The following is a 123932-nucleotide window of genomic DNA, read 5'->3' on the forward strand; positions in this document are numbered from 1 at the left end:
AGCTTTTGCTCCCCCGTCCCAACATGTAAAATATTTATTACATTCAGGGACATTGTGCTCATTTCACAAAGTTGTGGGTTTGGCCAAGTGTGTTACATCTGTGATTGGTATTGTATGGGGCGCTGTAAAGTTCTGCACACTGAAATAACCACATTGCCTCACATTTAGCTCCCAGACTTAGTGTGAATTTTTAAAAGTCACTTTTTTATCACATTAAGAGCAATATTTGTGATCTTTAGTAGTATGAATTTGCATATTAGCTAAATATTTAGGATCGCAGAGCAAAATTTAACATTTAGATTTAAAGGTGACGTATCACGCTTTTTTCATCAATATATATTGGTCTAAGAGGTCCCCAAAACATGTCTTTAAAGTTTATGCTCAAAAAAACACTTTGAAATCAGATTTTGGTCTGCCTGAAAAACCCTCTTCTTCAGTCCTCCTCAGAACAGTCTGTTTTCCCTCTGACCACGCCCCCTCAGGAAGTGGATGTGCCTCGGCTGTCCAGCACGTTGATCTAATGTTTACATGTTGGCTGAATATACACGGCTGCTCAGAGATCACGTTACTTCAACCCTCTGAATCTGATCCAGAATCTGATCCTGGCGGAGAGGTGCCTGTAGCAGGACCTTTCTGAACCATTGGTCACAGATTTAGTGTTTCTTGTCGTTTTATTTATCAGTATGTCGACGTGTGTCTTGGTACACAGCTACAGCTACAGCTATGAACATGTAGCTATGTGGCTATGCTAATTAGCGTTAGCACTTATCCATGACAAATAAAAATCATCCACTAGATCTTCAGATCTGCAGACGTGGGGAGTAAAACCGACGTCTGCCAGAAAGGCAGCGGGACCTTTCTGAAGGATTGGTCACAGATTTAGTGTTTCTTGTTTTATTTGTCAGTATGTCGACGTGTGTCTTGGTACACAGCTTCAGCTACAGCTACGACATGTAGCTATGCTAACTAGCGCTAGCACTTTTCCATGAAAACTAAAAATCATCCACTAGATCTTCAAATCTGCAGACGTGGGGAGTAAAACCAACCTTTGTGTTTATTAAGACAGCCTACAACTAGCATGCCTCCCTCCTAAGCTCCTTGTTAGCACACATGTGTGCAGGTAATGAAAAACAGAGGAGGGGTTGAGTTGTATTTTATACAGTCTATGGGCTGAACAAGCTCCGAGCTCTGACTCCGTGACAGACCGGATATTGTTGTGACGTAACAAAAACACTGAAGTCTGAAACGGCTCGTTTCACACACATTTACAGAAAGGTGGAGAAATCAGAACAGGGGCAGAATGGATTTTTTTCATTTTCGGGGGGTTTGTAGACAGGGACACATATTTCAGGTAAAGAACCATTAAAAAGTCCATTTTGCATGATATGTCACCTTTAACATCTAACATTCAGATTTAACATCAACATTTAGATTCAACATTTAACATTTCGATTTACATTTATCATTTAGATTTAATAGTGATTTTAACTGAAATATATTTGTCACGACAAACAAAGTGTAAAAAGATCGAACACAAAGCTCTAAATGTTATAAAAGTGATTTTTTACACATTACGTTTTTATGATGTTTTGGAGCTAAGGTGGGAAAATGTTTCTGTTATTTCAGTGTGCACAACTTTACAAACAGCGCCCCATAGTATTGGAAAGGTAAAAAGAAGAGCTGAGTATTTTTAACTACTTTGTCTCAACCTAAAACCGGCCTCTCCAATACAGTGGCGGCTCTGGGGAGGGGCCAACAGGGGCCAATGCCACTGTAAAACTGAACCTGGACCCCCCTGTGACCCCCTTCCACACCAAACAAATATTCTACAGTAAAAAAAGCTTAGAGCGCTGAGGGACTCATGTTGAGTGTAAACAGCCAAACAGCTGCTGTCAGTCTGCATGTTGATCTAGTACACAGTAGTATATATGTCTAGTATAAAGGGATGCACTGATGTTTTGCCAGTTTGTTCTCAGCCGGTCCTCACTCTTCTCAGTCTCTTTTGTCAGGGTTGCATGTGTCCCTCTGACAACACCCTTGGCCCCAGCCTGGCCCCCCCAGTAAAATTGGTCTAGAACCGCCACTGCTCCAATACCCACATACAATATCTGTACAATAGTGATTTGGGCAAACCATTATGTATGAATAGGTCTTGTTATCAATAAAAAAAATGTTATCGCCCTTACAATCATTTTGCCGACACTATATCACTGTATTAACTTAAAAGTGAAACACTGCACTACTGTTGAGTCCTTGTGAAGCCTCTATGGCAGATGGAGAGAATAGCAGAAGGGGTACAGCATAGGAGCTGACAAGCATACACACTGTGATGTAGTGAAAGCTGATATTCCTCTTAGTGTGTAGTCCCCAGGGCAAGAGTGCACACAGGCCTGATAATTGAAAGAGTCATACATGCGTTGCTCTGTGAAATCTATGACTCCTTTGTTTTGCATGAAATGTAAGAAGATTAAAGAAACATGCAGGTATTGTAAATTGAGGCATGGATTGACATAGCCTGACATCATCATGTAACAAGAAGAAGGAACAAAGATTAATCAGACCAATAAATAATATCTGTGTCTTTGGGATGTAACTTGTCACTGCTTGCTTAGTGAAAGTCTGGCAAGTGGGGCTTTTCTCTAGTGCTCTTTTTAATCCAAACATACTGAGTCTATCAGTGCCAATCTTGGACATCCAACCCATCGGCTATCATCTGACGACAGTGTAGTCTCTGGGAGTGCCATGAAGGACTTCCAGCCAAGACCTCTTTTTGGTACAGTATCACCAGAGATTTGAGAAGTGAAGATTTGTTCTTGGTTGAAAGACAACATCTGACAGTGGATTGTTAGCTGCATTTAAATGCAGGTATCTGTTTAACCAAAGCAAAAGGTGAAATTATCTTTAAGTAATGGGATCCAGGCTTGACTCACAGCCAAGGTTGTTGCCTCTTTGGCTCAATACATTGACTGTTTTCTAGCATTAAGCCTATACCTGCTCTGACTCTAGTGGTCAATACTATTTGGATAACAAACAAAAAACATGCTTCAATTTCCAAAACTCATGCCACATGCCAACAGATTCTGCAATAATGCATAATTTGCTAATCAAAAAAGTATAAAGTCATTGGGCATTCACTAATGATCCAGTTCTTTTTAATGACTCATCATCTGTCCAAATGAATCCAACAGACTTTTATTTGAGAGCAGTTCTTGTTTTATTTATGTTCTAAGTTCACTGTCTGCTCTCAGTCCACTTGCCATGTTCTGCTCAAGGCCAGCTGGTGGCAGCAATTTACCCCTAAGGTGGGCTGCAATCAGCCAGGAAACCAAAAAGAAACCTACTCATGCCATTTGGTTTTACAGTTGGCCTCATCCCATGCTCTGTACTCACAACAGACTCTGAGGCAAATTCTTACTAAGTGTTTGAAGGTTTAGTGATGTGCTCCATTCCGCCTTTTTATACCATTTGGAGCCCTCATGGCCTCATGCACTGCACACTTTATGTCCGGCTTTAGAGGAGAGACTAGGGCAGCCAGAATTATAGCCAGACACTAAATACAGCCATAGCCAAAGCCAAACTCAGTATTACCTGATGCAGCCTATTGTTTAACTTACACAATGTCAGCAATCTAGCCTGATGTTTAAAGGTGACATATCACGCTTTTTTCATCAATATATATTGGTCTAAGAGGTCCCCAAAACATGTCTTTAAAGTTTATGCTCAAAAAAACACTTTGAAATCAGATTTTGGTCTGCCTGAAAAACCCTCTACTTCAGTCCTCCTCAGAACACTCTGTTTTCTCTCTGACCACGCCCCCTCAGGAAGTGGATGTGCCTCGGCTGTCCAGCACGTTGGTCTAATGTTTACATGTTGGCTGAATATACACAGCCTCTCTGAATCTGATCCAGAATTTGATCCTGATGGAGAGGCGCCTGCAGCAGGACCTTTCTGAAGGATTGGTCACAGATTTAGTGTTTCTTGTTGTTTTATTTGTCAGTATGTCGACGTGTGTCTTGGTACACAGCTACAGCTACAGCTACGAACATGTAGCTATGTGGCTATGCTAATTAGCGCTAGCATTTATCCATGACAAATAAAAATCATCCACTAGATCTTCAAATCTGCAGACGTGGGGAGTAAAACCGACCTCTACCAGAAAGGCAGCGGGACCTTTTCTGAAGGATTGGTCACAGATTTAGTGTTTCTTGTTGTTTTATTTGTCAGTATGTAGACGTGTGTCTTGGTCCACAGCTTCAGCTACGACATGTAGCTATGCTAACTAGCGCTAGCACTTGTCCATGATAAATAAAAATCATCCACTAGATTTTCAAATCTGCAGACGTGGGGAGTAAAACCGACCTTTGTGTTTATTAAGACAGCCTACAACTAGCATGCCTCCCTCCTAAGCGCCTTGTTAGCACACATGTGTGCAGGTAATGAAAAACAGAGGAGGGGTTGAGTTGTATTTTATACAGTCTATGGGCTGAACAAGCTCTGAGCTCTGACTCCGTGACAGACCGGATATTGTTGTTACGTAACAAAAACACTGAAGTCTGAAACGGCTGGTTTCACACACATTTACAGAAAGGTGGAGAAATCAGAACAGGGGCAGAATGGATTTTTTTCATTCTCGGGGGGTTTGTAGACATGCCAGGGAAACATATTTCAGGTAAAGAACCATTAAAAAGTCAATTTTGCATGATATGTCACCTTTAAGGAACAGAGCCTTACAGAAGATATATTTCCCATCATACTCATGACTCCACTGTGTGTTTCAATGACTCTTATCTGACCTCTCTCATGTAAACAAGCCTTCTTTAACCCCCACAAGAATGCAGCTGCGCATATGCCCCTTTCCTTTAAGGTCAAGGCAGAGGCACTGTGGAAAAGGACAATCTGCTATTTCTGAGCTGCTGGAACCTGTGCAAGTAAATGTTACAAAAATATCCTAAAACACATTTTTGAAAGTTAGTATGATCTGAACCCTTTGACCCTATTTTTATAAGCTTCAAACCTGCAGCCATGGTTGCCACTGGCTTTGACTTACATTTTAAGTATCTTAGCAATGAAAATATAAATGGTTGATGATAACTTATATTACCCCAGTCAAATTGAATCGTTGGTCACCCAACATCCCAGATACCCGTAGTAAATGTTTAGAGTGTTTAGGACTGTCCAAAACTGCAGAATTACTGGAAGTCAGTTGTACAAACTTTATCTAAGATCACTGGAATGAGTGTGTTTTTTCAAGCAAAGATGTGTGTGTGTTGGGTTTACACCCAGAGAACTTTACTTTTACCTCAAGACAACTAAAACTCATGGACTTTGGACTCCTGCAGGCCAGGAGATTGATACCTTTATACTGGAGGAAAGTGGACGTGCCCTCAATGCATATGTGGGTGAAGGAGATGACATCATGCATTGTATTGGAACGACTTACTTATATTGTCAGGGGAAAGGGGGGAGATTTTCAAGAAATTTGGTCACCTTTAATTGATTTACTATTATCATTTTTTGCCTTTTTTTATTATTCATTTATTATTCTATTGTATTTTACTCGTTTTCATTTATTCATTTGGAGGGATTATGTTGTTGGTATAATGCATATTTTATGTCAGTTATACCATTAGTATTTGTCTTGTCACATAAAACACAATAAATATATTGTTGAAAAAAAAAAAAAGTATCTTAGCATTGTCTGTCAATTTAGAAAATCACTAACATGTCAGCACAGTACCTTTATTCCACTGAATCTAAGAAACCAACTGTGAGTCAAGAATGAGCACACTGTATATCACCATGAAGGCACAGCTATTTCAGTAAGCAAACAGGGCGCTCCAAGCGTTTGTAAACAAAAACAATTTAGGTTCCTGTCCCACAGAACGCATTCCAGTGGCAGAACCATGGGAGCCTGAAGAATTCAAAGATGTTTTGGCCCAGACTGGTGGGATTGAGATATTTAAGGAGCCTGTTGCACCAAAAACATTTCACTAAATCAGAATAATAAAAAAGTTATACTGGAGAGGCACTTGATATTATTGAGAAGTTATCAGATCTATAGCATTATGAGTTATTAGAAATAAAACAAACACAATAATAAGAATCATATGTTGAAACATCATTAACCAAACTTGCTGCTATCAAAAAAAAATGCATGAATAGTATGGTAGGAAAATGGTAAATGGATTGTACATGTATGATGCTTTGTTTTGCTCTGACCAATAAAAGTGCCTTTTGCACTACAGTCTGTGAAAAGACAACATAGCACTTACTTGGGCTGTATTCTACATACTGGAAACTGGTATTTGGTGCATTTGTCTGTTGATACTTTGATTACTTTGGTAAAACAACATTGCAAATGTACTTGTGCTACAGTGGTTCTGTTTAGTTGTAATTATATTTTTACTTCAGCTGAAGGTTATTTAGTCCAAGTATCCTCAGGTCACAGGTCTATCCTGACCAGATCCAGAAGTCCACTGTCAGTCCTTTTCATAGACTAAAATAATGGACATGGTATCCGTGACGTCACCCATCTGATTCTGAAGCGCGGTGGGAGCCATATTGGAAGTGGTGAACTCAACCTAACTGCTGTCAATCTACAGTCATGGCCAAAAGTTTTGAGAATGACACAAATATTACATTTTCACAAAGTCTGCTGCTTCAGAGTTTTTAGGTGTTTTTGTCAGATTTTTCTATGGTATAATGAAATACAGTTAGAAGCATTTCATAAGTATCAAAAGCTTTTATTGAGAATTACACAGAATTCATGCAATAAGTCAACATTTGCAGTGTTGACCCTTCTTTTTCAAGACCTCTGCAATTCTCCCCGGCATGCTGTCAATCAACTTCTGGACCAAATCCTGACTGATGGCAGTCCATTCTTGCATAATCAATGCTTGGAGTTTGTCAGAATTTGTGGGTTTTTGATTGTCCACCCGCCTCTTGAGGATTGACCACAAGTTCTCAATGGGATTAAGATCTGGGGAGTTTCCTGGCCAAGGGCCCAAAATCTTAATGTTTTGTTCCCCGAGCCATTTTGTTATGACTTTTGCTTTATGGCAAGGTGCTCCATCATGCTGGAAAAGGCATTCTTCATCACCAAACTGCCCTTGGATGGTTGGGAGAAGTTGCTCTCGGAGGACGTTCTGGTACCATTCTTTATTCATGGCTGTGTTTTTAGGCAAGATTGTGAGAGAGCCCACTCCCTTGACCGAAAAGCAACCCCACACATGAATGGTCTCAAGATGCTTCACTGTTGGCAAGAGACAGGACTGATGGTAGCGCTCACCTCGTCTTCTCCGAACAAGCCTTCCTCCAGATGCCCCAAACAATGGGAAAGGGGATTCATCAGAGAAAATGACTTTACCCCAGTCCTCAGCAGTCCAGTCCCTGTACCTTCTGCAGAATATCAGTCTGTCCCTGATGTTTTTACTGGAGAGAAGTGGCTTCTTTGCTGCCCTCCTTGACACCAGGCCTTCCTCCAAAAGTCTTCGCCTCACTGTGCGTGCAGATGCACTCACACCTGCCTGCTGCCATTCCTGAGCAAGCTCTGCACTGGTGGTGGCCCGATCCCGCAGCTGTAACACCTTCAGGAGACGGTCCTGGCGCTTGCTGGACTTTCTTGGGCGCCCTGGAGCCTGTTTGGCAACAATTGAACCTCTCTCCTTGAAGTTCTTGATAATTGGATAGACGGTTGACTGAGGTGCAATCTTACTCGCTGCTATAAACTTCCCTGTTAGGCCCTTTTTGTGCAATGCAATGATGGCTGCACGTGTTTCCTTGCAGGTAACCATGGCTAACAGATGAGGAACAATGGTGTCATGCACCATCTTCCTTTTAAAGTGTCCAGTCACTCAATCATGACAGATTGATCGCCAGCCTTGTCCTCATCAACACCCACACCTGTGTTAATGTGTGTGACACCTGTGTGTCATTGAAATGGTGTTAGCTGGTCCTTTTGTGGCAGGGCTGAAATGCAGTGGAAATGTGTTTTTGGTGATAAAGTTCATTTTCAAGGTAAAGAGGGACTTTGCAATTAATTGCAGTTGAGCTGATCACTCCTCATAACATTCTGGAGTATATGCAAATTGCCATTATAAAAACTGAAACAGCAGACTTTGTGAAAATTAATAGTTTTGTCATTCTCAAAACTTTTGGCCATGACTCTAGTGTGAGGTAAAGAGGCGGGCTTTGAGCATCCTCACCAACAGCTACAGTTTTCCCGCCTGTCAATCAAGTCAGCTGTGTCCTCAGAATAGTAAAGTGGTAATCTTAATGTATTCAAAACAGCCGAGTTATGAAACAATTCACCCCCCGTACAGTGTGTGCTGATTAAAAAATGCGCTATTAAGACTACAATAATTTTTTTTACCAGGCTGTAAACATGTTTATTTCTGCTTTAAAGATCTGCTTTTCTGAATTGGTGTGTGTGTGATTTCCGGTACTTCCGGAGCCAGCCTCAAGCAGATCCTCGAGAAACTGCAGTTTTTAACACTTCTGCATTGGCCTCAATTCTCCCGGCCAGAGGTTACCATTTGGTCCTCACTAATCTGTGCTGGACAGACTTCAATTTCTACCTGAAATTTGTCTGAAGTCATTGTTCTCTCTTGTCTGACACCATTCACCCATATTTCCGACACACAACACAGAAGCGGCTTCTACATCAACTGTCCTCAGCCTTCAGAATATGGTTTTCATAAGCAAGGTAAGCGCTCAAATACCTTGCTCATGACTTCCCTGCCAGTTGAAGATGTATTTGCTACTTCTTCTTATCTCTTGTTCTGCTTCCCTGTCTAAAATCTATGATTTTTTATCCCTCAGCAGCTCTCTGGTCGCTAGCCTGGTATTCCTCAAGGCGACTACTGCCCCCTTTAAGATCCAGCCCTACACTAAATTTTTTTCCAGAATTACCCATCCCATCTTACATCCAAATCAGTGCTAATGTTAATAATAGCTTGTGCTGACTTAACATGTCTTGATTTTACAGTATTTTCAAATTTTCTGCACAGTTTGGTTAATGTGACTGAAGGCCACAGATGAGAGATGAGGGTAGGAGATAGGGAACTGTGTTGAAACAGCAGAGGACTGGAAGAGGGGGAGCCAGAGCACAGAGTTTAATGTAGCGTGCGCCCTGAATCTAGATCACTGAACACACCAGTGTTTCTTCAGTAAATTCTTGTTGCAGAGATGAGCACCCGGGTTTCATTTTATGTCTGTCCCAGTTTTGGCAGCAGTGCACTTACAGTGCTTATGCTACAACTAGCCAGGTCACAGAGGTGAGACTGAAGATTAAGACCTTCCTTTGAGATCAGAAATATTATGCAACAAGGTAGAGCAACAGCTTGATGAGGAGAAGGGGGAATTAAGGCACTTTGCTAGTTTTGCAGGGAATGGGCCTTGAATTATGGTGCAACGCCAGAGACTGCAATAGAAGAAAAATTGGTATTATTTTTTTTATTTAGAAAAGTAATAATATTAATTGGTTTACAGTTAAACAAATCAACTGTTATTTGTAGTGTGGAATAAAAGTGTACTATATGCTATCTATCTCTATTTACGTCATAATAAGTGTTAATTAATTTGATGGTTTTCATTTGACCTGCTTGAGAAATTATGATTTCTTGCAAAATAATGAAACCTGCCTATTAGGAAGTGAGATTCAAGTCAGAATTCTGAGAAAAAAAGTCAGAATTCAGACTTTAATGTCAGAAATCTGATATAATGATAAAAAAAATAAAAAATAAGGTGCATTGATTTTTATTATTCTGAGATTAAAGTCAGGATTCTGAGAATAAAAATAAATATTTAAAAAATGAAGGTGTAATGTTTATTTTTTTAATCATTCTGAGATTAAAGTCAGAATTCTAAGAATAAAAATAAATATTAAAAAAATGAAGGTGTAATGTTTATTTTTTTAATCATTCTGAGAATAAAGTCAGAATTCTGAGAATAAAAATAAATATTTAAAAAATGAAGGTGTAATTTATATTTTTTTAATTATTCTGAGACTACAGTCAGAATTCTGAGAATACAAATAAATATTTAAAAATTAAGGTGTAATGTATATTGTTTAAATTATTCTGAGATTAAAGTCAGAACTCTGAATGCTGAATTTAATCTCTTTATTTTCCTTTTTTTTCAGTGACCCCCTACCCAAAACATTTTTTGGCAAAAAATAAAAAATCTAAATTTAAATTTAAAACTAAATTATTTCCTTCTTATAAATGTCCCCTGCATAATAAAATGGTACCAGCCTCAACCACAGCAGTCACAACTGAACACACCTTAGCAATAAAAAACATGGGTAGTTCCATAGACACAAAGCAGAGGAAAAGGTTGAAAGGAAGGATTCCTCCTATAGGACCTGGGGGTCTCCAGGGCATGAAGCCTGGGAATATGCGGGCTGGATAGCTGCCTTGCTTGTAACACAAGGTCCCTACACAGAATTAAGTACGCTCCAGCGGACCTCAGAACGCGTCTTGGCCCCGCCCCCCGACAAGGCACAGCATCCATCCTCATGCGCTCACACGCTGCGTGATCCTCATCACAAACCGAGCTGTGCTGAGCCGATGGAGTAGTAGTACGAGTAGTAGTGGGAGTGCTCACGGGTTCCTTTCGCCCTTTTCTCCTCGTTTCTTTAATGGATTCGCCTTTTCTCTGGAATATTGCTTCATCCCATCGCGGTAAGTGTGTGTGTGATGCCTGCAGAGGCTGAATGTGGGGGGAGAAGTAAGAGGGAACGGGACTGTGCAGCTATTGTCTGTTGCTGAGGCAAGTTCGGACCTCGATCAAGTCCCAACGCGGGAGCCCGATTAGATAAAGGGAGTATTGTGGACAGTTTTGTAAATGGAACAGATTGCAGGTGGATTCTGGATGATATTTTTGGGGAATCTACTGAAATGATTAAAAACAATCGATATCGGTATTTAGATAGACACCTGTCTCTACCAGCAACAGTGACCGCCCTCCAGCGCGTATTCCAGATTGTATTGATCTGAATTCAACATATATTATGTTTTATTATTGAACATGCGTAAAGGACAGTCAATTAAAATCTACAAAATGTGTGTCCTCCGTTGCCGAGCAAAATGTGTCTCCAGTCCAGCAGGAAAATTTTGGCCCATCTCCCCGCCCCCCAACATCATAGGGTGGATATTCCTCCTCAACCAGCCCCCCTAGACGCGCACGGCGCAGTTGATACGTTTCACATCACTGAAAGACTGAAATCTCAAGCTTATTAAGGTGCCTTGATGAGTAGTAGTGCAACCTTGACATTGATTCGTTGCAGCATGTGCTATCATCTTCTTCTGATTACCTCTTCTTTTCATCCTGAAGCCTACAGGATTGTGAATGAGCGGCGGTGGCCTCAGCCAGCCAGGAGAACTAGAGACAGGAATAGCAGTAGAACACAGTAAACCCACCTTCTGTGTTGGCAAAAAAAATGTCCATACATTTAGCATAAAATTATGTGAGGGCTTCTTTTTTCTTAAACCTGTTTTGTGTCTTTAGAGGCTCAACATCTTGTATCACAATACGTCCAAATGCATTGAAAGATGTAGCCTTAACACAATTAAAAAACTTACATTTTAGTGTGTTGCTCTTGCTGCTTTTAATTCCTGCACATCTTTGTGTTCCTTGTCTATTTTACTGCAAATAAGATAGTATCAGCCACCTAGGGAGGGACATTCTCAACAGCTATATGTGTATCTTAAACCTGTGAGTTTATGCTGTGTGTGTGTGTTTTATATCTGACAGAGGTATTCATACTGGTCCCTGTAGTGTATGGCAAACATGGTATTATTCAGCAGACAGATGGCAGGTGGCTGGGCATCAGGTGAGCCTTTCCTTGGCTGTCAACAAAGCCTGCTGAATGCAAGATTTCTCCTGGCAGACACCCACCATACATAATAGCACAAGTCTGCATTAATGCTGTGTGTGTGTGTTTGTGTGTGTGTGTGTGTGTGTGTGTGTGTGTGTGTGTGTGTGTGTGTGTGTGTGTGTGTGTGTGTGAAATCTAAGGTGCAAATGAAGCTGCCCCACAGTGTTTCTCATGCTCAAATACATGCAGGAGCATAAAAGGTCCCATTCTCTACTTTTCCAACTGAAGGCCGTTTTGTTGTACGGTGCTTGTGTGTTTGTCATTTCTTAAAAGATTAAGTCACTTTTGACCAATCAGATGACAAAACAGGCTGAGGTCACAATGACATCAGTATACCCAGAAATGACATACTGGACTGACTTCATCAGCTGCATCCGCACTTACTTAACAAACTGCTATTGTTATTGTTGCTATAGTATTCGTTTTCCCTCTGATTCATCCTGACTGGCATCATTGTGGTACCATATTGATGCTGGATCTCAATTTGTTATTTTTATTTTGTATAATTAGATTTTCTTTTTGCTCAACAATGACTGAATTAATGCTAACAACATAGTAAATAGTGAATGTTATGCTGGTATAAATTCAGATCTCAGGATTGATACTGTTAAACCTCCCTTGGGATGTCAACATTGTTACTTTACTTTTCTAATTTTTGCTTACAAAATGTACTTTTTGAAATTCTCTGTCTTTAATTAGGGATGGGACATGATTTTCAAATGCTTGAATACTCGTTTACTGATTCAAAATCGAAGAGTTAATGCGCTATCTCATTTTGAAAGTACTATTTTCATCGTTTTCACCAGCGGCTGGTTGTAATACAGTGTTCCCGTCAGGCGGTGGCTATAGAGCATCTTAAAGCTGTTTGCTAACTGCATTAAATAACCAGAGAAGAAGAATGCCAACTGCATTGAAAAGCGAAGGAAGTCTAAAACAATTGCGAATCGCTGGAAATACATGTGTATTGTTGTGAGTTTCAGAAACGAAGAACATTGTAAAATTGTAAAATGTTAAAATTCATGCCACGCTGCTGCGTCACAGAAAAACAAACGTGAAGGTCGAGACAGACGCTGCCAGTGCACGCTTCTAGCAGCGAGAAATGAGATTTCATGGCATAACTTTGTTTGTTTTATCACCCTACTTTTCAAAGCGAGGACTACATGAGTGTTGCTTGAAGCATAGTAGGGCATCCCATCAATCAATCAATCAATCAATCAATCAATCAATCAATCAAGCTTTATTTATATAGCACCTTTCATACAAATAAAATGCAACCCAAAGTGCTTTACAGCGATTGAAAACAAGAAAGAAGCAGAAATGAAACAATGCTAAGACATTTTAGTGGAAGATAATAATAATGATAATAATAAAACTAATAAAAATACAAATTAAAAATAAGAACAACATAAAAATAAAATAAAATAGAGACCAATCCACACCAAAATAAAATATGTGTAATTAAAATAAGTTAAAGCATCAAAATTAAGAAATAAAAATAGTTAAAATAAATAGATTTAAAAGGTAAGGATAAGAGTTGAAAAATGAAACTAAGGCTGAAAAATATCGATAAAACTGAGTAGATAAATAAAATAAAATAAATGAATGAATAAATACATAAAAATAGAATAAGATAACAGTTAAAATTACTAAAATAATGAGATTTGTCAGGAAATTCAGTTGTAGTATATGATTACCCTGTCACACTGAGAGTGAAAAATCAAAACATACAAGTGATGTGTAACAGGCCCTCTTTCAGGGAAAATGGAATGAGAATACATGTCATTCTGTTAAAGATAAAATGTTAAAGTTAAATGTATTCCCCTAAAGACACACAATACTGCTATGGTGTAGTTAACACATCACAGCAATACTATTAGTGACAAGCTACTGTTCTGTGTGTGGGATAAATTGCAATAATTACAAGGATACACCAGCAAGGGCATCATGTTGTTAAAACCCCCCCCCCAAAAAAACCCAGACAGATTTGGAGTGATCCTGCAGAAAGGACTGACCTCTGAACCCTTCCCTGATATCTAACTCTCCCCTGCTCACCCTGCAGACTGGTTATTGATTATGCACACACACACACACACACACACACACACACACACACACACACACACATAAACCCTTTCTATGGTCCAGTGTTAGCAGGTATTTGATTACAACTAGATGTGGGGGTGGTGTTATTGGATCAGTGGGGGTGTCCTGATTGGGCAATAGATCTGTCACTATGATGTCCCTTGGGGAATGATTACCCCTAAGGTGAGATAGTGCCTGCCTCTGGAGATTGAATGGCGGCGGACACTTACAAGTGATAGTATGACAGTAAGATCCAGAAAGAAGAATTAGAACTGGCTGCTTTCCAGTAATACGACAGAAGCCAGTTGCTTTTAATGTGTCTAAACATCTATGTTTACAAGGAGTTTTGATTAATATGAAGTACAAGTGATGGGTTGTTGGCTGAGATGCACAAAACCATCGAGTATTCGTTGCATGCCAGAATGCAACGGAGGTATATAGCTCAGACGCGAGTATATAATTAGCCTGAATGCTTGCTAAGTGAGCACCACTTCAAAAAATACACACAAGTATCCAAGCAGGCGGAGAACCCCAGTTTTTTTTCATTCTGTTTTCCATGGTAACTGACCACAGGAAGATGGGATTTTAGTTTTAATTAAGATACAGCATATGGGTACATGCACACTGAAAACAGATCAGGAACTTAATTTAAAAACTCAGCAGAATTTAAGACTCAGCAGAATTGTGTGGATTTCGTGCACAGTGCTGGTTCTTATAAAAAGGTATCAGAACACACAGCAGAGCAATTTCCTGTGTATGGGGCTGTATGGCCACAGAACTACACAATATTTAGAAGATGGTAATAATGTTATGGCTGACTGGTGTGTAGTGTTTTAGCTGCCCCCTTAAAGCCTACAACATGAATCATCTTTTGAGAAGACCCAGAGTTGTTTTTAGTCGGATGAATCCCTCCATTTTCGTTTTTCAGCTGCATTATTGCACACAATGCATTCAGGAGCAATAACATTGTGGGCTCTAACATTTACACACTGAACAATAAAATCACCTTTCATTGTTCATAACCCACAAGGTTTGGTTTGGTTTTGAGGCTTTGAGTGAGGTTGCGGCTCACCAAGACTAGCTCTGCTCTTGTATAATATCATATGCGAGAGAGAGAGAGAGAGAGAGAGAGAGAGAGAGAGAGAGAGAGATAGAGAGAGAGAGAGAGAGAATGCTGTTATCAGCATTGCTTTGATTCTATCATGGGCCATGCGTATGCCCAACCATTTTGGCAGACCAGCTGCTTTGTGTTATGTAAATGTACCTCTTGGCTCCCACTTTTCATAGAAGCAGTTAAATAAGAGTCTGTTGACAGTATGAAGTACCAGCTTCTTTAATCTAGAACAAGACATTTTGTTCAAATGTTAAGTAGTGTCTATTAGAACACCTGAAGCAGAGTAATACACAAATACATCACCTAGTACTGTCAATCCCTATATCATCATTCCTTGATTGGCTGTTGTCATTTATTATTGAAACAATTAATCCAGCTCCTAGACTTGGGAAGTTTTAGGATGCAATATCAGTATTTGCCATTTTCCTGTTGCTATTTTGCATATGAAACTCTCAGCAGACAAAATAAGGATGCAAGATGGCTCACCCTCAGCAACTCAGCTCTGGAAAACAATGTCATGTCGTGTCTGCTTACATCACAAAAAACATGGGTAATGATGTAACTTACTAATTATAAACAATTACATTTTTTTGGCAACTTATTTTGTCATCAATGCTGTTGACAGTGTCAGCTAATCATCGCATCCCTAGAGCTAACTGTTGTATAACATCAACATAGAGCAAGACCTCTGATGACTAACATCTGTCATCTGGTAAAAGATATAGTTAAGAATAGCACTGATGCAGAGTTCAAATCTCATTTTTCAAAAAGGTGGGGAACTCTTCCCCCGAAATTCCTCACATAGGGGGGATTTTTAAAATGTTTTTTGAGGGGGGACAAAAATGTATGCTAATGTGTCCATTTGTTCTACATAAGCAAACCAGACCACCAGGAAATGTACTTTTTCTGTTTAGTTATTCTACAGTCACCAGGACCACCGGGTTGGTGTTTGACAAAGGGTTTAACAGCACAGACTCTTTTTTACAATTCAATGTTAGAAAATGCTTGAAAATTAGCTTGTATATGCTAAAACAACTACTCAGTTACAGCGTATGTTGGTTTATGCTACCACAAGTGTATGCTACCGTTAGCTCACACCATCGCTGGCTCTGTAGCATGAGTACATTAGCTTAAGCTTGTGTGAGCATCTGCTGAATACGCTCATTGAGCAGCTATTGACAGTTAGCAGCATGCTATCAAACTCGGATTCAGAAACAACATGTCAACAAAGGCCACACACACACACACACACACACACACACACACACACACACACACACACACACACACACACAAAGACACACTTGAATTGATCAGGCATTACAAGTTGTCTTTCTGTTGTTTTGATCGAACATAACCAACGTTACACAATGTTTGCTAAGTAAAGATGGTTGTATGTCAGCTGAAGTTGTGTACAATGGTCTATTGAGAGAGAGAGAGACGGCTGAAGCATTGATCAAGACTGGTGTGGCGTTTGCAGTCGGTCTGTTCTGTGCACAACATTCCCTGAGTGTCATAAAGGGTCATTGTAAAAAATATATATTTTAGATTTGTTCTGGATTTTCCCACATTATAAATGCCAGATTTGAAGGCATTTAATAGTTTATGCAGGATAACCGCAATGCTGCACCGAAATTCAGGCCATGTGATGTAGCTTCAAACACTTCAAAATATGTAATGCCCCACATTGATCATTTCTTAAATATGCTGGATGTATTTGCAACTTACTGCTACAACAGGAGGATCGTGTTGGCCAATATAGAGATTGGTGTTGTTTGGCACATTGTAAGCCATCTACCTGATATTACACACTAAACAAAGGTTAAAAAAAAAAGAGTATAACTACAGATATGATGGTGAATTATAGGGCACCGAGGGAAATAAGTGCCTGGCAAGTTCTGCAGCCAGACAGAATCAAATAAACATATGCAGTTGTATGATGGAGTATTAGAGCCACCTTATAGAAAAAAAAAGAGATTTCAAGATTGATTTATGAGAATATAGCCATGAATTTATAAGAAAATTGTGCTAATTTCAGGCTATGTTAACACTATGTTATTATGAAGAGGCCGATTGGAAGATCAGCCTGTAGCATGAGGAACATGAAGCATCTTGTGAAGTTATTCTTTTAGATATATTCATACAACTGATCTTTTCTAATATTCAGGATCTGCCAATACCGAGTACCAATCTGATGCTTGTATTCACCTGGATAATAAAGAGCTGCACACCATTTTTTTTTACTCCAAAAATGGATTAAACATAATGACTTGAAGATGTATTCAGCTTATTCCATTTAATTTAGTCCAGCTACCATTGTTGTAAAACTCACGTTATCTGTCTTACTCTGCTGTAGAAGAACTTCAACTTGAGGCAATGTGAGATTCAATGGTTCACTGTAAAAAAGGATTTTTGTGAGTAGTAAGTTAAACCCACTCAAATTGTTTAAACTATACGATGGTATATTGGTTTAATGAATATAATATACCTACATTACTCATTTTCTAAAATTAATAATAAAAAAAACCCCAAAATATGATTAGTTCTAGAGCTGGGCGATAATTCGATAACGATAATTATCGGGATATAATTTTTCTCGATATAAATATGAAACATTTTCAATAAAAAATTCGATATAAATAAACATGTAATTAAACCCCCCCGGCCACTTAAAATTGAGGGGGGCGCTAATGAGCCTTAAACGCTAGTTGCCCAACATTAGACAGAATAAGAAGATGGCATTGAACAGCCAATCATGTTGCAGGGTGAGAGAGAGCAGGGCTTAAAGACGTTCAGAGCAGAATGTAAATACAACTGAAACGAGGGACAGTGACTCTGAAGAAAACTCAAAACCTAGCAGCTCAAAGCAGAGTCATTAGTCTGACACTGAGTCGACTCTGTGTTAACTATTAACTTCATACACTTCATTATATATACTTTCAGGATGTGGGTAAAGAAAGAGCACAGAGACAACTTCTGCAGTGAACACGTTTAATATCCACCATGACCATAGGACAACTGAACACTGAATAACCTTGATGCATTCACTGCACTGTGGGAAACAACATCACTCTGCCTGTAACCCTTAGTAATCTAAAAGGAGACTCAAAACAATAATCTTTAAACTGATACAGTACACAATTGTATATATTTGTTGTAAATTTAAATCAAATTATGGAAATAACCTCAATCTGAGAAAAATAAGAATCTACAAACTAAAATCTCACCATAGAATAAAGACCTGCTTCCTGTTAGCACCGTCAGAAATGATGGATTCAAGAGGTTCATCAGAAACTAAATCCAGTTACAAACTTACAAACTGTCTTCAACTTTCACTCAGGAGCAAAAATTTGACTTTAAATATAAATGAAATAATGATCTGATATTTATCATGATAATTATCGATATCGACTGACATGAAATATTTTATCGTGATAACATCATTTTCAATATTGGCCATCCCTAATAAGTTCTACTGAAAATCATTTGGTCTGCACTAGGGGGTTTTATTTACATTCTTTGCTGTGGGCCAGTGTTGTTTTTTAGAGGGACTCTGGAGTGTGGTGTGCCATCTGGGTTGAAGATAAGAATCATATATTGCTGTGTAGCATGTTATGAATGATAATTTAAACATATAATACTTATATGATGGAAGATTTGTTGCTGAGCCTCAGCCCAAGGCAATTCAATAATTCGTAATAAATATCCAACCAATCATAAATGAAACACTGAGTCAGGTGCACACATGTTCAACCAAACTACTCTGCCCCTGCTCAGACCGTCTCCTGACGTCTCAGCCAGCTCCCCTCAGTGTTACCTTAGCTGTTAGCTTGTTTGCTAATCATGTACTGCCTGTTATCTGACTGTGGCTCAGAGGGTAGAGTCTGTCGTTTATCAATCAGAAGGTTGGCAGTTCGATCCCTACTCCAGCAGTCACATGCTCAAGTGTCTTTGAGCAAGACACTGAACCCCAAATTGCCCCCTCTGTTGTCAGAGGTGTGTGACTGTAAATGAATGAGATTAATACTAATACTGATGGTCCCTCACAACATAGCTGCCTCTACCATCAGTGAGTGAATATGGGTGAATGCTTGAGTTGTTATTACTTATTTTAATGAGTTTTGAAATGTATTTAAAAAATATGAGTATCTTTTACCTAAATCATTTTAATATTTAATCATAGTAAAATATAGGTAGACTTCACTTTAAACATTTGATAAAATGTACATTATTAAATAGAGTGCAAATTGTTACCTCAGTTGTATTGAGTAGAATCTATAGGTTGTTTTTTATAGTGTTGCTCCTGGCTCCTAGATCAAGAACATAAATATTTGATTTGATTTGATGTCTTTGTTTCGATCATGTAAAAGTAAAATAGAAAAAAGACATACAAGTAAAAAAAAAGAAATAGTCATACAAAAGAAAAAAAATCAATCAGTTCCATTAGCAAGCACTGAAACATTTTACTTTACATGTGCGAAAAGGAGTAGAAGTTAAAACTGATCTAATCCTACCCCTTCATTCACTATTTTCTGGCATTATACTACTCCCACAAGTCAAATCTTCATAATTACACTGACAATCAAAAGCAAACCCCCACGTGGTTCAATCAACACTTGTCTTCCTCCTTGTACCTCATGAAAATCATCATATTGTACATTTACTCAGCTTTCTTACATTGTTTTTTCCTCTATCATTACTATTTCACAAACCGGATTACATTATTGACTGACCTGTATCACCTAGAAGTTAAAAGTGGAGGAATTAGGGATGTACATTTTAAGTATTTTCCGTGATCGATTTTTGGAAATGTTAACGATGAATTATCGATTAATTGATAAAAAAAAAACATTATTATTCTTACGTCAAAAGCAATGCTAAATACGTTATTTTCCCCCTAAATTTTATTTTCTTTTTTTTTTTTTTCAGACTTTATTTATTTGTTTTTCTCATATTCTTATTCACATATACTCAATTGAATGATCATGGAATAATTGGACACCCCCCCCCTCTCTCCCTCCCCCTCCCCCTCCCTAGTCTCCCCCCCCCCCATCAGGATGTAAAGTCAGGGTTCAAAATATATCACTGAAATCAAAAACAACAGTACCAACCTGTCACAACCATTGAAAAGAAAAAAGAAAAGACTGCCTAGTTGACCAAAACCTCATCTAGAGGCAGGTACCCCCTTATCCGTGTCAACATATATCTGCCTGCACAGACATGCACAGGCACAGGCACGTCCACACAAGTGCGCACATATACATGCCCGCAGAAACACACAAGCATACATATATATACATCTACACGGGCGCACACATTGACCCACATGTCAAAATACACACCAACAATACAAAATTGACCAAACACAATTGGAGGGGAGGCCGCTATACACAAACTTCTGTCGAGTCAACACAGCGTCATGAAAAGGTGAGCAAAATGTTACAGCACGCAGTCTCTTACTGTTACTGATGCAATACACAGCTACATAAGAACAAAAATAGCCACACCCCTTATGGTAGCACTAAGCTTTGGACATGTGAAAGAAATAGTGACCAAGTTTTGTTGTATTTCTCAACTGACCCTCGTAGGGAGTGCCTCATTTTTTCTAGTTTTAGGAACATAATCAGGTCATGAATCCACCGAGATAAGCCCGGGGAGGTCTTACTCTTCCAATTGAGCAGAATGAGACGGCGGGCTATCAGAGATGCAAAAGCAATTGCATCTCTGTAAGGCTGAAAGATCTTTATACCTCCTTCCACCACACCAAAAATCGCAGTTAGAAAGTTGGGGTGAATAGCTTCTCCACCAATTGCTGAGAGTGAACTGAAGACTAAATTATATTTTCTACAGCAACAAAATGCAAATAACTGACAGGATTGAATACGGGTACATGTTTGACACGCAGAATATCAACGATCAGGCTCATTAAAATATTCTACGCGGACATAATCTTATAAAGTGAAGGCCCATAATACTAACAGAAAATTATTTTAGACTCACAGTGTCCAGTTTTCTGTCTACTCGTTCTTATTGAGAAAAATAATCATGTGTATTCAGTCAGGTGTCAGCCAGGAGCGCAACCGGGTCATAATCAGTCCCGCTGCAGAAAAGCTTGGACGGCTCTGATGTTGCTCTGCAAACATAGCGTACCTGAATTTCCCACCTGTCTGTTGCCTTCATATCCAAAGGGCAGGGAAATGTCCTGTTTAAAGTTCTCAACCTTCATGTTGTTGTTGGCAGCAGTTTTGTATTGATCCTCTTTAAAAAAGCGCACGTGGAGACCTGACGCAAAGTGCAGCCCCCAGCTGAGCGTCTCCGCTGTGCGCAACACCTTTAACAGCTGATTCACATCCAAACATGCTTTAAACTTAAAACACCTCCCTGATAGCTGAGTGTAATATGAGACCACATGATGTTTGTTCCACGTGATGGAAAATTGATAACAAAAATGTGTGTTTCGAGTAATTTCTTAACAATCAATTAACCGATAATCGATTAATTGTGGTCATCCCTAGGAGGAATCAATCCATTGTGCAGCGAGACTCAGACGTGACTTGGGACAATTGTCAGATCTTCAAATGTCTGTTGTAAAACAAACAGCGGCCACATCATGTTTTAAATAACTTTATATGTTGGCAAAAACTTGCTCTACAGCTCCAGTATTCTATATTGTCGCGCATTCAGTAACAGACTGTCCTGGGTTTAGTATATGTTTTATTTATGTATCCACCTTTTTGGACCATGTGTCCCTGGAGAGTTACCATAGATTGCTGCTGCTATCAGAGAATGCCCAGATTGGCTGCAATTGAATAGTTTAAGATAAGGATCAGGACACCCTCAATAAAAACTGATTAATCTTTTAGCACATCAACATCACATTGGGATAAGTATCAGGATTCTGAATTGATAGTGCAAGAAACTGAGACTATTATAAGGAAGGGCAGGCTGAAAGGCAGCCTGTGTACGCTTCTGTAACAGCTGTGTGTCCTCAGCTGTTGAGCATAACTTTACAAGATGATCCATGGTCCTCATTGTAGTGCAGGCAGCTGGCTGCTCTTCTGATAACCCCCTTTCTTATCAGGCTTTCTTAGTAATCAGCTGGCTGTGTGAAATACTTCATTCTGATGGTCCAAACCTCTTGATGGCATGTGTTGGACAACACGAAGGATAGTTCTTATATTACTCTCAATTTTTTTGGAGAGAACAAAGCTTTTGATTTGGGGTATAATTTACAGTGGATGTTAATGTTTTGACTTTACGTGCGTGAATGAAAATGTTAAGTTTAATGTGATTCATAGCAGTAAAGCAGGATGATATTGAAGATGACATATCATGCTAAATTGACTTTTTAATGGTTCTTTACCTGAAATATGTTTCCCTGGCATGTCTACAAACCCCCCGAAAATGAAAAAAATCCATTCTGCCCCTGTTCTGATTTCTAAACCTTTCTGTAAATGTGTGTGAAACCAGCCGTTTCAGTTTTCAGTGTTTTTCATACGTCACAACGACATCCGGTCTGTCACGGAGTCAGAGCTCGGAGCTTGTTCAGCCCATAGACTGTATAAAATAATACTGAATCCCTCCTCCGTTTTTCATTCCCTGCACACATGTGTGCTAACAAGGAGCTTAGGAGGGAGGCATGCTAGTTGTAGGCTGTCTTAATAAACACAAAGGTCGGTTTTACTCCCCACGTCTGCAGATTTGAAGATCTAGTGGATGATTTTTATTTATCATGGATAAGTGCTAGCGCTAGTTAGCATAGCCACATAGCTACATGTTCGTAGCTGTGTACCAAGACACACGTCGACATACTGACAAATAAAACAACAAGAAACACTAAATCTGTGACCAATCCTTCAGAAAGGTCCTGCTACAGGCGCCTCTCCATCAGGATCAGATTCTGGATCAGATTCAGAGGGTTGAAGTAACACGGGTCTCTGAGCAGCCGTGTATATGCAGCCAACATGTAAACATTAGATCAACATGCTGCACATCCACTGTCTGAGGGGGCGTGGTCAGAGAGAAAACAGACTGTTCTGAGGAGGGCTGAAGAAGAGGGTTTTACAGGCAGACCAAAATCTGATTTCAAAGTGGTTTTTTGAGCATAAACTTTAAAGACATGTTTTGGGGACCTCTTAGACCAATATATATTGATGAAAAAAGCGTGATATGTCCCCTTTAAGACCTATTTGTGAATAACAAAGTGAAGTTTAATGTTAATTTGTAAGTTGGCTGATAAAAGTACCATTGCCATAGAAGTGCCACCAACTGTTGAAACCTGACTAGTATATATGTCAACTTGTTTGTACATTTAGTTGGAAGCCAGGTAGCTGAGCTCTAGTCTCACACTGTTGGGATTCTATTTGGCATAACCTCGGCTTACTATACATTATCCCTTACAGATGTTACTTGAGGCTGGTGATACAGATTTACCATTAAAATTAAAACTATATTATTGTAAATTTGTGACCTTTTTCTCTTAACATTTTTTCTCATAAAACTATGACTTTATTCTTGTACTGTTAGGACTTTATTCTCTTAAATCTATGACTTACTTCTCAAATTTTCAACGTATTTTGATCAATGATGTGGCTCTAATCCTCTCTCATATCATTGGCATTCTGTAAGCTATTTAGCTAAACAAGTAATATTTTCTAAGTGAAGTTTTGGCTCTAAGCAACACAAACACATATTATATTTCTTTCCATCTTTTCAGTTTTAACACTGTCGGCCAAGTTTTTGACCAAAGCAGCATTGAACATATAGAACTTATCAACTTAATTGTTGCAGTATAAGTAATACGATCTGTCTTTCCTAATGTGTTTGTGTCACAGAACAAACCTCAAAACAGCTCTCAATGAAATGCTGAATCTACTTTTAAGCTAACGGGTGCAAGGATGAGGGAAGGCAGCACTAGCATGATACTGCAGGAATGTTGAAAAAAATCTCATAAGAGAGCAACTTCTATCTCTCCAGCTGCATCAAGAGGATGGCTTTGTGATGGGTCTGATGGCTGAAAAAAAGCTGAACACTGAGAGATCAAGGGCTCGTTTGATCTTAATATAGACTGAAATCTGGAGATGTTACAAGGCGGCATGGGAAAAACTTGCATAGCATCATTGAGAATTCAACACACAGTGAACATGCACACACACACACACACACACACACACACTGACGCACACATTCAGAAGCCTCGGAGCACTTGTGTAAACCCATTTTCCCAACTTAAAAAATCTACATTCATACATATGCAAATATACCTGAAGCACTTGCAGTTATTTTCTATTGGCAGTTGTTGGGTAGCAAAGCAACGCCCAACACTCCTGCTGGATAAATTCACTAAACTTAACCTGAACTGTTGTTTTAATGATGTATGTAAAGAATAGAATTTAGAAGATATTAGGAAATCTAATTCAGCCTTAAGCACCTCTTTGAACAATAAATATTGTAGGTTTAAATAGGTTGATTGCATTGTAAAGTTGATGCAAACCCTTGGATCTCAATCAATCAATCAATCAATCAATCAATCAATCAATCAATCAATCAATCAATCAATCAACCAACCAATCAATCAATCAATCAATATTTATTTGTGTAGCGCCAAATCACAACAAACGTTGTCACTCTTTTACAAACAGAGCAGGTCTAGACCAAGCGTGCCGGATACGGCCCTGGTGGGGAGGCTTTCAGCAGTGTGTCTGCCCCCTGGTGGCTGGCTGCAGTATAGGTCAAAAAATCCGTCTCCCCCATTCATTTGAATGGGGGAGCAGTCAAACTTTAAAAAATAAATACACGTGGTACGAATGTTTCTCACATCCGTATGCTGTGGTGATATGTAGTTAGTATTTGACTGTTTTGTGTTCAAGGCCTCTTTTTTCTGAAAAGCTTCTTTTTCGTTAGTTATTAGAGTTTAAAAAACGGGGTTTTACTTCCTGGTTTCCTTTGACTCACAGCCGCTGTAGAACGAAACTTCAAAGGACACACAGCGTCTTGTGACGTCACGCTGTAGGGCGGAGCTTATTACAAAGGCTTCACAGGCTCTGGCTGCACAATGGCTGCGCCCAGGAGAGGGATTTTTTGGCTTCAGAACTGTACAACGGGAAGAGGCGGAGCAACGCTGTCCATTTTTATTTACAGTCTATGGTCTAGACCACTCTATGTTAAATTATTAACAAAGACCCAACACCAAGACAGGATAAGATCCAGTACCCTCTTAAAACAGGACTCAATCTTGTCTCATCTTTATGCACCATGAGCATTGCACCTCATAGTATTTAGCTACTTACAGTGGTAAGGAAAAACTTCCTTTAATAGGCAGAAACCTCGAGCAGAACCAGACTCATAAGTTAGGGTTGGTAAGAGGGATAAAGGAGAATAAGAGAGAGAGTGTGATGATAGTGATGAGACGGATAGTTGTAGTGGAAATAGTAGTAGTAATAGTAGTAGCAGTAGCTGTTGCCGTTGGAGTCTGGAACGTCAGCAGCAGGCCGTCTAGGGCAGTGACTCAGAGGAACCTAAGTGACAAGGGAGCTCAGGGACTCCAGAGAGGTCTATGGTTAGTAACTAATGGGACAAGGAGAGTTAGTTTTTAATCCATAACAGGATTATTAGTGATAAAAAAAAGTAGGTGATAATGTAGTTTGTTTCTTTTTTGGTTGAGAAATTAGCATGAAGATATGACATTAGCGCAAAAATAATCTAAGCTGGGGGGGACAACCCTAATTAGCTTTAGATGAACTACTTTGTTATTTGAAAAGGATACATGTGGAGGTGAAAATAGCTTAGTCAAATGCTTCATATGTAGAATACAGTAATCTATCTTTGAAAACTTCTTGACACTATACCTGTGAGTGTGCTGGTGGTAAAGCATCTGAAGGAGAAAACTTTAATATATCATTTCCCCATCTCTTCTCTGCTGCTTCTCTGCTTCTCTGGTTCCCCTTTCCCACACACCCAAGATCTTTCTCCTGAGAACGTTTTTTTTTTGTCTAAGTTTGAGAAGGTATGATTCTTTTAAAAGGTTGTTCCTGATCTTCGTATTCCATCAACTTTGTTCTGTTTGCTGTCTCTCATCTTACATCTTCTGTTTAACATATAAATGTCCTCCATTGTTATCATTGCCAGGCGCTGATTTTCAACCTTAGCTTTGACTCAATGTTATCCCACACCATCCTCACATGTTCCTGCACGTTCACAAGTGATTGTACGGTTTATCAGAGCTGCCACTTGAATACTTGACCCTGAATTAGATTCAAGTAGTTATTGTGGTTAGCAGTGTTGTCACAGTATCAGACAAAACAACTGATTTGCATGTTCCAAAAGACACACTCAGTTTGTATTACTTGTATTTTCAAAACAAAGGGTCTGGATAGAGAGCTTTTTTTCCCCCACTGCTAGACTGATAATGACCTGGTTGTGCTCCCGGCTGACCTCTGACCACGTTTAAATGCTTATTTTTCTCAATAAGAACCAGTAGACAGAAAACTAGACACTGTGAGTCTGAACTCTGATTCTATTCAGTTGTCTTGTTTCAGTAAATCCACATGTTGTAGTCTGAGTCTTCACTCTATGACCATGCATCCACTGAGATTATGAGCCTGCTCCACATGTTGATATTCAGAGTGTTTAACATTTTGAACTCCTCAACATGATCTGTAGCTGTTTAATATTGTCAGTTATATACACTATAAATTTGATTTAGGTGGAAAAACGCATTTGTCATTATTTTTGACATGGAAAACATTCACATTTTTTAATGATTAAATGATAATTGATCGTTAACATTTCCAAAGATCGATCATGGAAAATACTTGAAATTTACATCCCTAATTTAAAGAGATTGACCTTATTTGTTTTAATATTTAATACTTTCATTTGGGAATCGTTCACTTTCCATTTCTCTATAATTGTTCTGAAATTTTCCAACAAGGTATTTTTGTATAGTGATTTTAGTGCAGTGGTTTAATTTGAGTTACAACACACCTTAAAAATGTAAAAGGATGACTTTGTTTACAAAGAAATATAAGAGAACAAATATATATTGCAACTGTCCATATCTGAGAATTGAAATAAAATAATAGTTATTTAAATTTTGAGTTCAGTCCAGTTTTCTTGAAAATTGTTAGAGAATCGTGAGTGAATCGTATTGTGAACCAAAAATTGGGATTTGGACTGAATTGAATCGTGGGGTTGAGTGTATCCTTACATCCCTATACATCTGATTAGGCACTTATAATACTGCTTGACTTCTAAGCTACTACTACTATCTGTTTCATCACTATCATCGCTCTTTCTCTCTCTTATTCTCCTCTATCCCTCTTTCCAACCTTAACTCGGTCGAGGCAGATGTCTGTCTAACATGAGTCTGGTTCTGCTCGAGGTTTCTGCCTGTTAAAGGAAGTTTGTCCTCTCCGCTGTAACTAGCTAAATACTGTGAGGTGCAATGATCATGGTGGATTAAGATGAGATAAGATCAAGTCCTGTTAGTCAGAGGGGAGTGCAGGTTATCCTGCCTTGATTAATAATTTAAAGTAGAGAGTGGTCTAGACCTGCTCTGTTTGTAAAACAGGCGCTATACAAATAAAGATTGATTGATAGATAGATTGATAAATGACAATTTAAGAAAAATAGATCCAGCAGTCTTTTTGTTTTACACATTCCTCATACTTGTCTTTACTTGGTGACATTACCCACAGTACATCTGAGCCAAATGCAGTTTATTCAGGAGTACATGTTAAAAGACAGATGACAGATCTGCTTCTGCTGCATCCATTTTTATACTTGTTAAATCTTTTTATGTTGGGTTTAGTAATGTAAGGAAATTGATCGGTGCAGCTAGGGCTGGGTGATGATTCGATAACGATAATTATCGTGATGTAATTTTTCTCAGTATAAATGTAAGAAATGCTCGATAAAAATCAGATAAATCTTAACCTGTAATTACGACCCCCGAACACTGGAAAGGGAGAGGTGCTAGTTACCACCCAACATTAGACAGAAGAAGAAGATGGCATTAAATAGCCAATCATGTCCCAGGGTAAGAGGAGGGTAAGAGGGAGGTGCATTGAAAGACGTTTGGAATGGAATGTAAACACAGATGAAATGAGCAATAGCCACACTGAAGAATATACAAAACCTACTAGCTCAAAGCAGAGTCGTTAGTCTGACACTGTGTCGACTCTGCGTTAACTATTAACTTAATACAATTCATTAAATATACTTACAGGATGTGGGTAAAGGAAGAGTACAGAGACAACCTCTGCAGAGCATCTCGAATGCTTTTAATGTCCACCACGACCGTAGTACAACTGAACACTGAATAACCGTGATGCATTCACTGCACTGTTGGAATCAATCACTCCGTTGTAACCCCTAGTAACTTTATAGGCAAGGCAAAGCAAGGCAAGGCAGCTTTATTTGTATAGCACATTTCATACACGAGGGCAACTCAATGTGCTTTACATTAAAACATTAAAAGCATTGGAAACGTTCAGACAGGCATAAAAGAACATAATTAAAATGACAAATATGATAAAACAGAAAAGAAAAGGAAAATTAGAAATATATTAAAAATGACATTAAAATTTTAATTTAAAGTGAGTTAAAATAATCTAAGATAGGAAGGCAGAGGCAAATAAAAAGGTCTTAGTCTTTGATTTAAAAGAGGTGAGAGTTGGAGCAGACCTACAGCTTTCAGGGAGTGTGTTCCAGATATGTGGTGCATACTGACTAAACACTGCTTCACCATGTTTCACTCTGACTCTAGGGCAGTGGTGTCCAAACTTTTTCCAAAGAGGGCCACATTTGATGTTGTCAGAATACTTCAGGGCCAGTGGCTCCTTCTGAGACTTAGGTGACTTAGGAATCATAAAAGTTATATATGAAATCTCTATTTAATAACAATTATTTTACATTTTTTCTCAAATCAGTAACTAGGAAGTCCTCAGTTCTCCACAAGCCACTTAAACATTAGCAAACTTTATCTTCTTTTGTAGAATGTTTTTCATTCGGGTCGGTCAATGTGGGGAAAAATATTGTCTCGTTATTTTTCTATTACAGGATCACGATGTGGATTTCATCACACTTCTTCGTCATGTTGTTTTTAAGACTTTTCTGACCAGCAGACAACAATTTAAGAACTAAATAATTCTTGTCCTACATTCTGAACAATTTTTTTTGCACCAAATTTTGCCTTTTCTGCACAATTTCATAATTTTGATCTTGTCTTGTGTCTACTGAACCTTTATTGTTCATCAAGAACATTTTCACATCATGATAAAAACATTAATTTGAAAAAACCTGTCAACTTTAAGAGTTCTTGTGTTTCCTCCTAATTATATTCCTGCAGAATATCCAGAGCTTTGGTTTTAGACAGGTAGTCCATATGAAGCTTTTTGAGACGTTTCTGGATTGACTTTAGTTTTGTTTGTGCGTTTTAAAGAAACTGCAAATGTACAGATGATTCAGAATGTGATTAATTTCTTTGCTATAATAACAAATATTAAGATGGAAGCTTGGGGCCATAATTAAATGGACCTTGGGCCGCAATTGGCCCCCGGGCCGTACTTTGGACACCCCTGCTCTAGGGACTGAAAGCAGACCAGTACCTGATGACCTCAGAGGTCGAGGTGGTTCATAAAGTAGTAGCAGGTCAGCAATGTATTTTGGGCCTAAACCATTCAGTGCTTTATAAACCATAAGCAGGATTTTAAAGTCTATTCTCTGACAGACAGGAAGCCAGTGTAGAGATCTAAGAACTGGAGTGATGTGGTCTACTTTCTTGGTCCTTGTTAGGACTCGAGCAGCAGCATTCTGTATGAGCTGCAGCCGTCTGATGGACTTTTTAGGGAGTCCTGTAAAGACCCCGTTACAGTAGTCTAGTCTGCTAAAGATAAATGCATGGACGAGTTTTTCTGCATCCTGCTGAGACATGAGTCCTTTAATCCTTGATATAATCTGAAGGTGATAGTAGACTGACTTTGTAATTGTCTTAATGTGGCTGCTGAAATTAAGGTCTGAGTCTATGACTACACCAAGGTTTCTGGCTTGGTTTGAACATTTCATCTGTGCAGATTGGAGCTGAGCAGTAACCTTTAACCTCTCTTCCTTGGCTCCAAAAACAATCATTTCAGTTTTTTCTTTGTTTAACTGAAGAAAATTCTGGCTCGTCCAGTCATTGATTTGTTCAATGCATTTACTCAGTGTTTGTATGGGACTATAATCCCCTGGTGATATGGTGATATAAATGTGTGTGTCATCTGCATAGCTATGGTATTTTATTTTGTTGTTTCTTATTATCTGACCTAAGGGGAGCATGTAGATGTTGAATAGCAGAGGCCCCAGAATGGATCCCTGAGGTACTCCACATACGATTTTCATCCGCTCAGATGTGTATTTACCTATAGACACAAAATAGTCCCGGTCATTTAAATAGGACTTAAGCCAATTTAGTACTGCACCAGAGAGTCCCACCCAGTTTTCAAGTCTTATAGAGGAGTGCACTACTCAAAACAATACTCTATAAACTGATACACAGTACACAATTTGATATACCTCTGTTGTAGATATAAACACACCTAGGAAAATTACCTCAACCTGAGAAAAATAATAATCTACAAACTAAAACTTAACAAAAATAAATCTCATCTTACATTAAAGACCTGTTCCACAAAATAGCCTTGTTTATAGAGCTTTAACTATGCCTGTAGCACTGTCAGAAATGAGGGATTCAAGAAGCTTATCAGAGAACTAAATCCAGATACAATATAATAAAACATCTGATTTCTTCAGCTTTCACTCAGGGGCAAAATCTGCCTTTAAATTTAAATGAAATAATGATTTGATATTTATCATGATAATTATCAATATCGACTGACATGAGAAATGTTATTGTAATAACATCTTTACAATATGGCCCAGCTCTAGGTGCAGCACACCTTTAGGAGATTGCAACAATGTTTTCTTACTCACTGCAAAGACACTGGCCTGAGGGAGCTTTTTGCATTAGACAAGAGCAACTTTTTTTCACCAGCCTTTCTGTGGGAATGAATGATTGCTTTGCCTCTGCATCATTCTCATAAAAATACAATTAGTCAGATTTGAGTTTTTTTGAATTATAACATTAAATGTCTCCACCAAATGTACAGCATAGGCATCTTCTGTTTGAAAGTGGAAGAAGAATCAAAGGTCTTCAAAATCAATATACTGTAAAACTAAAAACGTAGCGCAACATTTCATAAGTGCAAATGGTGGGTGTGACGGGAGAAGGAACCAAGATCTGATGCTGCCAGGAGGAGAAATCGTTTAGGAATACTTTGCTTATAACTCCTCTTAAAAATGACAGCAGCATGTCCCAGGAGGGGTGGAAATAGTTCCTCTCCCCCAAATGAACCATCTTCTAAAAAAACTATGTATCATTTTACCTTCCTCCTCCTCCCTTGCTTCTCTTTTTCAAATCATGTCTTTCTCTGTTTCTCACTGTTCCATTCGTTCTGCTCTTTTCACAGTGAGTCACTGTTCCGTCTGTTGTTTAGCTCTGAGGGAAGCAACGAGAGGAGAGATGACACTTCTGTTTATTTCTAAGTTGTAATCGTGTATGTATGGAACCGCATGATAGAGGAAGCTCCATCACAGCCGGACAAATTATGACCCTTCTATTCATTTGTGATCTTAAGATGCCTTAACAATACAGAAGAAAGTTAAGTGCAAATAAACTTAATGCATATTAATGAACAAAAGAAGAAACTTTGTCAACAAAATCCTTTTATTTTTGTCTACAGAAATAATAGATTGATTTCCCATGAATAAGTGCAAGAAAGCCTCAGGGGAAGCATGAAAACGGACTATTTATAGCACTAAAGATGCTCGCTTGGCAAGATTGGTAGCCATGGGAGAGCTCTTTGTTTGTGAGAGAGAGAATGCATGTGCTTTCCTCTGTGCAGCCAGCAGATAAGGACATTGAATGAGATGCATATGTACCTTGTTGGCAGTGAACTTTTTCCTCCTTTATGATTTCAAGAGCAAGTCTCATGGATAAAAGAATGTAAGGTCTTTAAGGGTTGTATAACAATATGTGAAAAGTTATCATTTGGTGACAGCAGGCGCGTTTTCAGCAAAGAAGCACTCTGATGATTCTCTATGAAGTCAAATAAAAAGGCACAAACACAGCGTAGGCAACGTTTGGATCCAGACTAAAATGCTGACATGGCATGTTTCCCAGCAAAATATGTTGTTTTGTTTTGTGCATGGGAACAAAAGAAGCTTAAAATAGCCTTGTTTATAGAGCTCTAACTATGCCTGGGAAATGTTAAAACTCAAAATACTGATGGTCAAAGCAGAGTTGTTTATACATGCTATGGAAGCACATTTAAACAGGTTTGTAAGGCCCAGCCAAAATGAGCCATATGAAAAAAGACATTTTATTTCACAGCATGTAAAAAAGGACTAGTTATAAGACATGAAAGTTATTTGATTAATAAGGTACACATCACTGTCATGTCTTCAGGTTGAGTGTCAGGTAAAGCATAGAGACTGAAAAAAGAGGCAACAGTGATAAACTAGCCGATGAAAAATACTTTATTCAGTTTATGAAAAGATGATATTTTGTAAAATGTAGAAACTGTAATTATTCAAGTTAACACAACCCTCTGATATTGAGTTATTAAACTTCGACAAACTTGTGTTCCTTCTTGTCCAAAACATAAGCATATGTATTTGTTATACGCAGTAATATGTGCCATTAGTGACAGCTGTTCTAGAATGGCAAAGAAAGTCTACTGCCAATGAAGATAACAAGTCAAAGCCAGGGAAATGTCAGTCATTGATTTCTTATAAATAATTGAACACATTTTTAAAGCTGTACTTTTTTCTTCTTTATTTAAACGCTTGTTTAAACACTAAATAAAGTACTTTTATGTTTTCTCTGTTGTTCTTTAGCAGACAGGAAATCAAGAGGGGCCTTGAGCAGAGCTGCTAGTTCGTGCTCAGCTGAGTTCAAGGTGCTCAGCTTCTGTTTAGGGATGGGCATTACAAGCCAAAACACTGTTTGATAGTCACTGGCACCTATTCAGTGATTAATCATTGTCAAGCCCCCCTTGTAGTGGGCACTGGCAGCGTTGGTCTCAACCTTTATGCCTGTGTTTCTGTGACGCAGCAGCGTTGCATTTATGTCTACATTTTACAGCCATGCTCGGTCTCTGAATATTTTTCTATTGCTGAATCTCACACCACTACACATGTATTCCCAGCGGCAGTCACTACTTGTTTCTTCTTTTTTTGTGTCCAATGCAGCTAACATTCTTCTTCTTCTGTTACTTAATGTGGTTAGCAAACAGCTTTAAGTAGCTCTTTAACCACAGTATGGGGGGAATAACATATTACATCCAGGGACTGCTGTCTATGGTAAAAACATTGAAAAACTGTCCATTTACAGGATATAATATATATATATATATATATATCAAAGAGTTAATGCAAATATTATGTATATATATATAATATTCACATTAACTCTTTGATTGTTAATAATTGAACGAATAATCAAGCATTTAAAAATCATGACCCATCCCTACTTCTTTTTAGGTTGGGATTCTTTCAGCGTACTGAGCCAGGCAAACAATGAAAACATTCAAATCTTTACTACCCAGCTTTCTCACTAATCATCCAGCTGTGTTAAGTACTTTTATGGACAAGCTGTCGTCTCTGATGAACATTTCTTTTCTATATGTATTCTGGTTGAAATTCTTGTACTGTACACCTTTTTTTTTTTTTGCTGCTGTAACTCCATGAATTTCCCCGTTGTGGGACGAATAAAGGAGTATCTTATCTTATCTTATCTTAAATAGAACCCTGACAGGGTGGGTAAAGACACCATTGCTATGCAGAGGTTGGTCTTGTCCAGCCTGAAGGCTGCTAGTTTTCCCAGCTGTAGTTGTGTTTGTTATTGCACTTGTACAAGAGGGACTACTTGCTTTTGACCAAACTTTTAAAAGTTTGTATCAGAAATGTCAAATCACTACTTTTAAAATAGGATTCCTCTCATGTACAGCGATTTTAGCCATGAAGGGGTTGTTTCGAAGATCAGATCTTGACCCATATATTTTTTGTGTTTGAATCTTTCAGTTAGTGAAGTAGCAAGTGCAACTTTAGAGTCCACCACTTTTGACAGTTGGATAACCAGTGCTTCTCCTCTCAAGGAGCAGAAAAGGGCACAAGGCTTCATCATCAAAATGCAGTGAAAGTAGAAAAGAGCATTTTGTTTTTCCATGCCCTGGCTTTGACTGTTATCTCTGTTACTGACTCCTAGGCTCTGATATACTGACATTCTACTGTGGGATGTTTGTGCCCCTGTAGCACCTTGTCCATGATGTAACCAACAGAGGTGAAATGGACGGGTGAAGTTGTTCCGCCTCTGATCTTTCCTCTGGGGTTGTAACAGAGGTGTAACGGGTTGAAGACAGGATGTATAGCGTCAAAGCCGGAAGGGCAGAACAACACTGTGTATGTGCATGTCTTGCAGTGTGTATGAGGCTTCTATCATTGTGAAAGTTTAGACCCATTCAGACAGTCAAATCCTCAGCTGAAGTCTAAAGAGATGGCCATCCATCCATCCATTATCTTGACCGCTTATCCCGTAAGGGGTCACGGGGGGCTGGAGCCTATCCCAGCTGGCTTCGGGCGGAAGGCAGGGTACACCCTGGACAGGTCGCCAACCTATCACAGGGCTAACACAGAGAGACAGACAACCATTCACACACACACTCACACCTATGGGCAATTTAGAGTGATCAATCAACCTGGTGAGCATGTTTTTGGATTGTGGGAGGAAGCCGGAGAACCCGGAGAGAACCCACGCATGCACGGGGAGAACATGCAAACTCCACACAGAAAGGCACCTGCCCAGCTGGGGATTTAAACCAGGAATCTTCTAGCTGTGAGGCAACAGCGCTACCCACTGCACCACCGTGCGAGATGGCCAATCAGATGATATTCCTGCTCTAAATATTTTATAGTTCCCTCTTTCTGTGGATAAAGAGGAGAGAAGTGGTTCTGGACAAAGCCATCACAGGCCGGCTGAGTGGACAGGGGATACTGATGAATCCTGACAGGGCTTGTTGGCTGCTCGCTTGATGAGCCCGCCTTAAGAAAGATGACCTGATCACCTTTTATCAAACTGTAATTAACTGCCTCTTGAAATTGGTTAAAAAAGCTCCTCTGATATGATTCTGAAAAATCTTTTGAACTTTAAAATCCCAAGGCTAGATAAAAAGAGAAATAATGTTATTAAGACTTGACTGTGACTAGGGCCAATTGTTCAGCGCTGTGACTCCTCCCAGCTGTGAGGCTGTGCTAGAGAGGGAGAAATAAATGAATGTAGTGTAAACTATTTGACATTTGAGTGTTGCCCTCATGAATATTGTGATTCGAGTCATCTGTCACAGAGCCCCCAGTCAAATCATCAAGCTCACAGTCCAACTGTCAAATTGCCAGTTTTCTTTTTTTTCCTCATACTCCCTGGGTACCATTGCCCATGAAATAGGACAAAATAAAAGCTTAGCCTGCAAAGTCTCTCTTAAAAATAGATACATGTACTCAAACAATTTAAGGGTCTGCTTGAGTGTCAAAAGATAACATTTATCTCTCATTCTAGGCAAAGCAAAAATCATCTTAGTCTCTCCCTTTTGGTAAAACAAAATAAACTTCAACTGGAAATTACCCGGCTTTCTTACTGATCTTTCAATTGTGTAAGATGCTTGATTCTGACTGGTCAAAACCCCTTGACAACTGTTATTAACTTTCACTAATATGAGCAACACCAGAGACAAACTGGTCACACATCATGTCAAGTCAATCAGCAGAAAAGAGTTCAGACACATTTTGCTTCTGCATGTTGACACCAAGTTACCAATCGCTACAAAGAAAGTTAAATCATGAGCGGTGGTGATGATAGCAGCAGGGTTCAAAGTTGTGACATTAGTTTATTTTTAAAGGTGTGTGAACCACAGAGCTCAGAGAAAGAGAGCTTAATGAGGACAGTTTAATGTTCAATCCACCGCAACAGGCAGAGAAGAATTAACCACATGGAACGTTAAACACTGTGAAATCACTGGGACTATTTTTAAAAACTGTAAACATAAGTCATTTTTAATCAATAAAATTATCTTTTAATGAATGATTTTTTAAACGTGTTTGTATTCTAAGTTAGTAACAAGGTAATAAGCAGGATGATGTACTGCATCTCAACCTGTCAGGATTCTATTTCCCATAACTACCTGCTAACCATACATTATCCCTTACATGAAGAACCCCTTTGTTAGGCCCTTCTAGTTCATCTTCAATAATTATGTCATCAGTTTAAGAAACAAAAAAAGGAAAAAATACACACACCTCCTTACAGTTCTGTTTACAGAATCAGAATCAGAAATACTTTATTTACCCCAGGGGGAAAATTCAGACTTTAAAGTTGCTCCTATACACAATAATTAAGAACACCAAATGATATTAATATAAGAAAGTAATTAATAAGATATAAATACAATACAATGAAAATAATGATAATATAATTATGTACAGAAGACAGAATAAGCTATGTAGAAAATACATGGTTGAAGTCCCCAGAGATCAGGAAGAGGGCACTCTGGTGGTCTGTCTGGAGATCAGGAAAAGGGCACTCTGGTGGTCCGTCTGGAGATCAGGAAGAGGGCACTCTGGTGGTCTGTCTGGAGATCAGGAAGAGGGCACTCTGGTGGTCTGTCTGGAGATCAGGAAGAGGGCACTCTGGTGGTCTGTCTGGAGATCAGGAAGAGGGCACTCTGGTGGTCTGTCTGGAGATCAGGAAGAGGGCACTCTGGTGGTCTGGCTGGAGATCAGGAAGAGGGCACTCTGGTGGTCTGTCTGGAGATCAGGAAGAGGGCACTCTGGTGGTCTGTCTGGAGATCAGGAAGAAGGCACTCTGGTGGTCTGGCTGGAGATCAGGAAGATGGTACTCTGGTGGTCCGTCTGGAGATCAGGAAGAGAGCACTCTGGTGGTCTGTCTGGAGATCAGGAAGAGGGCACTCTGGTGGTCTGTCTGGAGATCAGGTAGAGGGCACTCTGGTGGTCTGTGTGGAGATCAGGAAGAGGGCACTCTGGTGGTCTGTCTGGAGATCAGGAAAAGGGCACTCTGGTGGTCTGTCTGGAGATCAGGAAGAGGGCACTCTGGTGGTCTGTCTGGAGATCAGGAAGAGGGCACTCTGGTGATCTGTCTGGAGATCAGGAAGAGGGCACTCTGGTGGTCTGTCTGGAGATCAGGAAGAGGGCACTCTGGTGGTCTGTCTGGAGATCAGGAAGAGGGCACTCTGGTGATCTGTCTGGAGATCAGGAAGACGGCACTCTGGTGGTCTGTCTGGAGATCAGGTAGAGGGCACTCTGGTGGTCTGTCTGGAGATCAGTAAGAGGGCACTCTGGTGGTCTGTCTGGAGATCAGGAAGAGAGCACTCTGGTGGTCTGTCTGGAGATCAGGAAGAGGGTACTCTGGTGGTCTGTCTGGAGATCAGGAAGAGGGCACTCTGGTGGTCCGTCTGGAGATCTGGAAGAGAGCACTCTGGTGGTCTGTCTGGAGATCAGGAAGAGGGCACTTTGGTGGTCTGTCTGGAGATCAGGAAGAGGGCACTCTGGTGGTCTGTCTGGAGATCAGGAAGAGGGCACTCTGGTGGTCCGTCTGGAGATCAGGAAGACGGCACTCTGGTGGTCTGGCTGGAGATCAGGAAGAGGGCACTCTGGTGGTCTGTCTGGAGATCAGGAAGAGGGCACTCTGGTGGTCCGTCTGGAGATCAGGAAGAGGGCACTCTGGTGGTCCATCTGGAGATCAGGAAGAGGGCACTCTGGTGATCTGTCTGGAGATCAGGAAGAGGGCACTCTGGTGATCTGGGGGGATGTAAACCAGCGTTACCAGCACTCTCAGTGTTATCCTGGTCTGCCGGGACAGTCTGGAAGCCGTCAGTGGAGACGTTGTGGTCTGGAATATCCTGATGCAGCCACGTTTCAGTGAAGCACACCATGCTACATTCCTGAAACTCTGTCTTACGCCTAGTCCTGTTAGCTCGTCCATCTTACTATCCAGAGATCTCATGTTGCCCATGATGAGAGAGGAGAGACACGGCTTCAGTCTCCTCCATAAACCTCCGTCTTCTTATACCAGCTCTCCTCCTCGTAGCTCTATGCCTCCTCTGCCTCCATGTGTCCTAAATCTCCAGAGCTCTGCAGGAACATCCAGCGGCCCGAGCTGACGAGCCGGCCGGCTTCAGCTCAACCAGCTGAGCATAAGTAAAAACAAACAAAGCGGGGTGCAGGACAACAGTAATGAGAGTAAATTTTAAAGTTGGTGATTTCATTGTGAAAAACAGTCCACAGCTCTCACCAACGGAAGGTCAAAAGAGGTCACAACTTCACCAAACTGCCAGAGAAAAATCAGACAGAGTTTGATGAAGAAAGAAAAGAAAAATCAGAAAGAATGAACGAAGGAGTGATTCTAACAGGCTGCATGCACGGTTGGTGCATGTGCACAGTAATCTACACTACTGTAGTTTCCTCTGTTGGTCTTCATTGACACATCATCTTCATTGGTGTCTCTCTTGTCCTGTGTGTTTGATGTTATTGATCTAAAAAGATGTGTTGACATGATGTTACACTACATTGACTTGAGGTGCTTTATTCAGTGGACAGTTTGGTGAATCATGTTGTGCAACATGGATCAGCATAATCAAACTGACGTGCCTGACCACAAATCATGCAAAATTGTTTTTTTTTCTCTGGAGGGCTTTACATTTTATTCTATTTCATAACCTAAAATTATTTTTTTAAGATATGATTGTCATATGCACCAATTAAATCTTGATCAAATCTGCAGTTTTAATCTGTTTCTTTTACCACTGCATGTATAAAGAACAATGTTTTATAATCCATATTAATTTGTTTTCCACAGAGATAAAAATCAGTCAAACTCTTTCTGTTTGACTGGTTTGATAAAATCATGGCTCAGAGGTGCGAGCTGCAGAAATGATGAATAATTTAATTCTGTTGGTGGTTGAAGAGAATATTTTTAAAAGTGGAGCATATCTTGAAATATCAGCAGTGTTGCTGTGTAAATGTGATTAGTGTGGTCATTTAATTTTGGGGGCTTTTATCACATTACAAGCATGACTGCTCAATTTCCTCTCTGTGGTTGATGTTTCCCCACCTAACCGCTGTAATCTGAAAAGTCATTGAGTCACTGGAGGCAGATTACACTGTTAATGTGCACTGAGAAGGATGGTGTGGATGTGTAGCAGTGGAAGTTTATTCATATGGTGTTATGGTCCCTGAGGTACAAGGAGAAGGAAAAGAACAATTAAAGAAAAACGGAATGATGAGGGAGAACAGAAACATCCCACAATTAAATTTCCATGCAGTGGAAGACATTTCAGGTGGTTGACTGCACTTCCTTTTTAATGGAGTGGGAGAACATCCATCTACTGGAAAACCTTAGTTTAACTTTAACTGACAGCTATCTGTGTCTCTGAAGAATACTTTCACAGTGGAGTCCCTACCAGCTCTGTAGTGGACACTGATTTCACTTTGGCACTGTTCTGTCTATTAAATGAGGTACAGATAAATTCTAACATTTTCAGAGCAATATAATTAAAGGCTTTTCTGCAGCTCTTGAACTAGAGATGTGCACATTTAGTAGACTACATGACCAACGTCATCACCATTGCTAGTTGACTCCAGAACTACTAGTTGGTTAAACAAGTATTAATATTTTATTGTTGTAGGCCTGAAAGGCTAGAAAGCCCTTTATTGCCATTGTACCAGTACAATGAAATTGCAAAAGCTACGAGTGTACAAGTGCAAATGCTTTTGCCATCCGCCACTAGCTAGTAGGACTGTCAACGAATATTCTAAATTCGAATATATATTCAAATATTAAAAAAAAACGGAGATTCGATTGTGAAAATTAATATTAGATTGTGGAAAAAAACACATCAGCGGCTGCTTTGAGAGTGGGCGCACTGCATGACAGGTCAGGGACAGGTCACAGGAGTCACACATGCACAGCGTGAAGCAGACTGCAGAGTGAAATCCTTCCGTCCCCGGATCCTCAGTGCGCTCTGAACGCGTCTTTTCCTCCGCTGGGAACATAGTGAATAAAAAGAGATCGGGCCTCTACACATGTGGACTGTCTTCTTCACATGTGGACTGTCTTGTGTTTTTGGCAAATAACCTGTCCGGCCTAAGACCCTGCATTGACAGTGGACTAAAAGAGCCAGACAGTCAGTGACACTGGGATAAAATGCAGTTTTTCCTCTCTTTTTTTATACAAGCACCAAGAATGTAAGTAGACTACTTTTTTGTTTTTAACTTTAACTTCAATTAATGTTAATAATATTTGCTTCAATCACTGAATGAAGCCTGCCTATATTAGGGACAAGAGTCGGGACCTTTAATTGCTCGCACAAGTCTTGTTCAGCACTCACTCAGCGCACTGCGCACAGAGAGGGGAGGGGGGCGAGCGAGAGGTCTCTGGTCTTAAAAGTGTTACAGTATAGACCATTAGGTTATTTACTTGTTTTGTAATGTGTATGTTTTAGCCATGTTAAATCTGAACTATAAATACATATACAAGTAGTTCTCCTTGTATTAGTTTGTCCACCTGTTATTGACATAATGCACAAATATAGATATTCGAATGATTCGAGCCTATGGGATTTTTTTAGAGTGAATATTCGAACGTCATTTTGGAGCAATTTTGACAGCCCTACTAGCTAGAGCTGTAGCGGATGGCAGGTGGCTAGTTGTCGATGATGACTACTATCCGGTTGTATAAAGGCACACATGGCATCTTACAGCGTGCACCGTTTGGTGAATTTTATTCTAGAAAATGGAGATCATGTAACGGATGTGTGGGTGAACCCAAAAGCAGCACACTGGAGCCCGGAGGAAACAGCAGGTAACAGTCTTTACTAACCAGGTCACACAATGTCTGTTGAGATGCTGGTTTCACTGTGTGGAGGATCAGGCTGGAAACAGACGAGGAGCAGGCAAATCTCTTGGTCGGGGACAGAAGGCTGAGGTAGTTACCAGGGCAGAAACGGGGAAGGAAGGTCGGGGACAGGCAGGGTCGAAACCGGGAGATCAGTCCGAGGAAAAGTGCTGGAGAGTCTTGCATTTGCAGAGAGAATAATCTGGCACTGAGTGAGCTGAAACCGGGACTTAAATACTGGCAGCAGGTAATGAGAAACAGGTGATTTGTGTTGGCTTAATGAGGAGAGTGTGGTTCAGGTAAACGAAGGGGAGTGGAAATGTACTGGGCTGAGAGGCTGAGCAGGTGTGGCAGGTGATAACTGTGACAGATCAAGTTGCATGAAAGCTGTGTCAAGTAAACTCAAACAGAGCGATGTGTAAATAGTAGGGCTGGGTATCACCAGGTCCCTCGCGATACAATACTATCATGATACAGCGATTCTGTGATAATCAATATAGTGCAAGAAATATCATTCAGGATACATCATGATATCTGTGTCACTGAAGAAATTCAGAATGTATTGACTGCACTGAATCCATTTCAGAGGAATTACAAAACATTCTCAATCAATTTCACATGAAGGACAGTAAAACAAAGTATCTACTGCACATATGGTCTAAGAAAGAGGCCCTCAATAGGCGCCGCCGGCCGCCTATTTGTGGCCCCTGAACTGTTATTCCTTCACTATATGTTTTGGTTGGGTCAGCATGTGTACACAGCGACTTGTCTCCATGCCAACGATACGTAGACAGCATGTTACTGGGTCACTTAGAGTTCACTGCTGCTAGTGCAATTTTTAACTTTCACATTCATTTTTGGAGCAGTTTTCAAATTGGCCCTTTGCCAGCTGTAGGACCCTAGAATGCACGAAAACAGTGTGTTTAAGTTCGCTGCTGAAAGGATTCGACGGTGCATCTTTCATATGTTTTTCTCTGCTGTTTGCTAATCCTCCACCTTGCACCATTTTCTTTTTCTTCTTCTTTTTATTTCCTTTCAAAGAGTACTCTACCGCAGCACCCACTCTTATTCACACTAAGCGCCATCATGTGGAGGCTTGAAGTAGTGACTCTGTAAATCAAATTGTAGCAGGCTTTTGTGAGAGAATCTGTTTAGAACAGCTGTATGTTTATTGTTTAAATATCGATATTTGGCGCCAGTGTATCGATATCGTATGGCAAGACGAAATCTTGCAATATATCATAGTATCGATATTTGACACACCCCTAGTAACTAGGGCTGGGCGACAATTCAATAACTTTAATTATCATGGTATCATTTTTCTCAATATAAATTTAACAAATGTTCAATACAAAATTGATATATTTTAATCTGTAATTACGACCCCCAACCACTGGAAAGGGAGGGGGCGCTAATGTGCCTTAAACACTAGTTGCCACCCAACATTAGACAGAAGAAAAACACAGCATTGAACAGCCAGTCATCTTGCAGGGTAAAAAGTAGGCAGGCTGAAAGAAGTTTGGAACAGAATGTAAACACAGCTGAAATGAGGGAAGAAACTCAAAAGCTAGCAACTCAAAGCAGAGTTGTTAGTCTAACACTGTGCTGACTCTACGTATCTATTAACTTAATACACTTCATCATATGCTTTGAGGATGTGGCTAAAGGAAGAGATAGGAGACAACTTTAGCTGAGCATCTCAAACACACTTCTGTCTTTTAATTAGTGGTGCAACGGATCATCGTTGATCCGTGATCCGTACGGATGCCTCTCCACGGTTCGGCACGGACGCGGTCCGCGGATCGGTTGATGAAAAAAGTTGCGCGTGTTCACGTGATGACCGCATGTTCAATCCACTCTCACTCGTCAAGCACAGCGGTGGTCATGGCAAGTGAAGGAGCAGAGGGACTTGAAAAACCTCCTGCATCTCTTAAGTCACATGTATGGGAGCATTTTGGGTTTCCCTGTGAAATACAGTGAATCCTGAATGTGCTTGAGCCACGTTATGAAATTCCGTCGCGCACCCACTAGACCAGAGGCCGTCAATACGCGGCCAGCGGGCTGCATCCGATCGCCTATTTATGGCTCCCTGAACTGTTATCCTTCACTCTGTGTTTTGGTGGGGTCACCGTGTGTTTACCAGGACTTGTCTCCATGTCAACGATACGCAGACAGGCTGTTACTGGGTCTCTTAGAGTCCACTGCTGCGAGTGAAATTCTTAACTTTCACTTTGGTTTATGGATCAGTTCACATATTGGCACTTTGCCAGCTGTAGGACCCTAGAATAATACGGTGTGTTCCAAGTTGGCAGCTCAAAGAAAAGTGGACGGTGAAAATCAGCGATTGACAGAATAGAGTGAAATTATTGAAGTTCCTCTGCTCCTTCACTTGCCATGCGATGAAATGCAGTGAATGAGGCAGGACTGGGCCCACAGATAGGGTGCTTTTCACATGCAGTACATTTTGAGTTGAATGTTGTTTTTATTTAATGGGCAAAGTGTTTTAAAAAATAAATGGAGGGACAAAGTTATATTTGTCTTGTCTTCTTTTTTTATTTGCTGATCTGAAAAATTATCTGATCCGTGACTCAAAACCATGATCCGATCCGAACCGTGAGTTTTTTGATCCGTTGCACCCCTACTTTTAATTATAATGAAATAATGCTTTAATATTTATCAGGATAATTATCGATATCGACTGGTTTGAAAAATGTTATTGCGATAACATCTTTTTCAATATCGCCCAGCTCTATATGTAACAAACAAAGTCTTGTGGACATTAACCTGCAGGTTCAGAACCTGAATGCTGATGCTGCTAGCTCAGCTAATTAGGCCACACTGTGTTAACCAGTTGACACCGTTTACCCTCTGTGATCATGTATTTAGTTATGTTGCATAAATCATGCAAGTCACACATGCATGCATGTTTTAAGTAGCACATGGACAGAGGTTATGGTTCTTGTTTGTCTTTGATGTGCAGACAGCCTGCAGACTCTTTTGGTCGAAGCTTTTATCTCACCAAGTAAATAGCGGGAAGACTGATGGTCAGATTGTTTTCATCTGATGTCGGGTTGATAAGCCTGACATGAGTGTTAAATGAGATGGGACAGGCACGTAGGGATTGATTAGACCTGCCTGCATCACTGTCTGATTGCATCACTGTTTGCCTGTGTCCAGTGACTCAGTTAAATTGAAGTGTTTGGTCAGTAAACGAGTTTTGGGTGTTGGGTTCTGTCAGATGAACTTCATTAAGAAGCAGAGGGGACATTGCAGTTTGTTTTTATGACAGCTATTACAAGTGACTGTGATGATGGTGTTGCTGCTGTCACTGAAAACCAAAGCACTGCATATCAATAATCAAGGGGGAAGAGTACTAATAATAATGAGGGAGCACACACAGGAAGTGTGAAGAAAAAAAACAAACATTATCTTCATTTGTAAAAGAACATCTTGACATGGTTCAGTCATGTTTAAATGGGAATTTTTCAGTCAAAAGATGGTGAACTCCATCAAATAAGAGACTTTGAATAAAAACAGAACAGAAGAAAATGTTGCAAAAGCATGTTTTAGGACTCTGTTGCATACTGTTCTGTCCTTGTCCATGTTTTCCACCTTGCAGTAATGCCATTCTGAAATGTGTTAACAATTTAAAAATGAAAGGAAAATGAAATATACACCTTTCATTCATTGTCTCTCTGCTGACAGGGTTTCTGTTGTACTGTCTAATTATTTACTCATTTTGTTACACTTGATGCTCTAAGCTAAGCTAACTAGCTGCTAGCTATCACAGGCTGTTATGTAAAGGAGTGGTAACACTTTCATTTAACCGTTACTAGTTTGTGAATACCATAGTGTATCGTTTAACCAATCTCAGAACCCATCAGCCAGTATTGCTTATCATTCTCTGACTATGTCTGGCTTGTCTTTGTAATATATACCTCTGTGAACTGATGCCAACTTTTTTGTAATTCTGGTGTAGCCGCCGGTTAGCGTTCAGTGACTTCTTTTTATGTGCAGCGTCAGAAACATAAATGCCATCATTTGAGGACCATTACATTTCCCAGAGTATAGCGCCTGTTCATCTGTTTTAAGTGGGTCTCAGTTCAATAGAAGACAGAATTATTACACAGAGACTTCACCCTGGCTTGCCTCTGCAGTATGAACCTGTAAAAGAAATCTATTCTCTTGGGATTTATTTACAATTTACAGGTCTGGAGTTCGCCGACATAACAACATCATGATAAAGATTTGTAATGGTTAAAAATGCAAACTTTGTCAGGTCTGGGTTACATGTGGAAAGTGAGGATTATCTTCTTGCCCAAGCAACAACAGCAGCGTGTCGTCATTTGGGATCCATAATTTATTTTTCATATTCATACTGCTTTGGCCTGTGAACTGCTATTTATTACCATGCAGTGTAGTAAAGAAAATATAAGAAACATGGCAACATTGATCAAAAAATATGGGATATGAAATCCAGGTGCTATCCATGCCCTTGTTCACAGTGTAATCTTACAAATAAAATAAGAAAAAGAAAGAAAATTGAACATCAAATGTATTTTAAATGTCGAATTTTGAACACTCAGCCGCTACTTTTCTCTCTAACTTGGCTTGACCACAAACCTCCTCCCCTCCACACTCTAACTCTTTTCATTATTCAGAACTACACTGTAGGAAGAGAGAGAGAGAGAGAGAGGTCTTGAGTTTGCCGACATAACAACATCATGATAAAGATTTGTAATGGTAAAAATGCAAACTTTGTCAGGTCTGGGCTTCATGTGGAAAGTGTGGATTATCTTCTGGCCCAAGCAACAACAGCAGCGTGTCGTCATTTGGGATCCATACCCTGTTAGAAAGCACAGCAGCTGATCATTTACAAGTCCTTTGGCATCGCTGCCTACAGCAATACCGTATCCCAGGCTGCAGTGAATCGAAGGACTGTTGACAAATTAGTAACTAAGACACTGCCACTTCATGTTGCGGAGTCCAACAGGTTTCAGAGGCTAATTGAGATGCCAAACCCCAGCAATATCATGTCTTCCTGCTTTTAGGCTTGGATCGTTGACTGTAGAGGACTTCAAAAACTTGAGAAAGGAGCCAAAACTGGATTCACACTGGCTTTTTGGTCACTAAAAATCCAACTCTAAAATGTGCCTTCCTTATTTCTTTACAAGTTTAGATATATACAAATCAATCAGCCTTTCAAGGACTTCAACATTTTAAAATGTGCCTGAAGTTATCACATCTCTGACACATCTGTCAGCCTTGCCAGCCTTGGAGAGTTGGAGGAGTTGGTGCAACAATACCATGGCACTGGGTTAAGGGTGCATTCCATTTACCTTGGAAGTTGGATGTCCAAGCTAGGACCGCCGTCATGGGATGTTGACGTGTTACAGTTACGAGTTGAAAACAAAGTCTGAAATTGTTAAGACAGTAACTTATGTTATTGTTAGCATTGTAAGCTAATACCAGGTGATGACAACACACGTGATGGTTAGGGTGCAAAAAGCAGCATAACAACATTTCAATCAGGAGAGACACAATTTGAATATTAAGGTTATTTATTACAACTGAATGAATGATGGAACTTGACAGAAATCTTTGGTGTAAGGACTCTATGGGGATCATGTTAAGAGCGTAGGATGTGTGAATTTGGCAGCAGAAGAAATCCCCCTAGAGTCCAGACACTGGTGGTGGTGGTTGACGACCAAAGGAAATGAAGACTTGCAGAGACCAGGTGGAGACGGGGAGATGGAGGGGTGCGCACCATCAATGCAAGAAGGAACTAGCAGGAGAGAGAGACACATTTAAAAAGACAACAGAGAGTTGTTGGCTGATGATGAGGGCGTGCCATTGAGCTATTGGATGACGCCGCTGCTGATTAGCCAATGACAGCTCCGGAGCGTGCAGCTGGAAGCGGGTGAGCTATTGAATGAGGGAGAGAGAGTTAAACTGCTGTGATTGCTTGATAGTCTTCCTGTCTGAACTTTCGCTAGAGCTACATTTCTCCAGAACTTGCACAATACTGTCCATATGATTGATTTATTAACAGAAAATGACATACAGAGCATACAGCTGTTGTAGATTTGAAGTGATCTGTGGATCTTAATAGATATAAAGTGTTGTGGATTAAATCTTTTACTGGACTTAGATTGTTGATTGATTGCCACCGACAGGAGTTGGGATGTCATCGCAAGGGTGGGGCAAGGAAAAACGTCCTTTGAACAGGCAGAAACCAGACTCATGTTAGACAGCCATTTACTTCCACCAAGTTGTCCATAACACTTCCCATGCAGGAACACCAGACCCCCCAGACCCAGCAGTGTGTAAATGTATATGAATGAGATTAGTTAATACTAGGGTTGCAAAATTCCAGGAATTTTCAAAGTTGGAAACTTTCCATGGGAATTAACAGGAATTAACGGGAATAAACAGGAATTTATGGGAATAAACAGGAATAAACCAGGAATTTACCAAATTGAAGGTTGGCTCTTAATAGGGAACTTAAATATAGTTGGGGAAAATATATTTTAGCATAATCCTGACTAAAACAACCAGATTTCATCAAGTACAGTTGAATATCTCTGCTATTCCTCAATCACATGCACATAGCACACTGCTTACTGCAGGTCTATTGAGACCACGCCCCCTACATGCACTTTTTATTTAACATTTTGAATCGGACTTTTATGGAGGGAGACGGGCTCTTTTAATTTAACATTTTGAATGGTACTTTTTTGGAGGGAGAGGGGCTCTTTTAATTTAACATTTTGAATGGGACTTTGTTGGAGGGAGACGGGCACTTTTAATTTAACATTTTGAATGGGACTTTGTTGGAGGGAGACGGGCACTTTTAATTTAACATTTTGAATGGTACTTGTTTGGAAGGAGAGGGACTCTTTTAATTTAACCTTTTGAATGGGACTTTGTTGGAGGGAGAGGGGCTCTTTTCATTTAACATTTTGAATGGTACTTGTTTGGAGGGAGAGCGGCTTTTTTAATTTAACATTTTGAATTGGACTTTGTTGGAGGGAGAGGGGCTCTTTTAATTTAACATTTTGAATGGGACTTTGTTGGAGGGAGAGTGGCTCTTTTAATTTAACATTTTGAATGGTACTTGTTTGGAGGGAGAGCGGCTCTTTTAATTTAACATTTTGAATGGGACTTTTTTGGGATTGCATTTTTGTTAATTTTTGAATGGGTTGAGTCTGGGGGATGAGTAATATTTAACTCAACATTGATGTTTTTGTTCTTCAATGAAATAATTGATTGTTCAATAAAATATTTAACACTTGAAGTTCTACTTACAAATAAATCTGTTTAAATTGTATTATTTTGGATGGATGTCTGCTTAGAACAAAACAAATATTTATGCGTGGATATGATACTTTTCCATTAAATTCCCATAAATTCCCATAATTTCCAATTTGGAATATTTCCAAAATTCCCCAGCTTAACTTCCCATGGAAATTTACCCGAAACTTTCTGGAAATTTACCGGAAATTTTCCACCCCTTTGCAACCCTAGTTAATACTGATTAGTATTCTGTGCCAACAGTGTATGAATGCGATGTCATGTAGTATAAAATTGTTTTGAGCAGTAATATTTACAATTTACCATTCCATATAGTAATATTGTTTAACAAAAAGAAGGATGAGAGCAGTGACTGACATTGTTCAGATTTGTCATCTGTTCTGTTCCTTTCACGTCAGGCTGTTGGATTGATTGTTGTCTTTTGATGCCGTTTAAATTTTCTTGTGACTTTCTCAGATGTATCAGAAAATGATATACATACCAGAGAAAATGTAACTACATCAATATTTTATATAATAGTTCTTAGAGATACTTATGCAATGAAAGCAAAACACTGATAGACACATGTGTCCTTATGGGAAAGTGTGATAATATATTTTTCATATTCATACTGCTTTGGCCTGTGAACTGCTATTTATTACCATGCAGTGAAGTAAAGAAAATATAACAAACATGGCAACATTGATCAAAAAATATGGGATATGAAATCCAGGTGCTATCCATGCCCTTGTTCACAGTGTAATGTTACTTAATAAAATAAGAAAAATATAGAAAATTGAACATCAAATGTATTTTAAATGTGGAATTTTAAACACTCAGCCGCTACTTTTCTCTCTAACTTGGCTTGACCACAAACCTCCTCCCCTCCACACCCTAACTCTTTTCATTATTCAGAACTACACAGTAGGAAGAGAGAGAGAGAGAGAGAGAGAGAGAGAGAGAGAGAGAGAGAGAGAGAGAGAGAGAGAGCTCTTATCAGACACAACATTAATATTTAATGGAGATTAAAGCATGGTTGCAGCCCCATAGCACATTCATAATCACTGAATATCAGCAGGGGGTCATAGGTTTGCTAAGTTATACCAATAAACCAGAAACTCTTGAGTAGATACTGGATGTCAGGATTTCCAGAACCACTTAAAAGCACACCAAATGTTCACGCACTGAAAATACAAAATGCATTCCCCTCGCACTGTCAATTCACGAATCTTGTAAACAATTTTACAAGCAAGTGACAAACTATTTCTGGATCATACAGAGCCAAAATAACAAATATCAGTGTTGTTTTGTCAGTTCTCACCTCTTCATTTCACATTTCTCTATTATCCAAGCTTTCCTAATGAACTGACTCGTCTAAGGGGAAAATGCATGTCATCTTGACGATTAGACGCCAAGATGAAATGCAGTGAAACCGGATGACTGAAGTACTGTAGAATGAAGCAGAGTTACATAGTGTGTATGTGTGAGGGATATAAAGCTCCATTAGTACTATTTGCTTCCAGCCTGAGAGACTGTGTGCCAGTTTCCAGTCTGTGATGTTTTATTCTTAATAGAGTTGCGTTCTCATTAGAGCTGGGGGATATTGAAAAAAGATTTTATCACAATAAAAATGTTCATATCAGTTGATATCGAGCATTATCATGATAAATATAAATTCATTATTTAATTTCAATTTAAAGGTCGATTTCTGGTCCTGAGTGAAAGTTGAAGAAACCAGAACATTTGTTAGCTTGTATCTGGATTTACTTCTCTGACCTGCTTGAATCCATCATTTCTGACAGTGCTAACTGAAACAGATCTTTTGTGTAAAATGATATTTTTGTGAAGTTTCAGTGTGTACATTGTTATTTTTCTCAGGTTGAGTTAATTTGCATAACTTGCTTTAAAGTTACAACAAAGATATATCAAACCGATACTGTGTATCAGTTTATAGAGTATTGTTTTGAGTAGTGTACTCCCCTTTAAGGTTACTAAGGGTTACAGGCAGAGTGATATTGTGTGATACAGGTCAGTGAATGCATCACAGTTATTCAGTGTTCAGTTGTACTACGGCCGCGATGGACATTTAACATGTTTGCACAGCAGAAGTTGTCTCTGTGCTCTTCCTTTACCCACATCCTGAGAACATATTTAATGAATGAAGGAATTAAGTTAATAGTTAACGCAGAGTCGACTCAGTGTTAGACTAACGACTCTGCTTTGAGCTGCTAGGTTTTGAGCTTTCTTCAGTGTTGCTGTCGCTCATTTCAGCTGTGTTAACATTCCGCTGCAAACGTCTTTAAAGCCTCAACTCTGAAAAAACTCTGTTCAAAAACATCTTCTTTTACAGGTCAGAGCATTTCTCAGGACTGTGTGGGCGTGGCCTAACTCTTTGATTGACAGGTCAAGAGAGAGTTCACAGCCTGCATGTTTGAGCCGTCTGACTCTGAATCTAAAGACATCAAAACTCCAGAATAATCTGTAAATTATTAATTTCCAATGTTCTCTGAGTGCTGAGTCACAAAATCCTTCAGAATCAGGACTTCTATCATTTATTAGTTTTATCACTCCGTAGTCTCCGGGGGAACAGGACCATGGGACGCCCGGAGCAGAGGAGGCTGAAGTGTAGTATGTGAACGCAGAGGAGCTCGGCTCCGGGTGTCAGACGGAGCTGTGTGTCTAAACTCTGAGCTGTTTGGGGAAAGTTAGAGAACTGGTCCTGAGGAAAGTTAGTGGACCGGTCCTGGGGATAGTTAGTGGACCGGTCCTGAGGAAAGTTAGTGGACCAGTCCTGGGGATAGTTAGTGGACCGGTCCTGAGGAAGGTTAGTGGACCGGACCTGGGGATAGTTAGTGGACCGGTCCTGAGGAAAGTTAGTGGACCGGTCCTGGGGAAAGTTAGTGGACCGGTCCTGAGGAAAGTTAGTGGACCGGTCCTGTGGAAAGTTAGTGAAGCGGTCCAGGGGAAAGTTAGAGAACCGGTCCTGGGGGAAGTTAGTGAACCGGTCCTGTGGAAAGTTAGTGAACCGGTCCTGGGGAAAGTTAGTGAACTGGTCCTGTGGAAAGTTAGTGGACTGGTCCTGAGGAAAGTTAGTGAACCGGTCCTGGGGAAAGTTAGTGGACTGGTCCTGAGGAAAGTTAGTGGACCAGTTCTGGGGAAAGTTAGTGAACCGGTCCTGGGGAAAGTTAGTGAACCGGTCCTGGGGGAAGTTAGTGAACCGGTCCTGAGGAAGGTGAGTGGACTGGTTCTGGGGAAAGTTAGTGAACCGGTCCTGTGGAAAGTTAGTGCACCGGTCCTGGGGAAAGTTAGTGAACCGGTCCTGGGGAAAGTTAGTGAACTGGTCCTGTGGAAAGTTAGTGGACTGGTCCTGAGGAAAGTTAGTGAACCGGTCCTGGGGAAAGTTAGTGGACTGGTCCTGAGGAAAGTTAGTGAACCGGTCCTGGGGAAAGTTAGTGAACTGGTCCTGGGGGAAGTTAGTGAACCGGTCCTGGGGGAAGTTAGTGAACCGGTCCTGGGGGAAGTTAGTGAACCGGTCCTGGGGAAAGTTAGTGAACTGGTCCTGTTGGAAGTTAGTGAACCGGTCCTGGGGAAAGTTAGTGAACCGGTCCTGAGGAAGGTGAGTGGACCAGTCCAGCGGAACTAAACCGAGCATATCCAGGACTGCTTTAGCCACTCGGCTGCGGCTCAACTAAACCGCGTCCCAGAGTTTCACCAAATCTACCGCAGTTAGGGAAAGAGAAGAATGACAACAAGCTGTCATCTTCAGCGGTGGATGTGCAGACGGGGACACACGAGAACAGCATTGCAGAGAGCAGAGAGACAGCAACACAGACAGAATTCAGGCAGTACGGGATTAGCAAATAAGCTAACAGCTAACACTGAGGGAGCTGGCTCAGATGTCAGGAGACAGTCTTAGCAGGAGCGGAGTAGTTCTGTTAAACATGTGTGCACGTGACTCAGTGTTTCATTTCTGATTGGTTAGATATTTATTTCTTCATAAATATCCAAGTTAACCCCGCCTTCTTTATCCTAGCGTTAGAACGGTATCAAAAATGTAACCAATAATACTTCAAAAATTGAATAAAGTTCAGTTCCAATATTTTAGATATATAACAGCATGTAAATGTGACTATAAATATCATAGGTAGAACATTTTTTCTTGATGTGGGTTACCAGAGGCTTTTAAGTCTGCTTTCCTCTCACCCTGCAACATGATTGGCTGTTCTTCTTCTTCTGTTTAATGTTAGGTGGTAACTAGCTTTCCAGTGGTTGGGGGTTGTAGTTACAGGTTAAAAATATCAAATTTGTATCGAACATTTGTTATTTTTATATTGAGAAAAATTATATCACATTATTCATTGTTATCAACTTATCACCCAGCCCTAATTCTCGTGCTAATGAATTAGACACTTGAACCTACAGTAATGTACAGTATGTTACAACATGAAAGATGAGGCTCAGAGCTGCTATAGCAACCTAATCACTTACCCTCTTGATCAGTCAACTTTTCAAATTACTTATAAAACAAAATATCAACATTTTCTGGTTATAGCTGAAATAAGCACACTGGTCTCAGAGAGCTTCTGATGGGCAATTATAACATTACTCTGATATATTGAAGACAAAATAATTACAACTAAATAAATCAATGGATGAAATTGAGTGGTAGTTAGTCCTAACATGAACAGGATGAAGCTGAGCTGTTACTGCTACTGAGGAAGCCTTCAGACCCCACAGTTTGGAGGATTGTGGGCACTGGAAGGAGACCCAAGGTTAGACCCGGGACACAACAGAGGGATTAAATCTTCTGGCTGCTCTGAGAGTTCTTGTGATCCCCAGAGAGAATTTGCAAAGGAAAAAAGGTCAACTGAGCTTTTCTTCTTGTCCTTCTATGCTAATGGGACCAAGGATAAACAGCTTAAGTGTGAATGGATGGATGGATGGATGGATGGATGGCCGGGGTAGAGATGTTTTTCAGTCTTTTTCCCAAATGTGGTGATTTGATTTTTAATATTATCCCTTGCACTGTATTTGTTTGCAGGAAAAATTACAACTGCTTTTAGTATGGAGCTCAGCAAATGATACCAGAATGTTAACCTTCAGTAACACACTAAACATGGCACAAAAAGAAGCTGTAGAAGTTCATAACAAGGATATGACAATCATCTGTGTGGCCCTGGATGTATGTGAAACTTTAGGTGCATGACTTTTTTGACTGAGTGTGGTGCTGAGCTACGCATGGCTGGGTGGGTGAAGATTGGAATTTTAAACAAACTCTGTCACCTTCCAGCGTTGCTGTGAGGAAGTGTGGGTGTTCGGTTCACAATAATTCCACCCCTTTCTTTTTTCACTTCATAGCCCCTGGAGAATGCTGTTGTTGCTTACACACTTTGCATCTTAGAGTTAAGATTTGATTGGTTGCACTTTTGACTATGTTAAAAGGAAAATTAAGAGATGGAAATTTACTTTTAAATCTTGCGCTATTCCCGTCCTTTGTCATGGCACATGAGATGACAAACTTTTCAATGAGGTACATGTCATGACGGTTCAAAAAGTATCATGATGATACAACTTTCACTATCTTAAAGGCCCTGTGAGGAGTTTTGAAATGGCTGAGAAACAGACTGAAAATTATACTGATGCCTCTTTATGACCTTCAATAGCAAACAAGTCCATCAGCAGCAACACTGGCACCTTCTCTGTTGTAATTTTTAATGCCTGAAACCACCCTGGGGGGGTAGGTGTCAGACCAGATGATGGACATCTTGCTTCAGGAACAGCTTTTATTTGACTGTTGTCATGGAAACTAATCACATTGCCTGATAAAGTTGACTGTTGAACACAACAGGATGAGGCTTTAGTTGAAAACACAACTTTTGCATGTATAGGACAAGAGATAAGAGGTATCACTTTGTCCACAAGGGGGGCGCCAGAATCGATACAAAACAAAAGTTCCTCACAGCACCTTTAATGAATTGTGAATATGAACTTTACCTTACTGTTAAAGTACCCATGCCTCCCTGCTGCTCGGCATGTTCAGTCATATCAGTCAAAATAACAAATACAGGACATGCTAGCAAAAATATCTATGTATACAGTAAATGTATACGGGGCGGCTGTGGCTCAGTGGTTAGAGTCGGTCGTCTATCAATCGGAAGGTTGGCGGTTCGATCCCAGCTCCGGCAGTCACATGCCGAAGTGTCCTTGAGCAAGACACTGAACCCCAAATTGCTCCCTCTGTTGTTCAGAGGTGTGTGAATGTGTACGAATAAGATTAGCTAATACTAATGGTCCCTTACATTAGCAGCCTCTACCATCAGTGAGTGAATGGGTATGAATGGGTGAATGCGACGAGTAGTGTGTAAAAGCGCTTTGAGTAGTCAGACAGACTAGAAAAGCGCTATATAAGTACAAGTCCATTTACCATATATTGTATATATATATACTGTATATTCATTGTATATATAGATATATTTGTTACAAAGACCTTGTTTTAAAAAAAGGCCAGCATGTATATATATCATAGACTGTATAAAAAGTGGACGTAGTATCCTTGACGTCACCTGTCTGTTCCTGAATTTTGAAGCCAATCGTCAGACCTAAACTGTTTTTTGAACCAGGCTGTAAACATGTTTATTATTGCTGCAAATATCGTCTTTTTTGAAGGGGTGTGTATGTGGTTTCCTGTGTTTCTGCATATATATTTATGAATTATCTCTTCTCTTTCCTCAGTATTGTGCTTGCTAATGTCACTGTCACCCCAAATGTACAGCAATTACTCTTGGTTTCAATACATCTGATTGGCTGAATGGTGTGGTGTATATATCTTCACTTATTTTATGATTCAGTGTATTTCTGCCAGGCTTTTGTGATGTGCTTATGGCACATGATCATATCCTACTGATAATTGAACAATTGATTTCATTATATGATGTAATGTATGCGTTATAATTCAAATATTGGTTCTTGATGTACAGTCATGGCCAAAAGTTTTGAGAATGACACTATTACTATTAACTATTAATTTTCACAAAGTCTGCTGTTTCAGTTTTTATAATGGTAATTTGCATATACTCCAGAATGTTATGAGGAGTGATCAGCTCAACTGCAATTAATTGCAAAATCCCTCCTTGCCTTGAAAATGAACTTTATCACCAAAAACACATTTCCACTGCATTTCAGCCCTGCCACAAAAGGACCAGCTAACATCATTTCAATGACACACAGGTGTCACACACATTAACACAGGTGTGGGTGTTGATGAGGACAAGGCTGGCGATCAATCTCTCATGATTGAGTGACTGGACACTTTAAAAGGAAGATGGTGCATGACACCATTGTTCCTCATCTGTTAGCCATGGTTACCTGCAAGGAAACACGTGCAGCCATCATTGCATTGCACAAAAAGGGCCTAACAGGGAAGTTTATAGCAGCGAGTAAGATTGCACCTCAGTCAACCGTCTATCGAATTATCAAGAACTTCAAGGACAGAGGTTCAATTGTTGCCAAACAGGCTCCAGGGCGCCCAAGAAAGTCCAGCAAGCGCCAGGACCGTCTCCTGAAGGTGTTACAGCTGCGGGATCGGGCCACCACCAGTGCAGAGCTTGCTCAGGAATGGCAGCAGGCAGGTGTGAGTGCATCTGCACGCATAGTGAGGGGAAGACTTTTGGAGGAAGACCTGGTGTCAAGGAGGGCAGCAAAGAAGCCACTTCTCTCCAGTAAAAACATCAGGGACAGACTGATATTCTGCAGAAGGTACAGGGACTGGACTGCTGAGGACTGGGGTAAAGTCATTTTCTCTGATGAATCCCCTTTCCGATTTTTTGGGGCATCTGGAGGAAGGCTTGTTCAGAGAAGACGAGGTGAGCGCTACCATCAGTCCTGTCTCTTGCCAACAGTGAAGCATCCTGAGACCATTCATGTGTGGGGTTGCTTTTCGGTGAAGGGAGTGGGCTCTCTCACAATCTTGCCTAAAAACACAGCCATGAATAAAGAATGGTACCAGAACGTCCTCCCAGAGCAACTTCTCCCAACCATCCAAGGGCAGTTTGGTGATGAAGAATGCCTTTTCCAGCATGATGGAGCACCTTGCCATAAAGCAAAAGTCAGAACAAAATGGCTCGGGGAACAAAACATTAAGATTTTGGACCCTTGGCCAGGAAACTCCCCAGATCTTAATCCCATTGAGAACTTGTGGTCAATCCTCAAGAGGCGGGTGGACAATCAAAAACCCACAAATTCTGACAAACTCCAAGCATTGATTATGCAAGAATGGACTGCCATCAGTCAGGATTTGGTCCAGAAGTTGATTGACAGCATGCCAGGGAGAATTGCAGAGGTCTTGAAAAAGAAGGGTCAACACTGCAAATATTGACTTATTGCATGAATTCTGTGTAATTCTCAATAAAAGCTTTTGATACTTATGAAATGCTTCTAATTGTATTTCATTATACCATAGAAACATCTGACAAAAACACCTAAAAACCCTGAAGCAGCAGACTTTGTGAAAATGTAATATTTGTGTCATTCTCAAAACTTTTGGCCATGACTGTATAATAACTTCAGGTAATAGAAAACCTAAAGTTGCAGGGGATTATTCGCGATCAAGAATTGATCTCATCAGTACTTCATGTCACAAAGTGATCCTTCTGATGTACTCAGTGCTGGAGGCAGAAATAGAACGGGCACATTTCTATCATTTGCAGATAATGTATGCTAACACCTGACTTTCTCATCTTTGCAGAGTGAGCTGCTGTGAATCCTGCAAGGAGAAGTCTCCTGACAGGAGGCAAGATGGCGTCCAACAACACCCTGCGCAGCTACTCCATCATCCCATGTTTCATCTTTGTAGAGGTGAGAGGCAGCTTGTGGTTGCAGGTGTCTGGTTGATTATCTGTGATGTTGCACAACAGTTCATCTCACGTACATATATGCGTATGAATTTAAATCAGGATTTTGGAAAGTATGTGATGACTTAGTGTACACATACTGTATGTGTGCTGTGATTGACAACTTAGCATTTAGCACATGACCTCTTCTTGTAATGTATAAACTGTTAACCGGAGCGTGAAGTTGAGTGGAAGAAATGAGTGGAAAGCTCTTTGTGTGTGTGCGTGTGTGTGTGTGTGTGTGTGTGTGTGTGTGTGTGTGTGTGTGTGTGTGTGTGTGTGTGTATCTGTTTGTGTGTTACAACTCCTCCATATTTAATTACCATGTCAGCTGAAAGTCCTTAATCAGAGAGATGTCTCGGGACGCCTTGCATTACTCTGTCTTTTCTTGCCCTCTCTCTCTCTCTCTCTCTCTCTCTCTCTCTCTCTCTCTCTCTCTCCCTCTCTCTCTTTTATCCCGAGCCTTCCTCTTGACTGATCTTTTTATTCCACATTATCTGACAGCTTTCCCTCAAAATACCCATTCATACAGCAAATGAACATAATTGTCAGCTATGTCCTCCATCATGAGTGAAAAGTGAAGTGAAATTCTTTGATACATTGCTGTATGATTCATGATCAGGGTCTTTTTTTTTGCAACAGTGCTTTTTATTAAACCCATGTTGATTGATTAAGCAGTTATAAACAACATAAACGTGTGTTGTTAGTCAGAGAGCTAGGGCAAATATCTGCCTTCAGTTGTGAGATTATTTCTATTTTGATTTGGTGCAAAATGCTCTGTTTGACGTAGATTCTTCACGGTTTAACTTTGCCCCTGAGCTCTGCAACCCCTTCGTCATGTCTGCCATAACAGGCTGTTGAGAAGAAATCAGATTTTGTAGACATGCAAGTTTGCTGTCAGATATGAGCTATTCTCAGAATGACTAAGAGGCACTTTGTCCTCTTGTATGCTCAAGTGAGTCCAGAACGGTAATAGGAAGGAGCTAAAATTCTAGGATTGTTTGCAAGAAACATCTATTAGGTGCACTTAGATGCATCATCAGTCTTAGTCCTGGTTCCTTGCATGTGATGCATGCTCTACTTCTATGTATTTGCCTTAAAAAGTCAGACAGAGAAATGATAGAAATCCAGACTATAAATCATATAAGTTTCATTTAAAATGACACATTTCAAGCACCATCCTTCTCTACAGCTTTTCTTTAATTGTGACACATGATAAATCACCACACAGTCCTTCAGCTTCTGACGAAAGTCCTTCTGTTGGACAGCTTGTTGTCTCTGTACAGCAATTTGCTCATTTACTGCTTTCAAGTGTCTTGGCTGGAACGCAGCAAGACCTGCTCAGTTGGACACAGCTAATCACAGCTGTGCAATTTGTTTAATTAGGATGTGTAACTAGAGAGGGTTAATATGTAAATAATAATTATGCTGGAGACAAACCCGAGATCCGTGTGTTGGTTGAAAACTGCTTTTACAGTGGTGCTTGAATTTTGCAATAGAGTTCTCTGAAACCAGATTTGATGTTTTCTTCAAAGTGGATCAAATTACAGTTGTACAATAATCATTGGTTCTGGAATAAACTGCATGATACTAGGATAACTTGAAATAAGTCATTTGAAATAAAAATAAATCTGACAAACTGGCTGCAGAGCTGTGATGTTAGCTTACAATTTCATGCTCACTTTTCTCATTCAGAGAGCAAATTAGTATTTATAATAATAAAGGTGTGAGCTCTCAGACTGCAGGATCTGTATATAGAGATTGGCTCATCAGAGTTTGACAATTCAGTATATGCTATTAAGAACATTCAGTAGACTACTTTGAATAAATTCAATATTCACTGACTGGCATGTCTTAACAACACAAATTCCTATACTTGGGGCGGCAGTAGCTCAGTCCATAGGGCTTGGCTTGGGAACCGAAGGGTCGCAGATTCGAGTCCCAGCATGGACAAAGTTTGGCAAGTGGACTGGTGGCTGGAGAGGTGCTGGTTCACTTGCCTGGGCATGGCTGAGGTGCCCTTGAGCAAGCCCCCGAACCTCAACTGCTCGGGGTGCGCTGGTTGACGGCAGTATCCTCACTCTGACATCTCTCCCTAAGCATGTTCACTGCATGTGTGTGCATTTGTATGTATATAAAAAACTGTATGTGTAGCATGTCCAAAATAGCACGAGTGAAAAAATTGAATTTCCCCCCTGGGGATTAATAAAGGACCTTTCTTCTTCTTGTTAGTAGCTGGATCACACACATTTGCAAGCAGCTGTTAATGGATATTAACAAATGTTCATTGGCGTGATCCTGTGTAATTTTACTTCTGTAGGTGAAAATTGAAAACTATCATTTGTTCTAAACTAATAGCTTATTGGTAAGAGTGGTTGATGCCGGAGAGTGTGCTCCAATTATAGGGGTATTACACTTCTCAGCCTCCCGGGAAAAGTGTACTCTAGGGTGCTGGAAAGGAGGCTCCGACCGGAGGTCGAACCTCGGATACAGGAGGAACAATGTGGTTTTCGTCCTGGCCGCGGGACAGTGGACCAGCTCTTTACCCTTGCGAGGCTCCTGGAGGGGGCATGGGAGTTTGCCCATCCAGTCTACATGTGTTTTGTGGACTTGGAGAAAGCCTACGATCGTGTACCACAGGGGCTCTTGTGGGGGGTACTGCGGGAGTATGGGGTTCGGGGGCCGCTACTGCGAGCTATCCGATCCCTGTACGACCAAAGTGAGAGTTGTGTCCGCATACTTGGCACAAAGTCGGACGCGTTCTCGGTGCGTGTTGGACTCCGCCAGGGTTGCCCTTTGTCACCGGTCCTGTTTGTAATCTTTATGGACAGGATCTCAAGGCGCAGCCGGGGGGAGGAGGGTCTCCAGTTCGGGGAGCTTGGAATCTCATCTCTGCTTTTTGCAGACGATGTGGTTCTGTTGGCTTCCTCGAGCGGGGACCTCCAGCGGGCATTGGGGCGGTTTGCAGCTGAGTGCGAAGCGGCCGGGATGAGAGTTAGCACCTCCAAGTCTGAGGCCATGGTTCTCTGCCGGAAAACGGTGGATTGCTCTCTCTCGGTGGGGAGTGAGACTTTGCTCCAAGTGGGGGAGTTTAAGTATCTTGGGGTCTTGTTCGCGAGTGAGGGTAAAATGGAGCGTGTGATCCACAGGCGGATTGGTGCGGCGTCAGCAGTGATGCGGACGTTGTATCGGACCATTGTGGTGAAGAGGGAGCTGAGCCGGAAGGTAAAGCTTTCGATTTACCAGTCGGTCTACGTTCCAACCCTCACCTATGATCATGAGCTGTGGGTCATGACCGAAAGGATAAGATCGCGGATACAAGCGGCTGAAATGAGTTTCCTCTGAAGGGTGTCTGGACTCAGCCTTAGAGAGAGGGTCAGGAGCTCGGACATCCGGAGGGAGCTCGGAGTAGAGCCGCTGCTCCTCCGCGTCGAAAGGAGTCAGCTGAGGTGGTTCGGGCATCTGATAAGGATGCCTCCCGGACGCCTCCCTTTAGAGGTGTTCCGGGCACGTCCAACTGGGAGAAGGCCCCGGGGTAGACCCAGAACGCGGTGGAGGGATTATATCTCCCGCCTGGTCTTGGAACGCCTCGGGATTCCCCAGGAGGAGCTGGAAAGTGTCGCCGGGGAGAGGGATGTCTGGGTCAATTTGCTTGGACTGCTACCCCAGCGACCCGACCCCGGATAAGCGGAAGAAAATGGATGGATGGATGGATGGTTTTCTGATTTGTGGTGGTGATGATGTTGATGCTAAAAATTGTAGTTGATTTGCATTGTGGGAAATATAGCCAGTGTTTTCACTGGCCTAACCCAACTTAAGATCGATAGGGTACCTTGGCCTCTGCTTTTAGCCCTCTTTATCATATCTCTTTTATAACCATAATGTAGAAGTGCAATGTATACTGTTGATTACAAGTCAAAAATGTAGCACAAGTTATTGTATGATACTTCACTGAGAGATCATAAATGATAAAGGAGTGTTGTCAGCTGAGTGACTTTAAAATTCTTAAAGTTCCTTCAGACAAACTTTGATTGTATCACAAAAGTCATTGACTTATAAGAAGCATACAAATCACAAGACAAATAGAAATGATTTTATTTGAATTTTATAATCTCACCATGCAGCAAATGGTAAGTGTTTTCCATTTTGCAGAGGAGCACAGGCTGTGCTCCAGAGAGAGATAGCCTACTGTAAAAGCCCATAGAGTCGTAAGCTGTCTTTAATTTCATTACTCAGTTTTCAGTTAGTCCCTCTTCTCTTCACAAGCAGCTCTCAAAGGCATCCTATCCATCTCCCCTTTTCCCTTTTCTTCCTGTCTTTGATGTCTCTGTCACATCCACACAGGCCACTTTCTCACTCCCTCCTCCTTCCTCTGCTAAGCTCCTTTCTCCCTCAATCTCTCCCTTCATCTCCTCTCATTTCTCACTGTGTCACAGGAGCTCTTCCTTCCCTCACCTTCATTATCCTTTACTGTAATGCTACATCTCATTGCACCTCACTCTTTCCCTCCATCTTTGTTTTTTATCTCTCTTCATTTTCCTCTTTCTTACTCACCTCGCCCGTCACGAACTAAGCAAGGCAGAGGAACAGTGTGGTCACATGACTGAAACAAAGCATCCTGATTGGATTGGCGTGGTCTTGTATTTCAGTTCCTAAGGGAGTGTGACAGGGAGGATGTTTATTTATGGTGATTTGTTTATGTAGTCATGAAACTTGTTGCTTCTCTTTATTCCATAACTGAACAGTGAACAAAATAAGCCTCTTGAGATGATTTGCTTTGCGGTTTTTCATTACTGTGGGAGAAATTGTGGAAAGGAAATGAGGACAATGAGATGGGAATTAAAAAAAAAGAGTAGGAAGAGGGACTTATATCATGTGCAACAGGAAGATGGGACACAAGGGAGGAGACAGAAAGATGAGATGAGGAGGAAGATGATAGAAAAAAGGGAAGGAAGTGAAAGGTTGCAAAAACGAGAAATTCATTAAAGGGAGATGAGTGCTGAGTGAAATGAAGATAAATTATATATCCTGAACCTTCCCATGGATGTGATTACGTAATACAGCCTCAGGCATGTATTAATCTAACTAAGACCACTAGTACTTTTAAGCTTTCATAAACTGAAAAGTAAAGCAGGCTGCATTCAATGTCAAGAAGGCTCCAAGTTTTTTCAAAACATCACCTATGACAAGATAAAAAGAAATCAAGCGTCAACCTTGAAAGATGTGTCTCTCTTTTATTCAATTCAATCTACAAGTGTGGGGTTAAAATGTTCAAAAACAAAGCCCATCCTCATCGCTTTGATAGGTTTTGATGCTGCTCTGTATCTCTCTTGGCAGCACTGATGCAATATGATTTCAAGTGAGGGGCTTTATCTTGGGAATAGCCTATTACATTTAGTTTTGGAGAACCAAAACAGTCTAATTAAAGTGATTTTTATGTTGAAGTTTTGACAGGAAACATGTCTGCAGTCTGTAATGGCCACATTTAAGCTATTTAGTGGAGCTTAGGATATGACAGGTATACATAGTCATTTATATGTTAATTTTTTAATCCCAAATTTAAGAAATCACACTTTTATGTGTGCCAAAGCAAGTATTAAAAAATGGGCGTAGTATGAAGCACTGTTTTGAAGCCAATCGTCAACGGGGTGCCATATTGGAAATGCTGAACACAACCAAACTTCGTCTGCGCTAGTTTGAGGTAAAGAGGCGGGCCTTTAGCCTTATCGCTAACAGCTACAGCGTGCCCGCCTGTCAATCAAGTCAGCCATGTCCTTATTTGGGCAAAACTTGTAAATTTAATATCTTTGAAAATACAGAGTTCACTCCCTGTACAGTGTGTGCTGATAGCCGGAGACGCCGGCGCCGGGGCAAGCGAGCAGGCGTGCTCGTCAGACTGAGACAGCGGGGGTTACGCAGTGCGCTCCCGTCCATTCACCTGGCGAATGTCCGCTCCCTGGCAAACAAGATGGATGAACTGCTGCTCCTCAACTCAAGAAACACGGACTTTTGCAGATCCGCCGCCCTGTGTTTCACTGAAACCTGGCTCAGTGAACACATCCCAGACAGCTCGCTGCACTTACCGGACTTTCAGCTCCACAGAGCGGACCGCGTAAAGGAACTCTCTGGGAAGGCGAGAGGAGGCGGAATCTGTTTCTACATAAACGAAGGTTGGTGTACAGATACCACAGTGTTGAAGAAGTCATGCAGTCCAAATCTGGAGACTCTTTTCATAAACTGCAAACCCTTCTATTCGCCGCGGGAGTTCTCCTCCTTTATTCTGGTCGGCGTCTACATCCCACCTCAGGCCTGCGTAACGGAGGCGTTACAGCACCTGGCTGACCAGATTACAGACGTGGAGAAAAAACATCCTGACTCTCTGCTCATCATTCTCGGGGATTTTAACAGAGCAAATTTAACCCACGAACTACCTAAATACAGACAGCATATTAAGTGTCCCACCAGGGAGTCTAACACTCTGGACCACTGCTACACAGTAATAAAGGACTCATATCGCTCTGTCCCCCGTGCAGCTTTAGGACTATCTGATCACTGTCTGATTCATCTCATCCCGACCTACAGGCAGAAGTTAAAAACGGCTAAGCCTGTAGTTAGGACTGTGAAGAAGTGGACCGAGGAGTCAAAGCAGGAGTTACAAGCCTGCTTTGATTGCACTGATTGGAGTGTTTTTTGAAGCTGCATCAGGAAACCTCAATGAACTCACTGACACTGTGACTTCATACATCAACTTCTGTGAGGACATGTGTGTGCAGACCAGGACCTTCTGCACATACAACAACAATAAGCCCTGGTTCACACCTCAACTGAGGAAGCTGCGTCAGGCCAAAGAAGAGGCCTACAGGAGTGGGGACCGGGACCTGTTCAAGCAGGCCAGAAACAAACTGACGAGGGGGATCAAGGTAGCTAAGAGGAGCTACACTGAGAAGTTAAAACAGAGCTTCTCTGCCAACGACCCCTCAGAAGTTTGGAGAGGCCTGCGTGAAGTTACAAGCTACAGGAGACCCTCCCCCCACCCTGAAGGTAACAAAAGACTAGCTGACGACCTGAACAGCTTCTACTGCAGGTTTTCACACCCCACACCCGAACACTCTGATTTACCTGGCCCCCCCACAAGCCCCTCCCCACCCCCCTCTGACCCCCCACCTGCGCTGACGATCTGTGAAGATGAGGTAATCCAGCTCTTCCAGAGACAAAAGACCAAGAAGGCTCCAGGACCAGACGGCGTGTCCCCCTCCTGCCTGAGAGTCTGTGCTGAGCAGCTGGCCCCCATCTTCACAAAGATCTTCAACACATCGCTGGAGCTGTGTGAAGTGCCCTCATGCTTCAAAAGCTCCACCATCATCCCAGTCCCAAAGAAACCCACCATCACAGGACTCAATGACTACAGGCCTGTCGCCCTGACGTCTGTGGTCATGAAGTCCTTCGAGAGACTAGTGTTGAGCCACCTGAAAGACATCACAGGCCCCCTGCTGGACCCCCTGCAGTTTGCCTATCGGGCTAACAGGTCGGTGGAGGATGCAGTCAATATGGGTCTGAACTACATCCTGCATCACCTGGACTCCCCCAGGACCTACGCTAGGATCCTGTTTGTGGACTTCAGCTCTGCGTTCAATACCATCATACCAGACATCCTGCACCAGAAACTCACCCAGCTCACAGTGCCGGCCTCCATCTGTCAGTGGATCACCAACTTCCTGACGGACAGGAGACAGCAGGTGAGGCTGGGGAGCATCAAATCCAGCACCCGGACCATCAGCACTGGCGCCCCACAGGGATGTGTTCTCTCCCCACTGCTCTTCTCCCTCTACACCAATGACTGCACCTCAGGAGACCCCTCGGTGAAACTCCTGAAGTTTGCAGACGACACCACCGTCATCGGTCTCATCCAGGACGGAGACGAGTCTGCTTACAGACAGGAGGTGGAACAGCTGGCCCTCTGGTGTAGTCAGAACCATCTGGAGCTGAACCCGCTCAAGACGGTAGAGATGACAGTGGACTTCAGGAGAAGCCCCCCCCCACTCCCCCCCCTCACCATCCTGAACAGCACTGTGTCTACTGTGGACTCTTTCAGGTTCCTGGGATCCACTATTTCCCGGGACCTGAGGTGGACCTCCCACATAGACACAATCAGAAAAAAGGCCCAGCAGAGGATGTACTTCCTGCGTCAGCTCAGGAAGTTCAACCTGCCCCAGGAGCTGCTGATCATGTTCTACACCTCCATCATCCAGTCTGTTCTGTGTACCTCCATCACTGTCTGGTTTGGCTCTGCAACCAAACTAGACAAACACAGACTGCAGCGGACTATAAGGACTGCAGAGAAAATCATCGGTGTCGACCTGCCCCCCATCCAGGACTTGTACCGGTCCCGGGCCAGGAAACGGGCAGGGAGCATTACCGCTGACCCCTCACACCCTGGACACAAATTCTTCAAACTCCTCCCCTCCGGCAGGCGCTACAGATCACTGTGCGCCAAAACAACCCGCCATAAGAACAGTTTCTTCCCCCAGGCTGTCACTCTGATGAACACTAAACCATAACAGTGTCATACCTGTCAGATAAATACTCTCTGTAAATATACATGTAGATATACAATGCAACAATTCTCAAGCAGAATTCCATATTTCTATTTTTTGTATTATTTAACTTCTATTTTATAATGTAAAACTACCTCTGCAACTCACCACTGCACTTTATCATATTATTTTAGCCTGTACATATTAGTCAAGCTATTTGTTGTTTCTTTGTATTTATAGCTAAGGTTATTGTTATTATATTTTCATTTTATTTTTTATTGTAGTTCTTATTCTTATTCCTATTCTTATGCCTTGTACAAAGAGAGCACAGTTTACCAAAGTCAAATTCCTTGTGTGTTCAAGCATACTTGGCGAATAAAGCTGATTCTGATTCTGATTCTGATTCTGATAGAGATATTAGCTATTCAGACCCAAACCATTTTTTGAACCAGGCTGTAAACATTTATTATTACTGTAAAGATTGTCTGTTTTGAATGGGTGTGTATGGGGTTTCCGGTGTTTCTGTAGTCAGCCTCTAGTGGACACTTGATGAACTGCAGTTTTTAGCTCTTCCGCATGGGCTTCATATTTTAACACTGGACAACATAGTTACTGTCAGAAGAATGACACTATGCATCAGATTTACTTAACCTGTAGTTAAAAATAATAGGGGTGAGTATTGCCAAGAACCTCACGATACGATACGCATCACGATACTTGGGTCACAATACGGTCGTATCACGATATATCACGATATCCCAATATTGTGATATATTGTGATATTCTACACTGTAAACTAAGAAAAAATAGGGGTGGTCTATATTTAAATCATACAATATTACTCAAATTGAAAGGAAAAATTAAGTCAAAACTGTTTGATTGAAAACAACTTTTCCACTTAATTGTTTTGAAATACTGAAGTTGTATTTTAGTTCCAACTCGGCTAAAATGTGATTTTTTACTATTACAAAAATATCGATATTAAGAGTTGAAATATAGATATTATATTGGAGGTCAAAGTATCGCGATATATTGCTGTATTGATATTTTTTCACACCTCTAAAAAATAATATACATTATAACTTTATTTATAATGTACTTTTCAAAACCAAAGTTACAAGCTGCCATACAGACATACAATAAAATGTGGGATGTGTGTTTCAATTAAACATGAACACAATCAACTTGGGTTTAACTCTGGATTTACTAGAGCAGCAGAAGCAGAAGCACTCATACTGTAATACATCCTTGAGGACTTCTCACATTAGTGACTTACCAGAAGAGAAGTGACCTTTACTGGGAATGAGAAATAGAATGATACATAAATGAATGGTTTCAGTAACATGATATGAAAAGGAAGGAGCAGGACTAGAGTGAAGCAGTTCGAGGTGAAGATGATGTTGGTGATTTGTCTTTAGAATATTAAACGAAATGCACCTAAGCTTTTGTGATTTTATCAACCTTAAAGGTGACATATCATGCAAAATTGACTTTTTAATGGTTCTCTACCTGAAATATGTTTCCCTGGCATGTCTACAAACCCCCTGAGAATGAAAAAAATCCATTCTGCCCCTGTTCTGATTTCTCCACCTTTCTGTAAATGTGTGTGAAACGAGCCGTTTCAGACTTCAGTGTTTTTGTTACGTAACAACAATATCCGGTCTGTCACGGAGTCAGAGCTCGGAGCTTGTTCAGCCCATAGACTGTATAAAATACAACTCAACCCCTCCTCTGTTTTTCATTACCTGCACACATGTGTGCTAACAAGGAGCTTAGGAGGGAGGCATGCTAGTTGTAGGCTGTCTTAATAAACACAAAGGTCGGTTTTACTCCCCACGTCTGCAGATTTGAAGATCTAATGGATGATTTTTATTTGTCATGGATAAGTGCTAGCGCTAATTAGCATAGCCACATAGCTATATGTTCATAGCTGTAGCTGTAGCTGTAGCTGTGTACCAAGACACACGTCGACATACTGACAAATAAAACAACAAGTAACACAGAATCTGTGACCAATCCTTCAGAAAGGTCCTGCTACAGGCGCCTCTCCGTCAGGATCAGATTCAGAGGGTTGAAGTAACGTGATCTCTGAGCAGCCGTGTATATTCAGCCAACATGTAAACATTAGATCAACGTGCTGGAGAGCCGAGGCACATCCACTTCCTGAGGGGGCGTGGTCAGAGGGAAAACAGAGTGTTCTGATGAGGAATGAAGAAGAGGGTTTTTCAGGCAGACCAAAATCTGATTTCAAAGTGTTTTTTTGAGCATAAACTTTAAAGACATGTTTTGGGGACCTCTTAGACCAATATATATTGATGAAAAAAGCCTGATATGTCCCCTTTAAGTGAAGAATAAAAGTTAAAAGCAAAGCATGCTCAGTTGATTCAGACAAATACTGATGATAGTGTTTTATTTGATGATTATGCAAATATCTGATGAAGCAGTTCAACATATACCCTGGTTTGAAAAAGTCACTTTAAAAACCACCAATATTTTCCGCCATACAGTTCCTACAGTATGAGCCGCCCTCACCCCCTCTTAGAAAAATTAATGTTAAAGCTTTCAGGTCATTGATAATGAAGAAACTTTCTGTCAGCCCCCATCAATCAGTGGCATTAGGTTAGTGAATATGCGTGTAGCTGAGGAACCGTGTGGTGAGAGCCTAACCATTAATGATAGCCCGCTAGCCACAGGCTAACACTAATGGTTAGCTCACACGCTAAGTAAGTCTGTTTAGTTCTTTGTGAAGCTGTTTCCAAGGAGGAGAGAGTAACAAGCCGCCTGAGTTCAGAGAGAAATAACACTGCATCCAACATCTTCTGCAGGGCACTTAGTGACATCGAAATAACCAAATCAATTTAACATTATTATTATTTGTAGTAATATATGTGTTTCTGTATAAAGTCTATCAATGAATTATTCAGCTAACAGCACAAAATGTAGTACAACCTTTGATGCTCCTGAATCACGGTGAATCGTATTTGTTATGCAGCAGCTGGGTTAGGCTCTTCTATACATTTAATGCCCATCTTTATATTGATGGTTATGGTATATGTAATGTTTGCTTGACAGTTCATTTTCCATCTATATGTCGTAGCTTAAGCAACATGTTGTTGTCTTTTGTGTCACCTAAGGACGGGTTTAACATCAGAAGTGTAATATTAAGGTCTAAATCCAGGCAAGCTAGGCTAAGATGTCCATATCTGTCAGTCTTTTTTTCTACTTTGCTAACACAACATGACAGGGAAAGGAAAATCTAGGACTTGGTGTTGGATTATATAACGTTCATCTGGTTGTTTTCATGGTGTGAGGGTGGAGATATGTGTTGGAACTGACAGTTAAAAGACTTTGGAGTGAAAGAAAGAAAAAAAAAGAGATGGCAAGAGTTGGAAGAGGGGAATGATGGGTAAAAATGAATTAGGTTTTACATGATGAAATTGGCTGTTATGTGTTTTAAGTACTACACAGTTGAAATGGAGGAAAGGGATAACTTGTTTGTATGTCTTTAAAATGAGACTACATCAGCCAATGTCTTTTTACAGGTATGCTCAGCCACAGCTTGCACATACAACTTTACTTGCAGTTGTTTTCCATTCACCTCATGAAAGAAGCACAGATACATTCCACACAGAAAGTTATTTTCACTTACTAGGCTTTCTAACCTTGTGTTCTAACCCTTGGATCACAAATGCATTTCAATTTTTTTTAAACTTTTTTTAGGTTGTTGTTTTGTAGCATCCAGTGGACCACCATTTTTTATTCTGAATACAATTTCCTGCTGTGGCTCAAAATAAGCCTCTTGTATGCTTCACCTCTTCTTGATATGGACCCAAACTGAATTTACAGTGTAATTCCCTGGATGTTTATAACTTGGAAACACCTTGAACATTCCATCAGGTCATTTGATTCAGCTCTAATTGGTACACAGTAAGGTGCAGTGTCCACTGCTGCCATTGTTATTTGCCCTGGCAGCTTTCTATTCAAACTCAATGTGATTCAATGTTTTCAGCGCTCACCCTCAGCGCAAAAAAATCCCTCAGCTTCTGCTAACTTTTGTAACAGCGCTCTCTTCAACTTTAGAACACCATTGCGCTCATCAATGTCACTTCTTGATCACCAATAGGGTTGCAAAGGGGTGGAAAATGTCCAGTAAATTTCCGGAAACTTTCCATGGGAAGTTAAGCGGGGGAATTTTGGAAATATTCCAAATTAGAAACTTAAACTTAAACTTAACAAACTGTATCATATACAAACATAATACATGTAAATATTTTTGTTTTGTCATAAGCAAACATCCATGTAAAATAATACAATTAAAAAACATGACATTTCAACAGATTTATTTGAGTAGAACTTTAGTTTTTATTCTTGAACAATGAACAATCAATTATTTTAATGAACAACAAAAACATGAACATGAAAACACCCAATCAAAAAGTAAAATGCCCCCCACCCCCCCCCAAAAAAGTCCCATTCAAAATTTTAAATGAAAGGAGCCCCCCCCCCCTCCAAAAAAGTGCCATTCAACATGTAAAACAAAAACCTTGCAAGCCTAGTTTCTGCATGTTCTGCATTTTTGCCAAAACCTTTCACGCAATGGCCTCTTCCTGGGCCTCATCAACATCCTCCATGTTCACCTCCTCAACATCCGCCTCCTCCTCCTCCTCCTCCTACATTTAGCACCTAACCTACCAGCTATCTACTGTATGAATACATATTTATTTAATTTTTGCAAGGTAAACAGTAATACCGTTATAGATCAAATATATTTACCCCATAATATTATAAAAAACTTACTTGACTTTACATAATCCACAGGCTCAACTGTGTGGCTTCAATAGTCTTGTGCTTTGGGCTCAAAAGTCTGGCCTCCAGGGTATAAGCAATCATCTGTGCTTCATGTGATGGAGGAGTGCACAGTGCATGCAGGGGGCGTGGCCTCAATAGCCCTGCAGTAAGCAGTGCTGTGTGCATGTGATTGAGGAGTGTACTTGCATTAAATCTGGTTGTTTTCGCCAAGATTATGCTACAATATATTTTCCCCAAATATATTTAAGTTCCCTGTTGAGGGCCAACCTTCAATTTTGTAAATTTCTTTATTATTCCCATAAATTCCCTTTAATTCCCATAAATTCCCGTTAATTCCCATGGAAAGTTTCCAACTTTGAAAATTCCTGGAATTTTGCAACCCTAGTCTGAAATATGTTTCTGTTCAGTTCTCTTGTTGCAGTAAATCCACATGTTGTAGACTGAGTCTGTACTTTATATGACTGTATGTCTGTGGAGATTTTTTTTATTAGCCTGTTCAACACATTTAGCTTTTAACATTTTGTACGCATCAATATAATCCTTAGTTATTTAATACAGCTTAAACTTTGTGTTGTGAAGGAAAATCTGATTTAGTGGAAAAAACACATTTGGCATTGTTTTTGACATGGAAAATGTCCACGTTTCTGAATGAGTAATTGATAATTAATCGTGATAGATCATGAAAAATACTTAAAATTTAGATCCCTAATGTATAGTTAGTCAGTGGTTGTGCTAAATAGAACCCTGACAGGGTGGGAAAAGACCCCATTGCTAAGCAGAGGTCGGTCTTGTCCAGCCTGGAGGCTGCTAGTTTTCCCAGCTGTAGTTGTGTTTGTTATTGCACTTGTACAAGAGGGACTACTTGCTTTTGACCAAACTTTTAAAAGTTTGTATCAGAAATGTCAAATCAACCTTCAATTTTGTAAATTTCTTTATTATTCCCATAAATTCCCGTTAATTCCCATGGAAAGTTTCCAACTTTGAAAATTCCCGGAATTTTGCAACCCTAATCACCAACCAATCAGAATCAAGAAGGGGCGGGACTTCCGATATCAGCTTTGTCAACTATAATGGCGGAGGTCCGATCAATAGTTTGTACAGTTTGTTATTGAAATGCTATGAATGAAAGCAAGTATGAAGCATACAGAGAATTTTAAAACAGAACACTTTTAAGTGGAAGTGTTGCAGACTATTATTGTTACCTAGCAACAGTAAACACTGGTGAGAAGTGCTCTGAAATTGAGGTACGGTGGCGGTGGACACAGCACCTAAATGTAAAAGTTTTGAAGTGAAAAAACCAGCAGATTTAACCTGGTTAGGGAGTTGATGGTAATTGTGTTAGAATTGGTAACAATAGGAAATTCTCACCTCCTCCTTTGATGTAATATATTTGGCTTAAAGCACTGAGAAGTGTGGCTTGTTAAACCTCCACAGAGGTAGATGTCTGTATCAAAATGCCCTGCCACCATGTTGGGTAAAAGAAGAAAATGTGCCCTCCAAAGAAGAAGGATAATGGTGTGCTGCAGTAACTCTGTATTACCATTTTACGACAGCCAGTCTCCTCAGTCTGGCCTTCACACAGCTAATGCAGCATGACACTTGCTGTGGAGTGAATATAATGGAGCCACAAGTTATGCTTTGCTGCGAAAGGGACACTTGTCCAAGTGTAGAACTGTCACACAAAGCAACCTCATGAAGAAATCACAGAAATAGCCTCCAGCCTCAAGAAGTTCACTGCACCCCCTTTTTCATTCATTAGTGTTGTTGGCACATGTCTTAAAAAAGAAATAGGCACACTCAGGCCAAAGCTATGTTCACTGCAAAATGCAGGTGAGACAAGCAGGGACAGGGGTAAGATCAGGCTGTACTAGCTTGCTTCTCCCTCGTGGCTTGTTCTGATATTATATCTCACCCTGATGACGCTCATAGAAGCTCACTGGTTTATGAACGTCTATGATTTATGGTGTGGAGAGGACAATGGTTGAGTGAGACAACTTAAATGTGAGGGACCTGAATAAATGAAAAAAATACATCTTAATCCTTTCAACCAGCTCAGTGATCAGTACCACAACACTAATTTCTTAGCTCCAGCTGAATGCAGGCTGCTGGATCAACAAAACCCTGGTGGCTGTTGTCACTAAGCTCCAGGCTTGTTTTTCTGGTACAGAAAAGGAAAAGGTCAAAGTAAATTAGTTTATGATTTAAAAATGAACTTCACCAAATGTACTTCAGTGTTCCTCTTATTCTCTCTGCCCTTTTCTGGCGTTTTCTTGTAAATCTGTCATCTAAAGCTTGAGATCTCACAAGGTATTACAAGGCATTTCTGCATGTGAGGGAATTTGCATATTTTAGAGACGACGTATGCATCATGCTTTAGCAGATTATCCTGCTTAAACTTGTTTGTGGAACAACAACAAGTCATAATATTTCCCCATATCTACATGTCTTGCAGAGAAGCTGTTTAATGAAGGATTAATATGAGATCATTTTAAACCCAGAATCATTTTTTTCTCAGGTGATCGACTTTATATTGCTGTTTTTCTTTAGTTATGTGTATAACCATGATGCGGGTGGGTATGGTGTGCAGCCAAGATTCAGTGTATGATTCCTTGTAGCAGTAGTTGTTCATGCCTGTGAAATTACTCCCAGCAGGGTGCCTCTGTAATAGCAGTATAAAGCAAAATATATTGCTAACTAGCATAGTGTTATTTTGAAAGATTGGCACAGTAACTGATCAAGCACACGCACACATAGTCACACACACACACAAACAGACAGACACACACCTGGACATCTCCACACGGCCATCTGTCATTTGTCTGGATCTGCCAACATTTCTCTCCTGTCTTCTGTAAACACAGTTACTTTTTTGCCTTCACTGTTGGAACCCCACTGCCGGCCATATTGTCTAGTCTAGTTAACACATTTACCATATTCATAATACATATATATATTACTTGGTCTAACACCTAGTAACTTGTGGTTTCAAACATCAAAAACCTATTGATAGAAGTTGTAACTCTTCTTGTTGTTGGTCTTGCTTGCTTTTTTTCGATAATAAAGACACATCCATATTAATTTCCATCTGCAATTCCAATTGCATTGCCTTTAGCCCTGGTATTTGTCTTAAAATTGTCTAACTTCAAGCTCAAGAATTGTCATCACAGGAAGAAGTGTAAGCTAATTACTGAAGCAACTGTTGCTAATGAAGACATGAAGCTAATCATTCTGCAAACACTATTGTCCTCCATATCAAAAGGAGTCAATATTTGCTCATCTAGTACTGTGTCGAAGTCTGGGGGAACACATACAAAATTATAACAGCCCCAATCTTCATCCTGCAGAAAAGAGCCATAAGAATTATAAGTAAAAAGTCTTACAGTGAACACACAAACCCACTCCTCATCAAACTGAAAACACTGACATTTAAGGATGTTGATGACTTCAAAACAATCAAAGTTATGTACAGAGTCAAAAATCAACAACTTTCTAACAGTATCTAAATGTTTTTTACACATAGGGAAATAAAACACAACCTTAGAGGAACATTCATGTTTAAAAAACCAGCAGCGAGAACAAATGTAAAACTACATAGTGTCTCAACTAAAGGGGTAAATCTATGGAATAGGCTAAAACAAGTTTTCAAAGTGAACATATTTAACAGGTACAGCATTGAAGAACAGATGGATAAACTGTAGCATTATGTGTACTGTGGAATGACCTTCTTATTTATTTTATTTTGTGTTACAACATTATGGCAATTATGAGTGTATGCTGTGGCGTTACTTACATGCCTCAGCTTTTGTTTAAATAAAGTTAATTAACATAAATAGAAAAGGGGATAGAATTAGATAAGTGTTGCACTTCATCCTATGCCTTTTTCAAACATGTTTTTGTTATATCAGAATTTACAATGAGTATGTTTTGATACCAATTGCTTTGCTTGCATTGAAATGTGTTTTTTTTTATCTTAACTTGGAATTATTTTGAGCATCTGCTTACAAAGTCATACCCTTTTTTTTTTTTTTTAATTATTCCTGGAGTATATCATAAGAAATAATCAGCAATGATTGGCAGAATTGTGTGAGAAAGTCACCAAGTCAAAGTAATGTCACTTGCGGGGTTAAAAATAAGAAAATCTATGTGTGCATAGGTAATTGGGACACAATATTTTGGTTATAAAAAAAGGGGTCACAAAGAAAAATTCCACTATGGAACAGGATTTTTTAAATTGCAGCTAAAATTATTTTCTTATAGTTGCATCATTCACTGATTGACATCCTTCCTATAGTGCCCAGTTGTGCTATCTGTTGCCTGTGCTGCTACTAAGTGAAGATCAATGAACATATATTTAACTAAAAATTGCATTGTTCCTCTCTTGAATCAACGCTGATCTTTCTGCAGGAGCATAGTGACACCTGGTGTTGTAGAGCAGTACTACACATCTCTGGCATGTCTATGTGCAGGAATCAGAAACTGTTTGTAGTACTATTATTATAACTTTGAGATCTTTAGAAAAATCACACACAGTGTTATCTCCAACAAAATGTTATGGGATAATAATGCATTCATACTTGTTACTTGTCATAATCTACTTCTTGATCTATTACAAGGAGATATATGAAGCATTATATCATAATTCCCTTCCCTTCTTCCACAACTACTTTAATATTTTTTACTGTGTCAAAAGGAAGCTGATGAACTGCTACTCCAATGTTGCATTAATGTGACTAATATTGACATTTATGACTAAGATTTCCTGCTCCTTCTAAGTTCCAGTGACGTTATAGGGCTTTTTTTTTCTCCAGCTGGCAGCCTCCCTGGAATCTCATCTCATTCCTTTGATTTAAAAACCCCAGAATAGGGCCAGCCACAGCAGCAGTATTGGCATATTAGTGACAGAATTATACAAATGCAGATGATTTATAGAAACCAGATGAAAAGCCTTCCTTTGCCGTGTCTTACATTTCATATTCCAGTGTTGGTTCCTTATCAGCAACTAAGGATAGTAAATATATATATATATATATATATAAAACAAAATTGCCTGAAGCCAATTCTGGATAGAGAGCGAAAGGAGGCCAGAGACAAAAGACGATGTTAGAGGGATAAAAGGATGAGGGGGTGAGGGAGGAGAGGAGGTGGTAAGTGATGGTGGTGGGGTGGCTGAATATGACGAGTGAGCGTAAGAGAGAGAGAGAGAGAGAGAGAGAGAGAGAGAGAGAGAGAGAGAGAGAAAGTATGGAAAAGAGAATGTTTGAGAGGATTTATGCGCTTGTTTTGTATTAAAACCTGGTACACACGTCAGCGCCGAGATAGGACTGGAGTGATGTTCGGGGAACAGCTGAGGAACAAGACGTTCAAATAAATCAACTTTTTTAACAAAAAAAAACCCAGAAACGGAGTCTCTGAGGATAGCCTCTAGTGCACTGGATATACAGCTAACAAGTCCCTGCTTCCCTCCTCTCCTTCTTCTTCTCCTCTATTTCAACTTTCTCTCCACTCTTTTTGTATCTTCTCCGACATGTTTTTCTTCCAGCTCGTCATCATGTCCGGCACGGTGTTGTTGGCCTACTATATGGAGTGTACAGATCTGTTCAGCGTCCATATCCAAGGTTTCTTCTGTAATGATGCTGAGCTGATGAAGCCGTATCCAGGCACAGAGGAGTCCAGCTTCGTCCCTCCTCTCATCCTCTACTGTGTGGTGGCTGCTGCGCCTACTGCTATAGTGAGTAAAAGCACATTTTTTCTGTATACTGACACTGTTTAAAATGTCCTACCACTAGAATGATACAAACAACAATTACCACATGTAGTGAGAATTGACATATGCAGGTCTTATCTCTCAGCCATCTAGTTATTTTATGGAATAGCAACAGTTTGCTCACTGATTACACTATAATTTTGATGGGCAAGATATAACGGAATCTTAACTGTAATCTCTAATTACAGATACTGAATAAAATATAATATCTCTACATGGGGTCTGGATTTTCAGCAAGTATTCTGGTTTCCATTTGTAGTAAGTTTGTAGTCAGAGTTGTTTTTGTTTGTTTTTTATGAAGGAAAAATGGAGAGCAGTAGCAGGGAGAATGCACACTGCTGTGGTGACCTCTCAGCTCCCATCGGTGGTAATCTGATAGAATGTATTTTATTCTATAGATAAACATTGTCATGAAAGTGCAGCTAACTATTTGTCATAGATCCAAAATTTCAAAATGAACAACAAATTTGCTTGACACTGCGTTGCAAATGGCCATCAGCCGTTGGATCTCTAGACTACCTGAAATCTTAGACTGTATAAAACATAGACGTTTCGTCAGTGAGAACAAAAGTGTTTTAAAAAGAAATGACATCCTCAGTAAAGTGTATGCAGATATATGAATGAGCTATTCAGACAAAAAACGTCTGTTGAACCAGTCTGTAAACATATTCAATTTGGAATGGGTGTGTATGTGGCTTCTGTCTGCTTCAAGTGATACTTGAGGAACTACAGTTTTCAGCACTTAAAGCTGTTTTAAGTTTCTTAAAGCTGGGGTTGGCAGTCTTGGAAAACTAGCATGAATTTGAATGTAGCATTTCCTCAGGACTCCGTCTAACCCCTCCCCACCTCCCTCAGAGCTCCTCCAAAACGACGCCCCCCTGCTCACATGCACGAGCGCCGCTGATTCTCGACCATATGATGGTGACTGATTCAAAACCGGTCCTCACCAGAACATTCTCATAGTGAAAGTTAAAAACACAAACAAACATGGCTGCTGTTAGTACTCACAACTATCATGCTAGCATTATCCAGTTGTACTGGTGACACGATATCAGGAGAAAAGTTATAACACATATATAATACTGTAACAGCTCTACTGTTTGTTAAACCTGTTCAGTGTAGATGTTCTTAATTCCTACAGTGTTGACGGTCAGTGAAGGCATCAGGAGAGGTGTAGAGTGTGTGAGCTGGAGAGAGGAGAGACAAGAGGAGAAGTTCTTCATTCATTCAAACATTGATTGTTGTTTTGTTGGTTGTCGTGATCACGGCCGACAGTGACCGGTTATTAAAGATCAATGTGTTCATGAATCGACTCGTCATCCCTACAGCGTCCGGACGGACGCTACAGTACATATATATTTTCTGTAGGACTTAGTAAATGTCATTCATTCTTCTGCTTGTCAGAGCCCCGTGGTGAGAGCTTTTTAGACTCTGATCAAGACTACAGTTCTGAGCAAAGCACCTCATCGGGTCAGAGGGGACAGGCCTGAGGTCGAGCGAGAGGGGCAGTCAGTAGAGTCAGGGGAAGCAGAGGCAGGAGACGGGGACTCACAGTTCACGCCAAGGAAATGTACGCGCAGGAGGCGTGCAGAACAGCAGGACATGATTTGAATGGTTTAAAATTTTGGCACCCAAAAAAGGCTGATTGGTTGGTGTTTTCCCAGGTTTACTCCGGCTGTAGATAGCAGCTTTTTTTCACTCTTTTTTAAGAACACATTATGTATTGATTACCATCAGGACATAAAGATCATTTTAACCAGTATAACAAAAAGTGGATCTAAATCTGATTACCAACCCCAGCTTTAAGGCAGGAGGTTGCCGCTTGCCTCAACTTTCAAAAGTACTTATTTTGTTCTCTTGAGGACAGACCTGAAAAAGTTTTCATTTTTACATTTTACAAATCTTTATCATTATGTTATTTTTTACAAATTTAAGACCCCTAAATTGTAAGTAAACCACAAGAAAACACTTTCTTTTTTGGTTCATACCAGTGAAACAAGCCAAACTCAGGTGTCTGTGTGTCTACTTGTGCTATCACAGGGGATGTAATAGACCAAGATATTTCATAACTGTGGGCTACATCAGAATGACTGAAAAGTTGGCACCCGTTCCCAGAGGCACATATAGCCTCTCGTTCTCAGATGATGATAGATGATGATTGCAGATGGGATCTGAGATTGACTGAGAAATAACCACAACTCCTTTCATCATTTTACCAGACTAAATTTGGAATAACTACCTGTTACATACCTAACCCAACATGACCTACTTTTGTGACACTGTTTGCAAGTTCCCCTTTAGTTGCTCTGATGCAATCGGCCTCAAAGAATCAACAAGTCTGAGGTTGTTTGAAAGTGAAAAACAAGTGTGGTGATGGCACAAGTGCAGCAGAAAAACATTAAGAACACCTCCGATCCAAAAATAATAACATACCATTATTATTTTCTATATGAAGAGGTTGCTTTTGTCTGGCCTAGCTTAGTACATTAAATAAACTCTAACCTAAACCTGACTACCAACAAACAAACAAGCCGATGTTTATCCAGTTCAACTTGAAGCCCCTGCTGACTTCCTGAGTCAGTCAAAGAGTGAGAGAAATCTGTTTGTTTTTCACATAAAACACAACGCACACTTTATTTGATGTTTCAACCAGTTTTAAATGTCTTAGCTAAGAATAAGATATACATCTTTAGAGTTTATGATGGAGAAACACTGTTGCTGATATTTACTGGCTTTGACTAATGTTTCACCTCCTCAAGCATCACACTACAGTTTTTCCATATTGTCAGATGATAATTCACATAATTATTTTAAACTATAAGAATTCATTTTTATCAGAATCCATGAGCCAAAAAATGAGCTCTGTATAAATATCATGGTAACTTGTCTCTCTAAAAGTCAGTTTGCTATCTCTTAATGTACCACTGAAATATCTGGAACTCATAAGATGAACTTTGTGCACTCTATCTTAGATTAGATTTATCATTTGCTTTTTTCAATACCCAACATCCGGCTGCAGGAGCAGTGTATGTGGGCTGAATACTACCAGCAAATATTTGACTGCAGTGTATGATTTCTTGAGTACTATGTCCAGGGGGATCCCTAGCTGCCCTGGCCATACAAGTCAAGAGGATTTCCTGTTTCTTGCTGTTTCACCATTCATCCATAAATCATTCACTTCTGCTGGGGGATAACTATGCAACCTTGTAACTTTTTAAGTAAGTCTAGTGGCCTTCAACCCAGTGCTTTTAGATTTGTCCAGTCACAAGAGTAATATAAAGGACAAAGTGATCAGACAGAGTTTTTACTGCACCGGTTGTTTTTTAAGTGTGATGATGAGGACATCCCCTCTCCCTCTCTGCAGCTTACCAAGAGCTCTTTAAGTTGTGATCGTTGTAAATTAATTGTTGGAGAATATGGTATTAATTTTCAAGATAGCCATGTTAATGTTTCTGTGAAATTGAATTGTGATGGCAGATATGACAATGCGGGAAAACTACAAGTGTGACTAAAGAGGGTTTTCATTTGACATTTTTGTGCTTGTCCTAGCAATATCACCATTAAAGCTGGTTTGAGTTAGCATACACACATTGATTTTTTGAAAAAGCATACATTTCCAACAGCCACATTCCAATATATCTTTAGTGAAAATGGTCACTCAGAAATAATTCCACAACAGAACACTCCTTGACAAAAGAAGATATACTTTTCTAAGCTGTCAAATGGATACGCTTTAAATTTAGAGCTTCATATGCACAGCCGATTCAAATTTCCATGAAGGAGTTGCAACATTCAGCCACAAGATGTCACTTAAGCCCCATGCCCATTTTCTCCAAACCTGCAAAGCTGACAAGCCAAATATGTGTTCTGTCTCTAGGTCCCTGACTCAGTTCATTTTTAAACCGATTTCAAATATTTCATGAGCACTTCCTGCCGTGCATTTTCATCAGTGTGTCTTTTATATAAATTATCACACATCATTTAGATCAGACCATATATAACAGAAATGTAGAGTCAATTACAAGATAGAGAAACAGTCAGATCTAGCTATAAGAAGCAGATGGTTTACAGTCAGGAGCTGGCCTTGCAGTTCCATCTTTGAATAAAAATGTCCATCTTCAGTTTTAGATCTGCAGTCATCTGTTCCATTGTGTAGATCTGCTTTAGTCTCTGTTTCCACTAAGAAGTTGTTAGTGGTTTTGTGTCAATCAATCAATCAATCAATCAATCTTTATTTGTATAGCGCCAAATCACAACAAACGTTATCTCAAGACGCTTTTACAAACATAGGAGGTCTAGACCACTCTATGTTAAATTATGAACAGAGACCCAACACCAAGACAGGGTAAGACTCAGTCTGACTCCACCTTAATCCATCATGAGCATTGCACATCGCAGTATTTAGCTAGTTACAGTGGTGAGGAAAAACTTCCTTTTAACAGGCAGAAACCTCAGTTTCGAGTTGGGTCTGGAAAGACAGATAGAGGGGAGTAAGAGAGAGAGGTGATAGTTATGAGACGAGTCATAGAAGCTGTTGCCGCTGGAGTCCAGCACGTCCGTATCAGCTGGAGTCCAGAGCGTCCGCAGCAGGAGGACGTCTACGGCAGCTCAGAGGAATCTACGAGACAAGGGAGCTCAGGGACTCCAGAAAGGTCTATGGTTAGTAACTTTAATGGGACAGGCAGAGTTAAAGTAAGTGATGAAGGGGTTGGGGGGAGGGGGGGGGATAGGATCCCAGTGTGTCAGTGTGCCAGTTCCCCCGGCAGTCTAGGCCTATAGCAGCATGACAAAAGCTGGTCCAAGCCTGATCCAGCTCTAACTATAAGCTTTATCAAAAGGAAAGTTTTAAGTCTACTCTTAAAAGTAGAGAGGGTGTCTGCCTCCCGGACCCTGACTGGTAGATGATTCCAAAGGAGAGGGGCCTGATAACTGAAGGTTCTACCTCCCATACTACTTTTAGATATTTTAGGTACAACTAGCAAGCCTGCATGTTGGGAGCGTAGTGTTCTAGAGGGGTAATAGGGCACTATGAGCTCTTTAAGATACGAGGGTGCCTGATTTTTAAGGGCTTTGTAGGTTAAAAGAAGGATTTTAAATTCTATTCTACATTTTATTGGGAGTCAGTGTAGAGAAGCTAACACTGGAGAAATGTGCTCCCTCTTCCTAGTTTTAGTCAATACTCGAGCTGCAGCGTTTTGAACTAGCTGAAGAATCTTTAGAGACTTATTGGGGCAGCCTGATAAGAGGGAGTTACAGTAATCTAATCTGGAGGTAACAAATGCATGGACTAGTTTTTCTGGGTCGCTCTGAGATAGGAAGTGTCTAATTTTAGAAATATTGCGCAAGTGAAAATAGGCTGACCTGGAGATTTGCTGAATTTGGGAGTGCAAATGTGTCCTTCCAGTTAATAGTTATCATTTTCTTGGCAATCAATAAAAGTATCCACATGATGTACCTCTGATCTCTGTTGTATAAACCTTTGGGTAAAACTCCCAAAAAAAAAATCAGAGGATCTAAGAGCACGGTCACATGTCGAATATTATCAATTTGTCCTTTGACATTTATCCCAAATTCCTGAAATGTAGGGCAATACCAAAAGATATGTATGTGATCCCCATAGACTGTATAAATAATGGTCGTAGTATCCGTGACGTTACCCATCTGTTTCTGAAGCGCTGTTTTGAAGCCAATCGTTGGCGGGAGAACATTTTTATTTCTGCTATAAAGATCAGCTATTTTGAATTGGTGTGTATGTGGTTTCTGGTACTTCTGGACCCAGCCTCAAGTGGACACTTGAGAAACTGCAATTTTTAGCAATTCTGCATTGGTTTCAATTCTCGTGGCCAGAGGGTTGCTGCTTGGTGATACCCTATTTTTCCACACTATCTCCAGCATAATGTCACTGAGGGCTCTTTAACATACACAGAAATTACAAAAGGTGTGTTAAAATATCTCATTTTCATTTTCCAATCAAATTCTTTCCAAAGGCAAGGCCAGTCAAGGCAGCTTTATTTGTATAACACATTTCATACACAAGGGCACTTCAATGTGCTTTACATTAAATCATTAAAAGCATTGGAAACATTCAGACAGGCATAAAAGAACACAATTAAAATGACAAATATAATAAAACAAAGAAAAGGAAAAATATTAAAAATTACATTAAAATGTGTATTTAAAGTGAGTTAAAATAAGGTAAGATAGGAAGGCAGTGGCAAATAAAAATTCTTAGTCTTTGATTTAAAAGAGGTGAGAGTTGGAGCAGACCTGCAGCTTTCAGGGAGTTTGTTCTATATATGTGGTACATAATGACTAAACGCTGCTTCACCATAGCTGACTGTTGATTCCTTTGTGGCTGTTAGCACCTAGATCTTCCCACACATTATCTTTGACTATGACATTCAAATCTAGTTCCCATTTTTCTTTGATGTTCCAGGTGTTTCCAGAGAGGTTTTTTTTTGGCTCTCTCAATAACCCCAACCTTCCCATGCATTCGTGTAATTTTGTCTTCATCTGGACATGTGTCTTCATTTCATGTGTAGGCACGTAAAGTCATCCCCATGTAGTTATCCATTTTTATTCTGAGTTGAATATCTGGAGTATTCATAACTTGATGTCTTGAGAGACTACAGTTTAGAAATTGGTACACATGCCACCTCCCCTCCTCCAAGAATCGCCACCTTAACGTGGTGGAGGGGTTTGTGTGTCCCGGTGAACCCGGGAGCTGTGATGTCGGGGGCATCCGCCCCTGGTAGGGTCTCCCAAGGCAAATTGGTCCCGGGGGAGGGGCCAGACTAAGAGCGATTCAAAAAAACCTTCATGAAACGGCAATTGGGGATGAGAGCTACCTCGCCCGGAAGAGGGAGACCGGGGCACCCCCCTGGAGCCAGACCCGGGGGGGGAGCTGGATGGCGAGCGTCTGGTGGCCGGGCTCTCGCCCATGAAGCTAACATGGAGCCGCCACCCTGTGGGCCCACCACTCGCAGGGATAGGCATGGGGGTTGGGTGCGTGGGAGGCCGTGTGGCGGTCCGGGTAGGAGGCCTGGGCGTGCTGATCCCCGGTGGCATAGACTGGCTATGACCTATGGTCATGAGCTGTGGGTCATGACCGAAAGGATAAGATCGCGGATACAAGCAGCTGAAATGAGTTTCCTCTGAAGGGCGTCTGGGCTCGGCCTTAGAGATAGGGTCAGGAGCTCGGACATCCGGAGGGAGCTCGGAGTAGAGCCGCTGCTCCTCCGCGTCGAAAGGAGTCAGCTGAGGTGGTTCGGGCATCTGATAAGGATGCCTCCCGGACGCCTCCCTTTAGAGGTGTTCCGGGCACGTCCAACTGGGAGAAGGCCCCGGGGTAGACCCAGAACGCGGTGGAGGGATTATATCTCCCGCCTGGTCTGGGAACGCCTCGGGATTCCCCAGGAGGAGCTGGAAAGTGTCGCCGGGGAGAGGGATGTCTGGGTCAATTTGCTTGGACTGCTACCCCTGCGACCCGACCCCGGATAAGCGGAAGAAAATGGATGGATGGAGGGGTGGATGCCACCTCCCATCTTGGTTGAGTACCACAAGTCATGTTCTATTGAATGCTTTGCAACAAATCCAAAATGATATCAAGTCAAGTCAATTTTATTTAAATTACACATTTTATACTCATCGAATTTGAAGACCTGCATGACCTGAGTGCTATAGAACAGCTTTTAGCAGTGGCTGACTGTGTCCTATTTTACTCCCCAGGTGCTCATTTAAAACAGACATCTTTGTTATTCCTACAATTCTAAGGAGCACTCTATCAGAGATTTGATTGTAAAAGACGTCTTGTTCCCAAGCACACGCCACCCATTTATTTGTAATGAGATATCGCTTTTCTGCTGCCTCTTTGTGTCTCCCAGTTTTTGTGTTTATTATCTGGGACATTTTGTTCCTTGCATTCAGGCTCTGAACACTGAATGTGGTTACTGGCATGATACGATTAACTGATAATAATCTGTGTTATTATGACTTTCACTGAACAAATGAAACAGGTCCAGTACACGCATTTCCTCTGGCTAGTTCAGTTCAGATACATGGGCAGGTCAAAGTGTTAAAAGTCTGTTCTCATGCACAAACACACTTTAATACACTGTAAGTAATAAAAGAACTAAAAGGATTGGGTTTAATGTGGAAGAGTGCTCTAACAGGCCACGGGATGTGACTAAACATGTTATTAACAGCTGATGTGGTTAAAGTGTGCGTTTGTACAATTTGAACCCTCTTTAGCACTTTTAAATTCACATCCAAAGTAGGGTGCTTATGTATTTTTGTCTTTTATTTGAATTGTTTTCTTACATTTCATGGTTGAAATGTGACCTTTGTATTTCAAACTTTAAATGCTATTCCCAAATTTTTAACAGTGCCCTTTGAGAGTGCTGTGTCAGGTGTTGAAATCTGGCTTGACATTATATATTGCTCCATCAACACGAATCATAAACCAGAGAAGCAGCCGATAAGAATTGATGATGATTCAGCTACTTTGTTGGTCAATTAGCAGAGAGGCAATAATTTATGCAGAACGTTCCACATGGCTAGAACAATGGGAGGCTGTGGAGGTGTGAAGGATTGTGTTCAACGCCGGTCTGTAAATCTGTTCTGCCATGGACAGGTTTCAGGAACTTCATCCTTTAATGTCAGAACTGAGACATATAAAGCAACTCTAAGAGTTTGTAAACAGGAACTTTTATACAGGGGTACATAGAGAGGCACTGTTTTAGAGTAAATATTCAGCTTGCAACTCCACTGCATTTTATCCACACTAATTTAGCTCCTTGATGGCTTATTTCACTTTCTTATGTGTGTGTCTTTGTAGCATTACTGAAAATGATCAGCTCGTTAGGAGGACATTTAAGGATCATTAACTGATTTTTTTTTTTCAATTAGAGGCAGCATAAATAACACGTTGTCAACTTAAGAGCTTTACATATTATTCAATTGGAGTGCTGTGTCTGGCCTACTAATGAGGGTAATTCCAATATTAAGCAACATGTCTTTAGCTCTGTTTTAGTTTTAATGACTCCTGAGAGAGACATCTGACTCTTAAACTGTTAAATGCTCCACTATTTGCTCCAGGCACAGTTTAGTGCTGGTTTGGAGCTGTAAAGTAGGTTGATGACAGCTTGTTAGCCTATCCCCTTAGAAACAACGCTAAATAGAAGTGTGAGAGCACTTGAAACAATGAGCTAAAAGGTGATAAAAAGTTCAACTTTTGGAACACAGCTGCGGTCATCAATTTCTTTTTTTTTTTTTTTTTTTTTTTTTTTTTCTCTTGTCTGCATATATATTTCTGGTTTGTGTCATGTTTGTCACAAACTGTCAAATATTCATGCAATTTATTCTTGCAGCAAAAGAAAAGAAAGAAAACCCTTTTCTTCTGTGCTTGTGACTGTGTGCATGCAACCATCACCATCCCTCTTAGAACTCTGGCCTATCTTTTATTGACAGCTAATATCATGTTCTGTAAAAGAGGGCGTGCACACCTAGGTGGGCCAAAAATAAATAAATAAATAAATAAAAATAAAAATAAGAGAAAGTGAAAGAAAGATTACATAAGGATATACAAAGGGACAGTCACCCGGGCCGCGAGAGCAGTCAGACCGAAGGACCCAACCCGCCGCGGGAGACCCAGTAGGAGGAAAGGGGGGCGAGGGGGGAGAGATCCTGCAGCCCCCCCAAGGGACACCCCCACAACACTGCCCCCACAGCCCCCCAAGACGGAGCCAAAGGAGCCACCAGGGCCGAGGGGGCCCGGCACCAGGAGCAGACAGCCAGGCAGACGGGCAGGACCAGGACCAGAGCCCACCAACCGGCGCGCCGGAGCGGGGGGAGGGCGGAGGCGGCAGGGCCAATCCCCCCTGCCCCCCCCAGACGTCCCGACCACTCCCCCCAGCCACTCCCCCCAGCCACGCCCCCCACCCACGCCCTGCGACTGATGGACCAGGCCGCGAGGGCATGGAGGGACACCCCAATGGCTGCCGTAGTAACACCCCCCCAGCTGCGCACCACCCCACCCCCCCAAGAGGACCGCGAGGGAACCCCGGGAAACCCGGCCCCGAGGGCAGCCGCGGACCAGGCCCCCACAGGGGAGGGGGCAGCAGGGGGACGGAGGGTGACAGGGACACCAGCCACCCACCCAGCCCCGATGGACCCCCAACGAGTAGGGCCGAGCCAAACACTAAGGCCCCGCCAAACCTGAACTGTGTGTGTGATATGATTTGAATTTTGTTTTGTTTGTTTTTTTGTTGTATGTATGTTTGCTAGTGAGGTGGATTAAAATAGGTCATCAATTTCACTTCTTGCTCACTGACTAATCAGAATCAAGAGGGGACAACACTCCCAGATTCAACTTTGTCAACAACAATGGCGGAGGTCTGTACGGAGGAGAAAAGTTATCATACTTTTTTTTCAAGCTTTAGAGTTTCTACTAATAAAACGATGCCTATCAATCGTTTTTACAGTTTCTTGATGAAATGTCATTGAATGAAAGCAAATATGAAGCATACAGAGTACTTTAAAACAGACCCAACGGTTTCTACCTAGGGAAGCGGAAGTCCTGCAAGACAACTTTTGTAACCTAGCAACAGTAAACGCTGGTGAAATTGAGGTTGTGGGCGCTCTGAGAGCAAAAAACGGCGCAGTGGACACGGCACCTAAAGCAACCTATTTCAATCAATTCATCTCAATTACTCTTTATTTGTGTAGCGCCAATTCACAACAGTGTCTTTCAGTATCTTAAAGGCTGATTTATACTTCTGTGTCTCCCCTACGCAGCAGGGGCTGATGCGGACATGAGCCCCACATACTTGTGCGTCGGTGTGTCCGTGTCGCGCAGCAATTCTCCGCCGAAACACTAGAGGGCAGTGTGGTCTCTCTGATAGCCGGTCGCCTGCTTCCGGTCCCGCTACGATCTCTGTTTACTTTTCCACAGAGATTCAGAGCGTGTTCTGTTAATCTACAGCTGATACATGTTGCTGTTTATCATACAGACATGATTACATGAAGAATAGAGAGGAGGAGATGAAATACACGGCCGATGTGCGGCCGATGTCCGGGATCCCAGAAGTGTTGTAAATGCTGGAAAGACAAAGCCGCCGAGCGGACCAATCACAGAGCTTGCGGTCTGCGTCGGCTCTACGGGGAGTTACATTTTGGAGGAGGTGCACATCAGCTACGTGCGTAGGCCTCGGCGTAGGTACGGGAGCTACGCGGACCCCCGGCGTAGGGTACTTCGTTGATTCAACGCAGAAGTATAAATCAGCCTTAAGACACGATGAAAAAAGGAGCAGGTTACACCATACTCTGTTATTAACAAAGACCCAACATCAAGACAGGGATAAGATCTAGTCCCATATTGAAGGCAAGACTCAGTCTTATCTCATTATAATCCACCATGAGAAAAGCATTTTACAGCATTTAGCAAGTTACAAGTTAAAAATAGACTAAAATAACTTATTCTTTTAAAAATAGACTAAAATAATTAGTTATTTTAGTCTATTTTTAAACATTCTTTTACTCTTTATGACAAGCCCCATCTTGCACTGATGTTGTCACTGACATGTTGACTGTTGAGTGTTGTTTGTCTGTTTGTTAGTGTTTGTGTTGTTTATCGACAAGCTGGTACACTGCAAACCAAATTGCCCTCTGGGATTAATAAAGTTCTCTGAATCTGAATCTGAATCTGAAGTTACAGTGGAAAGTCAAAATGTACTTTAAACAGGCAGAAACCTTAAGCAGATCCCAACTCATGTCGGACAGCCATCTGCCTCAACCGTATTTGGATTGGACAGTGGATAGAGGGAGATTCAGAGAGAGGAAGAGAGAGATGGATAGAGACAACAAAAATAACATCAGCTGCATGCAGATATATGGATGTAGTGCCAATAATAATGGTAATGTTATGTTTATTAAAATATGTGCACTTAATGGTAAACATATTGATCAGAGCTGCTTTAAAACTCCTGTAAGGAACTTTCTGTTTGTGTTGACTTTGGGTCCCCCCTGTGGACAAAGTGATCTTGCAGATTCTGTTTCTGACAAAAAAAAATAACCTGCTTTCAACTAACAGTCAAATATTTCACTCATTACCAATATTTACTGCAGAAAAAGCAGAAAAACAATATTACACCTACCCCCTCACAGTGATTTCAGGCTTCAAAATAACCAATAATAGTAATAATAATAACTCATATAATTTATATAGCGCTTTTCTAAGTACTCAAAGTGGCTTTACATAAGGTGAAACAAAAAATAATACATATAAATAAAACAGGGACAGAGGTGGGGCAGGGGGAGAGGTCATGTGTTGTATGCTTTTTGGAACAGGTAGGTCTTGAGGTGGCTTTTGAATGATTGAAGAGAGTCAGAGTTGTGGATGTGTGGAGGGAGAGAGTTCCAGAGAGTGGGGGCAGCGATGGCAAAGGCTCTGTCCCCCAAGGTGCGGTGCTTGGACTTGGTGATAGGGGACAGGAGGTTGGCATCTGATGATCTGAGGAGGCGAGTTGAGGAGTGGCGTTTGAGGAGGTCGGTTAGGTAAGAGGGGGCGAGGTTATTGAGGGCTTTGTAGGTGATGAGCAGGATCTTGAAGTGGATTCGGTGCTGTATGGGGAGCCAGTGGAGGTGCTGAAGGATGGGTGTGATGTGGGCTCTGGAGCGGGAGTGGGTGAGTAGTCAGGCAGCTGAATTTTGGACATATTGAAGTTTTTTTAGGTCGGTGGAGGGGAGGCCGTAGAGAATGCTGTTGCAATAGTCCAGTCTGGAGGTTATGAAGGTGTGGATGAGGGTTTCTGCAGCAGAGGAGGAGAGAGAGGATCTGAGCCGTGCAATGTTGCGGAGATGAAAAAAGGATACTTTGGTGACGTTTCTGATGTGAGGTTTGAAGGAGAGGGTGGGGTCGAGGGTGATGCCAAGGTTACAGACTACTGGGGAGGGTGTGACTGTGTGGTTGTCGATGCGTAGTGAGAAGTTCTGGGTGGAGGGGAGGAGGGATTTGGGGCTGATTAGAATGATTTCAGATTTATTGCAGTTGAGTTTTAGGAAACCAACAGAAATGATCAATACCTTTTCTAGCTTTCTTGTTTGTTTTTGAAGGTCATTAAGGGGTATCACTGTTAATAGAAGTCAATCAATCAATCAATCAATCAATCTTTATTTGTATAGCGCCAAATCACAACAAACGTTATCTCAAGACGCTTTTACAAACATAGGAGGTCTAGACCACACTATGTCAAATTATGAACAGAGACCCAACACCAAGACAGGGTAAGACTCAGTCTGACCCCACCTTAATCCATCATGAGCATTGCACATCGCAGTATTTAGCTAGTTACAGTGGTGAGGAAAAACTTCCTTTTAACAGGCAGAAACCTCAGGCAGAACCAGACTCATGTTAGACAGCCATCATGCCTCGACTGAGTTGGGTCTGGAAAGACAGATAGAGGGGAGTAAGAGAGAGAGGTGATAGTGAGAAGTCCATTTCATGACCACTCAAAAACTCCTCACAGAAGCTTTAAGAAAAGTTGAGTGTAATTTTGGCTCTTAGGCATTACGCGTATGATAGTTGTTACCTGCCCATCGCCTTTCATTTTAGTGTAAATCATGCCATGTTGGAAAGAACAGGATGGAAAGCAGAGGAACAACAATTTTTCAGGGGGCATTATAGATTGTTTTGGTCCTGTAGAGGGCTGTTCTAGCTAGCCAATGCATTTGCATCTTATATTTCCAATCAAATCTCACTCTCTCTGACCTGAAAAGGTTTATATATATATATATGTATTTGAATATTTAATCACATAAAATCAACAGGTTGTAAATAAAAAAAGAGATATTTTCTGCTGTCTCATGTTGCATTCTTGATTAGTTTTTGATCAAAAATGCTTTGTTGTGGCAGTCAACATGATAAAATGAACTTGTCTATGAATCATTCATGGTTCTCAACACTGAAAAGTTGTGAAAGTGGATGAGAATATGCGAGTGGGGTGGAATAACTGCAAAAAGTTGTGGCTTAAAACTGTGGGAAGTTACTTACTCCTATTTAGACAACAGATCAGTGGCGGCTGGCCAATAGGGGCGCTAGGGCGCCGCCCCACCACCCACCACAAGACATTAAAAAATAAATAAATAAATAATAAAATAATATTCTGAACTGTATGTATATATATTTTAAAATGAGCAACATTAATATTGTATAGTTAAATAATTATTAGCAAAGCTGTTTCGTTCATCTGTGTTGTCTGATTGGTGACGTATGTTCCTATGGGTTTTCCTCATAGACTGGTTTTCTCCGGTTTTCCTCCGGGGCGCAGAAATCTTTGGCCATAGACTCTGGTTAAAAGTTGTACATGCGCAGTAGCTCCTCTTCAATACAAGAGATAGGGCCGTGTCGGGGAGCACCTTCCCTGCGCCCAGAGCTGAATGCAGCTTGATTTACATAACACCACACCTCCTGTCATGGGGCCGACGTCACAGCCGTCTGTCATCAAGCGCGGCTGATTGACAGCTCGAGCCGTGGGAGTAGGAGACGATCGGACAGAGACGCAAAATGGAGGGAGAGAAAGTAAATAACTCAGTGAAGTCACTCAAAACATCACCTTTAGAGAGGAGAACATATCAGGAGAAGCTCCACGTGAAAGAGCGTGGACCTGATCAGCCGAACATCAACATTAATCATCAGTCCAAAGACAGAGGGAGACAATACACCCGGTCTGTTTCCAGGACCTGGTTTAGCAACAAGGCTAACTACATGCAGTGATGCTAATGCGTTAGTCTGCTTTCCCTGCCTCCTTTTCCAAACATCAGGATCTGACCCAGCATGGATAAAGACAGGTATCACTGATTTAAAGCACTTTTCAGAAAAGTTAAACTGGCAGGAATAGTAATGCTATTATTTGAATGATTATTTGTTAACAAGCATTATACACAGTGTAACAGCGCCCTCTGCTGGCGAGCATGTAATATCATTACTACACACACATCAATTGGTGATGCATGAATAATATCTGCACCTCTTTAAATAAGTACAGAGACAATGATTAGCTTACACAGCTTATACAAATGGTAAACAGAAATCTTATTAATCAATGATCTACTGAAGCTATTTAGCCTACTGCACCAGTGGCAGCATGAATACTGCAGTCACGAGACACCATCACCATGGTCACTTATCTATTACAGGTGATGCAGCAAGACAATCAAATGAATGTTGCTGAATCTGAGAGGTGCTTCTCAACACTGAAGAGAATCAACACCTTCCTCAGGAACACAATGTCACAGGATCGTCTCAATGCATTGGCCGTGCTCTCTATGGAGAAGAAACTTGTCAAAAGCATCCCTGACTTTAACCATAGAGTCATTGAGAAATGTATTTCTCTCAAGGAAAGAAGAGCAAAATTTATGTACAAAAGTTAGAACAGTACATGACATTACAATGTTGCTTTTGCTGTTTTCGTGTATGTAAATACACTGCTGTGATACCCCAGACATTTACCAAAAAGCAAGCAAACATGTACTATTTTGGAGTTGTAGCCCCCCCTGGAGAAAACTCCACCAGCCGCCACTGCAACAGATTCAGTCAAATATGGCCTTCAGGGGTATTTCAGACTTCAATTCCTACAAATCTGTTTCAATGGTGGATAGGTCAGTGTTATTAAGATAACAGATGAACCAGAAATATATTGCCTGACATTGTTCATGTCAAACAAATTACTCCCAACAGCATGTCGGCTTTTGAAAGATTTGCATCTTATATTTGTGTCTGTGTTTCGGCCTTTTCATTTCCGGCTTAGACACCAGTGTCAGCTGAATGCCAGTCTGCCTGTGTTTCTGACGTGTTCTATTTGGAGATAGTTGTTCTCAGTCAGTTAATTTGAGTTTCATGACATTTGTATAAAGGAGGTCTGCTGGTACATGAGCTGAAATAAGATGATCAGTCAGTGTTAGCTAACCTTTTCAAAGCTGAGGCAGATTCTAGTGAGACAAATACCTCAAGGCAATTACTAGTTGCTTGAAAATGTTAAAGTCATCATTTAGGAAGAGTATCTAGAAATGGCTCACTGATTAGCAGCATTTCACAGATCTGAAAGAATTTCAATACAACTCCCTTTCAAACTGATCTATATAAGCAGCCTATATAATTCAGATATAGCATGCAGAGGTCCGTTGAGGCCCTAAATTCTTTTTTTTTTTTAACAGCCACTTTCCTTTTTAGCTTCTGCAAAATGCATTTTGATTTACCACAACCACTGCTCAGTCATTTCCAAACTGCATGACACAAGTTCCCAAGCTTTTGTAGTTGTAGTTGCTTTGAACATAAAGGCCTTTTCGGGTTGCGTTGCCTTTGAAGGAAGATGTTTCTAGGTCATTATGGATCAGAAGATGGATTTTTCTGTTATTATGCATTTGATGATTCTTTCATTCTGTATTTACATGCTAAGTCAGTCATCGTTCAGTGGAGAAAAACATGTTTGAAAATATTAACTCAGTCTTTTTTTTGCTGGAAATCCAGACAGGACTGAATCCAGTACCCAGCTTTAATAACAGTTTCATGTAACTGCTGTCAATTCCTCTCTGTGCTTCTGTCTGTTTCTGAATGTCACATCATCACTTGCTTTCCCTACTTGCAGTCACAAAAAAGAAAGAATTTAGAGTTGCGTTCACAGCAACATGTTGACGTGATGGATGGAGCACAACCCAGGGATTTTGTTACCTGTCATGCACCTCAAAACAAACTCCTCTCTCTGTGAACACACACATATCCACACACCATCACACATCAAAGTCCAAAAAAACATGTGTACACACATCCCCACTCGTTTTTGTAGCAGTCTGCATCACCCAAGGCAGCTGGCAATGAGTTTCATTTTGTGTTCCCAGCAGCAGTTTTTCCATTAGACCTGATGTAATGTCCACTCTATAATGGACCTGAAGAAAGGCTGCATTAAGAGACATTGGTTTATGTTCATGGGGCCAGACAGGAGCAAAAATGTTGAGCTTTTGTTCTCTCTGTCCTGCTCTTGCTGCTTATATTTTTATCTTCCCTTCTTTCTTTGGATCTCTTACAATTGAATATGTAACCTGTTCTACAGATTTTCATCGGAGAGGTGTCCATGTACGTGATGAAATCAACAAGGGAAGCTCTCCTGGCCCAGGAGAAAACCATTGTGACAGGAGACTGTTGTTACCTCAACCCCCTTATCCGCCGCATTATACGATTCATAGGTAAGAAAGTTTTCATGTTTGATGTTCAAGACTGCTCTAATCTTCCTCAGGGTGACTGTACCAAGTCAAGTTGATAACAAGTCAGATTAGGGAGGAAAAAAGGATTTTTGGTGATCGATCTTTGGAAATGTTGACGATCAATAATCGACTAATCAATAAAAAACACGTTAACTCTTTCCATCAAAAACAATGCCAAATGCATTTTTTCCCCTGATTAAAATTTTCCTTCACGACACAATGTGATAGTATTGACTAGCTAAGGATTGTATTGAGGTGTTCAAATGTTAAACACACTGAATATCAATGTTTGGAGCAGGCTCATAATCTCCATGGACATTGCAACAAGGGAACTGAACAGAAACATATTTCAGACTCAGTGTCCAGTTTTCTGTCTACTCGTTCTTATTGAGGAAAATAAGCATGTGAATGTGGTCAGGTGTCAGTCGGGAGCAAAACTGGGTCATTATTAGTCTGGCGGCAGAGAAAAAAAGCGCTCATGGAGACCTGTCACTCAGCCGCAGCCCCCAGCTGAGCGTCTCTGCTGTGAGCAACACCTTCAGTCAGCTGATTCACAACCAAACATGCTTTAAACTTAAAACACCTCCCTAAAATCCACCCCCCCCCCATATCTGTCCAACCTCCTCCATGTTCCCACTCCCTCCGGCTCCCTCAGATCCTCTTCCTCCATACACCTGTCTGTCCCCTCCGCCCGTCTCACCACTATGGGGAGCCGAGCATTCAGCCGCTCTGCTCCCCGTCTCTGGAACTCATGACCACCTCAACTCAGAGACATCGATTCCTTCCCCCATCTCAAATCACAACTCAAAACACATCTGTTTAAAACCGCCTACTCCGTCTGACTCCAATTGCACTTTTTATTGTTTCTGTTTTCTTACCATTTTGTCAGTTTATATTGTTTTCATTTTGATTTTGTTTCCTTTAATGTAAATTCATGTATGTATATATGTATATCTGTGTGGTGTCCTTGAGTGCCGAGAAAGGCGCCTTTAAATAAAATGTATTATTATTATTATTAGTAGCAGTAGTAGCTGAATGAAACATTACGTTTGTTCCAGTTGATATAGAAAATTCAAACAAACACAACACATCACATTAATTATTGACATCCCTAAGTCAGATGCATACTATGGCACAAACAAACAACCTCACATAAACAAAATGAGTGTGTCTTTTTATAACTACTATCTAATAATATTAGATGCCTTAATATCCTCACAGCATCCATTGGCATTGTTGATCTTGTGGTTCTCAGTTACCATGCACTGGGTTGCACCAGCTGAGACAGTTCCAACGTAGGCATAAGTTAGTAAGAAGTTTTTCCTTCTGTTGTAACTTGCTAAATACTGCAAGGTGCAATGCTCATGGTGGATTAAGATGAGATAAGATCGATTCCTGTCAGTAAGAGGAGACTGGATCCTACCCTGTCTTGATGTTGGGTCTTTGTTAATAACTTGACATAGAGTGGTGTAGACCTCTTATGTTTGTAAAAGCATCTTGAGATAACGTTTGTTGTGATTTGGCGCTATACAAATAAAGATTGATTGATTGATTGAAATTTGACACCTAGCTCTGAGTAGGTGTAAAGTCCTCTGTAAAACACGGGTTGTCATGGCACACTGTTTTCAAAGATGGGATCATTTGAAGGATGAGAAGAAGCTGAGTGTTCAACCAGCTGTGATGTGTCAACAACATGCTCTCCGTGTTATATTACATGAATCATAAATGTACGACGACTGATCATAAATCTCACTTTCTTTTCCCATGAGCGGAGATAATTACCGTACATCTGCACAATATAAGGGTACCATTATATTAATATACAGTCTGTTGTAGTAGACAATTTCACCACTGTTGTTATTCTACACTACAGATAAATTGTCACCTTTTCAACATGATTTGTAATATGTAACTTACCTTTATGTTGCTGTTTGTCGATTAACAGGAGTTTCACTGGCAAGGACCACGCCACACAAGGATATAAGTTGAACATTTAATGAATTAGTTGTGCGTGGTGTGCCCAGCAGAAGGAGACTCAGGATGGGGGTTCCGTCTCAGCGTTATCCTGCCGTAGCTGATCTTGACCCAGGTTGTACCTGGAAGTAGACAGGGCATAGAAGGAGCGAGCAGGAGTTGAGTAGGAGAGGACAAGGAAATAGGTTAAGTGCAGTAGAGTAAGGTGAGGGAGGGTGGGTTGAAGAATCACGGACAAGCAGTTGGAGTAGGCTGGCTACGTTTAAGAAGGCTTGTCAGGTGATTGAGGGTGTGGTTTAGGCGTGGTCCTGCTCCCGAACCTAAGTTAACACCTTAACCTCATTAATGACAGCAGTTATGATTAGCTGTTAGCTTGTTTAGAGGCAATGTGGCTAACGGAAGTTAGCACTTTAACAAACACCCTGTCAAGAAAAAAGCTGTTCACTGATTGGCCAAAACGAGTGAAAGCTGTGACAATATTTTGATTAGTTTAGATGCTAAGGTCTGCTAGTGCTTACCTCTCCATGGTGCAACCAAACAATGACAAACTAACTAGTTTCAACGTATGGTTTAGGGTGGACTTTACACCCTAACTTAGGACTCAACTTATGCAGAGCTGGTGCAACAGGCCACATGAAGTCTTACCCCTGTTTGTGTGATGCATCAGTTCACAGCAGCTACATATGACCTAAAGACCATAAAAATGTTCATTTTGCATATTTGGATCATTTTAGTCAGCGAAGTATAAAAAGACAAGTCACTCACTGTGCAGTGTGTAATGTTTTGTTTCTGTGGTCACAATATTTTTCAGATGCATATCAGTGAGTGTTTGGATGATTGCATAATAACACATACTGCAGTGACATTGAATGGACTCTCTTCAGTTTGCTCTTGAATTATCTCATTCTACTTGCAAGGCTAAAAGCTCTGTAAACTATGTGAAACACACAATGTGCTGTTTATTATTCAATTTCACTTCATGGAATGAGATTTGAAGAAGTGTAAATATGGTTAGTCTTTGGGAGCCTTATGTGTAAATAGTAAGCAGATCAACACAGAGGTAGGTTCAAATGATATAGTGCAAAATATAAGTCAAACAACACCATTGTGTAGTTACTCCCCTCTATCTGTCTTTCCAGACCCAACTCAGTCGAGGCATGATGGCTGTCTAACATGAGTCTGGCTCTGCCTGAGGTTTCTGCCTGTTAAAAGGAAGTTTTTCCTCTCCACTGTAACTAGCTAAATACTGCGATGTGCAACGCTCATGATGGATTAAGGTGGGGTCAGACTGAGTCTTACCCTGTCTTGAAGTTGGGTCTCTGTTCATAATTTGACATAGAGTGGTCTAGACCTCCTATGTTTGTAAAAGCGTCTTGAGATAACGTTTGTTGTGATTTGGCGCTATACAAATAAAGATTGATTGATTGATTGATTGATTGTAGTAACACAATTAACAACAGATTTGAACATATAACACAAAAAAGTTTTTTTTAGAGGAAACAATTCAAAGAGTCTTTTTAATGTGGAAGAGTTCTTGATTTGGGCTATGAAGGGATCCTTGATGAGTGTGAGTATTGTCCTACCAGAGGGTGACTAAAATTTGAACTAGATAAGAAATAAATAAAGTAAGACGGAATAAGACTCAGTTAAAAGTGAGACTGAAAAGGTAGGTGGGTCAATTCCGACTTAACAGCATAAACAATACTAGAATCACCTTCATCAGGGATGTTGTCTTTTGTTGGACAACCTTCACATGCTAAACCAAACCTCCTAAGGAAAAAGGCATATTTAGGTCTATACCGTTTAATTAAACTTGAATAATAATAATAATAATAATAATAATAATAATAATAATACCTAATGTATATAGCACTTTTCAATACAGGTAACAAAGTGCCTCACATTGGGCAATAAGAACAAGAAGAAGTGCAAAGCAAAATGAAGCGATAAAAAATCAAATGAAATAAAAACTAAAAAGCATGCAAGCTTATAAAACAGATCCTTAAACACAGAGTTAAAATTAAATAAAATCACTCAATAAAGGCTTTCCTGTAAAAGTGTGTCTTGAGTAATGACATAAAACAAGGGACTGACTCTGCAGGTCTGATCTCCTCTGGCAGGCTGATCCAGAGTGTAGGAGCCCTGACTGGAAACACCCTGTCCCCTTTAGTTTTTCAGTCGGGTTTACCTCAGAATAAACAATACAGCAGAATATCGTAGAATTTGGAATAAAGAATAATAAGCATAGAATTTACCCTCTCGTATTGTCAGAAAAAATGATCAAAACACTCGAACAGAATAACTGTTCCAAAGCCGGAACAATTGACGTTTAATTGACACTTTTTACAAGAGGGTTCTGTATTAGCATCTTTCCACGATTTCAGCAGAAGACCAGAAAACACTTCTTAAACTTAAAATTCAGCGGAACTAAAGTAACGCAGGGAAATCAAAAACTTCCTGCAGAGTGGGATCTAATTCAACTTAAATCCATATGCCATGTCTGTTTGAATGAAGGTGTAAGAGGAAGTGACCTGTTGAACTGGATATTTATGAATCAAGGACTGAGCTCTTATTGGGCAAAGGAGTAAAGTGAAATAATGAAGAAGCCATGGGAAATAAAAACACAGAACTATGTTTAAATAAACTACAAAAATAATACAGAAATACAAATAAATAAATACGCAAATATTAAGCAATCAACATCTCATAAAAAAATCTATATCACCTAGGTTACACAATATATTCTTATCCTGCATTTGATCCCAGTATAACATTTCAAAACATTGTGGTACATCAATTATGTAAATGCATCTATATATCTATTATAAACTCTCACCAGTCTGGTTTTAGACAAAGGCATAGCACCATTACTGCTGCCACTCTTGTTTTAAATGACATTATCGCAGCCTTGGATAACAGGAAACACTGTGCAGCCGTCTTTATTGATCTTTCCAAAGCTTTCGACACAGTAAATCATGTAATGCTCTTAAAAAAGCTAGAAAATGCTGGTTTCGATAAAAATGCGTACAGCTGGTTCAAGAGCTATCTCTTGGGCAGACAGCAGTGTGTTGCCCAAGGAACTGTAAAGTCAGACTTGGTTGAAATTGTAAATGGTGTTCCACAAGGTTCTGTTCTAGGACCTGTTCTTTTTACTGTTTATATCAATGATATTGTGTCTGCTGTCTCAGATTGTAAAATTCATCTTTATGCTGATGACACAATTCTGTACTGTACTGCTGCTAATGCACAGTCTGCTGTGCATTCTGTCCAACACTGCTTCTCTGAATTAGAAGCTGCACTCACCCAACATGGGTTGGTCTTAAATGCTGAGAAAACAAAATTCATGCTCTTTTCCAGGTCCAAACATATTAATCTGAGTACATTCATCATCAATTCCAATGCAGGCACCGAAATAGAAAGGGTGAAGATTTACAAATATCTCGGCATCTGGATCGACGAGAAAGTAACTTTTAAAAGTCATATTTTAAATTTGTCAAGTAGACTTCGACAAAAGATTGGCTTTTTTTACAGAAACAAGTCCTGTTTTCCTCTCCACTGCAGGAAAACTCTGATAGAGGCAACATTTTTATCAGTCCTCGATTACGGTGACATATTGTACAGGCATGCTTCAGCCTCTACATTAAAGCCACTTGATGCTGTATTTCACTCTGCCCTGCGTTTTATTACTGGTGATAGTTACAGCACTCATCATTGCATACTTTACCAAAAGGTGGGATGGTCTTCTCTGGCAGAAAGACGTGATTTGCATTTTTACTTGTTTATTTATAAAGCACTTATTGGAATGCTACCGTCATATTTATCTTCGATGCTAGTTTGGTCCTCTGGAGCAAAACATACCAGATCAACTGGTTGGCTCACTCTCCAGGTTCCCAGAGTTAATTCTGAGCTGGGAAAATCTGCCTTTTGCGTATTTGCACCATCTGCATGGAACTCCCTGCAAAGCACTTTAAAAATAAATGCACTGGTTTCTTTTAATCATTTTAAATCATTAGTTTTAAAATGTTTAACCTCTGATTGTACCTGTTTTCACTAACTTTGTGTAACATTATTTTTTCAATGGTTGTAACATTACTTTTAACTGTCGTCTGTTTTTAATTGATCATCATTCTTTTAGGGTTATATCTTTTATTTGCTTGTCATGCATTTTAATGTTTCTTTTATATACTCGTCGTCATTGTAAATGAGGGCTTGCCCTCAATGATTTTCGAGTTTAAATAAATAGAAATAATAATAATATATACACAACTATATATCCTGAGTTACAAAAGCATCTGCATGGCATTATTTCTAAAGGTGCCTTAAACACAAATGCTTCATGTAATGTATAAGCTGACAGCTGAATAAAAGTGCTGTCAGTCACCTGTGAGGGGAGCTCCAATACAAAAAGAGCTTGTCTTCAAACTGCTGCCCTGATGACTCAGATGATTCGGTGTCATGTGAAAATGACTTGCCATACACTATGTGTGTATCACACAAAGGGCAAAAGAGGGTGGCTCCCAAACTGTTTGCTCCATTAGCCATGAATAACATGATATATGGCGGTGTTAGACTCTTTGTGTTTGAGACAGGTCGCTGCACAGAGAGGGATGGGAATGGGAACAATGAAGTTGGAGAGGTTGATGAAGACGGTCAGCAGAATTTGAGTCTAAGATTGTCCACAAGTTCTTTGGATGTGTTGCAGCCTTGATGTTTGACATTTCATGCAGACACTAAAAATAAAAAAAAGGTGTGATATGAGCGAAATGATAACAGCTCTTGTGTTTTGAAAGCTTAACTGGGTCTGGTTTAGTAGTGTTATTCATATTATATTGACCTATTTGGATCCTGACAAGCATGACATTATCTGTTTTGATTTAAATTTTTGTTAAGGTATGCAAAGGTAACTAGCTCACTGAGGCATTTCAGTTTAAATACAGCAAACCCCCTGACTGAATGGATTTCAGTAATTCTTCAGTGAAGGGAGCCAATTGGGATCAAGTCCAGCTGTGATGCCTTCACTGCAGCTCCTCTAAAACTGAATCATCCACTGAAACAAATCTTAATCAGAAATGCTGGATCCTATATAGGCTTATATAAAATAGTTTCTTTTCTACAAAGGGGCTGTTTACACCACCATAAGGTGTGTAACCCCACACACTTGTGTCACTTGGCTGAAATGGCTTGTAAAAATAGAGCTCCAACCGTTGAATTCACATTCTAACAGCCACTTCTCCACAATGCTTGAGTGGAACTGGGCAGTCTGACAGGCTCGTGGCTCTCCGTTGGAATAAAGGAGGTCGTCTGCTGAACCTTCCCGGCATAATCAGAACTGCATTGTTCATTTTTAAATGATACCCCTTCAATTTATAAAACGCTCATCAGAAATTCATTACAAAATTCACGATTTATATTACAGTCTGCTCCCAAACAGTCTCTCAAATTTGCAGGATCATTGAGGCTTTTAAGTTCCCACTCTTTCCTTCTTCTTACCCCAATTCCCCCCTCTCTGTTTCCCCTCAATGCCCTTCACACAATTGTGTCCCTATACCCCTCACAGGCATCCAGAACCCTCCTGTTCCCCCTCTTATCCCTCTGCAGCCCCCCCTGGATGAGAATACAAAGCAGAGTAATTTCATGGCTAAGCAGGCCAGATAATCAGCAGTCATATTTCACAGCAAAAGGAATGCAGACGCAGACACTGGTCAGGGTTGGTGAGCTGAAAGTGTCAGTGCAATCATTCATGTGAGATGCTATTTTTTTCGGTATGTTAATCTTAATGTCTGCTTGTTGTCCACTATTCTATTTCTCTGTGTAAATGTACTTGATTCCATTATTCCTGTTCTCAATACTCTTCATGCATCCATCCAAGCCTGCAAAAGAAACAAAAACCCTGAAAGAACTACTTCTCTTTTGTGCTTTTATTTGAGATTTAGGCAGGGGTTTAACAACATGTCATTGCAGGTGCAGCTGCAGCTGCAACATTAGTCAAAACATTGCATCATTACAATTTGCATCCAAGGTTAAGTGTTTGATTGTTCAAGAAATATCCACAGGAGATGTAATTCAAGTAATAAGTGCTATGTTAATGTTACTCTGCAGTTTAGCACATAGTCAGAGTCAAACTTAACCCCTTATATGAGTTGATTTCATTATAATGTAAGACAGAAATATGCAATACATGTTTAAGGATTTTTTGTGCTTTGACTTTTCTTTACTGTGAGTATATGAGTTGTTTGCTGCCATGACTCCTCATTGTGTTTCTGTTTATCTGTGTGCTCCAGGTGTGTTTGCCTTTGGTCTGTTTGCCACAGACATCTTTGTCAACGCAGGCCAGGTGGTGACAGGAGGTCTGTCGCCCTACTTCTTGTCTGTTTGCAAGCCCAACTACACAGGCACAGAGTGTCGTTTTAATCACCAGTTTATCGTCAACGGAAACATCTGCACTGGGCCCGCTGTTGTCGTGGAGAACGCCCGCCGATCCTTTCCCTCTAAGGACGCTTCACTGAGTGTTTACTCGGCCGTTTACCTGACGGTGAGCAGAATGTACATGAGCACAATGCCACATAATGAGGTTTAATGGGGGTGTTTCACAGAGAGAGATGTTGAAATAATGAGGAAAAACACAAGTACATAACAATTTATGATTGGGGTTTAAAAAAGAAGTGTAGTTTGATTCTTGCTTGGTTTGAGCATTTTTTACCAAACAGTTTTTTATCATGAGAATCTTTTCTGAAAGGAAATAAATCTCACCTAATGAACCTTTAGAACAGGGGTGTCAAACTCATTTCAGTTCAGGGGCCACATACAACCCAAGTTGATCTAGAGTGGGCCAAACTAAAATCATAATAACCTATAGGTAACGACAACACTACATGTTTCCCTTTGTTTTAGTGCAAAAAAGTACATTCTGTAAATGTTCCCATCTAATGAACTGTCTTTTTACATAAACAGCTGTTGTATTTTTCACCATGATGAGTCTCATAGTGGGCCAAATATTATATTCTGTAAGCACTGAAACCTGCTGCGAACACACCAAACACACAGGTTTCCCAGTCACCTTCCACACAGAGTGTGATGTTTACTGCAAAAGAACAGAGATTAGAATAATGAAGAAGGTAAAGTGGACTATTAAGGACCCTGCTGCTCCAGCATGAACAGTTTGCTTGTTGGACAGTGTTGTATGCAGGGGTCCAAAAAGTCACAAATCTCGACCAGATTATGCGAACTGAAAATATTCTTTTTCCACACTTTGAGAAAAACAGTCCCGGAGCGCTGTTCAGATGCGCTCTGTCAGCCGTCTGATTGTAGGACAAATTTGAAACAGTAGTTATGTTTATTGAAAAATTGCAGTTAATGTCTTCTCTGTAATTTTTTTCACTTTGCAAAGTAATCCTGTGGGCCAGATTGGAACCTCTGGCGGGCCGGTTTTGGCCCGCGGGCCGTATGTTTGACACCCCTGCTTTAGAAGAATTAAGGACTGTTGCTGAACCTAGCTATGACAAATGTTTACCCGGTTTTAAAGGATACACAGCATCACAGGGGTTAAGTTAAAGCGTTCAATCTTAGGCTGCATGGCAGTTTACACTGTTGCCCCACAACAAAAAGATTTCTGCTTTGAATTCCCCAGCCGAGCAGGATCCTTTCTGTGTGAGGGTTTGCATGTCCCTGTGCATGTGTGGCTTCTTCCCATTGTCAATAGACATGCTAGTCAAGTTAATTAGTGACTTTAAACTAGGGCTTGTTAATAAATCAATAACGATAATTATCATGATATCATTTTTCTCAACATAAATATAACAAATTATCAATAAATATTTGATATATTTAAACCTGTACTTATACACCCCAACCACTGGAAAGGGTGACATTCTTACTTAATAGACTTAATTAAATATACTTTAATGATGTGGGTAAAGGAAGAGCAGGAAGACTACATCTGCTGTGCATTTGGAACACGTTTACTGAACACTGAATAACCGTGATGCTTTCAATGTGCTGTGGGAAACAATATCACTCTGCCTGCAACTCTTAGTTATGTTAAAGGGTACTCTGTTAACTGATACATAGTATGCAATTTGATATTTCCTTTTTGTACATTTAAATGAGATTATGCAAGTTATTTCAACCTGAGAAAAATAAGACTCTACAAACTAAATCTTCACAAAAATGTCATCTTACACAGAAGACCGTCTTCTGTTAGCACCGTCAAAAATGAGGGATTCAAGAAGCTTAACTGAGTACTAAATTCCAGATACAAGCTAACTGTCTGGTTTCTTCAACTTTCACTCAGGAGCAAAAATCTGCCTCTAAATTTAAATGAAATAGTAATTTGATAATTATCCCGATAATTATAAATATCGACTAATATGAAAAATGTTATCGGGATAACATCTGTTTTAATATCGCCAAGCTCTACTTTAAACTGCCCAAAGGTGAGTGTGTGTGTGAATGCCTGTTCTCTACATGTTAGCTCTGTGATAGACTGGTGACCTATCCAGGGTGTGCCTTGACTCTCACCCAATGACATCTGGGATAGCCTCCAGCCCCCCTTTGACCCTCAATGGGAGTAATTGCAATGGAACCTTACCAAGTGCTTGTCCTCTTGTGTTGCAGTCAAAATGTAGAAATATAATGTTGAAGTAATGTATTAATTAATGTTGAGAAAGCAGCCTCTTAAAACGTAATGAAGTCTGTTAACAGCAGACTGAATGTTAACAGACTCCAGATATGATAAGGGTTCTGTTGGATTTTCATAAACTCTACTTGAGCCCAGTTATTTAATAAATCAACACACTCGTGGCACTTCAATTACGCACTTGGAACTGCATAAAAGTAATTCACATCTAGCTGTGAACATGTTTTTTTTAATTGAAAACACATATCCAAAAACTAGAGAGGAAAAAAGTTTTGACCCCGACAGTTGTGCATAAGAATAAGAAGGCTGTGTGCTTCATAGCATCTCTGAATCTTTGATGGAGGCATTGGCAAGGAGGGACTACCTTCATATTTCTTGAAAGCTTGTCAAGGAATGTTTGATACAAACACATAGCGGGTTCAGGGCTTTCTTTTAGAAATTGGTTGGAAGAACACATGAAGAATGGCTTTTTGAAGGGCTCTTTGAAGAGCTGCTAAATGATATCAGAGTGACGGAGGCGCGTAGCAGCTGAAGAGTGAAGAGAGAGTGCAGGAGAGTTGATCTTATCGGGAGCAGTGAATGAAATACAAGGATGTATTGTTGGTATAAAGATGATTTGAAATGCAGGAGATAAAACCTCAACAAGTCTGAACAAATGGAGAAATTACATTTGTGTTATCAACACTTACAGTCCCATCACATCTTTCAGTTATAGTGCAAGGTTTCCTTATCAACTAAATCCTCTATCTTCACAAAATCACTTTTTTTTAAGTGTTATTTCAATCAAATGGGGTATGTTTTTGTCATCTCAATTTAGTTCTTTCTGCTACACAGAGGAGGCTTTTCTCTCTTCTTCTTTTAAATAATATTGGATTCTATTTCTTTGGGAACACCTCTCTTCTTCTCTGGACTACTTAAACCTCTGGGACATGATAACTTATTTGTAACAGTCTTTGATCTCTTTTCTAGATGTACATCACCAGCACCATCAAGACCAAGTCAAGCCGCCTGGCCAAGCCTGTACTCTGTCTGGGCACACTCTGTTCTGCCTTCCTTACAGGCCTCAACCGAGTCTCAGAGTACCGAAACCACTGTTCAGACGTAGTGGCTGGTTTTATACTGGGATCAGCTGTTGCTCTGTTTTTGGTGAGTATGATAGAAGAAGTTTGGAGAAGGGATTAGTGGAAAGGAGAAAAAGAGAATATGATTATTCTTGGTTGGATTCTGGTCATTCATTATTTCAGATTATTGAAATAATCTCCAGTTTCCTTTTGGTACCAACCCAAACTATTAATTAAACCATTCACAAAGGCTGCAGACCTTCACAAAGATTCCAACATGCTTTCAAGGCCAGTGTTTTTGTCATAAATTCTACTGCACAGAATATCTGTTAAAATATAGTTAAATGAGTCTTTAATGACATTAGTTTTTTTTTAAAGGTGACATATATCACGCTTTTTTCATCAATATATATTGGTCTAAGAGGTCCCCAAAACATGTCTTTAAAGTTTATGCTCAAAAAAACACTTTGAAATCAGATTTTGGCATGTCTGAAGAACCCTCTTCTTCAGTCCTCCTCAGAACACTCTGTTTTCTCTCTGACCACGCCCCCTCAGGAAGTGGGTGTGGCCTCGGCTCTCCAGCACGTTGATCTAATGTTTACATGTTGGCTGAATATACACGGCTGCTCAGAGATCACGTTACTTCAACCCTCTGAATCTGATCCAGAATCTGATCCTGACAGAGAGGCGCCTGTAGCAGGACCTTTCTGAACCATTGGTCACAGATTTAGTGTTTCTTGTTGTTTTATTTATCAGTATGTAGACGTGTGTCTTGGTACACAGCTACTAACATGTAGCTATGTGGCTATGCTAACTAGCGCTAGCACTTATCCATGACAAATAAAAATCATCCACTAGATCTTCAAATCTGCAGACGTGGGGAGTAAAACCGACCTCTACCAGAAAGGCAGCAGGACCTTTCTGAAGGATTGGTCACAGATTTAGTGTTTCTTGTTGTTTTATTTGTCAGTATGTAGACGTGTGTCTTGGTACACAGCTACAGCTACGACATGTAGCTGTGTAGCTATGCTAACTAGCGCTAGCACTTATCCATGATAAATAAAAATCATCCACTAGATCTTCAAATCTGCAGACGTGGGGAGTAAAACCGACCTTTGTGTTTATTAAGACAGCCTACAACTAGCATGCCTTCCTCCTAAGCTCCTTGTTAGCACACATTTGTGCAGGTAATGAAAAACAGAGGAGGGGATTCAGTATTATTTTATACAGTCTATGGGCTGAACAAGCTCCGAGCTCTGACTCCGTGACAGACCGGATATTGTTGTGACGTAACAAAAACACTGAAGTCTGAAACGGCTGGTTTCACACACATTTACAGAAAGGTGGAGAAATCAAAACAGGGGCAGAATGGATTTTTTTCATTCTCAGGGGGTTTGTAGACAGGGACACATATTTCAGGTAGAGAACCATTAAAAAGTCCATTTTGCATGATATGTCACCTTTAAAGATCAACATAGGGCATGCAAAAGTTTGATGCTTGTTTGTATCAATGAAGTAATGTGTAATGAGTTCTGAAACACCATTTTTGGTAAAGAAGGAAGAGTAGTTCATGAAAAGGTGATGTGAGAATGTGAAACAGGATGAAGCAGGGTTCAGACTCAGCTCGCAGGAGGTTCAGAGAGGAGTGCGTTTGGGTAGAGAGGGAAAAGTAAAGGATGGACTGGTTGGGGGAAAGGGGAGAAAAGAAGAAAAGAGAAAATACTGAGGTGGCACCTGGATTCTACTGAGATCAGCACTGCCTCTGGTTTTGAAAAAGCTCAGACAGGAAGGGTAGTGAGAGGCAGAAGGAGCAAAAAAAAACGAGTCTTTTGGAGGAGGTGAACAGTTCTTGTTACTTTTGTTGTGTGTCTTATGAAATAAAATGACTCAACAGGGTCTGAATTTAGCAGACTGTGCTAGGGTTGCTCAGCAGGGCATGTCCCCGCCCTGCTGTCTTTAATATGATATTATCAGCCTACTGTGAAGTGTTGCCAAACTGTTTGGCTCTACTGTAAATTGAAATGGTTATGTCAACACCAGATTTTGTGCTGAGTTCACAGGCAGTGTGGTTATTACAGCTGTAATCCTCACCTTGTTTTTGGATAAGGAGGGGCACAAAGCTCATTTAGGAGAAAGGAAGGTGAGGAGATATCCGAGAAAATAAAAAGGAAGTGGTTTGCTGTCTCAGAGGCCTCATTCCATGTTGCCTCTGGACGTTGAGCTTCAAAGCAGGAAACCTGGAGGGAGCTGAGAGAAGACGGGAGACATGAATGGGAGACTGCTAAAAATAGTTTCAGAGTTTGTTATGTTTATTTGATGTGGTTGCTTTTTCATTTGAACAAGGAGAAAAATGATTAAATGACATTTCTCACAGAGAAACTCTTCAAATATTTGTACAGCTCTAAATACAAACATTCAGGAATCCACCCAATTTGGAAAGGATGACTTGTTTGGGAACAATGATTGGATATAAAAACTGTTCAGAAACATTGATTGAATCTTAAGATATTTAACTGGGCAAGCAAAAAGTCTTATCTCCTTGTGGCTCTATAAAATGGTAAGGGAACCCCAGAGAAAGAAGGCTTCACCAGGCCTTGTATGGCTGTAACAATTTTCAAACCAAATACTTAGGAGATATTTTCAAAAGGGTCAGCTGAGAAACCAGTGCCAAAAGGCCATATATGATGCAAGGTACTTTAGAAATGGCATTGCCTTGCACAAAACTTGCCTTTTTTTTATTATTACTATTTGTACTTATTATATGCCTAACCTGAGTATTATATTTAGGATCAGTAAACTTTAGAGTTTTGCAAAACAAAAAAACAATCAATCAATCTTTATTTGTATAGCGCCAAATCACAACAACATTATCTCAAGACGCTTTTAAAAACAAAGCAGGTCCAGACGATACTCTATGTTCAATTATTAACAAAGACTTAACACCAAGACAGGATATGATCCAGTCCCCTCTTACTGACAGGACTCGATCTAATCTCATCTTAATCCACCATGAGCATTGCACCTCACAGTATTTAGCAAGTTGCAGCGGCAAGGAAAACCTTCCTTTTAACAGGGAGAAACCTCGAGCAGAACCAGACTCATGTTAGACAGCCATGTCCCTCGAGTTGATGTTGCAAAGAAGGATAGAGGAGAATAAGAGAGAGAGGGAGCGATTAAAGTGATGAGACGGATAGTAGTAGTAGCTGTTGCTGCTGGAGTCTGGAACGTCCATAGCAGCAGGACGTCTACGGCAGCAAGAAAATGTATTATTATTAACATTAATAAGATAAATATTAAAATATTGATTACTACAGTGTAGGGGTGACCCCAAATAGTGGAATATTAGACGATTCGTTCTAACGAGCCTTAGTGGACTGCCAATCTCATAATTGAATATTTGCATATGAAAAGTGGATCATTCCATTCAAACCATGGGGGTGCTCAATGTCTAATTTTACATTATTTTCCTGTTTCCTGTAAAAATAGTGTCTCATATATCCTGTTTTTACATAAATGTAGACTTATTTAATGTAATTCTGAGAACAGCTCTTGAAGTGTTAAATCTCCTTAAAGTGGTAATTAAATCTCCCCTGGTAATTAAAGGTGGACTCTCCCATTTAGCGGGGACCTGTGGAGCAGACGTACCTCAGCTGGTCTTTAAATCTTTCTACGTTCATGGCAGCTCAAAATGTCAGGAAATAAAACTTCAGTTGATCCTTAAAACTAGTGATGAAGATGAGGAGCAGCTTCATGAAGAGGGCTGTGAGATCAAGGATTACCGGACCACACAAAAACTGTACGGGGCCAAAAGAACCAGGAGGGATACCTAAAGCTGTCTGAAGCCTCAGAAACAATCCACAGCATCCCATCCACCTCCACACCATCAGAGAGGATATTCTCAAAGAGTCAACAAAGACAGGAGCGCACTTCTGCCCGTACACACGATGGTTTTCCTCACGTACAATTTGAAAAGACTCAAGCGGACAAAGACGAGATGAAAGACTGTTTTAAAAGGTTCTGTTAAGAGATTTAAAAACCCTTTAGCTGGTTCAGGTTTGATTATGAACATTATACAAATTTTTAGCCTTAAGTTGGACAAACTACCCTCTGCAGTGCTGCTCTCCTCTGTGTGAACACTGTTTAAATATCTCCTGATTCCTTACTCTATAGTGGAGCGTTGTTCCTTATTTGAGTTTTCTCTCCTTCATCATCTCGTTGTTTTTGCAATATAGATTTAAAAAATCTAAGTTTAATGCTTATAATATTCTGTTGTCCCTTTTACTTTAAGCTATGAGTCTCTTAATTGTAAAGGGTTATGTGTAATATTGTCATGTGGTCACCATCATGCAGACTTTGGGTCAATAAGGAAAAACAACAAACATTCCACTATTCGTCGACTATGGGCAAAATCTGATGAATCAGATTCAACTAAGCAAATCCTTAGTCGGGCTCACCCCTACTACAGTGTCAATAATTCTGAAAAGAAGACAACACATGGATTTGTTATATCTTTGCTAATCAACTTGTGTACCATACACTGCAAAACAGTACGCCAAAACCATCATTTAGTACCAATGCAAGATGGTTGAAAAGGTGACATATCATGCAAAATTGACTTTTTAATGGTTCTCTACCTGAAATATGTTTCCCTGGCATGTCTACAAACCCCCCGAGAATGAAAAGAATCCATTCTGCCCCTGTTCTGATTTCTCCACCTTTCTGTAAATGTGTGTGAAACGAGCCGTTTCAGACTTCAGTGTTTTTGTTACGTCACAACAATATCCGGTCTGTCACGGAGTCAGAGCTCGGAGCTTGTTCAGCCCATACACTGTATAAAATACAACTCAACCCCTCCTCTGTTTTTCATTACCTGCACAAATATGTGCCAACAAGGAGCTTAGGAGGGAGGCATGCTAGTTGTAGGCTTTCTTAATAAACACAAAGGTCGGTTTTACTCCCCACGTCTGCAGATTTGAAGATCTAGTGGATGATTTTTATTTGTCATGGATAAGTGCTAGCGCTAATTAGCATAGCCACATAGCTATATGTTCATAGCTGTAGCTGTAGCTGTAGCTGTGTACCAAGACACACGTCTACATACTGACAAATAAAACAACAAGAAACACAGAATCTGTGACCAATCCTTCATAAAAGGTCCTGCTGCCTTTCTGGCAGAGGTCGGTTTTACTCCCCACGTCTGCAGATTTGAAGATCTAGTGGATGATTTATCATGGATAAGTGCTAGCGCTAGTTAGCATAGCCACATAGCTACATGTTCGTAGCTGTGTACCAAGACACACGTCTACATACTGATAAATAAAACAACAAGAAACACTAAATCTATGACCAATCCTTCAGAAAGGTCCTGCTACAGGCGCCTCTCCGTCAGGATCAGATTCAGAGGGTTGAAGTAACGCGATCTCTGAGCAGCCGTGTATATTCAGCCAACATGTAAACATTAGATCAACGTGCTGGAGAGCCGAGGCACATCCACTTCCGGAGGGGGCGTGGTCAGAGGGAAAACAGAGTGTTCTGAGGAGGAATGAAGAAGAGGACTTTTCAGGCATGCCAAAATCTGATTGCAAAGTGTTTTTTTGAGCATAAACTTTAAATACATGTTTTTGGGACCTCTTAGACCAATATATATTGATGAAAAAAGCGTGATATGTCCCCTTTAAATCACTTTTGAATGTACCTTATTTTTATTTAAGTGAAGGACAATAAAGAGTGTCAGCTCTGAGATTTACTGAAAGATCTACAGGAACATAGGAAGGGGTCCAGATTGGGATAAGCGATAATTTGTGTATAAAGATAAATATAGTAGTTTAATTAGTTTGAATAGCAGGGTTTATTGGTGAATGGTATCAATCATAACCTTGCCATCGTATTATGGACTTGGAAGCTAAAAGCAAGTTGGGTACAGTGTGGTTCACATGGAGAAGCTTGTCCTTGGAACATGAGAAGGTGTGCTTTTAATGAAGGACATGAGCTTTCAATGATTGACCCATGAAAACCTGACAGACTCCCAGTCATTGGTCTCCAGAGAGAGATGAACACAAGGAAGTCAATCATCACCTCAGCATCTTTGAACCTCCTCATTTCCACCTTATTACCAGCAAACCATGAAGTGAGGGCAACTACACATCTGTCTAATGGTCCCGATGAAGCTCATCAGAATCTTGTCACCTCTAAACTGAGCCAATGGGATTAAGATATTAATTGGTACAAAGAGAGAAGAAAGCAGGTATAGCTCAAATCCCAGTGCTCACAGAGAGATGATCTGAATGGACTCATCAAACACTGACTGCCTTTGAAGAGGTTTGTCCTCTGTTGGCAGATTGAGGGATCAGTGTAAAGCACTCTGGCGAGAAGCTGCAGGATGATGTTCAAGAGACAGAAGTGACCACTTGATCCAGGACAAAATAGACAGACCATCAAGCGGGTCTTGCAAAAGAAAAGCCACTTAGATGTCAAAATGGCTTTCCATCTAAACCTCTAATCCTAGGCTCTTAGGATTCATAGTAATGCAATACAAAATAAATTGCTGACACATTTACATATTTGTTAGCACAAAGAATAAGAGTCTGGATCTTGTTGTTTTCTTTCTGCCCCTTTATAATGCAAGTGTGGAAAACAAAGGTAGACTGCAACTTGGACAAGCCTGTCTTAGCATGGATGACGAGATGCAATGATGGAAAGAAAGCAGTGTCCCATTGTCTTCGGGGATTCACCTCAGTTGAATGAAATCAGGGAAGCTGAAACTGCACTGAAATGTATTTGAAGAAGCAGGATGGTTGTAGCTTTGGGAAACATTTCATTAAAAGCTAGATAATAACACTTCTTTAGGAACAAAGGCTGTCACCTTAGAGTTGAGCTTGAAGCATTCATTGAACATTTCTGACTTGCTCAAAACTCAACTTCTTTAAGAATTAATATGTTGGGTTTTTTTGCCTGCAGTGCTGGAGTCTTGTACTTAGATTGTGCTCCAACAGCTCTGATTCATTCATTTGATTGGTCTGGGAGCATTGGCAAAGCCCTCGTCATGAACCGCCACAAACAAGGAAACCTTGAGAGTTCTCCAGCAATGAATCGCCCGCTACATTTTCCTGCTTTGCCACTGCCGGAGGGCACGGTTGGCCTGGGGGCGAGATTCTCCCTCAGGCTGCCTTCTTTGATCAACTAGTCCATGGAGGAGTACAGAAATGGGGCAACCTTGGTGCTGTCTGTACTGTTTAAAGATCCTGACAGATGGGTAGAAAAGTGAATTCTTAAGTAAAATTAATTTACAAGAATTTAACTGAAATATAAATGAAGAATCAAGGCCTCAGTTCACAGTGCCTGCTGGGCCTCGTGCCACAAAGATGAACACCATCTCCTTTTACTGCGTTAAATGATAGCTTCATTTTGTAGACTCATGCAGTGTTTAATTGAACCTTTAGCCCTTTATATAAACTTTATATAACAGTGATATGTATATGGAGAAAGTATATGGCAGTATCCATCCAAAAGACTCATGGTGCACTTGTTTCCTTGTTGATGGGAACCTGATATATTAGTAACATAATGGTTGGAAAACAGTTTGATTCAACAATACATTTCATTTACATGTGGACATAAAGCAACGTTCCCTTTGACAAGGATTTTCATAATATATTACAGTGTATAAGGCCAATCAACCAGCAATCAATCAGTCTTTATTTCTATAGCGCCAAATCACAATAAACAGCATCTAAATTATTAACACAGACCCAACATCAAGACAGTCCTCCAGTCCCCTCTTAAGACAAGACTCAGTCTGATCTCATCTTAATCCACCCTGAGCATTGCACCTCGCAGTATTTAGCTAGTTACAGCAGCAAGGACAAACTTCCTTTAACAGGCAGAAACCTCCAGCTGGACCAGACTCATGTTAGACACACATCTGCTTCAACAAAAAATGTGGCTCTTGACTTAAGACCTCCCCTGTGTTCAGGTGTTATAGGAAACAAAAATTAAAATCGAATTAATCAATTAATACGGTTACATTATGCACTTACAAATTAAGTGTGTTTGCACTGTCATTGTTGACATGCTTTACAGGGGCAGTAGTCTCAGTCTGTAACACCAATAATATTTATCTGATGACTTCCTGAATGGAATTTTTCAAAATGTAATTAATGAATTTACAACATTTTAGCAGTCAAGGCATAAGATCAAAACCTTATGCATTTTGCTTGTTAAAAACTAATAATGTATATATGTATATTTATTAGGGGTGAGCCCGACTAAGGATTTGCTTAGTTGAATCTGATTCATCAGATTTTGCCCATAGTCGACTAATAGTCGAATGTTTGTTGTTTTTCTTTATTGACCCAAAGTCTGCATGATGGTGACCGCATGACAATATTACACATAACCCTTTACAATTAAGAGACTCATAGCTTAAAGTAAAAGAGACAACAGAATATTATAAGTATAAAACTTAGATTTTTTAAATCTATATTGCAAAAACAACGAGGTGATGAAGGAGAGAAAACTCAAATAAGACCACCATCAGTTAAACATGGAACAACGCTCCACTATAGAATAAAGAATCAGGAGATATTTAAACAGTGTTCACACAGAGGAGAGCAGCACTGTGGAGGGTAGTCCGTCCAACTTAAGACTAAACATTTGTATAATGTTCAAAATCAAACCTGAACCAGCTAAAGGGTTTTTAAATCTCTTAACAGAACCTTTTAAAACAGTCTTTCATCTCGTCTTTGTCCGCTTGAGTCTTTTCAAACTGTACGTGAGGAAAAACCATCGTGTGTACGGGCAGAAGTGCGCTCCTGTCTTTGTTGACTGTAAATCCTGTCTTTGAGAATATCCTCTCTGATGATGTGGAGGTGGATGGGATGCTGTGGATTGTTTTTGAGGCTTCGGACAGCTTTGGGTATTCCTCCTCGTTCTTTTGGCTCCTTACAGTTTTTGTGTGGTCTGGTAATCCTTGATCTCACAGCCCTCTTCATGAAGCTGCTCCTCATCTTCATCACTAGTTTTAGGATCAACTGAAGTTTTATTTTCTGACATTTTGAGCTGCTATGAACGTAGAAAGATTTAAAGGCCAGCTGAGGTACGTCTGCTCCACAGGTCCTGCTAAATGGGAGAGTCCACCTTTAATTACCAGGGGAGATTTAATTACCACTTTAAGGAGATTTAACACTTCAAGAGCTGTTCTCAGAATTACATTAAATAAGTCTATATTTATATAAAACAGGATATATGAGACACTATTTTTACAGGAAACAGGAAAATAATGTAAAATTAGACATTGAGCACCCCCATGGTTTGAATGGAATGATCCACGTTTCATATGCAAATATTCGACTATGAGATTGGCAGTCGACTAAGACTCGTTAGAACGAATCGTCCAATATTCCACTATTTGGGGTCACCCCTAATATTTATATATAAATACTTTTTAAATATAGACTTTAAAGTTACTGTGAGGAATTTTCAACAGGTTATGAAGGACACCGAAAATTACAGTAATGCACTTTATGACCTATAAAAACCCAGCAGCAACAAGGTTGACAACTTCTATATAACTTTTTAATGCCTGTAACTACGGTGGCCCTGAGAGCTCACAGCACTGCAACTTAAGAAAACACATGCAAAAAGACAAAACACAAGCAAATTAAGAAAACATCTTCATCAATTTGACAACACATGCGCAGCATTTAGAAAACGCACTGCAAAGACCACAACACAGCGGAAGTGTTTCCAGAGGACACCTAAAAGTGATGCTCACGTCCGGACACGCTTGTTGTAGAAGCAGATTTTTAGTCAAAGAGCTATTAAGGTTATCTTACCGTCAGTGGTGTTGGAAAATGAGCTAAAAAAGTGAGTGTTTTTGATTTATTTTAACATTGTGATCGCATGATTCAGCCTGTACTACAGTCCAGACGTGTGCATCAATTTGAAGGGTCCTCTGGAAACACTTCCGTTGTGTTGTGGTCTTTGCATCGTGTTTTTCTAATGTGTTATGGTCTTTGCATCACGTTTATCTAATGTGTTATGTTGTGGTCTTTGCAGCGCGTTTTCTAAATGCTGCGCATGTGTTGTCAAATTGATGAAGATGTTTTCTTAATTTGCTTGTGTTTTGTCTTTTTGCATGTGTTTTCTTAAGCTGCAGTGCTGTGAGCTCTCAGGGCCACCATATGTAACCACTGCAAGGGGGTAGATGTCACATAAGATGATTGACAGCATGCTGATTGATTGAAAGATACTCTTTTTTTAAGCCCCAGCAAAGATTTACAGTGAGTGATTGATTTGAGTGTTTAAAGAAAGCAGGGAGAACTTTTATCAATAACACTATTTCCACATGTAAAGAACAGGAACAGGAAAGAAAAGAGGTATCATTGTGTCCACAGAGGGCGCCAAAATCAATGCAAGGGAGCTTTTAAGTTGTCTCACTACAAGTATGTCCAGCTGAAAGTTTTATGTACTGATAAAAATACAATGATCCAGCTTCATATCAGTGTGTCTTCTTTTAACTTGTATCACTAATAAAGTTATACTGTCTTGGTCCTTCACAGGGTATATGTGTTGTGAACAACTTCAAAGGCGCCCACAGTGCAGCAGTTAAACAGAAAATTGAAGACTACCGTGGTCTGCCTCTGATGACTTTCCCCCGTGTAGAGAGCCCTCTTGAGACCCTCAGCGCACAGGTACATGAAAACACTTAACCTGGCATTCCAAAACTTAATCTTTGCGATGCACATTATCTCCCTCCATTAATTGGAAGAGTTCCCCCAAGACTGTGAGCTGAAATCAAAGTCCCCTTCAGATTTGGACTTCAGTGTACTGTAATTTAGTTTCCACTGTAATTTGCTGTGACTGTAATTCAATTTGTAAGACCCTAAATTTCCTGGAATTCCCACAGAGAAGGAGGATCTGACATGAATCATCTAGGGCACACTTGGAGTATGACTAACATATTTTGTTGATTATTCTTTCTTTCTTTCTTTCTTTCTTTCTTTCTTTCTTTCTTTCTTTCTTTCTTTCTTTCTTTCTTTCTCTCTTTCTTTCCTTGTTTCTTTCTTTCTTTCTACTTGCCTTTATTCTTGTCTTTTTCACAAAAAGCCATGACATATGTTGAGAATAAAATACAGGCATGCCATTTTGCACTACACCCACGCCCCACCTCCCACATATGCACAGAAAGACACAAACAACACGAGCACTCCTGAAACTCTTTGACAATGATTTCCCTCTACTTTTCCCCTTTCATGTCTCCTTTCCCTTTATATTCCTTCCTACCTCTCCCTGTCCTCAAACTGGTTTCTCCATCCCTCCTCCCACATCAATTTTCAGAACCACTCAGCATCGATGACGGAGGTCACATGACTAAGGGGGCAGCACCGGGTCACGTTTGCGTCTCCACAGCACTTCCAGACACAATGACAAGGACGCATGCCACGTGGCTCCGAATGCTTTAAAAAACCCACTCCTGATATATCTGTATAATTCACCGGGGGGACAAAATACACCATGTTTCTGGTGGTTCTCATTTAGTTGGGCTATGCTCAATTCAACCTGCCAAGGCGCACAGATTGCATCAGTGGCAAAATAACCTAAGGCAAACTTAAGCACAGATTGTTTTTCCAGATATTTGGAACCATTTAGAGCATGAGGCATTTTTTCCCTCCAAGGTGTGCTGTTTGTAGTTAGAGGAAGCTGTTTTGTACATTTTGTATGAGCGAGTGCTGTAGCCTATCCTGATGGTGTTAACCTGCACACTTCCAGTCAGCTGACTCACTCTGTTCCCCATCACATCCTGTAAGGTGACTTGCCTCGTCGATCACCACATCTCTTCTCCTCAGTCTGAAAAATCTGCTATTGAAAAACATATTGATGTTGTTGTTCTGTGATGTTTGTCATTTGTACAGAAAAAAGACGAAATCCTTCTTTTTATTATCTCTCTCTGTACATTGATTGACCATGTCAGGTCATATTTTGTAAAGATTTTTGTCAATCTGTAAGACTATTATGATCCATTTGGACCTGTTTGCCTGCTGTAAACCTGGATATGTTTTGGTATCAGTTTAGGTGTTTTGCGGAACGACCCCTCTCCCCTTTGGAGGAAGTGACAAGGAAGAGTCAGTGACATCCTCCAAGTCGGAAAATGGGGTTTGGCACTTACAGTGCCCTGTTATCAGCCAGAATGAAAATGAAACATGATTGGTTGAAATTGTCAATATGAGTGCATATCACCCCTATTTCCTGCTTCTCTGTGATGTTAATAGGAATTTTTCTACAAAGTGGTCTAGTGAGGCCTGTGTCAGATGTACCTTAAAGATTTCACTGGGATGGCTTTACGGTTTAATTTAAACTGCAATCCCAATGGAAAAAAAATCCTTACAAAATACATGGGAAAAGAAAAAAAAACTGAAATGCTCTTTGGAGTGGAACTGAGTGACTTACTTAAGGTCTGGCTAGCCCTTTTAATGGAACCCAGGCTATGACTCCTGCGTCACTATTCCTCTTTGAGGCACCCCTCCCCCTCCGTAACCCTCCAGTGGATTGTGATGCAATGTTGTGAATCCATTTCCCATTGGAAGATACGCCCAGCATGACAAGAAGTCAAGGTGTTTTATAGATATTCATGATTTGAATTATACTCATTATCATTGTGATTATAAATGTCTTTTACTTTGAGAACAAAAAAAGGTGTTTCATCTGAAATGCTACATATATTTTTTTCTTGGTTTGTTCACAAATTAAATAGTAAGTAGCAACTGTGTTCTCTTGTGGTTTTTTTTCATTTAATGTCAAATGCTCCAGTTTAAGTTACAAGATTTATTAATTGTTCGTTGTAACAACGTGTAGACAGAGACAAAGAGGACAGTAGGTTAGAGACATAAAGAATAACATCACAGTCCCTATTTTACTCTAATATAGAACTGAGACTGGTGCAGGACATCTTGTTAGCCAGCTTCAGTCCTAACTATACTTTGCTGAAAAACCAAGAAACTTTGCTTCTGTGTGTAAGAAAGTGTTGAGATTTCTTTTTCTGACCTCTAATATTTTGCCCCGAGTTAAGCATTACAGGAAGACCTAATATCCAATTTTTGTGGCTCATTTACAGTCTAAAAGTGTGATCACATCAGCACATTATTACATTTTTTAATGACAACATTTTACAAAATTAACCTCTGAATAAAGATGTAACATCGTGGTTCCAGTGTGGCTAATGATTATTAAGCACATAACTATGATACTGATGCTGGGGCTCTTACCTCAAAGTGTTATTGTGTACTTAACTGGGTAATGGCACACACCGTGTATAAAGGCCTGTCAAGTTATTATTTATTTTAGTTGCATGATCGCCAATAGTTAATTTCCAATTATCCAATTATCACTTAAATCACAAAAACCTAACCCTCCTATTGTCCTTGGGGTCAATTGGACCCCATTCAATGTTTAACGTCTCTAAATGAATGACTAACATCATTTTTTTGGCTTCATATTTCATGACTTTTCCTAATTTAATGGGGACAACTTGGAAAACATAAAATTAAAATGTTTATGTTCCAATTTCCTGTAAAAAAACAAAAAAAAGACCTCAGTGTTCCTTGGGGTCAATTTGACCCCAGGCTTTTTTTTAGCTGTATATAACATAAGAAATGTCAACATTTTACACACATTTGTTTCGGTTGTTTTAGATGATATTGAGATCACTATAACCAAGGACACTTCAGCATGTGACTGCAACCTCTAGATTGAGATATAATATTTCCAGCCACCATGTCTTTAAAGACATTTAATTTTGTTTTACAAATAAAGTCCTTCTAAATGCTTTAAATTATGTTTATGCTTGAAATATATTTTATTTAAATGACTATTTAGGTAGTCAACAAAGAAACATGAAGTACCTGACATAAACCTGGGTAACAATCAGTTTCTGGAGGTTTAAATTGCTGGGGTCAAATTGACCCCAAGGATAAAAGATGTTATTAAATTTAAGGGTAACAGGAGGGTTAAAGGCCCTGTGAGGAGTTTTGAACTGGTTTAGAAACAGACTAAAAATGATACTGATGCCTCTTTATGACCTTCAATAGCAAACAAGTCCATCAGCAGCAACACTGACACCTTCTCTGTTGTAATTTTTAATGCCTGAAACCGCCCTGGGGGGGTAGGTGCCAGACCAGATGATGGATATCTTGCTTCAGAAACAGCCTTTCTTTGACTGTTTTCATGGAAAATAATCACATTGCCTGATAAAGTTGACGTTTGAACACAACAGGATGAGGCTTTTGTTGAAAACACTACTTTTGCATGTATAGGACAAGAGATAAGAGGTATCACTTTGTCCACAGGGGGGGCGCCAGAATCGATACAAAACAAAAGTTCCTCACAGCACCTTTAAAGTGATAATTTTCAAGTTTTAAATACTCTTAGCAACATTGGAGTGGACAAATATGCTTGGGGTTCTATCTCAGATCTCACTGTCCACAAGCCAAAGTGTAACCCCAAAGTTTATGTATAAGATTTGAAAGGGTTAATGTGAAATGTGATGTTAAAGCACCCTGGGTGGTCAGAAGACTATAGAAAGAGCTATATGAACACAGTCCATTTACCATTTACCAAATGTATAATTATTATTATTATTGCAACATTCCAAAACAATGAAAAACGCTGTCAGGAAATCTCTCCAGAATAACCTCAAAAGGTAATTCATGCTCAAAATTACACTGAAAGCATAGCATGGCCAACCCAACAAGATCTGCATGTTGACCAGAGTGTAACATTACTAAGTAACACTAAAACAATGTGGTGTCCAATTTGTAAAGGGAGCTAAATATCCCCTGTTTTTTTTAAGCAGCTCAACGCAAAGTGGGGGACCTAATGCATCACAATCAGTGTTGGGAGTAACGCGTTACAAAAGTAACGCAATTACAGTAATGTATTACTATTTGCTGTAACGCAGTAATATAACGCATTACTAATACATTTTCGGTAATATTTTACTCGTTACAATCTAAGTAACGCGCGTTACAACGCATTTTAACCCGTTTAGCTGTTGTTTTTTAAAGAATTCACCAACACCGCGAGACATCCCGACAACAGAAAAAAGCCGGGACTCGGGAACAAGCGCGATTTCCTGTTGAGGCTGGGATGACAACAGACACGACGCTGGACTCTACATTTGCGCGATGGACATTCGCCCATTATTTTCAGTTCCTCGAAGAGAAGGAGAAAAACATAATTGTAAAATGCAACTTGTGTGCGACACCGAGGGAACTCTCGACGTCAAAAATAGCACGAGCAACTTAAAGAAACACCTGGACCGGTGCCACGCTAACACTAAGCTGAAAGAGAGGGATGCACCTGTGGAGAAGAGAAAGAAAAAAGAGGACGAGCATACGGGACAGACAAAGCAACAAAAGTTAAGTTTCTCTCGGTCTGCCATGGTTCTTGAAGCCAGAGAAGTGAGGAGACTGGTGGCAGAATTTATTGTGGAAGACATGCACTCCCTATCAACGGTAGAATCGCCAGCGTTCAGAAAGCTTGTCAGCAAAAATCCCCGTGAGCAGTAACGACAAGGTAAGCTAACGTTGTCATAGAGAGTGGGCTATGCAGCCATGTATCTACCATGTGTCCATTCAGTGCATGGCATCTGTGTGCTGTAAGCTTGAATTAAAAGAGAATAAAATAATAGAAACTAAAAGAAAAAGAGATTGTGTGTTTGTCATATTATAAGGCTATAGGCTATGTTATAGTGGGCTCTAACTCTATTTTGTTTCATATGAATAGGCCAGGACTTTAAATATTTGCAGCATCTCCATCATAACTTACAGACTTTGATCCTTTGTCTGCTTGTATGATTCTTTTTTTTTTTTTTTTTTTTTTTTTTTTTTTTTTTTTTCTCTTTTTTTCTTTCTCCTCTTGTCTGCATATATATTTCTGGTTTGTGTCATGTTTGTCACAAACTGTCAAATATTCATGCAATTTATTCTTGCAGCAAAAGAAAAGAAAGAAACCCTTTTTCTTCTGTGCTTGTGACTGTGTGCATGCAACCATCACCATCCCTCTTAGAACTCTGGCCTATCTTTTATTGACAGCTAATATCATGTTCTGTAAAAGAGGGCGTGCACACCTAGGTGGGCCAAAAAAAAAATAAAAAAATAAGAGAAAGTGAAAGAAAGATTACATAAGGATATACAAAGGGACAGGGAGAGAGAAGGAGAGAGACCTAACACACTTAGATGGATAGGGACCATCTCACCATGATGCCAAAAAAACTCCGTGGGGTGATACTAATGATTAAGCAACCCTTAGTGTCCACAATCATTACTGAAGCTTGGGTCGCAGAGGGTTGCCGCCGTGCTGTGTTCTATTTGTGTAACAAGACCACCACTGGTGCAGATGAAACCACCTGGGTCAGACCGGCCGAGCGGTACGGCTCAGCACCCGGGCCGCGAGAGCAGTCAGACCGAAGGACCCAACCCGCCGCGGGAGACCCAGGCCAGGGGACAAGCCAAGGACCCAGACCGGAAGCAAGCAGGTACCGCCGGAGCACCCAGGGCGACCGCCAGGTCACCCAGTAGGAGGAAAGGGGGGCGAGGGGGGCGAGGGGGGAGAGATCCCGCAGCCCCCCCAAGGGACACCCCCACAACACCACCCCCACAGCCCCCCAAGACGGAGCCAAAGGAGCCACCAGGGCCGAGGGGGCCCGGCACCAGGAGCAGACAGCCAGGCAGACGGGCAGGACCAGGACCAGAGCCCACCAACCGGCGCGCCGGAGCGGGGGGAGGGCGGAGGCGGCAGGGCCAATCCCACCTGCCCCCCCCAGACGGCCCGACCACTCCCCCAAGCCACGCCCCCCACCCATGCCCTGCGACTGATGGACCAGGCCGCGGGGGCATGGAGGGACACCCCAATGGCCGCCGTAGTAACACCCCCCCAGCTGCGCACCACCCCCCCCCCCCAAGAGGACCGCGAGGGAACCCCGGGAAACCCAGCCCCGAGGGCAGCCGCGGACCAGGCCCCCACAGGGGAGGGGGCAGCAGGGGGGCGGAGGGTGACAGGGACACCAGCCACCCACCCAGCCCCGATGGGCCCCCCTGCTTGTATGATTCTAACTGTCATTGTTACTTATTGTATTGTGCCATGAGCCTTTACTGTGCCTATTATATTAAGTTATTAGTAGCTTTAGGGGCCTACACAGTCATTATGTTACATCACCCTCCACTGAATGTAAATAATCAGCTATAACAATCTGCAGTTTAGCATTTTTAAATGCTTAGTCATATATTTCTGTGGCTATTTTGTTGAGAGTAACTCAAAAGTAATACACAAGTAGTGTAACGCATTACAATTCAGAGATAGTAATATTGTAATGTAACTAATTACTTTCAAATGACAGTAACTAGTAATATATAATGTATTATATTTTGGATGTAACTTGCCCAACACTGATCACAATTGTACAACAAGAAGCCTGTATTGGTCACTTCATTTTTCCAACACTGCAAGCTCATTTAATTGTGTCACCTCACATGGGGGAAAATACGGCCACACTGGTTGGTTTGAAACAACTGCAAGCTCAGCTAGAGGTGTTATTTGTGAAATGCTCCAGCAGAAACTCAGTTCACATCAACAATAAATTAAAAAACTTTTGTTTTGTGAAGAGAACCAAATGACAGGGATCTGAAGATGAACTTGCCATTCAAAAGACCACTTTCTTTATCCATTTCTGCTCAAGGAGGTTTGTTGCTGCTAGCTGCATTTAGCGGTTAGCCCCAGGATAGCAGGTTATCAACAGAAAGTTATGAACAACAGGATGGGGATTTTCTCATGGCAGTCTATTCAACAGAACTTAACGTTGACCATACAATGGCAGGTCTCCAAGGCACTACATTGACCAGTCATACATGAGCAGTAAAAAAAATCAGCATAACCTATATTATTAATGCATTAACTTTGATAGCCCTCGTACATATGTATTTATTAAATTATAAATATCTAAATATATTTTTGTGTACATTCATGGTAAAAGTTGAATTCCGGGGAGCAGAGGGAACATTGGCCCGATGGACATTTAATTCAACACTTTCTCCAAATATTTGGTTGGTCTTCATAAAGGTGACAGGTGAGAGGTGCCTCTTCAGAGGTTCATTTCAGAAAAGAAAACTGTTCTTTCTTGAAATTTTCCCAAATGATGTTCTCTACATGAAGTTTGAGCTAAAGGAAACCACATCATGATATGACATATTTAAACTGTCTGGGTTATTTTACAAGAATTATGTCCAAAATCTATTTTATGAGCAACAAAAATGTTGCTATTTCAAATGTGACACCTGCTGCCTCTTGAATTTGCTTTTATAAACAACCTAGGCCCCAAATAAGTCAATATGAGCTTTAGTGGATAAGTACCGCATCTGAGAGGCCTACACTCAGCCCTAGTCAACCATAAATGCTACACAGAGAAGTGATTAAAATAAGCAAAGATAGCTAAACCCAGGCTCTTATTTAGCTTTCTGTTGATTCATCCTGTTACCACTGTAGCACCTTCAGTGATGTTTATGTCACAGCATACCGAAGCATACACACACAGACACAAAGAAAGCTGACAGCTCAGCCAGTGCACTTGCTCTTTTGCTCTGTCAGGTATTCATTTCA

General features: G+C 40.5%; 1 protein-coding gene across 1 annotated transcript; it reads left to right on the top strand.

The window, feature by feature from the left end:
- The first annotated feature begins 10475 nt into the window (after positions 1–10475).
- plppr1 (phospholipid phosphatase related 1) lies at positions 10476–118043 on the top strand. Its single transcript, XM_034708984.1, has 8 exons — positions 10476–10682; positions 57110–57219; positions 76137–76325; positions 93464–93596; positions 101870–102120; positions 105193–105369; positions 115844–115975; positions 116391–118043. Exons 2-8 carry the CDS (start codon positions 57160–57162, stop codon positions 116394–116396), a joined length of 948 nt encoding a protein of 315 aa, XP_034564875.1. The 5' UTR covers positions 10476–10682; positions 57110–57159; the 3' UTR covers positions 116397–118043.
- The last annotated feature ends 5889 nt before the right edge of the window (positions 118044–123932 follow it).

This window comes from Notolabrus celidotus, chromosome 19 (assembly GCF_009762535.1).
Source record: "Notolabrus celidotus isolate fNotCel1 chromosome 19, fNotCel1.pri, whole genome shotgun sequence".
NCBI classification, from domain to species: domain Eukaryota; kingdom Metazoa; phylum Chordata; class Actinopteri; order Labriformes; family Labridae; genus Notolabrus; species Notolabrus celidotus.

Bases quoted from the DNA above. Each gene is read 5' to 3' on its own strand.
- plppr1 (XM_034708984.1), top strand. From the start codon at position 57,160: ATGGCGTCCAACAACACCCTGCGCAGCTACTCCATCATCCCATGTTTC. The intron at 57,220-76,136 runs GTGAGAGGCAGC...TTTTTCTTCCAG, and splicing joins CATGTTTCATCTTTGTAGAG to CTCGTCATCATGTCCGGCAC. The intron at 76,326-93,463 runs GTGAGTAAAAGC...CCTGTTCTACAG, and splicing joins CTGCTGCGCCTACTGCTATA to ATTTTCATCGGAGAGGTGTC.